Here is a 125,194-nt window from a genome sequence, read left to right as displayed (position 1 = left end):
AAGGAAACACCTGAGCACAGGTCTTGGAAAGCTGTCCAAAGCAAGACTCTGATTCTTTTTTTTTTTTGTCTTTTTGCTATTTCTTGGGCCGCTCTCATGGCATATGGAGATTCTCAGGCTAGGGGTCCAATCGGAGCCGTAGACACCAGCCTACGCCAGAGCCACAGCAACTCGGGATCCGAGCCGCGTCTGCAACCTACATCACAGCTCACGGCAACACCAGATCATTAACCCACTGAGCAAGGGCAGGGACCGAACCCGCAACCTCATGGTTCCTAGTCGGATTCGTTAACCACTGCACCATGACGGGAACTCCAACAAGACTCTGATTCTGTGGGCCAAGTCGTAGGCATGTGGCATGGCTCACCTGTGCTACAGTGAACACCTGGGGCAGCAGCAGGCCTGGGTCAGTGGGCAGGCTTCTTGCTGTGCATTTATATCCATTAGATGAACAGCCACATTTACATGAATGACGGGCTATGCGGGTGGAAGAGGCTTTAGGAAAAAATAAACAGAAACTAGCTGCCCCTCAATGAGTCATTGGAAGTGATGGTGATTAGAAACCCTCCCTTTTCTATCCCTAGGTTCTCAGACTCAGGTACTCTTCCCACTGAGGACATGGGGCCATAGAGAGGAGACACTCATCCTCTCCAAGAATTGCCTCTGAACAGAATTTTACCTGCATAATCAGGCTATCCTTGTGCTCCATGAAGTGGCTGCTTCTAGGCGGTGCAACAGGTGAGACAGGTTGAGACCCAAGACCCTTTGCTGCAGTGTTTGTACCTGGACAGATGTCTCCTCAAGAAACATAAGGTACTGAAAGTAACAGTGTGCATTATTTGCAGTTGGGGCAAATTATAAACAAGATACAAAGACCAAAACCCAGCTGCCGCTTCTGAGGTGTCCAGAGCAAACACAGGGTACTGCACATGATCCCTGCACACAGCATCGCCAAGAGGTGGGCAGACCACCTAAGCCACCCCTCAGGCCAGACCCATGGACCCACCCCTATCATCCCCGACATGAGGAACCAGCTCGCGCCCTACCCCTACTTTCAGAAAGCAAGCAAGGGAACGTATTACTTCTTTTTGCTCCCTCCTGCTGCAGCACGAATCCAAATAAAGCCTTGCCTGCATTTCTTGTCTGGCCTTTTACCAGTTTCTTTTTCTTTCTTTTTTTTTTTTCTTTCGTCTTTTTAGGACTGCACCCGCGGCACATGGAGTTTCCCAGGATAGGGGTCAAATTGGAGCTGTAGCCACTGGCCTATGCCAGAGCCACAGCAATGCCAGATCCGAGCCGAGTCTGCGACCTACACCACAGCTCATGGCAACGCTGGATTCTTAACCCACTGAGCGAGGCCAGGGATCGAACTCGCAACCTCGTCATTCCTAGTCAGATTCATTTCTGCTCCACCACGATGGGAACTCCATCTTTTATGAGTTTCTGTGGATTAAAGAGTCCAATAAGGAGATCCCATGATGGCTCAGCAGTTAACAAACGTGGCTAGCATCCATGAGGACTCGGGTTTGACCCCTGGACTCTCTCAGTGGGTTAAGGATCTGGAGTTGCCCTGAGCTGTGGTGTAGGTTACAGATGCAGCTCAGATACCAAGTTGCTGTGGCTGTGGTGTAGGCCGGTGGCTACAGCCCCAATTCGACCCCTAGCCTGGAAACCTCCATGTGCTGCAGGTGCAGCCCTAGAAAAAGACTAAATAAATAAATAGTCCAAGAACTCGGGTGGGTAACAGTATGACCAGTGGATTCCAAGGTCACGGGCTCACCCCCACACTTCCTTGGTGTGAAGTGGGTGCCCTGGTCGGATGCTAAGCTGTGTGGGATTCAGCGAGCCCCTACAGAGTGCTTCTGGCTGAGGCTGCAGGCGGTAGTCATGCATTATTAGAACACATTTATTCATGCTATCAAAATGTTTGAGCACAAAGTTGCTGCCGTACTGTATCCTGGGTTCAGAAATACGGAGTCAAACACCCAGTTTCTATGCTTGAAGATTCTTGGACAAAAGGGGAGCAGATACAAGTAAACAGCATAAGATAAAGCAGGGGCTTTGATTACATCTATATGGCAGTAGCACAGAGGAATCTAAAGCACCCTGGGGAGCCAGGATGCTGGAGCTGGGTACTCAAGAGTGAGGGGAGGAGCTCCCATACATCGTGGTGCAGTGGAAACGAATCTGACTAATATCCATAAGGATGCAGGTTCGATCCCTGGCCACATTCAGTGGGTCAGGGATCTGGCGTTGCCATGAGCTATGGTGTAGGTCGAAGATGTGGCTCAGATCCTGCATGGCTATGGCTATGACGAAGGCCTGGGGCTGCAGTTCTGATTTGACCCCTAGTCTGGGAACCTCCATATGCTGTGAGTGCAGCTCTAAAAACCAAAAGAGAAAAAAAAGAGCAATGAGAGACAAAAGTTTTTGTGCCCAGGAGCTCCACAGGGCCCTGCTCAGTTTCAACACCACAAAAAGGATGAGCCCTGGCTCTGTGATTAAGTGAGAGCTGACGAGGAGGAGTAAAAGAATGAAACTCTGTGTAGGGAACTCAGCTGCTGTTGATAACAGATAATCATAAGGTGTGTCAGCCCCGTTTTCATCATAACCAGAGGGTCTGATCCTTCACAAGCCTGTAAAATGTTTTCAAGCCTTGAAGATTAGTGTATCTTAAGATTTCGGACAAATGCCGTTAAGAAAGTGTTTCCTTTTTAAAGGTGTCATTATACTAATGAATGTTTTGCATTTGGGGAAGTGGTGTCATATGTGGAATGTTCAGCCAAAGGGAAAAGATTCGGAGCAGTTTTAATGACTTCTGGAGAACACAAGAATTTTAGTTCTTTCTTTTTTTTTTTTTTTTCCCCAACCCAAAGTCAAGTGAAGGGAGGGGTAAGGAAAAACTAAAAACAAAAACAAGTGAGGATTACAAAAGTACTTCATGTCCATATCAGCCTGTTCTTTAAAGTGCTTCCACAGCCATTATCGGATTAAAAAAAAAAAAAAAACCATAATGATTGCAGGTTCCCTGGGATAGTTCTCAGGAAAGAGATGAGGAAACTGAGGGTCAGAGATAGCTTGGTCCTGAGTAGCGCCATCTTTTGGAAAAGATGCCCGACAGTATCCTCTTCCTGGTGAAACGGACAGTATTGACGGCCTGAACTTGGCCAGAACAGATGGGGACTTGAACCCACATGCCAGGACTCGAACTCCACCTAAACCCAGATTGGGACTTGAACCCACGGTTTTCAATTAGAAGCACTCACCCTGTGTCTGGACTCACTGAGGTTCAGGTTCTTCCAATCTCCACAGAGAAGGAATTCAGTGAGAGACAAAGTGATAGGCAAGAAACAGCTTTCTTAAGATAGGACGCTTATGAGAGATGCAAGCAGGCCGGTCAGGAGGCTCTGCCCTGAGGATGCGGGTGGGCTAGTTTTCTCATCCAAGGGGAGTGGGGGTTGGAAAAGACTGCAGCTTCCTTTCTGGGAGTACTACTCCTCCCCTGTATCTGGTAAGGTGTGTATTCAAATCTGCAGGACAGTCCTCAAACTCTTGCCTCTGCTCTGAATATGAATGCAGGCCTCATCCCACCTCCCACTCAACAACCTGAGGCAATCCTCAAGGCTCCACTAATGAGGCAAGCCGGCCTTATGCTGATGGTTTTCTTGAGCAATTTTTTCTTTTTTCTTTTTTTTTGGTCTTTTTGCCTTTTCTAGGGCCCTTCCCATGGTATATGGAGATTCCCAGGCTAGGGGTTGAATCGGAGCTGTAGCCGCTGGCCTACAGCAACAGGGGATCCGAGCTTCATCTACAACCTACACCACAGCTCACAGCAACGCTGGATCCCCAACCCACTGAGCAAGGCCAGGAATCAAACCCGCAACTTCATGGTTCCTAGTCAGATCCGTTAACCACTGAGCCACGACTGAAACTCCCGTTGAGCAATTTATTAACTTAGAGTGACTTCCCAATGTCCTCTAAGTTTCCCTGTTTAAATATGGTCTACTCCATCCCTATCACTGGTGTATAATAATGATGCCCAACCAGTATTCTCTTCCCCGTATATAATAATCCTCCCACCTGCCCTCCCTCTCTTTCTACTTTCTTTTTCTTTCTTTCTTCCTTCCCTCTTTCCTTCCTTCTTTCTTTCCCTTGTGTTCCCTGGTGACTTAGCAGGTTAAGGATCTGGCATCGTCACTGCTGTGGTGAAGCATCAGTCTCTGGCCTGGGAATTTCTGCATGCTTGCAGGTGCCACCAAAAAAAGAAAGAAAGAAAAGAAAAGAAAAAAGAAAAGAAAAGAGAAGAAAAGAAAAGAAAAAGAAAAGAAACCAAGGCTTCCTTGTTTCCTTCCTTCCCCAAACCATTCATTGAGTATGAGTACTCTACCATTGTGAAATTGTGATAAAATAAGAAGCATATATTTTGTTCTTCATCCCTGGCTCCAGAAACAGCACCAGAGCAATAAAGATGAAAGGAATATCTTTTGTTATATAAGATTTGGTTTTTGTTCCTGAAATTGTTCCAGAGGGATAAGACATCTTTTCTTATTCCTAACAAGCTCCTTTCAACCACACCTGAGTTTAGGTTACTGAAGTGACTTTGGGAAATCCTGTAAGGATGGGTGTGTTTCCAGGGGAACCAACCAGGCAATTAGAGGGTTGAGACTTTCAGCACCCCCTCCCCACTCCACCCTTCCTCCAGGGGTACATGTGGTTGGAGGGATGCAGCTCTAGTCTGAGTTAATCGCTAATGGCCAGTGATTTCATCAATCATGCCCATGTAATAAAGCTTTCAAAAAAAAAAAAAAAAACCTTAAATGAAGGGGTTCAGAGAGCTTTTGGGTTGGTGAACACGGGGAGAATGGGCACCCAGAGAAGTCACGGAAACTGCACTTCCCCCATAGTTTGCCCTATGGTCAGTGTGGGGGGTGGGGAGAGGTGGAAAGAAACCCCATGTTTGGCATTAAAATTATCGTCATCACAGGAGAGCAAGAAAGAGAATTTTCGTTTTAGTGAAGTACTCTACATTGGGCTTCAAGGCCCCTTCGAGATTGAACTCAAAGCCTCTGGCTAGAGTTTCCAGAATTTTATCATTCCTCCATCTGTGCGCGCGAGGGAGCCGAGAAAATGCAGGGACTCAAAACAAGGACCTTGCCCGATGGCAAAAAATAACCTGAAGGCAGGTTCCTAACCAAGGAAGGGAGCTCACCTGAACGGTACAAGCCGAAGGTGGGCCTCTGGTCAGGATGAAAGCCTGCCTGTAGGGTACAAGCCAAGGGCAGGCCTCAGGTTACACAGCTCTCATTTTGATGTTGATGGGGAAGAATTGGGGCTTTCCTGGGAAAACAATTTCCATGTTTGCGCTGGAGAACATGGATTGTTTCTTGGGTGACCTAGTCTTTCCTGTTGTTTTATTTGTTATTCAGTTTTCCTCAGTCTTTCCTGATTATTTGCTTATTATTCTTATTTTCCATTCTTATTTTCCTGTGGTTATTTGTGATTTAACAAAGTTACAACAATAATATAATAAGAATTTCATCCTGAAGGACTTTCCCCTATTTAAATCCAACTTGGTTAAAACATAGTGTTTATCTGTTAACTAGTTATATAGTAAACTTTAGAGTTAGGATCTTAATGAGGTTCATAAAAGTTAGACATATATTACCCAAAAAACCTAGCTGTGAGTTTTGTCTTTGATTTTAAAAGCTTTAAATGATAGCTAGTTTAGTTAAGTTGGTTTATATTTACTTACACTGTCTCCCTGCCATAACGCTTTAAAGATAAGCACCAGTCTAAAAACAAGATTTGTGAATGCCAAATTCTTGTGTCTGTGAACTCTTCAAATTGTAAAGACTGGCTGGCCATGGATGATTTGTACTGCCTCCTCCTCTCCACACGATGTATTGTACCTAATTGCCCTTAAATTGTACTCACTAAGTTTAGTTAAAATAGAGATCTTAAAACATGATGCATTGTACCTAATTGCCCCTAAATTGTACCCACTAAGTTTAGTTAAAACAAAGATCTTAAAACATGATGTATAGCTGCTATACCATGTAATAGTTAACCAATGTACTTTTAAAACTGTGATGTAATCTGTAGTGAAAAACTGTCTATATAATCAACCACTGTTGCCTATAAAGTTTGAGCAGTCCAGGGCCCTGAAAGAAGGGACAAAGAGGCTGTCGCCGTATTTGTACATTTGCCATTGCCGTCCATCTTCTTCAGGAAAGTGTACACTCCCTGGCCGCCGGAGCTGGCCTCTGGCAACAGTAAGTGTATCATAAGACTCCTCTTTCCCCAAAAATCAGCGGGCCAGTAGGTGCATTCAGAGATTTCTCCTCTCTCCTTTCCGGCATGGCATGGCATGTTGAAGAGAAAGAAAAGTGTCTTGAGATAAGAGATGCTGCAAGCCCAGTGGGATGGATGACTTTCTGATGAACAGGGAGAGCTGATGATGCCATGCCATGCCGGAAATTCTTCTTCCAACCTGTATGCACAGACCACGACACTATACAAGGCATTGAGTCTAATAACTATCTTACTTCAACCTGAACTCCCAAGTTCTGTCTTCATATAGGTGATCTTCCTGGACTTCTTTTATACAGAAAGACAAGGGCATGCATGGAAGTTCAGGTCACAGCCCTGGGTCTACTTGCAAGCTCTTTGACCTTGGGCCAGTTGATTATACTTTTTGTGCCTCAGTTGCACCACTAATAAAACAATATTTCCCTCGGGGGATTGTTAGGAGTCTGAAATGAGTTAGTATTTGTTAAGTCCCTACCTGGTACTCAATAAACCTTATTTAAGGGCATGTTTAATAAATAAGTGAGCTGGGCTGGTGCAGCATTCTTTTGTGGGTGAAGAATTACTCTTTATTCCTATTGCTCAGCAACTTGTTCACACAATATAATCAGTCCCCAAATACATGGGAGCAAGACATTCTTTTTTCTGCTTCTTTCTTCTCCACCAACTAGAAGAAATTCCATAAACAAAAGAGTTTATGAGAACCAAATACATATAACCACAAATCTCTCCTAAGGGCTCAAATCCAATACCTACTTTTGGAAGAAAATGCTGCCCGCTTCTTAGGGTGCACCCTTTATGCAGACCCTGGGGGGCTCTCTGCATCTGAGATGGAGAGATTGATGATTCCAAGAGACCACTTTTTGAGACTGTGGAACTGATTTTGTCAGTTCAGGCCCTTTGTGGGTGGTTGGGAAGATTTTAGTCTGTTAACCATTTTTTCCAACTGCTGGAGGAGAGGAATATGCACTCATGGTTGTTTGCACTCAGGTCACCAGGGCATGGCATGATTTTTTTTCTTTTGTCCTTACAAGGAAATCTTGAAAACTTTCTTCAGACAAGGAACCAAAAATAGTGACAAGGAGGAAGAGTTGCCAAAGATCTGTCCTTTTTTCCCCCCTTTATTTCATTTATAGTAAAATCTTAAATCTGTGAAAGCAGTATTCACGTTCTTCTCACTGGACACTCTCTTGAGGGGTAACTCATGCCGAATTTACTCCAGAGCTTAGGGATCTCTTATGTTTAAACATCTGAAGTGACTCCTCCTTTCTGTTCGTTTTTACTTTCTGATAATTGTTAAGAACTTTACACTCAATCTCTTTCTGTCTCTGCCACATTTAATGAGATTGCTATAGTCTACAAGTCTCTAAGATTATTGGACAAATGCAAATCAGCACCGCTCTGGGGGAAAAAGACATGGATTCAAGTTCTGGATCCAACCCAGCTTTGAAATTAGGAAAATCATCTGTCCTATTTCCTCACTTAAAAAATGTGGGTATGGGAGCTCCTGTTGTGGCTCAGCAGTAACAAACCCAACTAGTATCTGTAGGTCTCAGGTTCTATCTCTGGCCTTGCTCAGTGGGTTAAGGATCTGGTGTTGTGGTGAGCTATGGTGTAGGTTGCAGATACGGCTCAGATCTGGCATTGCTGTGGCTTTAGTGTAGGCTGGCAGCTACAGCTCCAATTTGACTCCTAGCCTGGGAATTTCCATATGTCTCGGGTGTGGCCCTAAGAAGAAAAAAAAAAAAAAATTATGCATGCACCAGGAGGGTGCAGCCCTTAAAAAAAAAGAAGCAAAAAAAAAAAAAAAATGTGAGTATGGAGTTCCTGTTGTGGCTCAGTGGTAAAGAGCCTGACTAATATCTATGAGGATGTGAGTTCAATCCCTGGCCTGACTCAGTGAGTTAAGGATCTGGCATTGCCATGAGCTATGTGAGTCTGTGGCAGACTCAGCTAGGATCTCACGTAGCGATGGCTGTGGCTGAGCCACAACGTGAACTCCAATAAATAAGTTAATTTGTCCTAGTTTTTAGATTCCACATATAAGTGATATCATATAATATTTGTCTTTCTCTGACTTACCTCACTTAGTAGGAGAATTTCTAGTAGCAGCATGCATGCTGCAAATGGCATTTCATTCTTTTTATGGCTGAGTAATATTCTATTGTATGTGTACATAGATATATATAAAGCCTGCATCTTCTTTCTGGAATAACATATTTTTATTCTCATCTAAGGCCAGCATTTCTCAGAGGCCCAGGTCTTGTCCAAGAAGTCATCTCCGACCACCCCAGTCTCTTGCAGCACTTCCTATCTGTACAACCAATTGGACACTTGAGCAAAAGCCAGCTGAGATTTTTAAATATCTGTTCTGTTGTAATGTGAGCACCTGGAGTTCAGACACATCATTGGTGCTTAATAAATGCTTATGGCTGATATTTTGTCCATTGAGCATTTTATCATTTCTTTTGGTCAGCATGAATTGAGCACCTCCTACACGCCTTACACTCTGTTAAACACCAGTGGGGAGAAACAGAGAATAAGATTCAGACCCAGCTGGAGGAACAGAAGTGCAAACAAATCATTATAATTCAACCTTACATAAGATAAGGAGTTCGCAATGTGGCTCAGTGGTAACGAACCCAACTAGTATTCATGAAGACGCATGTTCGATCCCTGGCCTTGCTCAGTGGGTTAAGGATCCAGCGTTGCAATGAACTGTGGTATAGGTTGCAGATGGGGCTCCGATCTGGCATTGCCGTGGCTTTGGTGTAGGCTGGCAGCTGCAGCTCCGATTCAACCCCTAGCCTAGGAACTTCCGTATGTCTCGGGTGTGGCCCTAAGAAGAAAAAAAAAATTATGTATGGTAGTAAAGAGTTTGGAGAAGGCATCTGAGTAGAGGCTGCTGACTTATCCTTGGGAAGTTGAGGCAGACTTCCCGAAGAAGTGATGCTCTACCACCTGCTCTAGAAACAAGGAGGAAGACCAGGTGGGTGAGGGAGCTGTTCACACACATTCCATCGATGGCCCTTCACAACCTCTTGTAAAGTAGGCAGGGAAGTTACTGTATTCCCACTTGACATGAAGAACTGGGAGGAGAAAATGCCCGAGCCTTGCCCAGGAGCACCTGGCTGTGAAGAGAAGTGAGCCCAGTCAGGGACCATGAGTTTGGCCCCAGAGGAGGTCAGGTGTTTCTTATTTTCTCAGAATGAGTCAAGCAACCCAACTCATTTAATTTATTGCATTTTCCTCTTCCATTTTTCATAATTCTCTTATTTATGAGGCCAGAGTTTTTAGTAATTCCCCTTCCAGGAATCTTCCCTAAGGAACCAATCAGAGAGGCAGACACAGATTTACGTACAAAAACTTGCCTTGCAGAGCTATTTATAATAACCCCAAATAGGAAACAACCTAAACTTCCAACAAAAACAGACTAGTGGGCAGCCCTTAAACATCTTTCCATATATTTATAACGACAATTTAAAAGTGCTTACAACTAATGTTATTTTTTTAAAAAGATAGAAGAATGTATATATTTATGTGTATAACCAAGTCACTTTGTTATGCAGCAGAAATTGGCACAACACTGTAATCAACTACATATTAATTTTTTTTTTTTTGCTTTTTAGGGTCACATCCGAGGTATATGGAAGTTCCCAGGCTATGGGTAGAATCAGAGCTGCAGCTGCCGACCTACTCCACAGTCACTGCAAGCCAGATCCAAGCTGCATCTGCAACCTACACTGCAACTCATGACAACACCGGATCCTTAACCCACTGAATGAGGCCAGGGATTGAACCTGAGTCCTCATGGCCAGATTCATTTCTGCTTCACCACAATGGGAAGTCCAAAAAAAACTATTTTTTAAAGACAACATAAAGACTCGTGATGCCAATTTTGGGGGGTATACATGTCAATACATGCATAGAAAAAAGAGAAGGGCTCTCAGCAAGATGTTTACAGTGGCCATTTTGGCATTATTTTTATTTTTGATGTTTTCTACAGTGTGCACTTTATCATCAGAAAAAAAGCCAATACAAATTGGTTAATGAAATGCAAAAGTCATCAAGAGGGTAATGAAACAGAGACTGGATTCCTATATTAGCATTCTCCAGAGAAATAAAAAATAGAAATATATATGTATATATATACACATTATATGTATATATATACATTACTTGCATATGTGTATATATATACATTGTATGTATGTATGTATATATATAGTGTGTGTGTGTGTGTGTGTGTGTGTGTGTGTGTGTGTGTGTGTGTGTATGGAGAGAGAGACAGAGAGACTGAAAGATAGGACAGAGATTTTAAGGCATTGGCTCATGTGATTGCAAAGGCTGGCAAATTCAAACTACAGGAGACCCAGGGAAGAGCTGACGTTCCAGTTCAAGTCCAAGGGCCATCTGCTGGCAGAATTCCATCTTAATCAGAAATTAGTATTTTTCTGTTAAGACTGCCCCCTGACTGGATCTACCCATGTTATGGTGGGTAACCTGCTTTACTCAAAGTCTACTGATTTAAATGCTAATTTCATCTAAAAACTACCTGCCCAAAAACATCTAGAATAATGTTCGATCAGATACCTGGATATTGTATTTGGTATCCTAGCCAATAGCCTAGCCAAATTCATCCATAAAAGTAACCCTGGCAATTCCCAACCACTTAAGATTTTCTGGCCAGTTGACCCAAGTGTTTAAAGGCAGGCACTGTCTCCTCTCCGCTTCCTGTCACTCAGTGCAGGTCTGGCTCTTGTCACTGTCTCCTCTCCACCTCTTGTCACTCAGTGGGGGTCTGGCTCATGGCAGATGTTAAGCAGGTGTTGAAAGGAGTGTGTGGGTGAGTGAGGGAGTGAACTGCTCAGAAGATAGGCAACAGTACTACAAAATTCTCAGCTCAGGAGTCCTCGTTGTAGTGCAGTGGAAACGAACCTGACTAGTATCCATGAGGATGCAAGATCGATCCCTGGCCTCTTTCAGTGGGTCAGGGATCTGGCGTTGCCATGAGTTGTGGTGTAGATCACAGACGCGGCATGGGATCCTGCAGCTGCGGCTCTACAATTTGACCCTTAATCTGGGAACTTTCATATGCTATGGGTGCAGCCCTAAAAAGAAAAAAAAAAAAAAGTCTCAGCTCAGAATGTCACAACTCTAGAAACAGGGTCCTTTAAACTGGGATCTGGCCAGCCTGGAAGGAAGCCACGTCACACTCTAAGGGCAGCCCCCAGCTACCACAAAACAACCCAAACCCCACCCCACCCACCTATCTAGACCTACCAAGAACTCACCCTGAGCCCAGAGACTACTGGGGACACACAGCCCCCCCCCCCAGTGGTGTTGTCCTTCTAAAAGTAATGGTCAGTGGGCAGCAGGTGTTTTTTAGGACCAGGATGTGGATCCTTTGGGGGTTGCCTGAGTGTCGTGTCCCCATCGGATGGCGTCCAGGAAGGCAGGTGGCTATGGGAGCATCCCTGCCCTGTGAGCAACCGCAGCTGCTACCTCAGCCCCAGTGAGAGTATATAGCTTTTCCAGAAAGTCCTCTCCCATCCTTCTTTCTTTTAAAAAAATTTTCTTTTGCTTTTTAGGGCTGCACCCACAGCATATGAAAGTTCCTAGACTAGAGGTTGAATCACAGCTACAGGGGCCGGCCTACACCACAGCAACACAGGGGATCCAAGCCCCATCTGTGACTTACACCATAGCTCATGGCAATGCCAGATCCTTAACCTTTAACCCACTGAGTGAGGCCAGGGATAACCTGAAACTTCATGGATACTAGTTGGATTTGCTTTCCCTGAGCCACGATAGGAACTCCCTTTCCCATCTTTCATTGTGAGCTGTTGTCTCTCCTGGGTTTCTTGTCTTACTGATTAGATCAACTCTATGGGCTAGAATTTTCTTTTTTTTTGTCTTTTTGTCTTTTTAGGGCTGCACCGGTGACCTATGGAGGTTCCCAGGCTAGGGGTCGAATTGGACCTACAGCTGCTGGCCTACACCACAGCCAGAGCAACGCGGGATCCGAGCCGCGTCTGTGACCTACCCCACAGCTCACAGCAACACCGGATCAGACTTCTACTCTGACCCAAATAGCTCCTTATGGAGGGACCATTTCTCTCCCATTATTTTCCATTTCTGTTCACAATGGAGGCTGCTTTGAGCAGGAATGACTGCTCCAACCATCCACGCTGCATAGAATTCACTAATCCCTCCTTCCCTCCAGCCTCTCTCCCTGGCCATGCCTGACTCTCAAGTAAAAGGCATGATTAACCCTGTCAGAGACAGAGAAAGGTATGGAAGGTGTCTCTTTAGATTCTGGTAGCACCAGAAGCAACGTGAAATACCGCAAATGATGGGATTCATTAGGGGTAACGTGACTCAGCTAAAACCAGCATCTGGATTTCTCCAGAAATATAAACTAAAAGATACTAAAAAGAACTTGGAAGTGATCCCCTTCAATGTCAGTCAAGGGCAGGTGGCTCTCACTGGGATACAAGAGATGGTTTCATAGGAACATGGACATGGCATTACATAGCACCGAGTCAGAAGTGTGTCCATCTTTCCCAAGTCTAATAAGAGGAATCATTGGACAACCAGGAATTGAGGGTCAGTCTGTGAAGTAATCAGCCTGCATTCTTCAAGAATGTGAATGTTGGAGTTCCCTGGTGGGGCAACAGGTTAAGGATCTGGCATTGCCCCTGCTGTGGCTCAGGTTCAATCCCTGGCCCAGGAGCTTTATTATGCCATTGGCACAGCAAAATAATAATAATAATAATAATTTAAAAATAAAATAAATGTCACGAAATGCCAAAGGCCAGATTCAAGAAAACTAAAGAGAAATGACAACTAAATGCAGTACACGATCTGAATTGGTTCCTACAATGCAGGAAAAACATGCTATACGTGTCATTATTGGGTCCATTGACAAAACTGAATTATAGCCTGCAATTTGATAGAAATATGGCAGTCATGTTAAATTTCTTGAAAATGATTGTGTTACCGCGGTTATAACAGTATTCGGTTATTCCCCTTATTCTTAGGAAATTACGAACTGAAATATAAAGTGCATGGTGGATACAACCTACTCAATGCTTCAGGAAAAAATACTATAAATATATATATATGTAGAGTGAGAGAGGGTAAAAGTTAAAGCAAACGTGGCCACTATTCAAAATTGGTAAATGAGAGTAAAAGCTCCACTGGAGTTCTTTTGTACTCTTTTTACACCTTTTTTGTAAGTTTGAAAATGTTTCAAAATAGAAAGTTTTCTTACAGAAGAGTCAGCCAGTCTTTCAAGCTTCTTTCAATCCTCCTGTTTATGTCAAGGAGAAGGTATCAGTTTGGGACCAATATATCTTTAAGACTTTTCTAACACTTACTAAGCTCCCTTTTTAATAAAGAGAGAGCAAGCCTCTGGCTCAGCCTTTGGCAAGCTGCAGTTACCAGCCAGAATTTAATATCTTAGTTTTGTTTTCATTGTATTAACTTTCTATTAATGGCAAGTGGGGTAGCTGTCCTTGTATGGTAAGATTCATGGTTACTTTTAAAATAAATTTATATAATTAGAAATGAGTTAAATTAAAGAAACGTTTGTATTTCTTTTAAATATAATGTTAATAAATATTATATGGAAGTTCCCATTGTGGCTTAGCAGGGAAGAACCTGACTAGTGTCCATGAGAATGTGGGTTCGATCCCTGGCCTTGCTCAGTGGATTAAGGATCTGATGTTACTGTGAGCTGTGCTGTAGATCGAAGATGAGGCTCAGATCCCAAGTTACTGTGGCTGTGGGTTAGGCTGGCAGCTACAGCTCCAATTTGACCCCTAGCCTGGGAACCTCCATATGCCACAGGATCGGCCCTAAGAAAAACAAGAGAGGAGTTCCCGTTGTGGCTCAGTGGTTAATGAATCCGACTAGGAACCATGAGGTTGCGGGTTCGATCCCTGGCCTTGTTCAGTGGGTTAAGGATCCGGTGTTGCCATGAGCTGTGGTGTAGGTTGCAGATGTGGCCCGGATCCCTCATTGCTGTGTCTCTGATGAAGTCCGGCAGCTACAGCTCCGATTCAACCCCTAGCCTGGGAACCTCCATGTGCCCTGGGAGCGGCCCTAGAAAAGGCAAAAAGACAAAAAAAGAAAAAAGAAAAACAAAAGAGAAAAATATTAACATAGAAGTGCATTTGGTAAGGTAGACTTTGGAGGCTAAGATATGACGTTTAGTCACAAATTGCTTGACATTTAGGAAACAGTAATGTTTCTATGCTCAGTCTATTCTAGGTCTGTTCTAATGGCCTCATCTAACAGGAAGGGAAATCGGAATCCTGAAAGTTGGGGGGCTGGTCTTCGATGACACAGTCCCTGGTGATGATGGAGGGGCAGGAACACAGATGAGGGAGACCACCTGGCCATTGCCCATTCCACCACCCATTGCTATGAAACTCATGTCGAAAGCATGGCAAGACCAGCCCCACAATACGAAACGGAGCTCAAAGTGATTATCATCTGCTATTAACACACACGCCTGCACACTGTTAGCCATGTTGCAAATCAGGCAACTCACAAAAGCAACCCTCACTGTTGGCTTAGACCTTTGACCTCGATACAGTCTTGTGTCTTCTCAGTCCATCGTTCTGGCCAATGGAACAGAGAGAGTCGTTCCTATATAGATAACAGACAAATTCAAGCATTCTCTTTACAAAGCAGGGCTATGATCCTAGGGTCCTGGGAGCTTGAAATACCTGCTAGTTTAATCTTGTTAGTTCTTTCAGAAATAGCTGAGGAAAGCAAAGCTGGGTGCTTGTAAGTCCTGAGGCACTACTCGCCCTGTCCTCAGCTGTCACACTCAAAATTCCTGGAGCTGACAGTTGAACTAGTTCCTTTTTCTCTCACATTCTTGCTCTCACTCAATGCTGTTTGCCATAAATCTATAGGTGGGTTTTAGTTGCCCTTGGATGAGAAATTAGTTATTGGGTGAGCCTTTTTTTTTTTTTTAGGGCCGCACCCAAGGCATATGGAAGTTATCAGGCTAGGGGTCCTACAGCTACCGGCCTAAGCCAGGGCCACAGCAACTTGGGATCCAAGCCACATTTGCAATCACCATGGTAACTTGTAGCAACACCAGATCCTTAAACCACTGAATAAGGCCTAGGATGGAACCCAAATCCTCATGGAGACTATGTTGGGTTTTTAACCTGCTGAAGCCCAACGGAACCTCCTTTGGCTTTGCTTGTGTGTCTGTTTGTTTTTAATTATAGTTGATTTACAATGTTGTGCCAATTGTTGCTGTACAGAAAAGTGATCCAGTCATACATACATATGTATACATTCTTTTTCTTAATATATTATTTTCCATCATGCCACCCTAAAAAGCAAAAAAAAAAAAAAAAGACTTAAAAAACCACCTGCCACTTCTGAAGAACTGAGAGCAAGAGCAGGGGGCTGGGAGGGAAAGCAGGGTACTACACAGGCCACCTGCACACAACACCATCAAAGGGGTGGGCAAACCTCCTAAGCCACTCCTCTGGCCCAGTCCCTGGACCCACCCCAACCCTCACCTCAGATAAGGAACCAGCTCACCACCCCCGCAAGCAAGGGAAACTTGCTTGTTTTCACTCCCTCATGATGCAGCAGAGGCTCCAATAGAGCTTTGCCTGAATTTCTTCCCTGGTCTCTTATCAATTTCCATCGATTAAAGAAGCCAAGAACCCTGGTTGGTTACACCGTAGTATTCGGGTCCCTCTGGACTCTCCTGGCCTGAGCAACCCTGTCCTGGGACCTTTGGTTGTTCAAGTATTGCACACCCAGTATTGTAGGTAAGAACTGGTGTGGGAAGGACCTCAAAGACACACCCTATAACTTCCTAAGTGGGAGTCCAGTTTAGCAGCAGGTTGACCAGGTCCTAATGCGCCCCCTAGAGAATCCAATTAACTAAGGGGGAAAGTCAAGCATCCAGCTCATTCTGGAGCTTGATAAACTGCTGCCCAAGTAACCTACTTATGGGAGGCTGTTTTGTGGAACGATTTTAGGGACACTGAAAAAAGGACAGAGACAGCCCTCTCCCCAGCACTAGGGGAGAAATTCTACCCAGTGCCAGAAAATTTCAATTTACTGAGCATGTTTGAGGTTCCTTTAAGCAATTCTGTGTAAGAATCTTGCCGTGGCCACCTCACAGGAAAGCACTGATATATGGTGTTATCCTTCCCAAACTGTAAAAACACAGAGCAAACAGAAGAAGTGGAAAGCAGAGTTCTTTTCTTTTCTTTCCCTTCTTTCTTTCTTCCTTTTCTTTTCTTTTCTTTTCTTTCTTTCTTTCTTTCTTTCTTTCTTTTTTTTTTTTAGGGCCACACCTGCAGCATATGGAAGTTCCCAGGCTAGGGGTCCAATCAGAGCTGCAGCTACTGGGCTACACCACAGCCACAACAACATGGCTCCTTAACCCACTGAGCGAGGCCAGGGATTGAACGGCATCCTCATGGATACTAGTCAGATTCTTAGTCTGCTGAGCCACCATAGGAACTCCTAGACTTCTCACTTTTTGCACGAGGCAGTGATCATCCAGAGAGTGACAGGTTCAAGGTCATGCAGTAAGTAGTGGTAGAACCAGGACTAAAACTGGCTTCTCTGTTCTTGGTTGTTTTGGCCTCTTTGAAACTACTAGAGCAGCAAGCTACTAAATAGAATGGGAGCAATTTCTGCATCTTCTATCTAGACATTTGTGATGGATGGGGCAGGATGGGGAAGTGGGAGGCAGGGCTGACCTGTGAGTGTGTACATTTCAACCTCTCTCTTTGCATTTAGGTTACCATTTAACAATGTGTTACCTCTTCGCAGAGTAGTTTATATCATCACAGGATGCCAAGAATGACATCAACATCTATTAAAACCTAATGTTTCACATTCTCAACTGTAAACATTAACATTGCTTAGTTTCCAGATATAAACTCTAAGTCGTTCTGAAGCTGGATGGTTTCTTTCCAAGAAAGTTGGTGTTACTGTAATGAAATTTACCTAATTAATCTCCTTAAGGAGGGAAGGAATCCAATGATGCCTGTTAATAAAGCCCTCAGTGTTCTTCTTGTAATCAGAGCGAGGCAATCTGTGGATTCATTTTGGGAGAGACCATAACTTTCCAAATAAATCTTAGTAAAGCTTTGCAGACGGGGTACTTGAGCTATTTCCCCACTTGGCTGGCTTGCTTTCAGCTTACTAGCCCTGTGTAAATGTCTCTAGAGCCTCCAGATATATTTATATTCACCTGTGACCTTGGACCCCAATGTCTGGTGTCACTGTTCTTGATGCCAAGAACTCATATGAAAGGTAAACATGAACGAATGATGGGTGGAAACTCTTGGTCTGCCATGTTTCAAAGCCATCGCCTCCCTGGGCATCACCTGCATGCTATATGACATTTCGGTTGCACTGAGAGTGAAGAAGAACAGCTACCTTCTGCCAGGCCCTTCCTTAAACCCTGATGGAAACATCTCCAGATATACCATCAAGAATCTCTCCTTTCAAGTGCAACCACTATGGAAAACAGTATGGCGTTTCCTCAAAAACTAAAGATTGAGTTGCCATATGATCCAGCAATCCTGCTCTTGGGCACAGATCCAGAGAAAACTATTAGAAAGAGCACATGTACCCCAATGTTCACGGCAGCCCTATTTACAATAGCCAAGATGTGGAAACCACCTAAATGTCCATTGACAGATGAATGGGTAAAGAAGATGTGGTACGTATACACAATGGAGTATCAGTCAGCCATGAAAAATGAAATAATGCCATTTTCAGCAATGCGGATGGACCTAGAGATTATCATACTGAGTGAAATAAGTCAGACAGAGAAAGACAAATATTATTTGATATGATTTATGTGTGGAATCTAAAATATGATACAAATAAACCTATCTATGAAACAGAAACAGACTCACAGACATAGAGAACAGACTCGTGGTTGCCAAGGGGGAAGAGGAGAGAGGTGGGGAAGGGAAGGATTGGGAGTTCGGGATTAGCAGATGCAAACTATTATACAGAGAATGGATAAACACAAGGTCTTATTGTATAGCACAGGGAACTATATTCAATATCCTGTGAAAAACCATAAGGGGAAAAAATATGAAAAAGAATATGTGGAGTTCCCGTCATGGCGAAGTGGTTAACGAACCTGACTAGGAACCATGAGGTATCGGGTTCGATCCCTGCCCTTGCTCAGTGGGTTAACGATCCGGCGTTGCTGTGAGCTGTGGTGTAGGTTGCACACACGGCTCAGATCCCACGTGGCTGTGGTGTAGGCCAGCGGCTATGGCTCTGATTCGACCCCTAACCTGGGAACCTCCATATGCCGTGGGAGTGGCCCAAGAAATGGCAAAAAGACAAAAAAAAAAAAAAAGAAAAAAGAGAAAGAATATGTGTGTATGTGTAACTGAATCACTTTGCTATACAGCAGAAATTAATACAATATTGTAAATCAACTATACTTTAATAAAATAAATGTTTTAAAATTCAGTTTTATTGGAGTATAGTTGCTTTGCAGTGGCTTGTTTTGTTTTGTTTTGTTTGCTTTTTAGGGCCACACTGATGGCTTATGAAATTTCCTAGGCTAGGGGTTGAATCAGAGCTACAGCTGCCAGCCTACACCATAGCCACAGCAACTTGGGATCCAAGCCGTGTCTTCGACCTACACCACAACTCACAACAACGCCGGATCCTTAACGCACTGAGCAAGGCCAGGGATCGAACCTGCGTCCTCATTGATGCCAGTCGGGTTTGTTAACCACTGAGCCATGACGGGAACTCCTGATGTGGTAACATTTTAGAGTAATTCATCTTGCGCTCTGCAGCCTCCACTCCTTTTGTGAGGGGTCTGAAACCTGGGACTGGGGTCAGCCTTTATTGTAATTTCTGGTCTTGTCGTTTGTGTCCCAAGCAAGATTGTAAGCTCCATGAGAGCCAGAAGCAAATCAATTTCTATAGATCAATTTCCAAAACAATGCTGGCATTCAGTAAATACTTGATGAAAGAAGAGACAACTCTGGAAGATGGCATTACTATGCTTAAGTATTCACTTTCTCCTTCCTTTTTATAACCCAACACTTTGGGCTTGGCCATGTGACTTGATTTGTCCAATGGCATTCGAGAGGGCATGACACATGCCATTTCTGAGCATTGAAGTGAGAGTGCATGGCTTGGCTCAGCCCCTTGTGTTTCTGTTCTCTGCCATAAGGCTGCATGTTGCAGGTGGGGTTGCCTCTGCAACCTGAGTCCAAGAACAAGAAGATACTAGAAGCCAACCCACAGTCAGCCCACAGCCTAGTGCAAAACTAGGGCCTTTCCATAATAATGGAGAAGTGACTGTAAGCCACTGGATTTGGGAGTTGTGACCATGACAAAAACAAACAAACAAACAAACAAAAAACAGGAGATTGGGGGAATAAGATATCTGCTATTTAATATCCCCCGCATGCTGGCATAGCTGCCCTCAATCCCTCCATCTTGCCAAAGTTGAGAGCAGACGGCAAACCTATTTGCCTTACCCCCTGTACCATCCAGTGAGTGGCCTTTCTGCTGTCTTCTTCCAAAGAATAGTTTTCTCCATCCTAGCAGAATCTCATGATTAACTGTCAAGGCTGCTTACGGTGAAAAGTGGCCTGAGAGCAAGTTTACATATCATATTTTAAACATTTATGCAGTTTTAAAGTAAATACAAGGCTGAAGCTGGCTCCAGCCCCCTCCTGTTCTTTACCTGCCAGTTAAGCCTGTTCTCTCTAATTCTTCAAAAAACCAGAACATTACTCAGGGGCTAGAAGTGTAGTGCTGTCTGCAAGCGATGTGATTGAAAGCTCAGGGTCTTCTTCCTCCACACCAGTCTTTGATTTTTTATTGTGAAGAACTTGGAATATAAAATCTGCATGATGGAGTTCCCACTGTGGCTCAGCAGTAACGAACCTGACTAGTATCCATGAGAAGGCAGGTTCAATCCCTGGCCTCGTTAAGTGGGTTAAAGATCTGGAGTTGCCATGAGCTGTGGTGTAGTTCTAAGATGTGGCTCGGATCCTCCGCTGCTGTGGCTGTGGCGTAGGCTGCAGCTACAGCTCTGATTCAACCCTTGGCTGGGAACTTCCATATACCACAGGTATGGACCTTAATAAAATAAAATAAATAAAATAAAATGTGCACAGGATGGAATTCCCCCCATAGCACAGCAGGTTAAGGATACAGTGTGCTAAAGCTGTGGCATAGGTTGAAGCTGCAGCTTGCATTCAATTCCTGGCCCTGAAGCTTCCATGTGTTGCAGGTGCAACCAGTAAAAAAAAAAAAAAAAAAAAAAAAAAAACTGTGCACAAGAAAAAGCAGAACTAAAGAAAGCCTGGAGGCATCATACTCTGCTCGGTTCTCTTATTACTCCCTGGAGCTGCCTATCTTGATGAGAGGTGCAAAAAAAAAAAAAATGCAAACAGATTGATGAGATGCAAAATAGCTAACTATTAGGAAACTAAATGAAATGGTTCATATTTTTTTTAATCAGACCCTGTAATGACATCCACTCTCCCAGTCTCAGCCTCCACCAATAAGCTGACCATTCCAAGTTCTATCTTTCCAACATTGACTTTGCCCGCAAGGTGCAGATACTTAGTGCCAGCTGCCTGTGCACAATACTTCAAATGCAGTATATTTGAAATGCAACGTTGGGTATCCCCTTGAGAAGGGGCTTATTTCCCTTCAGCTTCCATATTAATTGAATGCACCCCATGAACCCACTTGTCCGAGCCAGAAACTTGGATTTTTTTTTTTTTTTTTTTTTTTGGCTTTTTAGGGCCACACCCACAGCACATGGAAATTCCCAGGCTAGGGGTGAATCGGAGCTGCAGCTACCAGCCACAACCATAGCCATAGCCACAGTCACACCAGATCCTTAATCCACTGAGCAAGGCCAGGGATCGAACCCACATCCTCATGGATACTAGTCAGGTTCATTACCACGGAGCCACGGTGGGAACTCCGAAACTCTGGATTTGTTGGATGTTTTCCCCTCCTGCAGCACCTGCATTCATCTGATTGGCATGTCCTTTGTGGGACGAAGTTGGCTATAAATAATTCACACCTATAAAGAAAGGTCCTACTTACAGTAACTCTGAAATGCCCCTAAAAATCTGCTCCCACTGTTAGGGAGGAAGAAACTTTTCCTCTCCTTTTCTTCTAGGTTCTTCTGGCTGGCCTAAGGCTTAAATTGACATGCGACAAAGTAACAGGAGGAAATTAGATTTAATTTTGTATGTACAGGAACTTCACATATACAAGAGGGTCAGAGACAGGAAGGTAAAATGAGGTCTCTACGCCCTCCTGGACTAGGAAGAGGATGAGAGCCCAAGTCTTCCGGGAACAGAAAGGTCAAGAAGAAAATAGATGCTTGGTAACCTGACATTTGCCCTGCCGTACAGATGAGGCCACTCAGATATAGTTTATCTTCAGCTGTAAGTTTTTCTGGGAAAAAAAACCCCAATTTAATTCTCATAGGTAGTTTAGGCAGGGGGAGTAGATTCTCTTGAACCCATAGGGTCTCGATTACTTTTGGCTCAAAATAACTCAAATGTAGGAGTTCCCGTCGTGGTGCAGTGGAAACGAATCCGACTAGGAACCATGAGGTTTCGGGTTCCATCCCTGACCTTGCTCAATGGGTTAAAGATCTGGCGTTGCCCTGAGCTGTGGTGTAGGTTGCAGATGAGGCTTGGATCTGGCGTGGCTATGGCTGTGGTATAGGCTGGCAGCTACAGCTCAGATTCAACCCCTAGCCTGGGAACCTCCATTGGGTGTGGCCCTAAAAAGACAAAAGACAAAAAATTTTTTTTAAATAAAAAATAATCCACATGAAAAAGTCACATATTTGGGGGAGGGCTCGATCTGAACCCCATACCACTCACCATCTTCCCCCACCCCATTGTCTTAGTTCATCTCAACTCTTGCAAAAATCTCCTAACTGGTCTCTGCTTCCAAGCCAACTGCTGCTGCCCCTACCCCCCCGACCTTCAGACCGGACACCTCTTCCTCAAAGACACATCTCACAGTGTCATTCCCTTCCTGGAAAGCTCACTGTGGTTTTCCATCAGCTGTGGGATAAAGCTCCACCTTTGACTGGCTCATGAAGAACTTCATGACCAGCCTCCGGGAATTTTCCAGGCTCATCTTTTACAGTGTCCGAGCTCTGAGTATTACGAACACGCTGTGTTCTTTCCTCCTGGGGAGGCTGCGTTTACCGAGGGGACCCCTGCTTATCTTTCATGCCTCCGCCCAAGAATCGTGTCCTCTATGAAGGCGGTCTTGCCGCCCCCCACAAAAATGTGGGCACGCCCTCCCCCAGTGGTCCAAAGCTCTGTTACAGCCCCAACAGCACTGCTTCTCAGGGTGTGTTCACATGTCTGCTTCACCCATCAAACTGCGAGTGATGGCAAAATAGCAAACATGCCTGAGTTCTCTCTCTAACCTCAGGACTAGGCACACTGCATACGTTCTGTCAACATCATAGAACCAATAGAAGAGTGAATACAGGAGTAAATTCTCTAATCCTTAGACTAAGTATCCTTAAGTGGATAAATGATGTCTGTCGCCTATTTTTTCTTATCTGTAACTGAAAATCAGAATGAGAATCAACACGGCGGGATTTTTCTTTTTTCTTTTTCTTTTTTGTCTTTTTGCCTTTTCTAGGGCCACTCCTGCGGCATATGGAGGTTCCCAGGTTGGGGGTCTAATCGTAGCTGTAGCCGCAGGTCTAAGGGCAGGAATTTTGGAGCCCAAATTCCCAAGGTTGGCGTCTCCATTCCAGCACTTACTAGCTCTGTTACTTAAGCGAGTAACTGAACCTCTTGGTGTCTCAATTTTTCTCTCTGCAAAAGTAGTATGTTAATAACACCTGCCTCTGAAGTTACTGCAGGGATCGACTGAACGGAGGCAGATAAAGCGTTTAATACTTGGGATAACAAAAGCCTAGTTAAGCCATATATTTTCCCTCCAAATATTAGGATACATTTTCTAAATATCAGAGATAGTGAGACCCCCCCCTTTGAGATGGTATTTCTCCTACGTAATCAAGCATTTGGGGTATTTTTGTGGTCCTTTGTCATTAATTACTGTCCAGAGTGTTACAAAACCCACTCCATTTTCACAAGGGGTATATGAAGATTTAGAGAAATAGAATCAAAATAAAGAACAGCAAGGAGTTTGCCCCCAGCTCCCTGCTTTAGAGAACCTTTAACTTTTGTTCAGAGGAGATCAAGCCAGAACAGCGGACTCAGGAAACTGGAGGCTCCTGCTGTGTGTGTGCGTCCAGTGTCACTGCGCCATCTAGTGGACACAGAGTTCAGCTACTGTGTTCGAAGCCCTCCAGGAGAGCTGATTCCAGGGAAGGTTTGAGCCGCAGCTGTTCTGGTCCATCTGGCCAGCGTCCAGGTGATCTCATAACATCATCCCCTCGATGTTCATCATCAACACTAATCATCTGGGACACCCGGAATCCCTCTTCTAAGCTGGCAGCTCTGCCGATGAATTCAGCGTGTCCATCCCCCGTCACAACCATCTTTGTAGAAGCAGGCAAAGAAGAAAGGAATGAAAACGGACAAGACAGTATTTACAAAAGCAAGAAAGAAGCCAGCCAACATTCACCTGTGTTTTAATAAAGATATACCAAACAGGCCTGCCAGCAAGACGTGCCAGCGCTTACTAACTTTTTGACCTTCTTTTCTGGCTTCAGTGCATCTTGGCACAAAGAGGCCTGGGGCTGACAAGGGCTGAGCCAGCTGAGGGCTGAATCCACTTTATTGAAGTGTTTTTAGAGGAGGCCAACTGCTCTTTGTAGGTGATTAAAAGTTTATCCCCAGAAGGCCAGTAAATACTCCCTGGCCAATAACTCAGCTCTGCTGTGCAGGGCAAGGAGTATTGAACATGGTAATGGGAGAGAATCCCACATAAAAGCCCGATCAAAGGCAAGGTTTGCCTCTGAGGGGTGCTTGGAGGCCGATAATCCTCCTGGCCTTTATTTTCCATTCCAAGTTTTTGGCCCCAGTGATGGGTCAGGGCCAATATTAAATTTGAAAGACAATGGGTCTGAAATCAACGAGACACTGAAATCACTTACTCAGGCCTCAGTTCAACACACTCTGGCAACAGACATGGCGATGGGTGGGTTAAGCTGCATCTCATCCAGAATGCAGGTGCTTTGGATCATCTGATTACTTCACAGTTCTTCAAAAATTTCATCCTATCATGAGAAAAAAGAAAATCTCTTGGACGCTATTTTGATTTATTTCTTACTTTTTAATATTTTTATTTTAAGTGAGAATTGCGACCTTTTTTTAGTTGTGCTGTTTATTTTTATTTATTTATTTATTTGCTTTTTAGGATCACACCTATGGCATATGGAGGTTCCCAGGTTAGGGGCCAAATCAGAGATACAACTGCCGGCCTATGCCACAACCACAGCAATGCAGGATCTGAGCTGTGTCTGTGACCTATACCACAGCTCATGGCAACAACAGATCCTTAACCCACTGAGCAAGGTCAGGGATTGAACCCGCAACCTCATGGCTCCTAGTCGGATTTGTTTCTAATGCACCACAAACTCCTTCTGGATACTATAATTCCAAATCAAGACAAGGATTCAAGTAGGAAAGATTGAAAAATATCTTAAAAGGCAAAAGGGGAGGAAGTGGAACGAATGGGGAGTTTGGGGTTAGTAGATGCAAAGTATTATATTTAGAATGGATAAGCAATGAGGTCCTTCTGTACAGCACAGGGAACTATATTCAGTCTCCTTGGATAGATTATGATGGAAGATAATATAAGAAAGGGAATGTATGTATATGTATGACTGGGTCACTTTGCTGTACAGCGGAAATTGATGCAACATTGTAAACCAACTATACTTTAAAAACTTAAAAAAAAACTATTTCAAAATACAAGTTTTTTAAAAAAAGGAATAGGGGAGTTCCCATTGTGGTTCAGTAGGTTAAGGATCTGGTGTGACCTAGGCCACAGCTGTGGCTCAGATTCAGACCCTGACCTGGGAACTTCCAAATGCCACAAGTGTGGCTGAAAAAGAAAAACAACAAACAACAAAAACACCCCCACAGTAGGTAATGAGAATAACAGTATAAGGAGAAAGTCTCGACATGCAGGGAGAATCCCATTTCTTTCCCTTTTTGCTAATTTCAAAGTTCAAAGCTTGTTCTTTTTAAGGGCCGATTAGAGAAAATAAACTGAGTCAAGGTACCATTTCATAAAAACGCCAAAGAGAAGCAGCTACTGAATGATGCTGTTCATACGGCAGAGGTTGATAGGCGGGAGGAAAGTCTTATCCCATCCCTGGTGACTGGCTGTCCTGAGCTGGGAAGCTCCATTTAGGCTCTGATGATTGGTTCTATGTGCACACAGATCCTTCACAGTCCAGAGCTTAGAAAACAGAGCTTCAGGGAGTTCCCATTGTGGCAGAAATGAATCTGACTAGTATCCAGGAGGATGCACATTTGATCCCTGGCTTCTCTCAGTGGGTTAAGGATCCTGTGTTGCTGTGAGCTGTGGTGTATGTCGCAGACACGGCTCAGATCTGGCATTGCTATGGCTGTGGTGTAGGCTGGTAGCTGTAGCTCTGATTTGGCCCCTAACCTGGGAACTTCCATATGCTGTAGGCGCAGCCCTAAAAAGCAAAAAAAAAAAAGCAGGTCTTCAGGCCACACCCCACCTCCCCAACCCCTTGTTCTACCCAACAAACAATGCAGGCTCCAGAGAGGTCAAGGTCCCTTGACTAGTGAGTGGCAGAGCTGGGATTCACGATTGCAGAACTCATGTTTGTAACTTCATTTCATTGCTTCTGCAATAGGAGCCTGTTTTGTTTGTTTTATTTTGCTTTGCTTTGCTTTTTAGGGCTGCATCTGCAGCATATGGAAGTTCCCAGGCTAGGGGACAATCGGAGCTGCAGCTGCCAACCTACGCCACAGCCACAGCAACTCAGGATCCGAGTCACGTCTGCAACCTACACTACAGCTCAGTGGCAACACCAGATCCTTTACCCACTGAGCAAGGCCAGGGATTGAAACCACATCCTCATGATTCCTAGTCAAATTTATTTCCTCTGAGCTATAATGGGAACTCCAAGGAAGATTTTATTAAGAGACTTGAATCCTGGAGTTCCCACTGTGGCTCAGTGGGTTAAGAACCCAGCTAGCATCCATGAGGATGTGGGTTCAATCCCTGGCCTCCATCAGTGGGTTAAGGATCTGGTGTTGCCATGAGCTGTGGTGTAGGTCATAGACACAGCTCAGATCTGGCATCGCTGTGCTGTGGTGTAGATCAGCAGCTGCAGCTCTGATTTGGAATTTGACCCCTAGCCTGGGAACTTCCATATGCAACAAGTGTGGCCCTAAAAAGGAAAAAAGAGAGAGAGAGAGAGAGAGAGACTTGAATCCCAAGGGGTGAATAGGAGTTAGGAGAGAGAGGGGAAGATTCTAAAAAGGCTCCGGACACAGGAGAATATGATAAATTCAGGGGCTGCAAAATTTGGGCATGCTTAGAGCAAAGGGTATCTATATGAACAGTGGTGTGTGTGTGTGTGTGTGTGTGTGTGTGTGTGTGTGTGTGTGTGTGCGCGCGCGCGCGCTGAGTGTGCAATGGAAGAGAAAGAGATGAGACCAGTGAGAGGTTGCAACCAGATCATAAGTGTCTTGTATGTCATGCCAAGAAGTTAAGATTTCAACTTTAAAGGAATGGAAAACCAATGAATTTTTTTTTTTTTTTTTTTTGGTCTTTTTAAGGCTGCACCTGCTGCATATGGAGGTTTCAAGGCTAAGAGTTGAATCAGAGCTGTAGTTGCTGGCATACGCCAGAGCCACAGCAACGCCAGGTCTGAGCTGCGTCCGAGACCTACACCACAGCTCACAGCAATTGCCAGATCCTTAACCCACTGATCGAGGTCAGGGATAGAAACTGCGTCCCACGGATACCAGTCAGATTCATTTCTGCTGAGCCATGACAGGAACTCCTGAAAGATTTTTTCTTGATGTGATTCTGTATGCATTTTCAAAGAGAAACTTAACAGTAGTGTGGCGTGGAATTGAAAGGAGGAAGGGGAGTTCCCACTGTAGCACAATGGCATCCACAGTGTCTCTGCAATGCTGGGCCGCAGGTTCAATCCCCCTGCCTGGCACAGTGGGTTAAGGATCTGGCATGGCTGCAGCTGCAGTATGGGTTGCAACTGTGGGTTGCAACTGTGGCTCAGATGTGATCCCTGTCCTGGGAACTCCACTTGCCAGGGGGAGGCCAAAAAAGGAAAAAAAAAAAAAAAAAAAAAAAAAAGAAAAGAAAAAAAAGGAGGAAGGTATAAAATTCAGGATGTTTTCAAAAAAGAAATAGCTTATTTTCCTAACCAATACGGTTTCCATAAATATTGACTATTATGTGGGAATATAGTTTCCATAAATACTGACTTTCCTGGGCCCAGGGTGGAAACAAGGAGAACTTCAGCCACAAAGTCTCTTGAGATCCATCCCTCCTAAGGGGTTCCGTGGGTGCCTTCCTGCTGCCTGGAAGCCCTCCTCCCTGGACACAGCTTATTGGACCATGCTGGGCACCAGATCTGAGGCCACCCATTCAAGACCTAGGAGGTCGCTTATGGTATGGTTTGTGGCAAAACAACCTGAGGGGAAAGACAATGACCTTGCAAATTACTCAAATCCCATTCTGAGGAGTTGAAACAGGAGACATAAAACAGAGTTGAACAGTGGTGAGAGGAGCAGAAGTTGAACAAACTGTTTAAAAAAAAGCAAAGACGAGGCGTTCCTGCCGTGGCTCAGCAGAAACAAATCTGACCAGCGTCCAGGAGGATGCACATTTGATCCCTGGCCCTACTTAGTGGTTTAAAGGCTCATGGTTGCTGTGAGCTGTGGTGTAGGTCACAGAACACAGCTTGGATCTGGCGTTGCTGTGGCGTAGGCCAGCGACTACAGCTCTGATTCTACCCCTAGCCTGGGACCCTCCATATGCAGCAGGTGCAGCCTTAAACAAGCAAAAAAAAAAAAAAAAAAGACAAGAGTATCTGGACGTGATAATGGATGGGCCCGAATAACCCAGACAATTCCATTCCCAAACCACGCCCACCCTGGGTGAGCACCAGCTCTTCACGGTGCCCAGAAGGCTGGGCCCTGTGGTGGAATTTCCTTTGTCCTTATTTCTATGGTGTTCTGACAACCATACCCTTGAAGGCAAGTGAGTGTGCTTAACCCAAGAAGGTCACCGAACGCACATGGGTAGCCAGGGAGCCAAACCACACCGGGGATTTGCTGCTGCAAACTCAGACTTGTGGGCAGCTTACTGTTATTTAATCTCCCACCACGCAGTTCCCTAGTCCTGTCTTGGGGAGAGAGATATAAAGGTTCTTCTTCCTCATCTTAGGGTGACAAGTCTATGGCAGGTGTCACAGAAGCACCCGAGCAGGGTCAGGAAACCCGGAAGCCCGTTACCTGCCTAGGAGTCAACCTGCAGGTGCTAGAAAATAATAGGTCCACCCTCTCGCTTCTTTTATTGGTGCTGGTCTCATCATTTTTCAGCCTCATTGCTCAAGCCTCTTTGGGTGTATAGTGGGTGCCAGACTGTCTCATCTAGAGACTCCGGAGGCTGGAGATCTCGGAAAGCAAGAGCATGTTCTACAGGAGCCGGAGGTCTCTGTGGAAATGATGTTAACTCAGGAAATGGCGCCAAGATGTGAAGAACAAACAAACATGGATTGAGCAGCTACCCAAGCATTCGCAACCTTGCCTCTAAGCCTTGACCATGACCCTGCAAGGCTGTCCCATTCTACCATAAAGTACAAAATTTAGACATGCTAACTAATTATTTCCAGGACCAAAAACCAATGGGGAATCATCATAGATTCCCAAGAGAAGAGGGATATAATTTCGATGAGACTGGGAAAAGATTAATTAATACATGCATGTATACACACATATCCATTCTTTTGCAGATTCTTTCCCCATATAGATTATTACAGAATATTGAGTAGCGTTCCCTGTGCTGTACAGGAGGTTCTGATTGCTTATCTATTTTGTATATATTAGTTGTATATGTTAATCCCAAACTCTTAATTCATCCCTCACCCCCTGTTGTCCCTTTGGTAATCTGAATCACTTTTAAAGTCAGAGTCTTGGGAGTTCCCGTTATGGCTCAGTGGTTAACGAACCGACGGGCATCCATGAGGACGTGGGTTCGATCCCTGGCCTCGATCAGTGGGTTAAGGATCTGGCGCTGCTGTGAGCTGTGGAATAGGTGGCAGACTCAGCTCAGATCCTGCATTGCTGTGGCTGTGGTATACTCCGGCGGCTGCAGCTCCCATTGGATCCCTAGCCTGGGAACCTCCATATGCTGCGGATGTGGCCCTAAAAGACAAAAAATAAATAAAAACATAAATAAATTCAGAGTCTTGGTTATTTCTTTTTTTCCGAGGCAGTCATCATTTACCTTTAACAAGGTAATGGATGATGCAGAACTGAAGAGAGAAAACTGATCTACAGATTTGTTCCACTAGAAATTTGAATATGGGCTGTATATCAGATAATATTAGGACAACAATGTTAAATATCTTTTTTTTTTTTTTTTTTTTTTTTTTTTTTTTGCTTTTGTAGGGCTGTACCCATGGCATATGGAGATTCCCAGGCTAGGGGTTGAATTGAAGCCACAGTTGCCTGCCTACACCACAGCCACAGCAACACCTGATTCTTAACCCATTGAGCAAGGCCAGGGATCGAACCCGCAACCTCATGGTTCCTAGTTGGGTTTGTTTCCCCTGCACCACGACAGAAACTCCCACACTGTCATGTTTCTTGAGTGTCAGGTGGTATTCGGTTACCTAGAAGAATGTCCTTGTCCTTGAAAGATGCAGGCCGAAGTATTTAGGGGCAAAGTGTTATGACATTTGCACATCACTTTCCAAATGATCCTGCAAACTAATAAACAAAAAATGAAAACACACACACAAATAACAAAGACAAAAACAGAGAGAGGCAAGGCAAATGTGTCTAAATGATATTAAAAAGAAAATCTACATGAAGGCTCTTCATCAAACCATTTTTTTCAACTTTTCTGTAAGTTTAAAAATCTTCAGAATAAGAAGAGAAACAACAACAACAAAAAAGGTCTACTGAGAAATCCACTTAGGAGTTCCCATCGTGGCTCAGTGGTGACAAGCCCAACTAGCATCCATGAGGATTCGGGTTTGATCCCTGGCTTCGCTCAGTGGGTTAAGGATCCGGCATTGCCATGAGCCATGGTGTGGGTCACAGACATGGCTTGGATCTGGCGTTGCTGTGGCTGTGGTGTAGGCTGACAACTGCAGCTCCAACATAGCTGCTGTTGCTGGCAAACAGGTGACTTTGGTTGCTATTTCCTGTGATGTGCCTGAAAAACTGTAACTATTGATGCTTCAGTCAGCAAACCAGAGAGCAGCACTTGGGGGAAGGAATACGAGTCATAATTCTTGTCCGAAAACTTCCACTGACATCCATCAGGTAAGATCAAGAAAGCACTGGAATCAAAACCCTCCAAACAGGTGTTGGCAGCTTGAAAAAACTTGGAAGAAAATCTGAGTGGATTTCTCTTTTTCTTTTTTGTCTTTTTTTCTTTTTTTTTAGGGCCACACCCACAGCATAGGGCATATGGAAGTTCCCAGGCTAGGGGCAGAATTGGAGCTGCAGCTGCCGGCCTACATCATGGCCACAGCCACATGGGATCCAAGCCGTGTCTGTGACCTACACCACAGCTCACGGCAATGCCAAATGCTTAACCCACTGAGTGAGGCCAGGGGTTGAACCCATATTGTCATGGATCCTAGTGGGGTTCGGTACAGCTGAGCCACAAGCAGATCTGTCTGTGTGCATTCTTTTTGGTAGGATGGTGACAGGGACCTGGAGGTCCCATCCTGCTTCTGCACATACCATTCATTTACCTAGTATCTGAGACTAACGACATCCGCGTTGCTTCCTACCATCCTCAATAAATAAATTGCTGCCCTCCCCTGTGGAGTTACAGTGAACAATCAAAGGGAGGCCCTACCCTCCAGAAATAAAGTATGAAGGTCTTTGAAAGGACAGATGCGAATCCAGATCCGCAAACAGAGCTGAGGACACTTTCTTCTCGAATGAAGTTATTTGCTCTCATTCCTGTGGTTCTCGAAGGAAAGATAATCTCAGTAACTTGTTTGCCTAGCCTTTCCTTTTCTTTGCCCCTTTGGATGTAAAACGCCTGTTCTCAATTACTCAGATGTGCCTGGAACCCAAAGCACGCTGGTGATCCTTCCCTTTTGCACATTTAAGATGGAAACACCTCACAAGGAAATAAGAACGCTTGGAGATGATGAATTTCCACCCTCCTGTGGCCTTGATGTATCCGTGTGTCACTCCCGGTTCTGCTGCCCAGCTCTTTCGCGGCCCCTTAGACGTGCCCCCGCCCCTGCCCCTGCAGCTGGGCTGGCCCTAGTGAGGGTAGAATCCCCACCCTGGCAGAGCAGTCTCTGAAAGCCAAACCTTGGATTTGTTGACTTTTGTTTTACAAAGGGAGGAAATGTTTGTAAATCAAGCAAAGCGCAGTGACTTAACCAGCCCCAACAGGTTCTATTTTTCTTTCTTTCTTTTCTTTCCTTTTTTTTTTTTTTTTTTTTTTTAGGGCCACACCCAAGGCCTATGGAAGTTCCCAGGCTAGGGGATGAATCAGAGCTGCAGCTGCTGGCCTACACCACAGTCACAACAAAGCCAAATCTGAGTTGCATCTGTGACCTACACTGCAACTTGTGGCAAGGCTGGATCCTTAACCCAATGAGCGGGGCCAGGGATTGAACCTGAATCCTCATGGATACTAGTTGGCTTCGTTACTGCCGAGCCACGATGGGAACTCCAGCAGCTTCTATTTTATGATGGGGACACGCACAGATGAAGACACAGGACGTGGAGCCCCGTCGCCCAAGGGCACGTGACTCCATGGATAGGCCAGGCTCCCACAGCTGATGCCGACCCCACCCTGTTTTAATCGCTGGTTCTTCGCCCCATTGGTAAAGGAGCAGGTCCACCCTAGGGTTAGAGGGATCGCCCAGCACAGGACAGGGACACTGGACCGATGAGATGAGCAGGAGCTCATGAGTCATATATGCTCACATCCACAGGGGAGGAGGACTCCCTGCCACCCAGAGCCCTGGGGGGGCTCACGCTCCAGAACAGAGTGAACTAGCAGGGGCCATGGAGGCAGGTTTTATAGTATTAAGAGGGTGGGGTGCCCCCTGATTCCCAAGAGAGGATGCGATGACCTGTTTGAATAATCCCACAAGTTGTCAGGGAGCTAAAGCCTGGTACCCCGGGGATAAGTAGGCACTGTGCCTTGTCCCCTGATGTGGAGGGTGGCTTGGCTGAGGCACCTTATCCACAGGAGCAGGGTGGGGAGGGCACTTGTGGGTAGGCCATTCAAGGCCTTCTGGTTTCAGATGTCAGGGTGGCACAGAATACAGGGATTTCTTTTAAGCCAATATGACACATGCTTCACTGCAACCTCCTTTTCATCTTCTGTGTTCAGGAGATGGATTTCTTTTAAATCTCTTTCTATAATCCTACTATTTTTCCTTCATTGGCTGTACTAGGCACTTTTGTGTGAGGACTCTTTCTTACCTAAATGAGAAGATTCTGAAGACTCAATGCAGGGATATTTTCTGGGGGAAGTGAAAAGGAATAGCATATCCAGAGAGAAATCAGCATTTTAGGTGGAATTCTATCAGGGGGCTGCCTGGGGAGGTTTTGTCCATTTGAAACAACAGAGTCTTTATGCTAATGTCGGGTGGGGTCTCTCAGTCCAGAGCTAGAGGTAGCTTCACACGGGGAATAGTGGACCCTTTATAAAGAGGCAAGGAGTTCCCACTGTAGCTCAGTGGAAACGAATCTTGCTAGGAACCGTGAGGTTGCGGGTTTGATCCCTGGCCTTGCTCAGTGGGTTAAGGACCTGGCATTGCCGTGAGCTGTGGTATAGGTCACAGATGCAGCTCAGATCCTGCATTGCTGTGGCTGTGGTGTAGGCCAGCGGCTACAGCTCCAATTAGACCCCTAGCCTGGGAACCTCCATATGCTGTGGGTGCGGCCCTAAAAAGACAAAAAGACAAAAATAAAAATAAAGAGGCAAAACCTTTGATGAGGGTGACTTACTCCTGCTCTATAATTAGCTCTCATTCAATGTATTGGGCTTTGTTAATTACAGCGAATTATATAGACACAGTGGTAACGGTAGTGATTTCCATGAGGGGGATTGTGGGATTTCCTCCTTCTTTTATTTTTGTTTGGAAATGATTATAGATTGAGAGGAAGTTGCAAAATGGTGCAAACGCAACCCATATGCCTTTCAGCCAACTTCCCCCAGTGGCAACTCACTTCCTTTGGCTCACATTTTTTTTTTTCCTTTTGTTCTCTTTTTTCTTCCTTCCTTCCTTTCCCCTCCCTCCCTTCCTTTTTCCTGCCCTCTTCCTCCCTCCCTTCCCCCTCCCCTCCCTCCTTTCCTCCCTTCCTTCCTTCTCTCCATTGCTCCTTCACAATCACTGTATTATACTTGGATCACAAGAAAAGAAATGATTAAGAGCAATTTTAACAATGCGAATTGCAGCTGCCCGGCCACAGTCCCTCTCACCAACATCTGCATGGAAAAGGGGGCACCCTTTAGGCTGGGGTGTCGACCACAGCGTCAGGGCGGCAGCAGTGTAGTTGTGTTCTGCTTGCACTTGTCGGAGTCTCCTAAGTGCTGTCTTGCCCTTCAGGGTGTCCTGCACGTCTCTGGCTGCCTCTGACTGTTGAAGGGAAAGAGTATTGTGTGGCTGTGGTCGTTGCTGCTGAATTTCTCAGTCCAGGGTATTGAGGTCCCCACCCCCGTGGTGGCCAACGTTTCATCTTGAGGACAGCAGAGGGCTGCTCTCAGCCCCAGCCACTGACATCATTCACTTCCAGCCTAGTTACTTTATTTATTTATTTATTTATTTAGTCTTTTTTTTTTTTTTTTTTTTTTTTAAGGCTGCTCCTGTGGCATATGGAGGTTCCCAGGCTAGGAGTCTAATCAGAGCTGTAGCCACCGGCCTACACCAGGGCCACAGCAACCCAGGATCCGAGCCGCGTCTGCGACCTACACCACAGCTCACGGCAACGCCGGATCCTTAACCCACTGACCAAGGCCACGGATTGAACCCACAACCTCATGGTTCCTAGTCGAATTTGTTTCTACTGCACTACAATGGGAACTCCTCCAGCCTAGTTACTTTCTGAGAAACTCATAGAATAGACACCTACCCTCAGTCTCCCCAGAGCTCAGAAGGAGTTTGGTGGCATTGCGGCCGAATTGATACGTGCCCCTCTCTGCAAGGGTGACAGGAGAAACACCAAGTGACAATTCTCATTTTCCTCCTCTCCATCGATAGCATGAATGACCTCACCAGCCCTGCCTGGTATAAAATTCAGGATGTTCTTGTTGTTCTTCTGGCATACATTTTTCTATTCTTCCTGACTTTGAGAAGGTTCTGGAATAACTTCTCAAGAAGCTGTCCAAGAAGGCTCTTTTTTTTCCCTTCTTTTCTAGGGTCGCACCTGCGGCATATGGAGGTTCCCAGTAGGGGTCTAATCGAGCTGTAGCCACTGGTCTATGCTACAGCCACAGCAACCTGGGAGCCAAGCCTCATCTGTGACCTACACCACAGCTCACAGCAATGCCAGGTCCTTAACCCACTGAGCAAGGCCAGGGATCGAATCCGCAACCTCACGGTTCCTAGTCGGGTTCACTAACCACTGCGTTAGGAGAGGAACTCCAAGAAGCTTCTTTTTTAAAAGTCACTCAAAGCAAGACAGAGAACACCCACTGGGACATCCGAGCAGGTGGCAGCCTTGGAAGATGACACCTTGGCCTTTCTCATTATCAAAGCCACACTGACACCAGCACTGGCCCCTAGCCAGAATTTTGTTCCATCAGTGAAGGAGCCAGAATTTTGTTCCAAGGGACTTTAGAGGATGGGGCCTTAGGAGGCTGTGTTCCAGGAGTTCCTGTTGTGGCGCAGCAGAAACGAATCTGACTAGTATCCATGAGGACACAGGTTCAATCTCTGGCCTTGCTCAGTGGGTTGGGGCTCTGGTGTTGCCATGAGCTATGGTGTAGGTCACAGGCATTGGCTTGGATCCTGTGTTGCTGTGGCTGTGATGTAGGCCCACAGCTGTAGCTCTGATTCAACCCCTAGCCTGGAAAATTCCATATGCTGTGGGTGCAGCCCTAAAAAAAAGCAAAAAAAAAAAAAAAAAAAAAGTTGCTTTCCTTCCACCACCCCTGCCCCTGCCCTGGGTCTCCCTCCCACACACTAAAAATTGACTTGCAAAAAGGCATTGAGAAAAAAAAAAAAAAAAGTTGTTCTTTATGGTAAAATGCTGTGAAGTAGCTAATTATGTACTTTGATTGAATCGATAAGGTTTGCCCTTGGAGGCTCCCCCCAGAACATCCAGCACATGGTCAGAGCCTGGCGCATGGCCATGCTGGTGAAGAAAGGGCAGGGCATGTTGGCTAAATTTGGAGTCAGATCCTCTTGGATGCAAGTCTCGGCTTCAGGATCAAACAGCAGTGTGACCTTGGGAACAAAAGTCAAATCTCTGTTCATCTGTAAAATGAAGCGGATAAGAGTACCTAATGAGAGGAGTTCCTATCGTGGCTCAGCAGAAATGAATTTGACTAGTATCCATGAGGATGCAGGTTCGGTCTCCGGCCTCACTCCATGCGTTAAGGATCTAGCTTTGCTGTCAGCTGTGGTGTTAGGTCAAAGATGTGGCTTGGATCTGGCATTGCTGCGGCTGTGGCTGACAGCTACAGCTCCAATTCGACCCCTAGGCTGGGAAACTCCATATGCCACTGTGTAGCCCTACAAAAAAAAGACCAAAAAAAAAAAAAAAAAAAAAAAAAAAGAATACCTAATAAGAGTGATCCTGGAGTTCCCACTGTGGCTCAGTGGTAACAAACCCAACTAGTATCCATGAGGATGCTGGTTCAAACCCTGGCCTCACTCAGTGGGTTAAGGATCCGGCATTGCCGTGAGCTGTGGTGTAGGTCTCAGATGTGGCTTGGATTTGGCTTGCTGTGGCTGTGGTATAGGCCGGCAGATATAGCTCTGATTCAGCCCCTAGCCTTGGAACTTCCATATGCTGTGGGTGCTACCCTAAAAAGCCCCCCCCCCCGAAAAAAAAGAGAGAGAGTGATCTGTAAAAATCAAGGGAAATGAGGGGTATACCCTGCTTAATGCAGGGCTCTGACACAGCAGACACTCAAAAATGTTAGCTGTTGGAGGTCCCTGGTGGCTTAGTGGGTCAAGGACTGGTGTTGTCATGGCTGTGGCTCAGGTCACTGCACTGGTGTGGGTTTCAATTCCTGGCCCAGGCTCTGACCATGTGTAGTCAAAAAAAAAAAAAAAAAATTTGAAAAAAAATTAGCTGCTATGATGTTAATAAACATATGTGAATAATAATGATAAAAAAATAATAGAGTGTGGCTCAGCAAGTTAGAAACCCAACATAGTATCCATGTGGGTTCGATCCCTGGCCTCACTCATTGGGTTAAGGATCTGGCGTTGCCACAAGCTGAGGTGTAGGTTGCAGAAGCAGCTTGGATTTGGCGTTGATGTGGCTGTGGTGTAGGCTGGCAGCTGCAGCTCTGGTTCAACCCCTAGCCTGGGAACTTCCATATGCCACACATGCGGCCCTTAAAAGCAACAACAAAAAAAGAAAATAGAAAAAAATATATCTGCTTCTAAGTAGTTACTGTCCCTGACCACTCTAAGGTTGGCGAGAAGTGAGACATTTTTAGCTGTGGGCATGAGGCAGAACTAACCCAGCAAAAAAGCAAAGTAGAGCAGGGCACTTGGCTTTGAGGCCTCACACTGTGAATTCTTGCTTGATAAAAAGCAAACTTTAGTTGTGCCTGATTTTCGTTATCATTTTGTCCTGAGAGATTGCAGGGAAACATACACGATCATATTTTATTTATTTATTTATTTACTTATTGCCTTTTTAGGGCAGCACTCACAGCCTATGGAGGTTCCCAGGCCAGGGGTCAAATTGGAGCCGTAGCCATCGGCCTACACCACAGCCACAGCAATGCCAGATCCGAGCCATGTCTGTGACCTACATCACAGTTCACGGCAACGCCAGATCCTTAACCCACTGAGCGAGGCCAGGGATGGAACCTGTGTCCTCATGGATGCTAGTCAGATTTGTTTCCACTGAGTCACGACAGGAACTCCCTATATGATCATATTTTAAATACACAAGAGAATTCTCCTTTTTTTTTTTTCTTTTTACTGCCACACCTGTGGCATATGGAAGTTCCGAGGTTAGGGGTCAGATCAGATCTGCAGCCATTGGCCTACACCACAGCCACAGCAACTTGGGATCCAAGTCACGTCTGTGACCTATGCCACAGCTCACAGCAACACTCGATCCTTAACTCACTGAGTGAGGCCAGGAATCGAACCTGTGTCCTCATGGATGCCAGTCAGATTCGATTCTGCTGAACCATGATGGGAACTCTGAGACTGGGATTATTAAACAACTCAGTGCAGTAGGAAAAGACTTTTGTTTTTCATTTTTATTTTTTTGTCTTTTCTAGGGCCACACCTGTGACACATGAGGTTCCCAGACTAGTGGTCCAATTGGAGCTGTAGCCACTGGCCTATGCCAGAGTCACAGCAATGCAGGATCTGAGCTGCATCTGTGACCTACACCACAGCTCACGGCAAAGCTGGATCCTTAACCCACTGAGCAAGGCCAGGGATCAAACCCACAACCTCACGGTTCCTAGTTGGATTCGTTAACCACTGCGCCATGACGGGAACTCCAGAAAAGACTTTTGAATATGGAGTGGCCCAACTTGGCTGGGCCATCAGGTAACCAAATATATGGTCAAACATTCTGAAGTTTTCTGTGATGGTGTTTTTGAACGAGGAAGATTTAAATTGGTGGACTTTGAGGTAAGCAGATTGGCCAAAATAATGTGGGTGGGCCTTGTTCAATCAGTTGAAGATCTGATTAGAACAAAAGACTGACAAACACTCCCGCCCATGCCCCTCACCCCCAAGATACACACAGGTGGCCTTTGGACTTGAACTGCCACACTAGCTCTTTCCTGGGGCTCCAGTCTGATGACCTTCAGACACAAACTGCAGATTTAGGACTCTCCAACTACTGTAATCATGTGAACCAATTCCTTGAAATCAACCCCCTCTAGATAGATTATAGATATAGATCAGTCTCTCTCTCTACACACACACACACACACACACACACACACACACACACACGCACATCCTATTCATTGTTTCTCTGGAGAATACTGACTAATACAACCAGGATGTCTAATGTTAAATGTGATTTTGTGCCGCCCTGAACTCTATGTCCAATCTAACAAGTTCAGTTTGCAACTCACCCACATGAGCTGTTTAAGTGGTTTTGTGTGCATGCCTGTGTGGGAACCCAAGGAGGGCGTTAAGTTCCATGTCTGGGCTGTCAGAGTACAGAACAAAAATAACGCCTGCAGATGGCTAGACGACCCTTACCTTGAACCAGTTCAGGAGAAGCAGGAATGGAAGCTCTTTCTTCTGCCTCCCCAGGAATTTTTACACCCCTGGGGACAGCAGTAGATTTCCACAACATTTGAGCCAAACCCAAGGAGGTCTTAAGAGACAGGACAGGCAATTGTCCTCACCTTGCCCCACCCCCACCAATCTGGACATCTGAAGTTCCATAAAAACCAAAACATTTTTTCTTTTCAATTCACACTGCACCAACACTCTTAGAAGCAGAGCCAAGTGAAAAGACTTCGCTAGGAACCATATCTTTCTTCTAATTATTCATTTTTCTTTTGTAGATTAAGAAAAAAAAGAGAAGTACCAAATAAACCAAAGCAAAACAAAACACTAAAAGAGGCAATACACCAAAGAATGCATGAAGCATCTTGATTCTGTCGTAGAGAGAATATGCAAAATGCCTCCCAGTTGGGGTCCCACTGCCTATGAGGCACTCCCACTGGGTGCATGACTGGCTCCCCCTCCTGGGCAGGAATGGAAAGACAGAGCAGGGAGAGAAGAAGGGCCACCTTGGGAAATGGCAGGTGTGGGTGCCACCCATCCCCAGGCTGGCGTGGTGGTTCATTCCCTGGAATTAGCAGAGGGAACCAAGGTCCTTAACATGGCACAGGATGTGAGAGAATCTCAAACTAACCAGAAATAATTGTCTGGAAAAAATAACACTCTAGGTGCCAAGGAGAGGGTTAAGGATCAAGATGAATTTCAAATTTCTGTGTCTTCAGGATGGGCAAAAAAAATGATCATTTGGGAACTGAGCAATGCCCTGTGATCCAACAGAATTCGTTTCTAAAGTGTTTCTTGACAGTTCCTTGGGTTGGTTTGCAGTATACTAAGTGTGTGTTGAAACAGTGGCCTTTTATAGCTGCTGGGAAACAGAATTGGTCCTGTTTGGTGCTCTCAGACAAAAACTCACCCTCCACCATCCAGCTTGTCTCATCATTCTCTCAATCAGAAAGTTTGAAAGGCTTGGAATTCCCACTGTGGCTCAGAAGATTAAGAACATGGCATAATGTCTGTGAGGATGCAGGTTCCATCCCTGGCATCACTCCATGGGTTAAGGATCCAGAGTTGCCCGAAGCTACTGAGGAGGCCAAAGATGTGGCTCTGATCCAGTATTGCTGTGGCTGTAGTGTAGGAACTTCCATGTCATGGGTGTGGCCCTAAAACAAAACAAAGTTTTCAAGGGGTGTAATATTGTCCTCAACATCCTGAAAAAAAAAAATTCCAAATTTGGAGTTCCTGCTGTGGCTCAGTGGTAACTAGCATCCATAACGACTCGGGTTCAATCCCTGGCCTAACTCAGTGGGCCAGTGATTCGGCATTGCCATGAGCTTCAGTATAGCTCGCAGACGTGGCTCAGATCCAGAGTTGCTGTAGCTGTGGTGTAGGCCAGTGGCTGCAGCTCCGATTTGACCCCTAGCCTGGGAACCTGCATATGCCACAGCTGTAGCCCCAAAAAAGACCAAAACCAAAAAAATCCAAATTTGCACTAATAATTTTTTTTTCTAAAACCTATTATATAGTGCAAGGCCGCATGAGATTTAGAGGTCAAATAAAAGAACTGTGAGACTTATGGTTTATTTTTTAAACCCAAAATAACCCTCAGGGCTAAGGAAAAAGGTCACCACCAATAAAAACATCTAATCAGCCTCATTATTATGTTCCTTTAGCTACATTTCCCTTACTTAATGGAGCATGTCTCCTCTGAAGAAGCATTAGGTTTCACAATAACACATGCAGAGACAAAGGAAGGAATCTGCGGGATGCAACCAGGACCCACCAGGTCAGGGAGCACCTGCCTCAGAGGGAAAAGAGGCTTTTTTCTTTCTTTTTTTTTTTTTTTTTTTTTTGGTTTTTTTAGGGCTGCACCCAAGGTATAGGAAAGTTTCTGGGCTAAGGTTTGAATTGAATTGGAGCTGCAGCTGCAGGCCTGCACTGCAGCCATAGCAATGCAAGGTCCAAGCTTCATCTGCAACCTATACCGTAGCTCAAGGCAACAGGGCATCCTTAACTCACTGAGTGAGGCCAAGGATCAAACCCACATGCTCATCAATCCTAGTTGGGTTCATTACTGTTGACCCACAATGGGAACTCTGAGAGGCATTTTTTTTTTTTTTTTTTTTGGTCTTCTGTCTTTTTAGGGCCATACCCACAGCATATGGAGGTTCCCAGGCCAGGGGTTGGACCAGAGCTGCAGCTGCTGGCCTACATCATAACCACAGCAACACAGGATCTGAGCCATGTCTGCAACCCACACCATAGCTCACAGCAATGTCCGATCCTTAACCCACTGAGCAAGGCCAGGGATAAAAACTGCATCCTCATGGATACTAGTTGGATTCATTACCACTAAACCACAATGGGAACTCTGCAGAGAGAGTTTTTAAAAATGTAAATCAGATATCACTTTGCTGCTGAAAACCCTCCAGGAAACTTATGCTTCCACTTAGAAGGAAAGAGAACATATCTTCCCCAGCAATAAGAAAATGGGCACATAGTCTACAAAATCAAAACTTTGAGTGAACCCATCAAGGAGCTGAGGTCACAACAAAACTGTGAGACACAAATACTGTTTGGAGCAAGGAAGGAAGAGGTGGCTGCCATACAAGTGGATAGAAATTCTCTAAAATTTTGGAGTTTCTGTTGTGGCTCAGTGGAAAGGAATCTGACTAGTATCCATGAGGATGCAAGTTCGATCCCTGGCCTCAAACAGTGGGTTAAGGATCAGGCGTTGCTGTGAGCTGTAGTGTAGCTCCAATTTGACCCCTAGGCTGGGAACTTCCATATGCTTCAGCTGTGGCTGTAAAAAGAAAAAAAGAAGTGAAAGGATGGGAAAAAAATGCCATGAAATTACTAGTCCAAACATAGCAGAAATGGCTACATTAATATCAGACAAAGTGGATTTCAGGAAAAAAAGGAATATTACCAATGTAAAAGGAAGACATTGCATAATGACAAAATGGTCAATTCATAGAAAAGATATAAGAATCCTACACGTGCGTGCACCGAGCAGAGCTTCAAAATACATGAAGCTGCAGAGAGGGATGGACTAGGAGTTTGGGTTGCTAGAGACAAACTATTACATTTAGAATGGATAAGCAATGAGGTCCTGCTGTATAGCACAGGGAACTATATCCAGTCTCTTGGTATAAACAAAGATGGATGATAATATAAGAAAAGGAATGTGTATATATATATATATACACATCCATATATATATATGGATGATAGGGTGACATTGCTGTACAGCAGAAATTGGCATAACACTGCAAATCAACCATGCTCTGATAAAATTTTTTTAGATTTTTTTTATTGTAGTTGATTTACAATCTGCTGTACAGCAAAGTGATCCAGTCATATATGTGTATATATATATATATACACACACACACTTTTTCTCACATTATCCTCCATCGTGTTCCATCACAAGTGACTAGATACAGTTCCCTGTGCTGTACAGCAGGATCTCATTGCTTATGCACTAAAAAAAACAATTGTTTTTTTTTTTTTTTGCTTTTTAGGGCCATACCCAAGACATATGGAAGTTCTCAGGCTAGGGGTCGAATCAGAGCTACAGCTGCCAGCCTGTGCCACAGCCACAGCGACGCTGGATCCACACCTCATCTGTGACCTACACCACAGTTCACAGCAATGCTGGATTCTTAACCCACGGAGCAAGGCCAGGGATCGAACCCGCATCCTCACTGATCCTAGTTGGGTTGGTTAACTACTGAGGCCACAACGGGAACTCCTAAAATTTTTTTAATTGAAAAAATACATGAAGCATAAACTGATTGAACAAAAAGAAATAATGTATGTAAATACACAATTACAGCTGGGTATTTTGATACTCCTTTCTCAATAATTGATAGAACAAATAGTAAATCAGTAAGAATTTAGTTACCAACCCTATTAAACAAATTGACTTAATTGACATTTAAAGAACTTTAACCAATGACAGCTGAATACACATTCACCTAACATGCTTATGAAACATTTGCCAAGATAGACCATATTCTGAGTCATTAAAAAAACAATAATTTTTAAAAATTAAAATCATATAAAAACGTTTTCTCTGCCTAAAATAGATTAAAATTAGAAATCAATAGCAGAAACACAACTAGAGAAGTCACTAGATGCTTCCTATTAAGGAACATCCTAAATAATCCCTGGCTAAAAGAGGAATACCTAAAGATGTTAGAAATCTTATTGAAAGTTTCTTTCACTTTTAATAAGATGAAAAAGTAACCATAACATACCAAAATTAGAGGGACACAGCTAAAGCAGTTCAAGAGGGAAATTTCTAGCATGAAATGGTTATATTAGAAAATAAAAAAGATCTCAAATCAATAATATAAATTTCAACGACTTAAAAAACTAGAGGAGTTCCCTTCATGGCTCAGAAGTTAACCAACCCGACTAGTATCCATGAGGATGTGGGTTTGATCCCTGGCCTCGCTCAGTGGGTTAAGGATTCTGCATTGCTGCGGCTGTGGTATAGGCTGGCAGCTGTAGCTCCAGTTCAATCCCTAGCCTAGGTACTTCCATATGCCACAGGTGTGGCCCTAAAAAGCCAAAAAAAAAACCTAGAGAAAGAAAAAAGCAAATAAAATCTAAGCAAGCAGAAGGAAGGAAAGTGCTTCATAATTTTATTATTGTTCTTTTATGGCTGGTGACAAATATTGGTGTGAGGGTGCTTAAGTCAGTATTTTTATATGAGTCATAACATTCATAACCATCATATTTATTTATTTGCTTTTTCTTATGGCCCCACCTGTGGCACATGGAAGTTACCTGGCCAGGGATCTGAGCCACCTACATCACAGCTGCAGCAACGCCAGATCCCTAAACCTGCTGTGCCAGGCCAGGGATGGAGCCCGCACTTCGCATTTATGTAAGCTGCTGCCATCAGATTCTTAACCACTGGGCCACAGTGGAAACTCTGTTTTGTTTTTGGCTGTGCCCACCGCATGTGGAAATTTCTGGGCCAGGGATTAAACCAGTGCCTAGCAACAACCTAAGCCACTGAAGTGACAACACCAGATCCTGAACCCACTGTGCCACAAGGTTACTCTTGACAACCATGATATTAAAACTTCAATTCCAGGCTTATTGCACATACATTTGCCTGGCTTGCTACCTATGAGTCCCTAAAGAAAAATATCTCCACGTTCATCTCAGAGAATGGCATAGGGAGACTGCCAAGAAATACATAAAGAGTTGGATTGAATTTCCTACATCTTTATACATGGAATGTACCAAAAGACTAAAGAACAGATGCAAATCAATTAAAACTGTTTTTTAAGGATATGTAATCTGAAACCTTTTCAGGAAAGTTTTCGTTTCTTTCACTTTGAGAGAACTAAAGTGTGCATTTTAAAAAATGAATAAGGAGTTCCCTGGTGGTTCAGTAGATTAAGGATGTGGTGTTGTCATTGCTGTGGCTCAGGTTTATCCCTGGCCCAGGAACTTCCACATGCCTTGGGCTCTGCCCAAAAAAAAAAGTATAGAGCTATGTCTTCGTTCCCCTCAAAACATGTTTCTTATTTATTTATTTATTTATTTAGTCTTTTTGCCTTTTCTAGGGCTGTTCCTTTGGCATATGGAGGTTCCCAGGCTAGGGGTTGAATCAGAGCTGTAGCCGCCGGCCTACACCAGAGCCACAGCAACGCAGGATCCGAGCCGCCTCTGTGACCTGCACCGCAGCTCACAGCAACGCCGGATCCTTAACCCACTGAGCAAGGCCAGGGATCGAACCCACAACCTCATGGTTCCTATTGGGATTCATTAACCACTGCGCCATGACAGGAATTCCACGTTTCTTATTTAAGGCTCAGGAAATGAACCTTTTTCAAAATTCTGGGTTAGCGTTGACTCAGGAGGAATAATATGGTGCTGGGCGAGTTGCCGTTTATTTTGTCAGTCCCCTAGCACGGTCTCTGCCTTGGGACGGAGTCAGTCATTAGGAATCCATGTCAGTGCAGAATTAGGCATTCATGAGGATCAGAGGAGGCAGCGGCTTGGAGAGGATTTCAACATAGTCTCAGGACTGAGACCCTGTGAGGAAGGCTGGCTGACTAACAGAGAACAGCCTTGACCTTTCCACCCTACAAATTCAAATGCAATTTGTCGTTCGATGTAAAATGAATTCGGCCAAGTGTAATCCTGCATAACTGAGAGATCTTGCCCCGGAAAAACTCAAGAACATGAAAGAAGGGTATTGAAAAAGGAAATCAACAAAATGGTTGAGAAGGCACATCCATATGCTAATAACAAATTTCTTTTCCAAATAGTAGCCAGCCCTGTGATTCCCTGGGCAGTATAGACTCCGTTAACACAGAAGGGGTCAGAGTGGGGAATGGATGCTCATTTTCCTTCTCTCCTTGGAATTGGACATATGTTTTTCTCTTGACAGTTCACTCTCTCCTCTTGTAATTTAAATGAAGCCATTCTGTTGATGATTGCGTTCTACTTATTGTGAACACCAGAGAGGAAAGGTTGAATTGCAACTGTCTTTATCTTAATCCAGAAACGTGTTCTTTCTCTGAGGACCTTTTTGAGTGAGTCAAGAGCCGGGACTGAACAGAACTTACTTTCTGGGAGAAGCTCAGAGAATAAACTTGAAATTAAAGCTCCAAATCCCTCAAACTTTGTAAGGAGATGTCCTGGCATTTCCAGAACCTCCACTGTTTTTTTGTTTGTTTGTTTGTTTGTTTCTCTTCACCCAGGGAACTTTCGACTGTCCTAGCATTATGCCAAAGTAAGTCTCCTTTTTTATGCTATAGATTCTTTCTTGCTTAAGTGCCCCCATTAATTGAGTAGCAGATATAAAGACTGGAATGGGAGTTCCTGTCACGGCGCAACGGAAACATCCGACTAGGAACCATGAGGTTGCAGATTCGATCCCTGGCCTCCCTCAGTGGGTTCAGGATCTGGTGTTGCCGTGAGCTGTGGTATAGGTCACAGATGGGGCTCAGGTCTGGCATTGCTATGGCTGTGGGGTAGGCCGGTGGCTACAGCTCCGATTAGACCCTTAGCCTGGGAACTTCCATATGCCGTGGGGTGTAGCCCTAAAAAGACAAAAGACAAAAAAAAAAAAAAAAGGACTGGAATGGCCTGGAAGCCCTATGAATTATGACATGTAGTAAGTTCCTTTATTTGACATTTGAAGTTCATTATTAATATCCATTTGAGGAGTTCCCGTCGTGGCGCAGTGGTTAACGAATCCGACTAGGAACCATGAGGTTGCGGGTTCGGTCCCTGCCCTTGCTGGGTGGGTTAACGATCCGGCGTTGCCGTGAGCTGTGGTGTAGGTTGCAGACGCGGCTCGGATCCCGAGTTGCTGTGGCTCTGGCGTAGGCCGGTGGCTACAGCTCCGATTGGACCCCTAGCCTGGGAACCTCCATATGCCCCGGGAGCGGCTCAAGAAATAGCAACAACAGCAACAACAACAACAACAGACAAAAAGACAAAAGACAAAAAAAAAAAAAAAAATCCATTTGAAAGCTTACAATTATGAAAGAGAGCAGCCTTGTAAATAGCTGCAAATAATTCTCCAGCAAACTCTTTGCACAGCGCAGAGTAATTTATGGAATTTACTTGGATTATAAAAGTAAAGAAACAAAAAGTTCTATGTATTTACTCTTTGTCCTTGCTATTTTATCTTGAAGTGCTCTTTAAATTTCTTTCCTTGCAAGATCAAGAAAATATTCAGGAGTTGCTGTTGTGGTTCAGTGGGTTAAGAACCCAACATAGTCTCCATGAGGATGCAGGTTCAATCCTTGGCCTTGCTCAGTGGGTTAAGGATCCGGTGTTGCCACAAGCTGCGGAATAGGTCACAGATGCGGCTCAGAGCCCACATTGCTGTGGCTGTGGTGTAGGCCAGCAGCTGCAGCTCTGATTTGACCCCTAGCCTGAGAATTTCCATATGTCACAGGTACAGCCCTAAAAAGAAAAAAGAAAAGAAAGGAAATATTTGAAATTCCCATCCCCATCTGCCAGAGACACTGCTTAAGTCATAATAAGTTATCATCCATCTTACCTCTATAATCATAAAAAGATCTCTCTACTTTCTGGAATTCTGCTTTAATGGGGAACTCAGTGGCCAGAAATTGACTATGACCCAAAGGAATTATTATGTTCTTGAACATTTGGAAATGTGAGCCTTTTTCTAAAAAGAGTGGTCATGAGCAATTACACTGCTGTGCTTTCTTTCCCACTTTTACTGATATGAAGCTGTCTTTAAACTCTAACAGGAGATTTGCTGCATATCTTTGTCACGAACCCTACTTATGGGGGTCCCCACCTTCCTCACCTCCCCATACACATCTCATGCTCCAGTCAAAAATTACTCATTATTCCACAATAATGATCTACATGGTCATACTGCTGAGGCATTGAATATATTGTTTCCTGGACTGGACATGACTATCTTTTCTTCTTCTTCTTCTTTTTTTCTTTTTTTGTCTTGTTGTCTTTTCTAGGGCTACACCCTCGGCATATGGAGGTTCCCACGCTAGGGGTCTAATCGGAGCTGTAGGCACTGGCCTACGCCAAGGCCACAGCAACTCGGGATCCGAGCCGCATTGCCACCTATACCACAGTTCGTGGCAACACCAGATCCTTAATCTGTTGAGCAAGGCCAGGGATCAAACCTGCAACCTCATGGTTCCTAGTTGGATTCGTTAGCCACTGCGCCACGACGGGAACTCCATGACTTTCTTTTCTGTTTTCCACCTGGCAAAGCCTCCTCCAAAAGTTGAGACTCTCCTGTGTGTCTTACAAGTGCAATTAGCGCCTCTAACCTCTGTGCTCACAGAGAACCTCATTTCTGCACTTGGGCTTCAGTATTAGAACTGGTTGCTTGTGGGTCTGTCTTTCCCACCATGAGGAAGCAAAGGGATAAATCATTTTTGTGTTCCTAAGACCAGTAGCAGTGCCTATCCTGTTATCTCCAATAATACAGCCAGTGGTAAGGCTGGAAAGTGTGCATTGATTAGGGTAAACCCTCATTCAGTTGCTAAGGGTCCGCAACTTGGCCATTCCTAGAGAAAGTCCACATTCATGAATTCATCTGCAACAGCGCACAAGCCAAATCACTCTTCATTCAATAAAAATATTGGGATTTGGAGTTCCCAATGTGTTGCAGTGAGTTGAGAATCTGACTGCAGTGGCTCAGGTCACTGCAGAGTTGCCAGTTGGATACTGGCCCCAGTGCAGTGGGTTAAAAGATCTGGTGTTGCCGCAGCTGCAGCTCCAATTGAGTCCCTGGTCTGGGAACTTCTATGATGTGTGTTAGGCCATTAAAAAAAAAAAAAATATGTGTGTGTGTGTGTGTGTGTGTGTGTGTGTGTGTGTGTGTCTATACACATAAACTCTGTGGTGGACAATTTCAGGTGCACTATTCATGTGTGTTTTTTTTTTCCCCTGCATCAGTGTTAAGCATTGGGCCATAGGGCTACTAATAAAGGGGGAAGAAAAAAACATTGGATGAAGAAGAAAGCCACTCTGGGGCTGGCAGAAGGGATGTGTGTGGAGGAATCCTAGGTCCTCTGCTGTTTTCTTCAACCAAAATAATGTGTTGGATATTGCTATTCCTTACTTGGAAAGTGAAGGGGACAAAAGAAAAGAAAAGAAAGAGAGAGAGAAAGAAATAGGGAGGAAGGAATGAAGGAAGAAAAGAAAGGAAGAAAAGGAAAGAGAAAGGGAAAAGAACCAGCCAATGTAAATTTTCATTTAAGAAAATATGGATCCACATTTAAATTCTGATATGAGTATTTACTCCTTATCATTCAAAAATAGAGCCAGGGACATACTCATGGCTCCTCTAAGCTCACAGTTGTGAAGAGGTCATTTGAGAAATCAGAGCCACCAGCGGGACAGAGCTCAGGAATGCTCAGAAAATTCTTTCTCTACCTACATGCACCACCAACCCCATCTTCACCCCTCAGCGGTTATCAAAAGGGACTCCGGTTGGGTCCCCTCCCCTGCTTGTGCCCCAGACGGAAAGCCAGGTCTGGGGAGGGGGCGTGTCTTCCTTCACCACAGACTCCTTCACCCAATTCCTTAAGATGATCCAGCGGAAGCGCAAACACAGCGGAAGCCTGCGGTTTTCTTTGTTGTCAGTAGCCTGCAAGCCTCCTTTCAGCTATTAAAATTATACCCTTTCTGCCCAGACTGAAAAGAAAATCTGGAATTGGTGACTGTATCCTGCTCAACCCCTTCCAGATCAGTGTCTGATAAACCCCCCTTGGGTCACAGGGCTGTTCGCTAGTGTGTCTGTTCCCACATTGCCCTTGACACTCCAAGATGGGAACCAACTCTGAAGATTAAAATAATGCAATTAGGGAGTTCTCGTTGTGGCTCAGCAGTAACAAACCTAGCTAGTATCCATGAGAACTCTGGTTCCATCTCTGGCCCCACTCAGTGGGTTAAGGATCCAGGGTTGCCGTGAGCTGTGGTATAGATCACAGACGAGGTTCCCACGTTGCTGTGGCTGTGGAGCAGGCTGGCAGCTAGACCTTTGATTCCACCCCAGCCTGGGAACTTCCATACACCATGGATGAAGCCCTAAAAAAGACCAAAAAAAAATAATAATAATAATGTAATTAAACACCGGTGGCAGACATGGGATTCACAGCCGTATATACATTATTTTATTCAACTCTCCCAACAGCCCCAAGAAGTAGGTATTGTTATTGTGGTGGGATTTTTTTGTTTGGTTGGTTGGTTTGGTTTTTTAACACCTCCCTTGTCCAGATGACACTTGGGGAGGCAAAGAAACGGGACTACCATCAAATAGCCAGCCAGTTTCAGTGTGGGGACTTGAGCCCAGGCAGCCTGTCTGACAGCAGAGTCCATGTGGTTAATCTGCCTTCCAAAGACTCTCAGAATTCCATCCAGCTGGGCAAAGACTGGCGGCAAGGAAGGTCCAAGGTCCAAGATACTCCACATCCGTGACTTCTCAGACAGCAACGCACGTGGTGCCCAGCAATGAGCCCACCTTGTGGGGTTTCAGTCTGGCCCCCTGAAACCCTGATTCTGGGCTGGATCTCAAGAGGGACTGGAGATTATTTCAGGCCACATCCTATGGGTCTGCCCAGGGTGTGGACAAATGGGACTGTGATACGCTTGCAAAGACATGGGAAGAGGCAGATGAGTTCAGCTGCAGGGCTGGCAAATGTTTTCCGGCAACTTAGAAAATGGCAGCTTTGGAGTTCCCATCGTGGCTCAGTGGAAACGAACCTGAGTAGTATCCATGAGGACACAGGTTTGATCCCTGGCCTTGCCTCAGTGGCTTAAGGATCCGGCATTGCCATGAGATGTGGTGTGGGTCACAGACGCGACTCAGATCCCAAGTTGCTGTCGCTGTGGCATAGGTCAGTGGCTGCAGCTCCAATTCATCTCCTAGCCTGGAACCTCCATGTGTCGCAGGTGAACACACCCATTCCCCCATAAAGAAAGAAATGGCATCTTTAACTATCCTATCTTAGAGAGGCCAGAGGTAGTACGCCTCAGCCAGGTAGAGCCACCCCTGCGACAGCTGGTGGCAACGTGTCCAGATCTCAGCAGATGATTTTCTTTCCTCTGTCTTTTTTTGGGGGGGGTGCTATGCCCATGGCACGCAGAAATTCCTGGGCCGGGGATCAAACCTGCGCCATGGCAGTGACAAAGCTGGGTCCTGAACTGCTAGACCCCTAGGGAACTTGTCTTCTGCCCTTACTTTTCTTGTCTTTCTTTCTATTTTGGTATTTCTAGGGCTGTACCTGCCGCATATTGAAATTCCCAGGCTAGGGTTTGAATAGGAGCTGTACCTGCTGGTCTATACCACAGCTCATGGCAACGCTGGATCCTTAACCTACTGAGCAAGGACGGGGATTGAACCCGCATCCTCATGGATACTAGTTGGGTTCGCAACCTGCTGAACCACAATGGGAATTCAAGGATGGGAAACTTTGTATTATGTATATATTACCCTACATGCAGAAAGATTGTCCCAACAAGACCCGTTGTGGGGCAGGGGGGATAGTTGTCCAAAATTGTTTCAAGTGTATGTGCCGAATCTTCGACGGTGTAAATCAACCTGTGAATGTATTTAATCCGCTGTAATAATGTACATTAAATGAAATTCACTCGTCATGAGCCAACGATGTTCTTTTTTCTTTTCTTCCATTTTTTGTTGTTGCCAAAATAATACTACTGACATTAAGTCTTTCACCTCCCTCAGAGTTATCGATTTTAGGATAAGTTTCCTGATGGCATGATCTCGCCAGATCCAGGTGGTGGAACACTGGTCTTTGGCTTCTCTTCATAAGCACGTTATCTCAGGTTATACTCACGTGTTTGGAGATGGAGCCACATTATAGACTGGATCTCATTAGTTTCAGATTTAAAAACATGACTCGAGAAAAACGGTGAATCAAAAGCACTCCTCTCAGTGCATGTCCTGTTTATGTAGATATTAGCTTGTCTGCCAAGGAAGGTAAAGTGTGCCCTTAACCGTGAACCCATACATTTTCTCTTGTTTAGTTGAATACTTTGATGGACCTACCAGACACGGGTGGCAATTCTTATACTTCTTTAAACACAGACATCAATCGGTATACAGAGCACAAGCATTTTGAAAAAGCCATACATTAAGAGGCAAGACCTGCTGGAGGAATCACAAATATTTATTCTAAAGTAGGTCTTAGTTCGGCTTTCTCCCAACTCGGGCTGTCTGCTGACATCAGACGCTTATTCAACACCCTGAACCTGCTCTGGTAGGAGTCAGTTCATCATTCTGATTGGCCACCCCTCCTTAGTTTCAAAGAAGACCCAGATAGAAAAAAATAATGTTAAGCACTTGAAATGATAGGGTTGATAACCTGAGTCTACAATGGACTGAAAGGAGCTTTATTAAAGCGCTCCTCATGGCCAGGTACACAGTAGAGATGCCTGGTTCTGCCTGCTGATTTAGCAGGTGAGCCTGAGGGTACCAGCAATACCTGGGTGTGTATATTTGTCCAATTTTTTTTTTTTTTTGGTCTTTTGTCTTTTTGTCTTTTGTTGTTGTTGTTGTTGCTATTTCTTGGGCCGCTCTCGCGGCATATGGAGGTTCCCAGGCTAGGGGTCCAATCGGAGCTGTAGCCACCGGCCTACGCCAGAGCCACAGCAACACAGGATCCGAGCCGCGTCTGCAACCTACACCACAGCTCACGGCAACGCCGGATCGTTAACCCACTGAGCAAGGCCAGGGATCGAACCCGTAACCTCATGGTTCCTAGTCGGATTCGTTAACCACTGCGCCACGATGGGAACTCCCTATTTGTCCAATTTTGAAGTTTGGTATTAGGGAGCCCACTGTGGCCACATAGCTAAGCATGGATTTCCCTTCCATGTTATATTAACAAACAAATTTTCATTTTCAGAAGTTCCCGTGGTGGCTCAGTGGTAAAGAACCCGACTAGTATGGATTTGGGTTTGATCACTGGCCTTGCTCAATGGGTTAAGGATCCAGCATTGCTGTGAGCTGTGGTGTAGGTCACAGTTACAGTTCAGATCCAGTGTTGCTGTGGCTGTGGTGTAGGCTGGCAGCTGCAGCTCTGATTCAACCCCTAACCTGGGAACCTCCATATGCCACAGGTGCAGCCCTAAGCAAAAAACAAGATTTTCATTTTCATCTGCTTGAATACTTCTCTCACAACTGCTTTCAAACTCAAGCAGGGAAAAGAGGGGTTGGCTCCCCTTGGGCACCTTCAAACCCCAACGATAAGGATTCACTCTCCAATCTTCTGCACATTCTAGCAAAGGTCATTTGTACAGAGAGGCTCTCAAAAAAAATTTATCAAATTGAATCAAAAGCTATAACCAATGTGCATAGAATTTATGGAATGTTATTTTTCTTATGCTTATTACGTCCCCATGTATAAACTATATACACAATAACTTAAATGTCTCCTTGTGAGATTAATGAAGGATAACATATTCTGTATATAACAGAAAATATTTATTTCCTATTTACAGTTCCATTTTTACATAAATCATTGCACATCATATATCAAAAAAGAAAAGAAAAAAGGAAAGAAAAAAACATAAACCATAAACGTCGGTGAAGAAAGCATTACACCATATGATAATCAGCAGTCTCGCAGTTCTCGTTTCTTGCCCTTTTTTGATTTTCGGGTTGTTTCTTGACGAATAGTATCATACTCCAAAATGGCCATTCTGGAAAGTCTCTGTAAGTATTGAGATGGTGCTCCAGCCAGAGGATCACTGAAGCCTGAGCCTGAAAATAGAGAGGCGGGGGCGGGGGGGAAGGAGAAGAAGTAGGAGAAGGAGAAGAAGAAGAGGAAGAGGAAGTGGAAGGGGGGGAGGGGGAAGGGGGAGGGAGAGGGAGAGTGGGAGGAAAAACCCAACTATTTCAGCTAAGCACACATGAATGATATTCTCTAAAATGTGTCACAAACAAAATATCTGCTCCTCAAATGACCATGAAACACTACTAGGTCTTCAGATAACACATTATTTGAAGTAGTAGTGACAGCTACTTAACTTTCTAGTGACTGAGATGACATGTCATCCCAAAAAATATTTAACTGAAAAATGCTGTGGAGTTCTGTGACTGCTCAGCACATTAAGCATCCAGCGTTATAACTGCTGTGGTGCAGATTTGATTTCTGACCCAGGAACATCTGCATGCCAAGAGTGTGGCCAGAAAAATGCTTATTATTTATTTATGTTTAGGGCTGCACCTGCAGCATCTGGAAGGTCCCAGGCTATGGGTTGAATTGGAGCTGCAGCTGCCAGCCTACACCACAGCCATAGCAATGCTGGATATGAGCCACATCTGCAGCCTATACCGCAGCTCACAGCAATGTTGGATCCTTAACCCACTGAGCAAGGCCAGGGATAGAACCCACATTCTCATGGATACTAGTTGGGTTCTTAATCCACTGAGCCACAATGGGAACTCCTGTACTTCTTAGATTTAGTTTTATATCATTAAATACAAGTCTGTAATGCACTTCTTAAAACATGAGGTGTCTGTGGAATTTATTCCAAAATAAAAGGCATGAGCTCCATAAATAATTAACTTATTTCATATTTGACATGCTTATCAAGTTACTGTCTTCAAATAAAACCGTTTCTTAGTTCTCGCCATGTCTCAGCGGTAATGAACATGACTAGTATCCATGAGGATGGGCGTTTGATCCCTGGCCTCACTCAGTGGGTTAAGGATCTGTGCGCTGTGGTGTAGGTCACAGATGTGGCTCAGATCCAGTGCTGCTGTGGCTGTGGTGTAGGTCAGCAGCTGCAGGTTCTGACTGGACCCCCTAGCCTGGGAACTTCCATATGGCATGGGTGCAGCCTTAAAAAGGCCAAAAAAAAAAAAAAAAAAGGAAAAAAAACTACATTTCTCATAAGTGCTAAGTGAAATAAAGAGTAAAATTATAAAGTAAAATAAGTCATTCACTGAAACAGCATTAATCAAGCTTCTATTATAGAATTGTAGTGATAAAAGTAATAGATAACATTTATTGAATTATCTATGTCAAGTATTTGTCATCTGTCATCAACACAAGACTATGAAGTAGGTAATTTGGTACCATCTTGGATTACAGATTTACAAAAGAATTTGGAAATTGTTAGAGACAGGATTTAAATCCAGGTTCATCAAATTCCAAGTTCCCATGTAATCACAACATATCCATGTGGTCACAACATATTGCTCTAAATATGTAAATAAGTATAAATCCTATTTAGAAACATACAAGGCTTTGAAATATGGATCCATATTGCTTTAAAATACTATTATTTAATTGTAGTATTTATTATTTTTTGAGTTGCTGTGGCTGTGGCCAGCAGCTATAGCTCTGATTCAACCCCTAGCCTGGGAACCTCCATATGCCATGGGTGCAGCCCTCACCACTGCCAGCTACAAAATAACTAGATTCTAGGCATTACACAAACCTCAAAAAACTTCAGAGTTGGTGTCATACAGACCAATGCAATTAAGTCGGAAATGGCTACCAGTAAAATAATTTAAATATTCTCAAATATTTAGAAATGTATACACACATTCTAAATTACTCATCAAAGAAGAAATCATAATAACTTTCAAAATACTCGTAACTAAATAATAAAGAAAATATTACAAAACTTGCGTGATGCAGCAAAAGTTTACATAGAGGGGTTTATACCCTAAAATTCCAATGTTAGAAAAGAAGAGTGAAAATTAATAAGCTAGGTATAAGATATACATTGGGAAAAGAATAAATCCAAAGAACATGAAAAAAAGAAGATAATACAGGAAAGAGGAGAAATCAGTGACATAGAAAACAAACTTGAAGAAAGAAAGGTTTTTAAAAGCAGGAGAGTTCCTCATTGACAAAACTAATTAGGAGTTCCCCTGTGGCTCAGGGGTAATGAACCCAACTGGTATCCATGAAGACTAGGGTTCGATCCCTGGCTCACTCAGTGGGTTAAGGATCTAGCACTGCAGTGAGCTACAGTGTAGGTCGCAGACACAGCTCAGATCTGGCGTTGCTGTGGCTGTGGCTGTGGCATAGGCTGGCAGCTGTAGCTTCAATTAGACCCCTAGCCTGGGAACCTTCATATGCTGCAGGTGTGGCCCTAAAAAGACAAAAAAAAAAAAGGAAAGAAAAAGAGAGAGAGAAAAGACTAAAAAGGAAAGACTGGTTAGACTAATTAAGGAAAAAAAGACAGGGGATCCCTGGTGGCTCAGTGGGTTAAAGATCCAGTGTTGTTACTGCAGCTCTAGTTGCTGCTGTGGCGAAGGTTTGATCCCTGGCCTGGGAACTTCAGCATGCCAAGTGTGGTGAAAAATAAATTTAAAGAAATATATTTAAAAAATAAAAAAAGGCAGAAGCCTCCCCCCCCCATAATATTAGGAGAAGCAGAGCAGAGACTAAACTTTATGCCAATAAATTTGAAAATTTACACAAAATGAAAAAAAATTCTAGAAAATAAAACTTACCAAAATTGATTGAAGAGGAATTAGAATGCCTTAAGAGACCTAAAATTAAAATGACTGAATTAATATTAAAAGATTCCTCCAAAGAAAACAGGTGATGCAAATGATTTTACAAATGATTTCTTTCAGACTTTCAAGGGGGAGATCACCCGAATTTTAGGTCATATCCTTCAGAGAATAGAAAAAGCAGAACGCTCAATTCATTCCATGAGGTCATTACAATTGTGACACTGAACCCAGACAAGGAGAGGACAAAAAGGAAAATTAGTGGTAATCTGGAAGTTCCTCTTGTGGCTCAGCGGTGTCGAGCCCAACTAGTATCCATGAGAACGTGGGTTTGATCCCTGGCCTCTATCAGTGGGTTAAGGATCCAGTGTTGCCACAAGCTGTGGTGTAAGTCGCAGACTCGGCTCAGACCCCAAGTTGCTATGGCTGTGGTGTAGGCTGGTGGCTACAGCTCCAATTTGACCCCTAGCCTGGGAACCTCCATATGCCGAAGGTGTGGCCCTAAAAAGACAAAAGACAAATATATATATGTACAAGAAGCATTAGCAAAATAAGGACAACTAAGTCAATAGATAGAAAGGAAGTTTAAAAAAAGAGAAGAATTCCACACCCTTAATAAAACATCTGGTAGGAGAAAAAGACAAGCTAGTCTACCTTTTGATTTCTCCTGAAGAGGTGTCACAGTGCATGTTGGCTTAGTCTTCTTTATCCTAAAATTATATATTGTCATAAATTCACTTTTATAGAAATCCAGAGTACATTAATTCTTTTTATAAGCAATAATAGACAAGAAGCTTGCTTTCAGTGAAATTCACTTGTTGAAGGACATCGTAGGAAAATTAAATAAACACTGGAGTTCCTGTCCTGGCTCAGTGGTAACAAACCTGACTAGTATCCATGAGGATGTGGGCTCGATCCCTGGCCTTGCTCAGTGTGGCCCTGAGCTGTGGTGTAGGTCACAGCTATGGCTCAGATCCCTCATTGCTGTGGCTGTGGCATAGGCTGGCAGCTGCAGCTCTGACTGGACCCCTAGCCTGGGCATTTCCATATGCTGCAGGTGCGGCCCTAAAAAGAAAAAATAAAGAAAAAAGAAAATAAACATTAAAGGAAGGAAACTCCTTCCATTACAAAGAATCCAGTCAGAAGCAGATAGGAACCAAGTCACTATCTCGGTTTTTGATAATAAATTTTACCAGTGGATCAGTTTTATGTCTAACTTTTCCCCATCTTTATCTTATCACTAATCATAATTCAGGGAATGCTACAGGGAGGAAATCAAGATTAAATGAAAAGGGAGTTCCCTGGTGGCTCCTCAGGTTAAGGATCTTGTGCTGTCACTGCAGTGGCTCTAGTCACTTCTTTGGCATGGGTTCAATCCCTAGCCCGAGAACTTGTGCAGCTGCAGGTGAGGCCAAAAAAAGAGATTAGATGAACAGGATATCTAGATATGCCACATATCAATTTTCACTTAGTTTTGCTCTCTTTACCTATCAATCACTACAATCTCAATTTTGTCGTGATTAACTTTTGTTCCTACTGGAATGGACCTAGATAATGAGAAGGTTATTAGAGGATATAGGTCATGACTGAATCTGCTGTGGAGGAGCTAGCCCATAAGAATTTCAAATTTCTTGTAACTATACTAACTTTTATAAGTCAACTGTAACTTTTATTTTTAATTAATTTAATTTAATTTAATTTAATTTTGTCTTTTTAGGGCTGTTCCCTTGGCATATGGAAGTTCCCAGGCTAGAGGTCAAATCAGAGCTGCAGCTGCCAGCCTACACCATAGCCACAGCAACTCGGGATCTGAGCCACGTCTGTGACCTACACCACAGCTCAAGGCAACGCAGGATCCTTAACTCACTGAGTGGGATCAGGGATCAAACCTGCATCCTCATGGATGCTAGTGGGGTTCGTTACTGCTGAGCCATGATAGGAACTCCAAGTCAGCTGTCACTTTTTTTTTTTTTTGCCATTTCTAGGGCCTCTCCCACAGCATATGGAGGTTCCCAGGCTAGGGGTTGAATTGGAGCTGTAGCTGCCGGCCTACACCAGAGCCACAGCAACGCTGGATCCGAGCCACGTCTGCAACCTACACCACAGCTCACGGCAACGCCGGATCCTTAACCCACTGAGCAAGGCCAGGGATTGAACCCGAAACCTCATGGTTCCTAGTCAGATTCGCTAACCACTGAGCCATGACGGGAACTCCCCGCTGTCACTTTTAAAAGCACTTCACTTCTGGACTATTTTCAGTTATATTACCGAAGTATGATGCCTTGAGAGTCACTGAAAAATTTTATCATTGAAGAAATTTAAAAACACGTGAAACTTTTATCAGAGTTTTAAGATCAAATATTTGCATATGGAGACAAGAAAAACAAAAGGATACGGGGTTGTAAACAAGACAGACAGAAATGAGTACTTCCCTGCTTTGCCAAGACTGTTCTTTCACAGGGCGTTGTGTGATATGAAGGGGAGAATAAAATACTTGTAGGTTACTCGTCATATTCTCACTAGAATGGCTGAAATAAAGACACAGGGAAAAGAACTAACATTTACGCTTGCCAAGCACTTTGTAAACATTTTGGCACTTAGACACCACTCTTCCACTTTGTACCTGAAGAACCCTTGGCGTAACATGCATACAATATATTCAAATTATCCTTAAGGAAAGTCTTAAGTAAAGTATCCTTAAGTAAATTATCCTGAAGTAAATTCACACTCAAGCCAATGTATAATGTTGAGGAGTCATTTCACAAACAGCCAAATTGCAAATGAAAAAAAATAATAAACTGAAATATGGTGAAAACTGTAGGAAGCAAAATGAAGACTTGGGAGTCCCCATTGTGGCTCAGTGGGTTCAGAATCCAACTAGTATCCATGAGCATGCAGGTCCCATTCCTGGGAAATTCCATATGCTGCAGGTGCGGCCCTGAAAAAAAATTACAAAATGAAGACTTAAAATTTAGAGGCTAGGAGTTCCCATCGTGGCATAGTGGAAATGAATCCGACTAGGAACCATGAGGTTGTGGGTTCGATCCCTGGCCTCCATCAGTGTGTTGAGGATCTGGCGTTGCTATGAGCTGTGGTGTGGTGTTGCTGTGGCTCTGGTGTACGCCGGCAGCTGCAGCTCTGATTCAGCCTCTAGCCTGAGAACTTCCATATGCCTCGGGTGCATAAAAGGCAGAAAATAAAATTTAGAGGCTAATTCAGGGGTGTTTTCTGGGCTTCCAGTTTCTTTCAGATAATCATAAGCATTGGAAAAAGGTAGCAAGATTGGTCTGGACTGAGACAAGTCCATGGCCATAGGCAGCGCTATACAATTTTTACCCCTACCCTCCTCAAAAGGCACTGTGACTTCCAGAGAAAAAGACAAGAGTGAGCCGAGTGTCAGGGATACAGGTGTCTCAGTAATGATGGAAACTCACTGTCCTAAAGTAGGGTTTCATATTCATGTTTCCAGCCATCTCTCTTCTTTCTATGTCCCTCTCATGCCCCCTCTTTAAATGCTACCATCTACTCTACTAGCAACTCACCATCTCTCTCCTACTATCTCTGATTCTCCCTTATTTCATTATATATTTTTATAGTTTGATACTCAGATAAACATGAAAAGTGATGGGAAAGGCTTTATGTATGCTACTGGTCATTATGGTATTATTTGCAAAACCAAAAAAGTCAAAACAACTTAAAACTCCAATGATAGGAGAGTTCCGTCGTGGCTCAGTGGGTTAAGGATCTGGCCATTGTCACTGCAGTGGCTCTGGTTGGCATGGGTTCAGGTGTGGCAAGTCAGGTGTGGCAAGTTCCTAGCCTGGGATCTTCCACCTGCCATAGGTATGGCTGAAAAAAAAGTCCAATGATAGGGAAATTAAAGTTAAATAAACTATGGATCAACCAATGAAATATAATGTGGCCAGTAGAGACTAAAGATTATGTAGTGACATGGAAAAAAGTGTATATGTAATATGAAGTAAAACAGGGCAGAATGAAAAACTGTAAGTACACTAAAATCACAACTCAAATAAAAATACATGAAAATGAAGGAGGATGGAGGAGAATCCCCAACAATAAAAATGGATATGTCAGAATGGGTAAATTGTCAAATAATTGCTTTTATTTTTTGCCCCAAATTTTCTGCAAAGTTCTTAATTATTTTCGTAATTTAAACTATTCAAAACCTTTCATTTTTAGTGTGTTCTAGTTCTTTATTTTTTACCAAAATTTATGTCAAGAGTAATTAATAAGACCAATAAGACTAACGAAAAACTCAGCAAATACGTTCTGAAATTCCAATACATGTGTGCTATGTATAAGCAGAAGACTTTAAAGTTCCCTTATAGCAGGAGATAATATAAAAATACATATCCTCCCTTAAAGAGACTTGCAACTCAGATTGCTACGAATGCTTAGTCTTTTTTTTAAGGCTGGTAAAGTGAATTAGTACCAGACATTCAAAAAATACACAATAAATAAATAAATAAATAAAAGCAGAAACCAAATAGGATATGAGACTGCCTTTCGAAGTAATTTATAGATCCTTTTGGAGAAAGTTTTGTGTTTTCTTCTCTTCTTTTTGGCCATCCCATGGCATATGGAGTTCTCAGGCCAGGGATCAGGGCCGAGCTGCAGTCATGATCTAAGCCACAGTTGCAGCAATGCCAGATCCCCAACCCACCAGGCTGGGTGGGGATGGAACCCATGTCCCAGTGCTCCCAAGATGCTGCTGACCCCATTGTGCCACAGAGGGAACGCCAAAGAAGTTTTCTTTTAATGATATATCAGGCAGGGAGTTCCCTGTTGTAGCTTAGTGGTAATGAACATGACTAGTATCCATGAGGATGCAGGTTTGATACCTGGGCTCGCTCAGTGGGTTAAGGATCCAGTGTTGCCATGAGTTGTGGTGTAGGTTGCAGACGTGGCTCGGATCCTGCGTTGCTGTGACTGTGGTGCGGGCCAGCAGCTGTAGCTCTGATTCGACCCCTAGCCTGGGAACCTCCATGTGCCATTGGCGTGGCCCTAAAAAACAAAAACAAAAACAAAAACAGAATATGTCAGGCAATCTGATTTATAGTAGGAAAGGTGTCAATAATAATGTTCTAAATGCCAATATTCAAAGCCAGTGGACTTTTCTGGCTGACAAACTCATTTCCTCTGATAACAATGCGAGGTCTTCATGAAGCTGACAGCTCAATCAGAATCTCCCCTCGCACCACTTCAAACTAGAAATGAAACACAAGATTCTGTATTCAGGGTACAGGAACCTGTTCATATTACAGAGAATTCATGTATTTTTATTGCTAAAAATTCCAATATTCTCATAAGCAATCCACACTAGAGCAATATCCAATAAAGTTTTTTTTTTTTTTTAAGTAAATCCTTATGTCCTTTCTGGCAACGCCTCTTGAAAATGTAAAAACTGGTGAAAACCACTAATTTAGATTTTAAAAATTAAATCCTATATGCAAAAAAAATAGTAGGCAAGAATTAGATTCACTAGCCAGAAAAAATCTCTACGTTCAACAGTGTTACTTCAGATAAATATTCAACAAGAGAGACTCGAACAGAAATGACCTACCTGACAGGAGGCATCTCAGTATCAGCCCGCAGGAGTCTTTTATGAACATCTAGCGGAGTGGAACTGACACTTTTTTGGCAATTTTGCAATCCTGGTAAAAATGGCATTTTGACACATTCTTTGAAGTCTTCTAGACCAAATGCCGTGGTATATTCTAATGAAAAACAGTATAATAACCATCTTATTATTTCTTGATTAACTGCATATCACTTCTTTTGCTGTATACTAAAATGCATGCTAAGTATACTAAACCAGCCATTAAGAAAATAAAGTTAGGAGTTCCGTTGTGGCTCAGTGGTTAATGAACGCTACTAGGATCCATGAGGACGAGTGTTAACTCACTGGGTTAAGGATCTGGTGTTGCTGTGAGCTGTGGTGTAGGCTGCAGACGTGGCTCGGATCCTGAGTTGCTGTGGCTCTCCCATAGGCCGGTAGCTACAGCTCAGATTGACTCTCTAGCCTGGGAACCTCCATGTGCTGCAGATATGGCCTTAAAAAGACGAAAGAAAGAAAGCGAGAGAGAGAGAGAGAGAGAGAGAGAGAGAGAGAGAGAGAGAGGGAGAAAGAAAGAAAGAAAGAAAGAAGGAAAGAAAGAAAGAAAGAAGGAAAGAAAGAAAGAAAGAAAGAAAGAAAGAAAGAAAGAAAGGAAGGAAGGAAGGAAGGAAGGAAGGAAGGAAGGAAGGAAGGAAGGAAGAAAGAAAGAAAGAAAGAAAGAAAAAGAAAAAAGGGAGGGAGGGAAGGAAGGAAGAAAGAAAGAAAAAGAAAGAAGGGAGGGAAGGAAGGAAGGAAGGGGAGGAAGAAAAGAAATGTAATGTAGCTAGCATCTTTCCTAAGAGAATACCTTTCAATTCCTAGGATTAGAGGAAAGAGCTGATCAAGGAGCTAAGAATCAGCACTAAGAAGGGCAGCTTCTCAGGTCTCCCACAGTCATTTCTGTCCTCTGCCTTCATTATTTTGTTCCATCAGAATTCCCAGAACATTCGGTACATTCACATTGAAGTAGAGTTTAAAAGCACGTTCAAGAGTGCACTTACAAGATCTGGTACTTTAAATCTTTTCACCTTCCTGCCTTTGTGTACATCATCAAGAAGTGCAAATATATGAGTATCTGAGCCAGCAATGAAAGAGGAAAGAATTCTATTTCAGGCATTGATTTCAATGTTCTTTCTACACGATTCCACACCAGATCTATAAACAGCAACATCTGAAGCATCAAGAGGGCTTCTACTGAATTCATGGATTTGGTAAAAGAGGTTGCCAAATTATTATTATTATTTTTAAAAGTTCAAGGGAGCTCCCATTGTGGCTCAGTGCTAATGAACCCAACTAGTAACCGTGAAGACTTGTGTTCAATCCCTGGCCTCACACAGTGGGTTAAGGGTCTAGCATTGCCATGAACTGTGGTGTAGGTCAAAGAAGCGGCTCAGATCTGGTGTGGCTGTGGCTGTGGCTGTGGTGTAAGCTGGCAGATACAGCTCCGATTCGACCCCTAGCTTGAGAACTTCCATATGCCATGTGTATGTCCCTAAAAAGACAAAAGAGACAAACAAAAAACTTCAGGGAGTTCCCTTTGTGGCACAGAGGAAACAAATCCAACTAGTATCTATGAGGATGCGGTTTCGAGCCCTAGCCTCACTTAGTGGGTTAAGGATCAGGCGGAGATGTGGTGTAGGTCACAGAGGCTGCTCGGATCTGGCGTTGTTGTGGCTGTGGCGTAGACCAGCAGATGCAGCTCTGATTCAATCCCTAGCCTGGAACTTACCTATGCCACAGATGCGGCCCTAAAAAGCAAAAAACAAACAAACAAACAAAACAAGACAAAAAACCCTTCAAAATGAAGACTGTAAATGGAAAAAAGCAGATTAAAAGGTTAAAGGTTTAGGTGATTTTTGAACATAGAGAATTGTTTTTTAAGCTTTCTCTGCCAAGCAAGTCTAGCATAGAAATAGCAATAGTACTTAATGGGATCAGAATTATATTTAATGAGATTGGAGTTATATTAAATGCTCAAAATGCTATTTTGCCACCTTTGATTATCTGTCTTGATCAAAAACATATAGTCTCTTTTCAGCAATTAGATTTGGAGGTAGGAGTACAGATTAAACTGTTGTCTTCTGAGTATCTTTAATGCGATTCTAGTGAAAAACGTGAAAAAAATATAGCAACACACTCAGTGGATTAAGGATCCCCTGACATGATGGAATGGTTAAGGAGTTTGAATTTTGCTATTTTCAAGAATTATATTTCCATTAATAAAGCCAAAGGCAGAATTCAGGAAACACAATTATATTTTCAAATGAAGGGGGAAATCTATTACATTCATATATAAGTTGAAAGTCCTCAAATAAGTCTTTATTGAATAACTACAAGATATATTTTCCAGGCGTTCCCGTCGTGGCGCAGTGGTTAACAAATCCGACTAGGAACCATGAGGTTTCGGGTTCGATCCCTGTCCTTGCTCAGTGGGTTAAGGATCCGGCATTGCCATGAGCTGTGGTGTAGTTTGCAGACACGGCTTGGATCCCGTGTTGCTGTGGCTCTGGTGTAGGCCAGTGGCTACAGCTCCGATTGGACCCCTAGCCTGGGAACCTCCATATGCCGCAGGAGTGGCCCAAGAAATGGCAAAAAGACAAAAAAAAAAAAAAAAAAAAAGATATGTTTTCCACATAGCTCACTCAAATAATAAAGTTTTGATTAGAATTGTTAATATAAAAAGGTTCTTTTCAAGATGTGAGTTTCTTAAAATATAAAAATGAGGAATTCCTGTCATGGTGCAGTGGAAACGAATCCAAACCAGGATGCAGGTTCAATCCCTGGCCTCACTCAGTGGGTTGAGGATCCAGCGTTGCTGTGGCTGTGGTGTAGGCCGGCAGCTGCAGGTACAGTTAGACCTGGGAACCTCCATATGCTGTGGGTGGGCCCTAAAAATAAAATAAAATAAAATAAAATAAAATAAAATAAAATAAAAGTACTACTCTGATCTCAAGAGTAATTTTTTAGAATTTGTTTCCATCATGAGTCACAGAATATCCTTAAGTAAATTAATTCTAATCTACCTCCATTTTTAAAACTTTTCCATAAACTTGAGGTATTCTCCTTCTTACATAAATGTTACAGAAATCAATGTCTCAAGAGTTCCCGTTTCAGCTCAGCAGTTAACAAACCCGACTAGTATCCATGAGGACTCGGGTTCAATCCCTGGCCTTGATCTGGCATTGTCATGAGCTGTGGTGTAGGTCACAGACACGGCTCAGATCCAGCGCTGCTGTGGCTGCGGTATAGGCTACAGCTCCTATTTGACCCCTAGCCTGGGAATCTCCATATGCCACAGGTGCAGCCCAAGGAAGACAAAGAAAAAAAAAAAAAAAAGAAAGAAAGAAGGAAAGAAAGAAAAGAAATCAACATCTCATGACTGTTTTAAAAAAAGTACATATAAATTCAAGCCATTATTTCTATATTTTAAGTAAAATAAGAATAAAAATGAAGTTACCTTTCCTCATCTTTTGTGTTTCTAAAATTGCTTTCCTCCAACTGCTCTCAAAAAGAAAACAACTGTCAATGGAATTTCTGGTGACATTAGAAGGCTCAAATTTGATCTCAGGAGATAGTACTGGCATTTTTTCTTCTTCTTTCAACAATGCTGATGAAAGTGAGATGCTACAACAGATTCAGGACACAAAATACGAAAAAAAAAAAGTATTTCGGAAATAAATATTCTTCTAATTTGTTTTTCAGCACACAAATTAAATACTCATATAGATTTAAATGAAAAGTTTAGTTATCACATGTAAAAACATATTCTTGCAATTTTAGAGCAAGAGGCCTTTAAGAATATAGCTAAAATAAGAAGACTTTTTTCTTTTAAATATTTCAATATTTTAATGAATTCTTTCAAAGTCATAGATATTTAGCAATATAAAAACAATTTAAAGTCCAACAGCAAGTTTTCATGTACAAGACAATGGAATGCTTAGTATTCTCTCAAAAAATATTACCATTATGCACCATAACCAAGTGAGACTTATCTCTGGCATGCAAAAATTGTTCAACATACACAAATTAAGCAATGTGACATACTACATCACAGAATAAAAGATTTAAAAATCACATGATCATCTCGGTAGATGCAAAAAAGACACTTGATAAAATTCAATATCCCCTTCATAATAAAAAATTTCAACAAACTAAGCATAGAGAGAAATTATCTCAACGTTAAAAAGGCTATACATGGGGAGTTCCCTTTGTGGCTCAGGGGTTAATGAACCCAACTAGGATCCATGAGGATGCAGGTTCAATCCCTGGCCCCACTCAGTGAGTTAAGGATCTGGCATTGCTGTGGCTGTTGCTGAGGCTGGCAGCTGTAGCTCCGATTAGACCCCTAGCCTGCGAACTTTCATATACTTCCATATGTCATGAGTGCAGCCCCTAAAAAGAAAGAAAAAAAAAGCTATATATGAAAAGCCTACAGCTAGCATCATAATTGATACTAAAAACTGAAAGCTTTCTTTTAAGATCAGGAACAAGACAAGGATGCTCAGTCTCAAAACTCTTATTCAACATAGTTCTGGCAGTCCTAGCCAGAGCAATTAGATAGAAAAGGATCCTCCTGTATAGCACTGGGAACTATATCTAGTCACTTATCATGGAGCATGATAATGTGAGAAAAAAGAATGTATACATGTATGTGTGACTGGGTCACCTTGCTGTACAGTAGAAAATTGACAGGACACTGTAAACCAGCTCTAATGGAAAAAATAAACATCATTATTAAAAAAAAAGACAGAAAAGGCATCCAGATTGGAAAGAAAGAAGTAAAAACTGTCCCTATTTCCAATGACATGATATATATATAAAACTCTAATGATTCTGCCAAAAAAATGTTAGAACTCATAAAGGAATTCATGAAAGTTGCAGGATGCAAAATCAACAAACAAAAATCACTCACATTTCTATACACTAACAACAAACCATCTGAAAAAGAAATTAGGAAAAAAACCCAATTTATAATAGCATCCAGAAGAGTAAAATACTTAGGAATAAACTAAGGGAGTAAAAGAATTACACACTACAAGTCTATAAAACATTGATAAAGGAAATTAAAGAAGAAACAAATGAAAAGTCCATTCCATGGACTGGAAAACTTAATATTGTCATATACCCATACTACCCAAAAATCTACAGATTCTAGGCCATGCTTATTGAAACCCCAATGCACAATAATTCAGGAGTTCCCGCTGTGGCAAATGGGATCTGCAGGGTCTTAGGAGCACTGGGATGCAGGTTCAATCCCTTGTCCTCCCTTGACAAGAGCACCTAGCATTGCCCCAGCTGCAGCTTAGGTCACAAATACAGCTCGGCTCTGATTCCTGGCCTGGGAATTCCATATGCCTCGGGTGACCAAAAAATATTTTTAAAAAAAAAGGAAGAAAGAAAAAGAAAAAACCACTTTAGAGTCCCTGTTGTGGCTCAAGGGTAACAAACCCGAGTAGTATCCATGAGGTTGTGGGTTCATTCCCTGGCCTTGCTCAGTGAGTTAAGGATCTGGTGTTGTCATGAGCTGTGGTGTAGGTTGCAGAAGTGGCTTGGATCTTGCATTGCTGTGGCTGTGGCATAGGCCGGCAGCTACTGCTCTGATTCGATCCCAGCCTGAGAAGTTCCAAATGCCACACATGTGGCCCTAAAAAGCAAAAAAAGAAAAAGGAAAAAAATTCAAAGTTGTAGCAAAAACAATTCAAAAATTCAAATGGAACCCCAAAGGACCCCAGATAACCAATATGATCTTGAAAAAGAAGATGAAAGCTGGAGGCATTGAACTTTCTGATTTCAAAATGTCACAAAGCTAAAGTAATTAGGACAATACTGGCATAAAGACAGACACATAGGCCAATGGGACAGAAGAGAGTCCAGAAAACAATCCATACATATACAGCCAGTCAATCAACTTTTGACAAGAGCACCAAGCATACACAATAAGGAAAGAATAGCCTCTTTAACAAATGGTGTTGGGAAGATTGGATATTCACATGCAAATGAATAAAGCTGAACCCTCTCTTATACCCATGCACAAGAGTCAACTCAAAATGAATTAAAGACTTACACCTAAGACCTGAAAGTGCAAAACTCCTAAAAGAAAACATAAGGGGATTAAAGAAGATGTGGCCAAGATGGTGCAGTAAGAAGATGCTGAGCTCACCTCCTCCCATGGACACACCAAAATGACAATTCCCAGAGCAACTACTGATGAGAAAGACCAGAAGACTAGCAGAAAAAGATCCACAACTAAAGATATAAAGAAGGAACCACAATGAAATGGATAGGAGGGGCGGAGATGTGGTGCATTCAAGATCCCAGACCCCCAGGCAGACAAACCACAAATGGGAGGAGAATTACAACTGCAGAGGTTCTCCCAAGGGTGTAAGGATTCCAAGCCCCACGTTGGTCTCCCAGAGCAGGGGTACCATACCGGGCAGATGAGCCTTATAAAGTTTGGCTGTGAGGAGGGTCAGCAGGACTTAGAACCAGAGGGCTGTAGGAAAGAGACTCCATTCTTTTTTTTTTTTTTTTTTTTTTTGTCTTTTTGCCTTTTCTAGGGCCAGTCCCTCAGCATATGGAGGTTCCCAGGCTAGGGATCTAATTGGAGCTGTAGCTGCTGGCCTATGCCACAGCCACAGCAACACGGGGTCCGAGCCATGTCTGTACCTACACCACAGCTCACAGCAACACCAGATCCTTAACCCACTGAGCAAGGCCATGGATCAAACCTGTAACCTCATGGTTCCTAGTCAGATTTGTTAACCACTGCGCCACGACGGAAACTCCAAGAGACTCCATTCTTAAAGGGCACACGCAAAATCTCACATGTCCAGGACCCATCCTAGCCCCTGGCAAGTACCAGTCTATGGTTGTATGAGTTTGACTTTTTCCTTTTATTTTTTCTTTTTTGGCTGCCTGGGGGCATATGGAGTTCTCAGGCCAAGGATCAGATCAAACCACAGTTGCAACCTATACTGCAGCTGTGGCCATGGTGTAGGCCAGCAGCTGTAGCTCCAATTTGACCCCTAGCCTGAGAACCTCCCTGTGCTGCTAGGGGGAGAGGTCTTTGGGACTTGGAGATGAGGTCTTGGGTCTGCTTTGACATCACAGTGTTGGCTGTTAAAGGCAGGAGTGGGAACGAGAGAGTTTGGGGCTACGGAATGGGAGTTAAGAGGGTTAGGAAATGCTGTTGGGGACAGCAGAGAGAAGGGGAGAGTCACAACCTCAAAGGATGCCAAGGGCCCACCTGCATGTCTCCAAGAGGACCTGCCAAGTCCTCCAGCTCTGAGCTACCTCAGAGGCTCCCCGTTATTCACCAATGCTGCCACCATCCTCTTTATCCTTGGGGTTGATCCAAGCAACCAAGAAAGAAGAGTAGCTCATTCTTTCTTTAATGCTCTTGGAGTCTCTCTGGATTTCATAGGGTTTATTTCTCCAGACTTGAGAAAACAAGACAACCATAAGGGCAACAATAATAAAAATAACAACAAATCTAAACGAAGATATGGAGCAAATTATACTCTCCAGTCTTTTTTTGTTTGTTTTTCTTTTTAGGGCCACACCTGCGGCATATGGAAGTTCCCAGGCTAGGGGTCAAATTGGAGCTGCAGCTGCTGGCCTACACCCCAGCCTCAGCAATGCAGGATCTGAGCCTCGTCTGAGACCTACACCACTGCTCACAGCAACACCAGATCCTTAACCACTGAGTGAGGCCAGGGATCAAACCTGCTTCCTCATGGACACTAGTCAGGTTTTTTGGTTTTTTTCGTTTGTTTGTTTTGTTTTTTTTTTTTTAATTGGAGAACTCAGGTTTATTATGCTGGTGGGCCCAGAGGAGATCACTCTCCATAGTATGAGCCCCAAAGAAGGGTTTCACAAGGCTTTTATGGGCTAGCTCTTCCAGGTCCGTGCTTGGCAGGATGGACCAGAGTGAGAACAGCCAGGGTTGTAATTGCAGAGGCAACTTTACAGAAGCAGATGCATGGGGGAGGGCTAGTCAGGTTCTTAACCCTCTGGGCCACATTGGGAACTCCTACTCCCCAGTCTCAAAAGACTGAATCACAATCCAGATTCCATTCTAAGAACTATTCTCTTCTTGTACTTGTAAAGGTAAAGATGATCAGACAGCTTTCTTTCAGCTCCAAGGCACACCCTCCTTTTCTTCTTAGAATCCTCTCAAACAGGACAGAAAAAAGCCACCAAGGGACTAAGAGTAAAGGCCTCTTGGGGCATTTTATCAAACAAGGTCAAGAAAAAACTTTCTTGGCATTCTCGTTGTGGTACAGCAGAAACGAATCCAACCAGGAACCATGAGGTTGCAGGTTCCATCCCTGGCCTCATTCAGTGGTTTAAGGATCGGGCGTTGCTGTGACCTGTGGTGTAGGTCACAGATGCGGCTCAGATCTGGTGTTGCTGTGGCTGTGGAGTAGGCTGGCAGCTGTAGCTCTGGTTGGACCCCTAGCCTGGGAACCTCCATATGCCACGAGTGTGGCCCTAAAAAGCAAAAAAAAAAAAAAAAAAAGAAAGAAAGAAAACTTTCTTAAAACTGCGTATTTTGAAAAAGTTCACACAATGAATACACGAGGGCTCATTATACTCTTATCTCTACATTTTTGTGTATGCTTGAAATTTTCCAAAATAAAAGGTTGGGGGGAAAAGACTACAGCTGCAAGAATGTACAACTTAAGCAATGTGCTAAAATTAAAAAAAAATTTTTTGATCCTGTTTCCTGAAAACACGATCACCTCTAATTATAGTGGAAAAAGAAAAAGTAAGGATACTTTATATAACTAAAAAAAAGGACTGTTTAAAAAAAAACACATAGAAAGAGATAATAAAAAGAACAAAGTACATATATTCCAGGGAAGACACAAAGAACTCCCTCAAAACAAATGCTCTCTCAAGTTAACAATAAAAAGACTTGGGATCGAGAGAAATTAATTTTTTTTAATAGCTGCACCTGTGGCATATGGAAGTTCTCAGGCTAGGGGCTGAATTGGAGCTGCAGCTGCCAGCCTACACCACGGCCACAGCAATGACAGGTCCGAGCCACATCTGCAACCTATTCTGCGGCTTGTGACAATGCCATATAATTAATCCACTGATTGAGGCCAGGGGATCAAACCCACATCCTCATAGATACTATCTCAGGTTCTTAACCCACTGAGCCATAAGAGGAACTCCCATGAGAAGGTTTTGAGTGGGGAAAAAATATATTGTAATTGAGCAAAAGTTAAATCTTACATAAAAAGGTGCCTACAGGGCGCAGTGGAAGCACAGAAGGTGGCTCAGTCTCCCAAGAGGCTTGGAGGAGATGACCATTAAGCTAAGTCTTAAGCTAAGTCCAGGTCAGGGGGAGTTGGTCAAGCCACTCTACAGTGTGTCGTTGGTCCATTTGATGACCCAGAGGCATCAAATGGACCACTCTTTCAAGGGATGCAGGCTTGGCTGGAGTGATGATCTCTTTTGTGACACTCCTCAAAGAATCCTAAATCTGTATCTTTGGGCCTTTCCTCTGAGGAATAGGCATGTAAACAATGGCTTATGAGACATCTTTACTTGGGTATTTCATGTTTCCCCCTAAAAGCCTATTTCCTTCAGTGTTACCTGACAGTGCATGACATTGCTACCTTCCAAGGTGCCCAAGGTAGAAACCTGATAGCCACAGTGACCACCTGTCTCTTCTCCTAAATAGCTGATCAATAAGACCTGCTGGTCTTCCTGCCTAAGCATCACTTAATCTGTCTATTTCTTTCTTTTCTTTTCTTTTTTCTTTTTAGGCCAGCACCTGGGGCTTATGGAAGTTCCCAGGCTAGGGGTCAAATCAGAGCTATAGCTGCCAGCCTATGCCACAGCCACAACGTTGCCAGATCTGAGCTGTGTTTGTGACCTACACCACAGCTCATGGGATCAATGGATCTTTAACCCACTGAGTGAAGCCAGGGATCAAACCTGCCTCCTCATGGATCCTAGTCGGGTTTGTTAACCACTGAGCCACAAGGGAATCCCTTAATCTGTCTATTTCTCTACATCTCCACCCTGGTCTGAGGTACCCTCATCTCCTGCCTGCATTACTGCTTTAGGATTTTTTTAAATTAATTTATATTTAGCTGCATCCATGGAATGTGGAAGTTCCCTGGCCAGGTATCGAACCCAGGTCACAGCAGTGACAATACCAGATCTTTAATCTGCTGTGCCACCATAAACTCCATTTTTTTTAGGTTTTTAATGGCTCTCCTCCATCCACTCAAATCCCCCAGCCTACATTTTGAATTTTAAAATCCTAAAAAAGCTACTTAAAAAAAAAATGCTTCTTACCTCTTCTCATACCTCCATTCCCCTGGAGAACAGAAAGGAAATAGAGGGACACAGAAGAGCTAAAACATTTCAGCCAGCTTTTGGCTCAGTTAGTATCACTGTAGAGTTGGCAAGTGGCTTTCCAGGCTTTTCGACTTTCTGATACATGTTAATAGCATCCTGTGATTCTTGTCATAGCACTTATCATAATTTATAATAAAACATTTATATGTGATTATTTAATGTCTCTGACACTGGTCTTCGAATAAAAACTCCAAACTCTATTTTGCCAACTCTTTAGTTTTGCAAATGGAACCCTCCAGGCACTGTTCTAATTTACCTTCGAAATCTTGTCACTAGACAGGCTTCCCTCCCCTATACTCTAATTCAGGGGTCAGCAAACTGTCCCCAGATCAAATCTAGCTTGCTACCTGTCTTAGAATATAAACTTGCATTGGAATGCAGAAAGAAGTGACCATTCATTTACCTGTTTTCTATAGTTCCCTTTGGCCTAAAGAGCAGAGTTGAGCAGTTGTAACAAAGACTCTATGGCCCACTAGAGGTCTAAAATATTTAATAACACATATTTTACTACAGGTTGCCAGCCCTGCTTTAATTCATTCAACGTGCATTTGCTGAGTACCTACTAAGTGTTATGCTAGGTGAAAGTTCTGAAATTCAAAATATACATGCAATAGGAATTCTATTTTCTCTTCCAATGGATCGTATTTTTTTTTTTTGTCTTTTTAGGGCCGTGCCCACGGCATATGGAGGTTCTCAGTCTAGGGGTTGAATCGGAGCTGTAGCTGTTGGCTTACACCACAGCCACAACAACACTTAATCCAAGCCAAGTCTGTAAACTACACTACAGCTCATGGCAACATTGGAACTTTAACCCACTGAGCAAGGCCAGGAATCAAACCTGTGTCCTTGTGGATACAAGTCAGATTCATTTCCACTGAGCCACGACAGCAACCCCCAATAGATCATATCTTGAAGTTCATGCACCCTGTTTTGGAAGCCACAGCTATAAATAGTGGGAGCCGTTGAAGGATTTAACCTACAATTTTAAAATATTGCTTTAACTTTGGCAATATTAGAAGAGAGATGGGAATGAGAAAGTCAACTAGGAAACTACTGCCATTGTTTAGGTGAATGGTAGTGAGGGCCCAAATCTGGAAAAAGGAGCTTAAGAGACAAGCCGGAGAGAGGTTCATGCGGTAGCATCTATAGGACCTGGGAACTGTATATGACTTGTACATTCATGACATGAAGGAAAAGAGATGAGGAACCAGCTTGAATAAGAGGAAAAATTCAGCTGTGAATAAAATGAGCTCATGGTGCCTGTGGTCCAGAGGTGGGAGTGGGTTTAGCCAAGAGAAACCAATTTGGTAGTCATCAGCAGCTATAAAGTCTTTTTTTTTTTTTCTTTTTAGGGCTGCACTTGGGGCAGATGGAAGTTCCCAGGCTAGGGGTGATATTGAAGCTGCAGCAGCCGCCTACGCCACAGCCATAGCAATGCTGGACACGAGCCATGTCTGTGACCTACCTACACCACAGCTCTTGGCAATGCTGGATCCTTAACCCGACGAATGGGACCAGGGATCAAACCCACATCCTCATGGACACATCAGAAATTCCCCAATATAAAGTCTTGAGAATAGATAAGGCTGTTCAGGGTCAGTGGAGGGTATAAGTGAAAAGTTAAGAATAAGAGCTAAGTCCAAGGGCACCAATATTTGAGAGAGGCAGAGAATAGGCTGACCACAAAGAAGACTAAAAATGAATGGCTAAAGATATAGAAGAAATAAGAGAGGGGTGCCAATAAAAACCAAAGGCAAAGAGAGTTTTAAGAAAAAGGAAGTGGTGAACAATTTGATTAAAGAACAACAATGTCAAAAGAGCTATATTTATTTACTTTTAAATTTTTTTTCCTTTTTAAGGCCACACCTGAGGCATATGGAAGTTCCTGGGTTAGGGGTCGGATCAGAGCTTCAGCTGCCAGCCTATGCCACAGCCATAGCCACACCAGATCTGAGTTGCATCTGTGACCTACATCACAGCTTGCAGCAACATCGGATCCTTACCCCCCTGAGCAAGGACAGGGATCAAACCTGTCTCCTCATGGATCCTAGTTGGGTTCTTAACCCTCAGAGCCACAATGGGAACTCCAACATGAGAGATTCTTGAGTAAGGGTATAGTATTTTGAGGATGGAGACAATTAAAAAGGAGACATGGAAAACCCAAAAGTTGAAAATAATGGATGTTTAATTAAGCATTTTCCTGAGGGAAAGGGGATAGTAAAGATCAAGAACATTTGCTTTTTATTTATTTACTTTTTGTCTTTTTGCCTTTTCTAGGGCTGCTCCCGTGGCATATGGAGGTTCCCAGGCTAGGGGTTGAATCAGAGCTGTAGCCGCCGGCCTACACCAGAGCCACAGCAACGTAGGATCCGAGCCGCATCTGTGACCTGCACCACAGCTCACAGCAACGCTGGATCCTTAACCCACTGAACACAGCCAGGGATCGAACCCGCAACCTCGGATTTGTTAACCACTGAGCCACGATGGGAACTCCTTTTATTTTTTATCTTTTTTGTCTTTTAGAACACTTGCTTTTTAAAATCAAAGATAAAAAATAAATGTTATTATTAAATAATAGCAGAAAGAATAAGGAAACTGTGCCAAGAAAACAATAAATACATATATTAGTTTCTTGGGGCTACCATAACAAGCTACCACAGAATGGGTGGTTTGTAAAACAGAAGTTTATTGTCTCATGGTTCTGAGGCTAGAAGTTCAAAATCAAGGTGCTGACGGTGTTGGTTCCTTTTAAGGACTGTGAGTGAAGGATCTGTTCCAGGCCTCTCTCGCTGGTTTGTAGATGACTCTCTTCTCCCTGTATCCTCACAGTATCTTCTTCTGCACATCTTTCCGTGTCCAAACTTCCCCTATTCATAAGGACACTGGTCGTATTAGATTAGGCCCCACTCTGATGACCTCATATTCATTTGATGCCTCTGTAAAGACTTTATCTCCAAAAAAGGTTACCTCCCAAGGTTGAGTTTAGGACTTCAACATATGAAGTTGGGGGTTGGGGATGCAGATTAACACATAACAAAGTATCACAGACAATATAAAATGTGTGTTGGAGGCAATTTTTAAAAAATCACTTAGGAGTTCCCGTTGTGGCACAGCAGTAATGAACCCGACTAGGATCCCTGAGGACCCGGGTTTGATCCCTGGCCTCATTCAGTGGGTTGAGGATCCAGCATTGTGATGAGCTGTGGTGCAGCTCACAGACGCAGCCTTGGATCCTGTGCTGCTGTGGCTGTGGTGTAGGCTGGTGGCTACGGCTCTGATTCAACCCCTAGCCTGGGGACTTCCATATGCGGTGGGTGTGGCCCTAAAAAGACCAAAAATAAATAAATAATAAATAAATAATAAAATAAAAACAGTCACTTAAACAAGCACACATAAAAATATATTTACTCCTTCCAAACCACTTTCTAAAGTTGAAAAAAAGGATAATAGAGCTATAATTGAGACCTTCACAATTCCATAGTACGATAAAAACTAGTGATATTCATAGTAATTTGAGGAAAGATTCTTAGAGGTCTTCTGTACCAATGACAACAGTAAATTCCATATAATTTTAGTGTTAAATGCATTTACTATATATCAATCCTTTAAAAAATTGGAAATCCATGGTAGATCCTATATTATTTAGCTTCAAATGGTAGAAAATCCAGACCAAGTAGCTTAAACAAGAAGATTTCCCCTTGAATAAAAGCCTGGAGACACCCCAGGGCTGGTGCCAAGCTATCAGGGACCTAAGCTCCTTTCATCTTATCGCTCCGCCACCCTGAACACACAGTATCTACTTCAAAGTTCAAGATGGTTGGGAGTTCCCTGGTGGTCTAGTGGTTAGGATTCAATGCTTTCAAGGCTGTGGCCCAGGGCTCAGTCCCTCATCTGAGAACTGATATCCCATATCAAGCTGATGCATGCCATGGCCAAAAAAAAAAAAAAAAAATCAGAGTTCAAGATGACTCAGTAAATGAATATTCATATTAGCACTGATGGGAACAAGTATTTTCAGTGTGAGACAAAAAGATACAGATCTAACATCAATGTGACAAATTAAACCCCAAAGTCTTAAGTATGAGTCTTCAGTATGAATTGAAAGTATCTGGAGTTCCCATTATGGCTCAGCAGGTTAAGTACCCAAAACAGTGTCCATGAGGGGGCAGGTGTGATCCCTGGCCTTGCTCAGTGGGTTAAGGATTCGGCGTTGCTGTGAGCAGTGGTGTAGGTCACAAACACAGCTCAGATCTGGCGCCGCTGTGGTGTAAGCCAGTAGCTGCAGCTCCAATTCAACCCCTAGCCTGGGGGATCAAATCCATATGCCACAGGTAAGCAACCCCTAAGAAAGAAAGGAAGGAAGAATCAGTATAAGATTCTTAAAAAGTGTTTCCGGAGTTCCCGTCATGGCACAGTGGTTAACGAATCTGACTAGGAACCACGAGGTTTCGGGTTTGATCCCTGGCCGTGCTCAGTGGGTTAAGGATCTGGCACTGCCGTGAGCTGTGGTGTGGGTCACAGATGCAGCTCAGATCCCGTGTTGCTGTGGCTGTGGTGTAGGCCTGCAGCTACAGCTCTGATTCGTCCCTTAGCCTGGGAACCTCCATATGCAGTGGGAACAGCTCAAGAAAAGGCAAAGATACAAAAAAAAAAAAAAAAAAAAAAAAAAATGTGTTTCCCAGCTCTGTCCACTGAAACTAATAATGAGATACTAATGAGAAACTAATAATGTTAGGAATGGCCCCATTCCTAACAAACAAACAAACTCAACTAATAAGAGCTAGGGCCCCTAAAGAAATAGTTAATTGCAGGTCCGTGGAAGGAAATGTTTAAGAGGAGCCTAGAACATCTTTTCATCCCAGAAATATAGAAATCTAAGATTATTACGATCATGGTAGTCACCAACTTGAAGAGAATCCAACTGACCAAAGATGAGGCTATAAACATTAAAGGGAATACTAACTGCAATGAATTGCAATATATTAAATATGCATAATACTTAAATGTATACCTTACAAAAACAACACCTCACTCATCATCTTTGGAAGATACTAAAGAATCAACTTGACTTGGAAACCAGTCATTGTTTTTCATATAAAAAAAGAATCAATAAAGGTAATAAAATTCATTAAGTTAAAAAAAAATAAAGTCATGATTGAGGAAGTAAAAAAAAAAAAGAATCAAGTATTTATCCACATGAATGATGAGAGAGAAGTGTCCCTTCATAGAGTATCCCAGATAATAAATAAGGGAATGACAGTATTATAATATTATATTTTTGCAAACCTTAAATAATTAATGGATCTTGGCAATTTGTATGGTTATTTTTTAGTTACACCCATGGTACGTGAAACTTCCCAGCCCAGGAATCGAACACACACCACAGCAATGACCCAAGATGCAGGGATGCCAGGTCCTTTACCTGCTAGGCCACCAGGGAACTCTTCTGTTCTTATTCCTACTGACCCATTCTTGCCTTATGGTTTCCATTCCTTCGTCTCCTTGAGTATTATAAACATTTTTCCAAGATGTCTATTCTTTTTGGTTTTGCAGTAAAAATCTCCCATCTGCTGCATCTGTCAAGTGTCCTTTGTAGTTCATTTCGTAACATTATTTTCAGTCTTTGACTGTGAGCTCATCTTTAGAGAGATTGCTATCTGCAGGACTCCAGTGTTCCCTGAGCGATGGAAACTTTCACATTTCTGCATATGCTTCCCTTTGCTCTCTGCCTGGTCTTGGGTTTCAGAGGTATCAGACCAGTGAATATGCCAATTTCTGAGACTGTGGTCCCTGAATCATGCAGTAATGAGCATTCAGACCTCACTCTTGAGCTGGTGCAGGGTTTGACACTCAAATGTCTAGCAGCTGACTCTTTTTTTGCAAGGGGATGACAAACTTCCTTGCAGCCTCCTTGGGCCAACGGTAGGTGTTTTTCTAGTTATCGTCTCTGTGTCAAGGTACCTATGGCAGGTTGTGTCTTCCAAAGAAGGATGTACTAGTACATATCCATTGCCACGTGTGCTTCCCTTAATGTGATGTTGACACTGATTTTCAACGATAGGTCGTAAAAGATGATTTCCAGTGGTTCTCTCCTCTCTCTCCTCCACTCACCCTTGAAATCTAGCCACCATTTTGGGAGGAAGCTAAGTGACAGGAAGAGGCCATCGTAGAAAGGGTCCATCTAACATCCACAGCCAAGGTTGTGGTCCACAGCCAGGACCAACCACCAGACATAGCAGCGAATGAGCCTGCAGGTGATTCTGGCCCCAAGCCTTCCAATCTTCCATCTAAGGTCCAAGACATGGTGAGGCAGAGCCGAGCTGTCCCTGCCGTGCCCTGTCCGAGTTCCTGCACTGCCCCACAGAACCCATGAGCACAATAAATGGTTGTTTTGCACCACTAAGTTTGGGAGAAGTTTGTTATGCAGCCATGGTAACTGGAACAGTGCTCCTTTGTGACTTCCAGCTCTCCGCAGATGCTCCACAGTGCCTCCCTGTGTGAGCAGCCCTTCATCTCCGGCACCTGGGGATTTCCTCCTCTTGGGTCCTAGCTCAGCCACATGGCCATAAATTCTGCTAATACACTGTACCCAGCATTTGAAATATACAGAAGCAGAATGGCATTTCTTCCATGTCAGCTTCCTCTGCCACACTGGCCAGAAGCTCCCAGAATAACTTTTCAAATGATGACATAAACAACAGAAGAATGTAATTTCTTTTGTAGACAAAGATAGTTCAATATCAATAAGAAAGGGAACTCTGAGGGAGTGTTTATTAAAGAACAGATAATTCCTTACAGAAAAATACAAGTGGTCAATGAAAGTGCACCTTCACTAGTAACCCCCCAAAAAGTAGTTACATTGCTAAAATGTCGGGGACTGTTGTTGCAGCTAGCAATACCTTAATCCATGCAATGATTTATTCCCAAGGATGAATGTACTAGCTCACTCAAATATCTTCACTAAGCATGTACTATCTGCAAGTCTATGTGCCATGCGCATGGCAAATACAATGTGAACTGTGAATTGTGACTTCACAGAATTTCCAGTCCAAAAGGAAAAACGGTAGCCACTCATACAAATATAAGGTCAAGTGTCCCATGATGGCCTGAAGGGAGCTGGATAGATGGATATACAGTCTATCACATCATAGGAATTCAAAGGAGGGAGATATTGGTGTTCCCGCAGTGACTCAGTGGTAACAAACCCGACTAGTATCCATGAGGATGTGGATTGGATCCCTGGCCCAGATCAGTGGGTTAAGGATCCCATGTTGCCGTGACTGTGGTGTAAGGCCGGCAGCTACAGCTCTGACGCCACCCTTAGCCTGGGAACTTCCATATGCTGTCAGTGCAGCCCTGCAAAGACCAAAAAAAAAAAAAAAAAAAGAAAGAAAAGAAAAAGAAAAGGAGGGAGATATTACTTTCACAAGGGGTGAACCCCTGTTTGAACAAAAGACTTGGGAGAAACTAGAAAATGACATTGACATAGGATTTAGACCAGCTGAATGAAATGTGGGTAGAAGCCCTGCAGGAAAAAATAAAGATGTGAAAGGTGCTCTAGAGAGTGGAGAGGTTCAGCATGAGGCAAGATCAGACACATTTGAATGCAAAGTGTATTTTCTTCTTTGAGCAAGGAGAAGGCAGGAAGGTTTTCGAACAGAGGTGTGGTATATTCCCAGCTATGCTTTAGAAAGATTAAGCTGGCAGAGACTGGAGCCAGGCTGAGAGGTTACATTGAGTAGTTCAGAGTGCTTAAATTAGAGCAAGAGACTTTGACAAAGCTGACGATTGAATTTTGGAGGTTCAGCAAAGAACAAAAGAGTCAAAGATGACTGAGGCTGTGAACCAGGAGAATTGTTGGGACGATGATTTAAATTCAGAGAAAAGGGAGCTCCCATTGTGGCTCAGTAGAAACGAATCCAACCCGTATCCATGAGGATATGGGTTTGATCCCTGGTCTCACGTACCCGGTTAAGGATCTGAGGTTGCCATGTGCTGTGGTGTAGGTCGCAGATGAGGCCTGGATCTGGCATTGCTGTAGCTGTGGTGCAGGCTGGCAGCTGCAGCTCTGATTGGACCCGTGGCCTGGGAACCTCTATATGCTGCAGGTGCGGCCCTAAAAAAAGCAAATAAATAAATACAGAGAAAGTGCTTGTTCAGAGCTGGAGGGCAACAAGCACTTTAGTTTTCCATAAAAGGAGCACAGGACATTCAGGTAGGGATATATAACCTGGACCTAAGCTACAGGAACATTGAGGACAAGAGGTTTGGATGGGAGAGGAAGCTTTTAAGAGTCATCTGTTTACTGGTGAGAATTAAGGCCAGAGATTGGAACCAGAATCACAGGAAGCACTGGATCATGTCCAATTTTATAGGAGTTAACAGAGAAAGGAACTATGGCGGCTAATAATACTGTAACACCAAAGACATAATCTCATTTAATCCTAAAAAAAAAAAAAAAGAAAAACAATTTCCAATTACTGACCAGGAATCCAGACCTAACAAAGAACACAAACACTGCAGTTAGATGAACCTGAATTCTAATCTAGGCTATGCCCTTTGTAGCTGCATAGCCATGGGGTCACGAAGAAAATAACAGTGCCTCTGACTCTCATAGGGTTAGTGCGGATGAAATTTTGAAATGCATGTCAAGTGTTCAGCACAGTGCTAGACATGGAATCAACACTCAATAAGTGAGAGCTATTGATTTGCTTTTTTTTTGTCTTTTTGCTATTTCTTTGGGCCGCTCCCGCAGCATATGGAGGTTCCCAGGCTAGGGGTCGAATCGGAGCTGTAGCTGCCGGCCTACACCAGAGCCGCAGCAACGTGGGATCCGAGCCGCGTCTGCAACCTACACCACAGCTCACGGCAACGCCGGATCGTTAACCCACTGAGCAGGGGCAGGGACCGAACCCGCAACCTCACGGTTCCTAGTCGGATTCGTTAACCACTGCGCCACGACGGGAACTCCCTGATTTGCTTTTTTAAAATAATAATAAACACCTTTTTCTCACTACAGCCTGTTGATGGAAATGTAAATCAGTAAAGGCTTTTTGGAAGGCAATTTCCACCGGAATTTTTAAGGTACATATATCTGACCCAGCAATTCTGCTCCAAGGAATTCACTTTATAGAAGTGTTCCCATGTGTAAGAATGTTGTTCACAGTTGCACTGTTTATAATGAGGAAAAATCGCACCCAGTCTTGAGGAGGGATGGTTACATGGGTTATGAGGCTTCTGTACCATATGATCATCCATCTATATGACACATCTACGAAATGTTCAATGAAGACCTAAGTAAACTGATATGAAAGGTATTTTCCATATCTTCTGATGTGAAAGAGGCAACTTCTTAAAAAAATTCATTTATGATTCTATTGATGAACCAAAAAATGAAAAGAGAATGAAGGAACACATAATGAATTTACGGAGTATCAGAAAGTAAAAGAGTAGAGGGAGTTCCCCTCGTAGTACAGCAGAAACAGATCTGACTAGCATCCATGAGGACACTGGTTCGATCCCCAGCCTCATTCAATGGATTAAGGATCTGGCATTGCCATGAGCTGTGGTGTAGGTTGCAGAAGTGGCTCGGATCTGGGGTTGCCATGGCTGTGGTGTGGGCTGGCGGGCTACAGCTTTGATTTGATCCCTAGCCTAGGAACCTCCATATACAGCAGGTGCAGCCCTAAAAAGACACACACACACACACACACAAAATGTGAAGGAGTAGAAACTAAAGAGGGCTTTCGCTTCCAACTCTATATACTTCTGTGCTGTTTGATGAGAAGTACTAACGTATTATACTGTCATTTCAAAAATGTAAGAACTTAAGCAAATGTCGGGGAGTTCCCATCATGGCTCAGTGGGTTAACGAATCCAACTAGGAACCATGGGGTTGCAGGTTCGATCCCTGGCCTTGCTCAGTGGGTTAAGGATCTGGCATTGCCGTGGCTGTGGCATAGGCCAGCAGCTACAGCTCCAATTGGATCCCTAGCCTGGGAACCTCCATATGCTGCGGGTGAGGCCCTAGAAAAGACAAAAAAAAAAAAAAAAGCAAATGTCAGAAGTATTTTTGAAGAAATGCCATTGTAATGGGAGACTTAACTCACCATTAACAAGGGAGATAAAAAGTTAATAAAGATGATGGGTGGGGAATATTGTACTCCACACTACAAATTCCCTGAAAATGGTTACAAAACTGAATGTGTCTACAGAGAGGCTCCCTAGCTTCCCTATGACCCCAGAAAGTGTGCAGGGGAAAATGACCCATACAGTAGATAGAACAGACTCCCTGCATCACACAAATTTTCTCTAGTGTTTTTAACCCCTCGTGAGAAAAGTAAGACACACAAATTATAGGTAAATCAGAAATGGTACAAAGAAAAGTGGCAATGAAAATTGGGCCGGAGCTGTTTGAAGGACATGGTCTTTGTCCCAAGTCCTGCTCCACCTGGCTGGGGGCAGGTATGAGAGGAAGGGAGATGCGGTGGCAGTCAAAGAAGAAAACAAACACATTCAATCCTCTCTGGAGTTTAACCCTGGGAGGGCCGGAGGGTGGTCCATAAATAAGAATGGGTCTGCTTGTGGGGTGGATGTGTGTGCCTGCCCAGACCACGACCTGCGTGTGTGGGGAGGCACAGATCTGGCCGGCAGGCCTCTTCCCCTGGCGTCACCCACATCTCTCTCCTTCACTTGACCCTGCTGCAGCCTCCGTCAGGTCCTCAGACCCGGTCAGGTCCTCAGACCCGGCCTTCCCGCCAGCTACCCTTGAGGTGCATCAGAAGAATCCTGCGGGCGACGCGGGCGACCCGTTTGCATCACTAGGCTAGCTCCCCTTCTTGGGACAGGGCCGTACCCGCTGACCTCCGGGACCCACCTCCCTTCCACCGCCCCTCCGCCCTCCGCCCCTCCGCCCGTCCCTGGCCAGGGCTCCCTGGGACCGGACCCTCACTCACTGTCCCCGCAGCTCCGCCGTGGAGGGGAGTGGCTTCTTCACCTGCTTGGCCCGTGGCGGCGGCGCCCAGGTCTGGGGCTCCGGCCGCGGAGTCAGCGGGGTCAGCGGGGGCAGCGGGGGCAGCGGACAGCGCGGGAGCCAGCGGCCGCCCGGCGCGGAGCCAAGCCACCGGCCCGGCGTGGCCGAGACGCGGGGCTGGCCGCGGCGGCGGCGGGGCGGGGCTGCCGGCCGCGCGCTCGCTCGGGCGCCGCTCTCGGGGCGAACATGCTCTGCGGCCGGCAGCCCGGCAACGCTCGGGAGCGCGGCAGCTGAGCTCCGCCCGGCCTGGCGAGCGGCTGCAGCCCCGCCCGCCCTACGCGCGCCGGTTGCCAGGCACCCGGAGCTTCCGGGGTGTCTTCTGCGCTGTCCCCGGCCGTCCTCGGGCAGGGGGCCGGGCGGAGAGTCGGAGAGTCGTGCCAAGATGGTGCTTGGGCGGCGGGGAGGCCGCTGGGACTCAATGGACAACTACTACAGGGTGCCGCCGCCTTCGGGGTCACCGCTGCAGGGGTTTGGGTGGGAAGAGGGCGCTGTCGTGACACAAGGTCAGTGTGGCATCAAAGTGGTGCCACGCACTACACATAGGATGGGCAATGGGCTGTTGGACAAGGTCGGCGAGATTCAGTTCTCTGGGTTGCATTTTAAAGATTCAAACTAACCAGGCTCTCCAGAGTACTGATGAGTCTGGACCAGCAATACCTGACTAGCGCAGTCTTCGGTAAGTGACGTAATCCGAGGTCGCTCACCGTGTCCGCCCGGATTCTTCGTTCGGTGCTTTGTCTAGGTTCTGGGTGAAAGGTTCGGCGCGGGGCCCCTCCCTGGCTAGGAAGCCTAGCAGCCTGGCTCGCACAGGGGCGTCTTAGCCTCTGTATACTCTTGCCAAATAGTTCTAAGCCCTGTCTTCATTTCTTGACATCCACTAGGGCTGCAGGTTTAGCCCTGGTAATAGGGTTTCGGCGAAGCCCCCAGATTCCTTAATCTGTCAGCACACCACCTGTTTTCATTAAACTTGATACTAACCTTTCCTAGCTCTTCTGGTTAAGAAAACCAACTTGAATCAGACTTGGAACCTAATACTAGCTCCACCACTTCATTGTATGACCCGGGGGGGGGGGGGGAGTTAGCCCATCACCTAAAGAATGGGCATAGTGGTGTATTTACCTAATAGAACAGGCTGCACATTAAAAATCACATGGAGAATTTGAGGGGAGAAAGTATGGGGCCCATCCTGAAACCAACTAAGAATTCAGCTCTGAGGCTGTACTCGAGTGGAACCCCCCACCCAGGATTATGTGGATTAAGAGTACACTAGTACTCATTATTCGATCAAATGTTTATTATTCAATGGCCTGTTTTGAGTTTGCCGTATCCTCCTCTTGGCTATCATATCACACCCCCCACTGAAACTCTTCCAATGCCACACCTGGATCCTGCTGCCCTGCCCCCAGGTGCCCAATTCTCCCTCCTCTGTGCAGCTTCCTATCCTCACAGCAGGAACCAGCTCCTAGATTCTGCTAACAGGTTTTCATGTACTAATATCCCTGCATAATAAAACTCATTTTTTTCCTGAGTATATACATATATATATATATATATAAAATTTTGTATCTGTTGTGTATCTCCATAACCCCTATTCCAGCCCCTACTCCTCCTCACTATTCCCCACCTAAACACCCAAGGGATAAAACGTGTCAACACTGAAGATGCAAATTTTTATATGGCTACTGCCCCTAAAAGGTCTGATTCACTCAATCAAATAAGCAAAAGGCTTGCAATGCAGCCAGGAATTGTTCTATGTACTAGAATAGAGGCTAAGACCCAAATTTGATATATACTCAAATCTTGAGGAGTGGCTGTGAAAAGCAACAGATATCAAGTAAATGGAAAAATTATTACAGATGGTAACAGATGCTATGCAAAAAAAACAGAACAGGGTTAAATGAAGAGATGTGCCAGAGAAGTTTTTTCCAATATGAAAAAGAATCCAAGTATGTAGACCTCAGGGCTGTGTTTCTGACTCAAGTTCCCAAATGCCAAGACCCTACAATAGAAACTTACCATTTTTGAGGAACAAGAAAAAAAGATAGCTAGGAGCCATAAGTTAAAGATCAAAGAAAGGCCCTCTCAAATATCCCTGCCCTACAGGGCTATATGACCTTATGCAGACTTTGCAGAACCTGTGAATATGCCACCTTATGCAGACTGCAGATGTATTAAGGAATTTGAGATGGGGAATTATCCTAGATTATCTGGGTGGCCCAAAATAATCACAGAAGTGTTAGAGGGAGGGCCACAAGCCAAGAAATGTAAGCAGCTTCTAGAAATTGGAAAGGCGAGGGCAAGCCTTGTCCCCTAAAGCCTTTGGAAGGCAGGCAGGCCTGCGGGCACCTTGATTTAGCCCAGTGAAACCGATTCTGAACCTCTGACCTCCAAAACTGTTAAAATGACAGTAAATTTAAGTCAGTTGTTTGTGGTAATTTGTTACATAATAGGAAACAAATATTGCCTATATGTTATGTCAGGTACAGGGTAGAATAAAAAAATAAATAAGGCCTGACTCAAAGTTTACTGTCCAAGAAAAGGGAGGCATGTGTATGAGAGTGCTGTCCTGGCTGGCTGGAGAGTGCTAAAAGCTGGGTGGGGGAGGTGTCAATCTTACCCTGGAGGTGGTCTGCAATGACGCAAGTCTGTCACACCTTGTAACACAAATAAATGTTAGAAAAAAAAAGGCTATCTTTCCACTAGACTAACACATGAAAGCTGAGGCTGTCTTCCTTTGTACACCCCTGTTAAGTGCTCAAGTTACACAGCAAGAGCACTTACTTAGCATCTTGGGCCAGGTGCTGCCCTAGGCATTTCACATGACCTGACATATTTAATTCCACTAAAATCCTATGAAATTAGGTACCACTATTTCCCATTTTGCTGGTAAAGAAACAAGAGATAAAGCAATTTAACACCCCAAACTTTTAAATAGAAGCTGGATATGAATTCAGTTTGGCTCCAGGGCTAGCACTCAATCTAGTTTACCAAAAAAGAACCTTCAAAGATAAGCAAGCCCAGGTAACACACTACCAACGAACAGAGTGCAACCTAAGACGAGGGTAGCTAGGGGAAAGACTGGAACTTTAAAGAGTATGAATGAAAACACGTGGGAATTTTTGTCTAAGGAAAACCTGGCTGGCCCAGACTTTGTGATCGGAGGTTGGTCAGCCTTCTAGTAGACGAGGACCGCCCCTTGTAGAAAGCGACACCACTTGTAGGTAAGTTTTCTAAGTAAAATAAGTATTAAGCTGCATTTCAACAGGTTAGTAGTTCATAAATATCCTCAGGCTCATTTTTAGTCCTCATAATCCTGTGATGAAGGCAGAAGATCCCACTTCAGTTCCCAGGAACCTGACAGCAGGTTCTTTATATTTAAACCCCACCGCTTTGGTTCTCTACTGTCATCCCAGCTTCCTCCCCACTTCCATTTCTCTCACCACTAGTCGTCTGGCCCCATTTGCAAACTGTATGGACAGAGCACAACTTCCAGAACTGAAAGCAAATGTGCAGAAGACACATACAGCCCAAACACCTTTTATTCTACAGAACCTTCCTACCAGCTCCAAGCTTTGCTACTTGGAGTGAGGGGTCAACATTCATGGACTGCAACAAATGTGCCACTCAATGGTGACAGGGGGTGTCTGGGGACAGGAGGGTATATGGTAACTGTACTTTCCATTCCACTTTGCTGTGGATCTAAAACTGCTCTTTACCTTTAAAAAACAAAAAACAAACAAACAAAAAAGCACTGTTGAACACCACCATCCACATACAGAATGCCACTTCTATTACTATCCCACACGTTACATTCAGTTTTCCCCACCCCTCCCCCTGGTATTTAGCAATGTGCCATCTAAACAACTTTATTACAATAATCAGGTATTTTCTTCCGAGCCACTTCTACCTTTTTGAACACTGGATGTACAGACTGGGGATATATTGCTATTTACCTACCAAAGCAGTAGACTAAAACAGGTATTTTCTGAATTTAAGACTTTGAGGCATCACCTAGAGATGAATGTAATTTCTTTATACATTGCTCCATTCAGACATTTTTTGCAAAATACTGCTATACTCATGTATACATGTAACAATAGTTTTCTAAACTAATAACCTTGACCTCCCTCCAAGATTCACTGATCCTAGACTTATCCAGAAATAGCTTTCAAGACCCAAGAATTTAGGAAATTCTTAGAATACATTTGTCTAACAACCTTCAAATAATAAAAGTAGTGATTCTGGTGCAATACTGTCAAAAGAAGGGAGCATCTGTTTCACAGTGCATCATACGCTTGGCACAATTTTTACCCTTACCACAAAATTTACTTTTGTATCATGCAGTTCATGTTACACTCCACACTTAAAACTTCCAGGTTTGCTAACCTAAGTGAAATGATACACTAAAATTCACAGGGAATGTTATTTATACAGTATTAACTTTGTATTTCAAGAGGTTTTTTTTTTTTTGTCTTTTTGCCTTTTCTAGGGCCGCTCCCGCGGCATATGGAGGTTCCCAGGCTAGGGGTCTAATCAGAACTGTAGCCACCAGCCTATGCCAGAGCCGCAGCAACACGGGATCCAAGCCGCGTCTGCAACCTACACAGCTCATGGCAACGCCAGATCCTTAACTCACTGAGCAAGGCCAGGGACAGAACCTGCAACCTCATGGTTCCTAGTTAGATTCGTTAACCACTGCACCACAACAGGAACTCCTTCAAGTGTTTTTTTAAATCTTATGGAAGAACCCATAGAATAGAGAAGTTCTCAGGGCAGGGACTAAAATCTGGGCCATAGCTGTGACTAATGCTGAAAAGCCAGATCCTTTAACCCACACCTCTGCAACAAATTCTTAACTCACTGTGCCACCGCAGTGAGTGCTCACTAGTTTTTTGGGGTTTTTTTTTTGTCTTTTTGCCTTTTTCTAGGGCTGTTTCCCTTGGCACATGGAGGTTCCCAGGCTAGGGGTCTAATCACAGCTGTAGTTGCTGGCCTACACCATAGCCACAGCAACACGGGATCCAAGATGTGTCTGCAACCTACACCACAGCTCATGGCAACACCAGATCCTTAACCCACTGAGCGAGGCCAGGGACTGAACCTGCAACGTCATGGTTCCTAGTCGGATTTGTTAACCACCGAGCCACGACAGGAACTCCTACTGCTCACTAGTTTTGAGTTCTTTAGGTGCTCCAAATAAATTGCATTCATGGCCACAGATTCATTTTTTCCTCCATGATATACAAAATATGTAATGAAATCATTAAAAACTCACCTGATTATGGGTAGAAATGCAAATCAAAAACACAAAAAGTGAAATGCATTAAGAAAATGACATAGCTGGGGTGTGGATTTGCTCCCTGGCCCAGGGAACTTCCATATGCCAAGGGGGCAGCCGTTAAAAAGAAAAAAGGGAGGGGGGTATTTTCTTTCTACTTTATAGGCAAGCCAAAGCCTGAGAAAATGGAATAAGAGAATTTATTTTTATTTGTAAACTGAACCTCTATTGTCTTATCTATAAATCATACACAAAGGCCTGTAAAATAGGCTTCCTTAGAATACACCCGTTTAGCCAAACTCGATGGTGAAAAATTAGAATTTTTTATACAGGAAAGTCTAATAAACTAAAAGAAATGTTTTTTCACAGGCTACAAACTGGACCCTAAGTTTTTCATGCAACAGGCTCTTGATCTGGTTAATTTTGTCACACCAAGATCTGTCACATGTTAAGAGACAGCAAAGCAAAGATAACGAAGTCACCAAGACAGCAACACATTTCTGTTTGAAAGCAGTCACCATTTATTAATTGACCAGATTACAAAAATAATCATGGAGATACCTGAAAGGAAAAAAAACACCTATTAAACACCTTAATTAACTAAGGATTAATACAAAGCAGGAAATTATAACAAAGTACCAATTCAGTTTCCATTTTTAAGTAGGAAAAAAACCAAGTTTTCTTCCCTCAATAAATGTCCTCAAAAAGGAGAAACCAAATCAATTATGATCATATAAGATGACTGACTCCCCCCTCACTAAATACTGCCAATTTAGCCAAACCCTGATTGGCATTTAAAGTACTTTTCCTCCAGCATTAAACATTTTTCAGGATGCAGTTTACTCACCTTAATTCATCCTTCTAATAAGTCTGTTGATCTGGTCTTCCCTGTTGCCAGCATCTCCCCCTTCTACAAAATGGGTGGTCTTTTTCTTCATTCCACCTCGTGGAGAAGACAATTTGAAGGGCCACAGGAAGTTGTTTGCTTCTTTGAAACGTTTTCCAACAGTATAGATCTCATGAATCAGATCCTCCATGCAGATGATGCCGTATTTACCTGAGTATTTTCAAAAGTATCTAAAGGTTATTAAAGTCGTACTCAACGTTAAGGCATTCAAATTATAGGCTTCGACAGAAAGAGAAGTAGAGTAACATAAGAAAGAAAAAAATACCTTGCTTTATTTACAAAGGTACATTTCAAAAAAATCATGCCTTCCATTTTAAATAAACATTGTAGGCAGTACAGGAAGGTTCACAGTAGTGAGAGATTAGGCTATAAGATGCCAAAAATACTGTTTATCTAACACACTAACTTTTCTAACTAACTAATAATATAGTAACTTGTCCCCAAAGAGACAAATCCTACCAAGAGAACGAGCAATCAATGCGTTATCTGTCAGGGCAATTCGCTTCTTGTTGATTTTGCCGTAACCACGCTTGTAGATCAATTCATTTACTGACTTCAGGTTTGGATACCTAAATATTAGAAAAAAAAGTATAAATGACCACGTAAGACTCTCCCTGTCAAAACACCTAAATTCATCTTGCTATCACAGCCAATCCACCAAAGGGAAATCAAAAAGCTACTTACCCCCAGGCGATATATGGTTCCACAATTCTCAGCATGTTAATTGAAGCCTTGTTGAGCTTCACAAAGGTGCCATTAAAGATCTGACGGAGGCGAAGAAGCTGCAACACCTTTCTGACCTTTGGGCTCACACCATTGATACTGCAGTGATAAAACAAAAAAAATTCATTTAGCTTTTATCATAATCTCTACTAATAAACGACAAGAAAGCACTATAACTTTGGGCAACAAGTCCCACCTAAACAGGAATTCTCTCATGTCACAAAGACCACTTTTTCCTTAGATCATCAATGTCAGGGCAACTGACTTTCTTGATTTTGCCATAAGCACGCAGGCTAGATCCTATCCCTGCTCCCAACTTACCTCCCCCACCAAGTAAACTGTCTTTTGACACATACCTTTGAAATTGAAAGCTTCCCTGGCCCTCTTATTACTCCCTAGTTTTGCAGACATCTTTGTTACAGAACTTACAGGGGTACATTTTTGAGGTTAATCTCTAAGTGCTCACTTAGAAATGGACAGATGCTTTGGGCACAGTACTTAACAACCAACCATTAAAATAACCCCTTCTGGAGTTTCCGTCTTGGCTCAGTGGAAACAAATCTGACTAGCATTCATGAGGACAAAGGTTCGATCTCTGGCCTTGCTCAGTGGGTTAGGGATCCAGCGTTGCCGTGAGTTGCGGTCACAGGTGAGGCTCGGATCTGGCGTTGCTGTGGCTGTGGTGTAGGCCAGAGGCTATAGCTCCTATTTAACCCCTAGCCTGAGAACCTCCATAGGACGTAGGTATGGCCCTGAAAAGACAAACTAACTAACTAAAATAACTCCTCCTGGAAGTTCCCACTGTGGCTCAGCAGGTTAAGGACCTGATGTTGTTTCTGTGAGGATGCAGGCTTGATCCCCAGCCTTGCTCAGTGAGTTATGGGTGTGGAGTTGCCACAAGCTTCCGTGAAGGTGTCAGCTGTAACACCAATGTGACCCCCAGCTGAGGAACTTCCATAAGCTGCAGGTGCAGCTGCATTAAACCAAAAACAACAGAACAAAACCCCTGTTCTACTTACCACCCCCAATATTTCTATTTCCTTGCTCCTGTCGTGAAGTTTCCCTAGGATTGGGTACCTCTCTCTTTAAAACCAGAAGCCAATAAAAACTGAACTCACCCTCTGATCCTGATGACAAATGCCAATTTGGGTTCCGCAGGTACATAGAAGTTGCCAGCTTTTCTTGCCATCCTAGCCATTCGAATCTCAGTTCTGTACATTTGCCTGTATTCCTTGTGATAGTGCTTGGCTTTTTCGTAGATAAGCTTCCTCCTTGCCTTTCGAAGCTGAAAACCAACACCAGTTACTCATCTGCTTTTTAGCTTCCACTCAAAATTAGCACTATCAGTTAAGTATAAACCCTTCCCTTGAACCTTTTTCCACAAAAGCATGTGCTGACATTCTAAAAGAGAGATGCTACAACCGATGCCACAAAAAAACTTACTTACCATCTTCTGGGCAAACTTCTTTCTCAGGCGCTTAATCCTAAGCTCTGCGAAATTCTTTCGCTTTTTCTTAAGGGTTTCTGGCACAGCAGGAACCTTCTTTTTCTTCTCTTTGACACTGCCAGACAAAACATTAACATTAATAGTTCGAACGCTCACAGCATCGCAGCATTCCCCTGTTCTATCTAAAACGCTGTCTCAACGCTATTAATGCCTGTGGCTCTAAATGTATTTTCAATTGCCGTAGCACGCCCTGTTGCGAGAAACAGATTTGAGGGAACTTCTGGGCCATTTTACCCTACTTTCAACACAGACCAAGAGTCACAAAAACAGTCAATTCAGACTTAATCTACCATCAGTTCCAGGCTCCCACAACAAAAATACAGACAGCTAAAATATGCGACTGATGCAAGACAATGACAGCGAACTACCAATCAATCTAAAAAGGTGTAAGAATCTCAAAACAAAACCTCAACTGCCGCCCCGGTTCAAGCCTCAAACTCCACATGCTGTAAGTAAAGGCCGGGGGGCAGGGACGCTTGGGGCAAACAGCAGCCACGGAAGAACCCAATTCAGAGGCTCTGAGTCTCCCTGAAAAGAAGGGAAACTGGACAACTGGTCAGTCCCGCACACATTCAGCGCTCACACCTTGCTCCTGGTGTTTCCAAAGCCTCCGCCCCAAGGCCGCCGGAATCTCATCTTAGCCTGAGACCACCGCTAGTGTCACACAGCGTCACAAACACCCATATAGGCTGGCAAAAGTACATGCTACAATCGGACCGGGGGAAAGGGAGACAAAAGGTCTCTGGTTTCGGGGATGGAGAAGGATTCTGGAGAAGACGAGGAGCAACTTACTCTGCGCCCTCCATGGTTCCAGCCGGGAAAGAGGAAGTTAGCGCATGCGCGCTGTCCACTTAAAGTCGGCGAGCGTGAAGCCCCACGACTCATAGGTGTCCCAGGATAAGCCAGAAAAGAATTCAGAAGTGAGAATTCGCCTTGCGGACGCAGAATTAAGAACTTCCTGATTCAGCGTCGTACGACCAAGTTTCGAGTAAAATTCTTATGGGAAAAATGAATGCATTGGTTAGACTCTTTAATCAATACGATGAGAGCAAAGAGTGCTGACGCCTAGACTATTTGGGGTCCTAGTCCCTAGGCTGCGTTGACAGAATACGGCTCGTATTCTACCCAGTAATATTGCAAATGACACGCCAACAAGGCGCGAACTACAAATCCCGGCATGCATCACTTTCGTTGCCCGTCCGGCGGGAGGGCAACACTTGACCGAGACTGTAGGGAACCACGGTGGTGGTGATTCCAGCCGGGGAAAGTGAGAGCCCTTTGGCCCACCTTCCAAAGGACCAACTACGATTCTAAGCCTCTCCGGCTTTTGATCGCCTTCTCGGCTCTTTCCCAACCCTAGTGGCAGACAGGCACGACGGTTGCCGCGCTGCTGAGGTCCTTCTCTTCGTTCCTTCAGCCCGCAGGGCTGTCTTCTGCAGCGCCTGATCGCAGGCGGGGCCGCCCAGAGCCCCCTGGTTAACCAAAGTGACGAGTCAGGGACAAGCGAGGACCCGACGGCCGGAGGAGGATGGCCGGGGCACTGCCGACCGTCGGGCTTGGCAGGCGGAGGCCGGGACACCCCACGGCAGGGGGCGTGAACCGCGAAGGGAGGTGCGAGGAGGGCTGGAGGCTGCAGCCACGGCCCTGTGAGAGGGGCTGCCCCGCCGCGGTTCGGCGGACGACGGGCGGGCGGGCTGGGGGCTGGGCCGGGGGCGGGGTGCGCCCGGGGGCGGGGAAGGCCGAGCGGAGGGAGGGCCGATGCCGCCGCCGGCTCTTCCCGGTCGCGGGTTATATAGCGCGGAGTGTGGAGCCCTCTCAGAGGCGGCCGGGAGCGCTCCGACTTGCAAGCGGCGCTGTGCTCCGGAGCCCGGTGCCCGAGTGACAGCCGCGGGGAGTGCAGGGCAGGGGGACACGAGACCGCGGAGGCAGCTGCAAGCCGTTGCGGAGCGCTCGCCTGCGCGGAACGAGTCGCCCCTTCCAGGCGTTCCCGCTGCCCCGCACCCCACTCTCCCACCCTCTAGCAACTTGGGTTAAGTTGACAACTCCGCGGCGGCCGGCCGGCCCGTGCCGTCTCCGCTGTGCGCCCCTCCCCCGGGGTGAGAGGGAGCCGCAGCGCCGGCTCCGGGGGCGCTCGGGCGGCGGCAGCTTGGCCATGAGAGCCACGCGCGCCGCCTAACTCGCGGCTGTCACCGCCGCTGCAGCGGGACCGGCCGGCGGGGCGGGCGCTCCGGGACGGGCGGGCGGCCGCCGGCAGGAGGCGCCGAGTCGGGTGGCTGCGGCGGCGGGCACAGCCCGGGGCCACCGCGACGAGCCCGAGCGGGAGTGGCGCCGCGCACTCTAGCCCGGCGGGCACCTCGGGGGCGGGCGCGGGGCGCTGCCTTCTGTCCCGGCCGCTCTGACAAGCGCCCCGGGGCCGGGAACCGGGCTGCGCGGCACGGGGTGGGCGCGGACGCGGGCGCTGGGCTCCTGCGGAGACCCGGCCGTCGCGATGAACATCGTGGTGGAGTTCTTCGTGGTCACTTTCAAAGTGCTCTGGGCGTTCGTGCTGGCCGCGGCGCGCTGGCTGGTGCGGCCCAAGGAGAAGAGCGTGGCGGGCCAGGTGTGCCTCATTACGGGCGCCGGCAGCGGCCTGGGTCGCCTCTTCGCGCTCGAGTTCGCCCGGCGCCGGGCGCTGCTGGTGCTCTGGGACATCAACACGCAGAGCAACGAGGAGACGGCGGGCATGGTGCGCCACATCTACCGCGACCTGGAGGCGGCGGACGCCGCGGCGCTGCAAGGTAACTGGGACCTGCGCCCGAGCATTGTTGGGTCAAGCCCCTTCCCACCCCCGCGTGCCCTTCCCCGGAGAGCCCCGAAACCCCACTGTCACTGTCAACCTGGGTCTCGAGGAAGAGAACACCCCCCTCCCGCCCCAGCCCTGTCTTCTGCGAGTGGAATTTGCCCCCTGATAAAGGAACATGATCACCTCTGCTTTAGAAGGGAGAAAGTGCGCCAAAACCTTGTCTTAAAGGAGGTCCTGTCCTTTAGGGGACGACTCTGGGGTTTCGGAAGCCCTCGGGCTAAGGCAGGCAAGGGAACTTGTTACTACCAGTTTGAATCCTAGAGAAATGGGAAACTAGTGTCTTTGCGAAGTTGTTCTCAGAGTGGACTGGTGGTGCATGTGTGCTGGTTCCTGAGGTCTGAACCTCAGAAACTAGGGCAGCATTTGATGATTTCACTCTAACTTTAGCCAGAGGGAAATAATTACATTGTTTCACTAGAGATAAGTCAGTACTTTAGTTACGTACTCAGCCTGATTGAAAGATACCTCGTCTCTTAAGGAAAAACGCTTTGAAGGATTTAAGCCTTATTGTAAAATGCATTCCATCTTTTTGGTAACTTTTGGAAAGTCTACATTTCTGGATATTTATTAACCTGAATCTGAGATTTTTTTTTAGCCAAAGCGGAGACCATCACCAACCATAAGTATTGATCCAGGAGAGTTGATAATGGCTCTTGCTTTTTTTTTTTTTTTTTTTTTGGCACTTCTTCATTTCCAGGGAAAACATTTAACTATATCCAGAAGATTAATTTGAGCAGCACCCCTCCCCCATAGCCATCATTTGTCACCAAAATTACTGGCACCTGCATTTTTAGGTCAGAAAAATCAAAGGTCAAATCTGGTACATTTTCAACATTGGTATGAGGGTAGCAAAATACAGATTTTTGTGCTCTCTGTGGAAACCTGAAAGAGAATGGTATTTGTTTCCAGGGAAGAGATTTCGGTTTTTGGATTGGGTTCCTTTTGTGGTAAAATTGCATATTTATCTGTAAACTTGATTTATGTGAGGGTGCTTTTTAGAGGAATTTAACTACTCCAGTTAGAACAAACCAGCATGTGACTCTTAATTTTTCATGAGACGCCTGATGTTTATTTCTTGGCTTTGGATGAATTCAGATAATTAATTACAGTATTGATTTGTGAGCCTTGAGGTGAGCTTCCACTTGAAGGGTACTGGTACTGAAGTAAGAGCCTCTTTTGGCCACTGTTCCTCCCAGAAGAGGAGTGTGTATAGCGTGTGTGTTTGGGAGGAGGGGTTGCTGCTCTTGGAGCTGAGATCAGTTCATTCCAGGTGTCTTTAGCTCCAGGAAGCCGATCCCTCGAGGTCCGACTTGCATTGGGCTTGTCACAATTACATGATTTTCCCCTAAGCAAAGTTATCCAGTAAATTGCTGTAATTCCCAAAGACTTTTGGGGGGAGGAAGGCAGCTGTAAGTTCAGTCATTGGCAAGCCTTACGGTGTTAGAAATTTGAAGCTCACTGTAGTATTTTTGTTTTGTATGATCTTTGTCCTGCTGATGGCCACATGACTCACGTTTTGCAACCCCCCATCCTTCTCTGTTCTGTTGTGTTTTTTTTTTTTCTCCGCTTCATCTGGACTTCTGAGGACAGCTGGCAATGGTGAGGAAGAAATTCTGCCACACTGTAACTTGCAGGTTTTTACCTACACCTGTGATGTGGGAAAGAGAGAGAATGTCTACCTGACAGCGGAAAGGGTCCGCAAGGAGGTTGGCGAGGTCTCAGTCCTGGTCAATAATGCCGGCGTGGTCTCTGGGCATCACCTGCTGGAGTGTCCTGATGAGCTAATCGAGAGAACCATGATGGTCAATTGCCACGCGCACTTCTGGGTAAATATAAACATCCTTGTTTTTAATACTGGGCCCTCCTTAGCAAGGAGGTTGGGAAAGAGCGAGACTTCAGTACCAGCCTGAAAGCCACCTGCACACTTTCACCACAAACTCCCTTCCAATTTGCTATTCCCTCCGGGTGAATTACAGTGTATGCTGCTTACTATTAAATCATTGTTTTCTTTCTTTCTCTCCCCCCGCCCCAATCCAGTATTTCTGGAGAGGGTAGAGGAGTGAACATTTTGAACTAGTTTGAAAGATTGCCATAAAAATAACAAGAGGGAGCATAAAACCCTGGGTTTATTTATTTTACTTTCTGTTGAGTTTGTAAAACATTGGTTGTTCTTATGAATTTCTAAAGTCAGAGTTTAGGCTTCCAAATGACTGCTCAGCCACATTTTAGAAAGTGCCAAAGACTCTGAGATCAGCGTTTGTGGCCCAGCGGGAGTGGTCAGGCCACCCTGGCAGTCACTTACCTTCTGTTGACCACCCCCGGAGTCTCTGGCATTGTCCTATTGGGGTACATCCCAGAACGTTCTCAGCTGAGAAGATGCATCTCTTTGGAGAACAGAATTCTCCCTGATAGGACCCTAGAGTCCCTGTAATAGGGGACGGGGAGCTCGAGAGACCTGCCAAAGCAGCGACTTAGACCATATCAGCTCTTAACCATCAGAGCTGTTACGTCATCTGAGTAGATGAGAAGGGAGAACCCTCTGCCCTGGGGACCAGACTAACCCCAGGTTTCCAGCTGGGCTTATATCATCCATAATGGCAGGTGTGAAGCTCTCCACTCTCACAGTACACTCGTGACCCATGTTACACTTTTCTTCTCCCCACAGTATCTCCCCTTTACTTTTGCAGGCAGGTAGGATCCAATAAAGAAAGGGTAAAGAAATAGGTTTTTTGTTTGTTGTTGTTGTTTTCCATAGGCAGCTTAGCCTTCTCACAGAATGTACCAAAGAACTGTTTCTCCTAAATAGGTCACGTTAAACCTCATTAATTTTTTAGCCACAGCTTAAAAACTTAATCTGGCTTTAGAAGTACTTATTCAAATTGTTGCCCTTTGAACATTAAACTATTTCTTTCATCCTGGGAGAAGTTTATTTTCATGTTTTATTTTTCAACAGAAGTGTACTTAATTCATTCCCAAAGCTCTAGAAATGGACATATAAGTGATGTGAGATAACTCGTATCTGTGTCTTAAATGAGTAAGGAGATGGCGAAATACAGTTGGGAGGATTTGAAGTGTGTCTGTGTCTGCGCTCACATGTATGGGGGGGGAGGGTGTTGTGTGCGGTGGGGTTAGAGAGCTGAATAGAAGCCCTTGGTGCCAAGGGGTCCACAAGAACAGGCAGCAAGTGGCAAAGGGGTGGATCAGGTGAGTAAAGACCAGCACGGCAGAATAAACTTGGCAGTAGCGTTTAACAGGAATCTTGTGTGTTTATAATTCTGAGTAAAACAGAACCAGCGCTTGAAATTAAGGATATACATAAATTGCAGGTGGACTGTAGTTTTCCTGTGTAAAGACTGGTAAGTGTAAAGCTGCCATAGAAACTCCAGCTGATTTCAGTCAAGTCGTCTTCCTTAAACAGATACCCAGCCATCAGGAGGCTGGTGACAAACCACAGACCCCAGGATTGATTTTGCCAATAACCTTTGACTGAGATGAAGCGTGGTTTCCCAACTCTGAACTTTTGCCTACACGAAATGCTCTGACATTTTACTGTCTTATATCTACTCTCTCTGCATGATTACTTTGCTGAATTGTATGGTATCGGATATAACCAGATTTTTAAAGAAACCCCATACAATTTGCAGTTAAATACTTAGGAAAGCAGCTTCCTTTTGCTAGACGTCCTGTTAAAAGAGGCTAAGCAGAGTATGTTGGTATCGATAGCTTTAGCTTTGAAAATGCACATTAGTTGATATAGAGTTGGTATACTTTTCTAACAGAAGGAGAACATTAAATCAAGTTTCCAATAGAAAAATATATTGTGGCACTGAATCTAGATACCAAGGAGGAACATACCACCTTCCCAAAGTCCTCACTTTGCTTTGAGATGTTGCTTAAATACCATTTAGGGAGTTCTTGGAAGCCTTGACAGTAATGACGTCACTTCATATTAAAATATGGGAGGCTCCTGAATTCTCCAGCTGTTTCTCCCCTAAGCATCTAAACTTAAGAATTTATTTTCAAAATTGAGTCAGAAAATTCATTTTAGAGTTGGAATTTCTGACTTCTTGCCAAAACTTACAAACCCTTTAAGAAGAAATCTAGCAACTACAATGTAAAAGAAGATTTACTATAATTTTTTACAGTGATTTTTTTTTTGGGGGGGGGGCGATGTTAGGTGGTGTAAGAACCACCTGAATTCAGCTTCCCTCCCAGTAGCCCTCTTAGGTGAAAATGTTCATGGTAACTGTCCAAAGATGTATTGGCATGTGCTGTTTTTTCCTTCCAGAGAAAATAACCAGCATGTCTTTTTACTGTATCTGGGTGGGGAAAAGAAGTCGCCCCATACACCACTTTAATAAGTGAATTTGTTCAGCCGTTTGAACAGATCATCTTGAGCCAGACTTTTAAGTGGCAGTTGATGTCTGTTATCATAACACAATGAACAGCACATTGCTCCTGACCCAGAGTTAAAGTCACAGGCAATGAACTGGAAACCTCACAGACCTCTCCACTGAAGAGCCATGGGTTCTGCTCCTTCAGACTTTAATTCCTCACTCCGCTCCCCCTGCCTGCAGGGCCCTCTTCTCGGCTCCACCTATCTTTTGAGCCCTGGCTCAAGTTCTTAATATAACCTTCCATCCCCGGTCCAGTCCCTTTCTGGCATTTTTGCATACCAGAGCTGAAAAGATGCTCAGAGATCATCTTGTCCAGCCCCTCATTTGCTCATGAAGCTGCAGTTAGATGACTTGTCTCTTCTTTCCGTTGGTCTCTCGCAGCATTTCTTGTCACCCCATCCTTTGTGCGTAGCTCATGCTCTCTGGTGTAACTCTCGACACATCATGCCCCGAGTGCCCCCAGTAGATGGAAAGCTGTCTGCAGGCAGTTTGCTACAGATGTCTGTTTGTGTCTTGCCCCCCCGCACCCCACCAGGACAAGAACGCTACTCATAATTCCTCAATAAATGTTTGATAGTATAGGCTAGGCTTCTGCTTAAATATTTAGAAGAGAACCCATTCAGAGAGTGCTTGCATGGGTCTGGCTTCTGAAGTTTCAAAAGGTAGGCAGGCATTATGTTGGACTAATTCCAGCAGTGTAAGATTGACGGGATCTCGCAGAGGCTGGCTCCCCTTCGTTATTGTTTATATCTCCTTTTGTTCTCCTCCACAACTTTTCCATTCTCCCTGCCCCGCCTGTATCCTCATCTTTATACCATAACATACTAACCCAGCTCATTGGTATGAGGCTAGCAACCCTGAGGAGGCTGGTGTTGATAGACCGATTTGAATCAGCTCAATTTGACTATATGGCCACCATTGATGTTTCCCAGTGGCCCAGCCTCAGGGAGAGGCTTCCTCCTGCAGCTCCTTCCTAGTTCCTTAACCTCAGACCCATTTCCATACCCATTAGAAGCCTTGGAGGTACTTGGCGTTATTCTTCACAGCCCTCCAGTCTGCTCTGACACTTCACCTTGCAGTGGTCTCTCACCAGCAGCTCTCCTGGGAATCTTCTCTTGGTCACCAGTCAGGAAGTGACAGATTTGGGGTAGATTCTAATCAACTTAACCTGGTGTGCAACATTCACCGTTGGGGACAAGAACGTGAGAATGTATGCAGTACAGGGCACTTGAACTTTGGCGTAGATCAGAGAAATTGCTCACCTAGGTGCTCTCTGTATCTGGGTGAGATGCACAGGCTGGGAAACACCTCGCTGATACCAGTGAAGGATGGAAAGCAGGCCTCCACGTGGGACCTGCAAGCCCATGTTTCCCCTAAAACAGCGATATTGCTTCACTTGTTGTTTTCTAAGAGCAATCTTTAAAAAAAAAAAAAAAAAACCAAACCAAACCAAACCAAAACAACACCTTAGCTTCCCATTTCTGAAAAACAAAGTTTTGTCTGTAGCTCCTTTTGGACCAAAGAGCTGCATTTGGCATTGATACGTGAGCAGGAAATTGATCCCTGATTAACCAAAAGGGGGAAGCAAAAGCATTTAACCCCAGGCCTTTTGTGTTCTCAAGAAATTTTGCATGGTGAAGGACTAAATCTGTCAAATAGCTAGTCGGTAATTTACTTCTATTGGTATGATAGTCAGACAAGATAATTGGTAGTTAATTAATAGACCACTTAACTTAAAAGGTTTCACAGTTTTAAAATACTAATTACTGAATTAGGCATTTATCTATATCCAAATGTCTAAAGTCTATTTAGTTAAAATCCATCCAGGAAAAGTAAAAGCCCACCAGCTAGATCTGAGTAATGTAGCACTTAAAGACATTAGTGCTGTGCTTGTAACTAATATCTCATGAATGGTCCCTAATCATTAATGTTTAAGTTCTTAGGTGATTTACTGGTTTTTAATCTCAAATACTGTATTCCTCTGTTCTCTGGTTAGAGAAATCTAGTTTTGTTCAGGGCTTCTTAGATTTAGAATTCTTTTTAAAAAAATCATTTTAGACTGATTTTTTTTTTTTTTTTTTTTTTTTTTGGAATATTGTTTTCCTGTCTTAGGATAGCTACTACAAACTTGGGAAGCCACGGAATATTTTTAAGTCTGTACTAGAGCTAACTCTTGTTGTTAAATAAATTCATATGCATTAAAATCAAATGTTTGAGCTTTAAAAATCAGCTTTTTGTGTCTCGAAATGTAAATTGAAATAGGGTAGGCATGCTTTACTTTATTAATTCTCATGGTCACAGCTATAAACACTGAGTAAAACATCTCTTTAGAGAGCAGCTGCTTGGATACCCGGACCGCTCTACGTTCCTAACAGGGTCACTTCATAGCCTTCTTTCCTAACACAAAATAAGATCACATGCTCAGTGAGCTTTGAGCTTCTACATTTGATACACTGCACGCTGGAACCAAATCTAACACTACCAGAAATCAACATTGATGCCTGATAAACCATCATTTTACTCAACTGGCGAGAGCAGGGAACCATCCTATAAAAATCTTCTCAACATCTGCCTTTGATATATGTTCTGATCTGTGGCTGGTTACCCCAGTTGTTTAGAAAACGTTGTTAAGTAATCATCGTCATATGAAAAACTAGCAGGGCTCCCCTCCCTAATGGCCAGATGTTCCCTGTGCACCTGACCTTTCTGTAGAATGCAAGCCTGTTGACTGTCTCTGTGAGAGGCCGGGGCTCTAACTTCCACACTAAGCCCTCTTTCTCCTGCTTCTCTTCCGTCTCCCCAGTCCTCTTCGCCTCCACACCTCCGAGATGTGTCGGCTCTTTAGTATGGCGTGCTCACACCTCTTCTCACCATGCACCTCTAGCTGGGTGAGCTGTTTATTTCAGTGGCTTCACCTGTGATTGCTAAGATAGATCCCAAGTTCACACAACCATCTTGGCTGTTCCACATGGTCCCTGAAATCAACACGTCTCAAAACTGAACCAACTCCTCTTGGCCCCTTCTTGATTTCCCTGTTGTGGCTTGGGAACACCAGCCATATCTTTAATTCCCCATCCTGCATGCATTCATGGGCACCCAGTGCTGATGGTTCTGTTGCTTCTGTGTACTTGGCTCCACTTCTTTCCATCCCTGCATCCTCCTTTGTGCTCCTGTCATCTCTCGCCTGGACTCTACCAAGAACCCTGAACTTCTTTCCCTGTTTCCAGCCTTTGCTCTCCAACCTCCGGTTATCTAAGCAGCATTGAGTTTGTTATACGCCTGCTTAAAGATGACGCTGACTAGAACCTCCCCCAAGCCCTTGCATGACCATATTGTTCACAGCATGCAGTCCAGGCTCATCAGCGTGGCAGCTCAGGCCTTCCAGAGCTGATTTCCACCTGCCTTCCAGGCTCATCATCTAGTATGTCCCCTGGAGGACCCTAAGCTCCAGCCGAGCTGACACCTTGCCGGGCCCAAAGGGGCCCTGCCTCACTCAGATTCTGTTTCATTTGGGTCCTCTCTTACTGGGAGACAGAAGTTGAATAGTTCAGGCAAAATGGATCACCACCTCTGAGAGAGGAAAACGAACACGTTCAAAAATCTTTCCATGTTGACTTAATAGTTTCTTTATCTGTTAAGGAGGCAGCCCTGGTGCAGGAGTCTCAAATTCCTGGTTCAGGGAACCCGCCTCTCTCATTGGATTATGTGCCACTTATCCTTTTTTTTTTTTTTTTTTTTTTTTTCCTCTTCTTTTTAGGGCTGCACCTGTGCCATATGGAAGTTCCCAGGCTAGGGGTCCAGTCGGAGCTACAGCTGCCAGTCTATGCCAGAGCCGCAGCAATGCAGGATCCAAGCCACATCTGTGACCTACACCACAGCTCACGGCAATGCCAGATCCTTAACCCACTGAGCGAGGCCAGGGATCAAACCCAAAACCTCATGGTTACTAGTCAGATTCATTTTCACTGAGCCATGACGGGAACTCCCGTGCTACTCATCTTGATCCCAGGAAGCAAAGGTGGTGTTTGTTCTTTTCTCCCTCATTGTTTCTACATCCGGGGCTATATCCAGTATCTGCCCAAGTAGAAATTAATAATCTGTAGGGCATGTCAGAGTGGAAGCCTTCATTAACCTGTGCTAATGCTAACACTGCTGGGATAGCTTTTTCAGAGAGACTGAGTGGAGAGCACCCACCCCAGCCATCTGCCACAGGATGCAGTCACTGCAGCCCGAGGAGGCCACAGACCCTAGGGTTAAATGCTTAACTGCTCTCAATCTCAACTTACTCTCTTCCTTTATATTTTGACCTTAATCATCTTTCAGATTTGCAAGATCTTTGGCAGATACCAGTGAATTGACTTCAGTAACTTGAACATATCTAAGATGTGACAATCAGAAAACTCCTCTCAAGTAGTTTAATAACCTCACTTGGGAGGTAGAATTATTTTTTAAAAGTAGGAAACCCCTTTTTATTTAAGTTTTTTTTTCCTTGAGTTAAGAAATATTAATAGCAGGTTCACCTAAAATTTCTTTTCTAGTTCTTTTAGGAACTAAAATTAAAGCCTATTTCACTTCCGATAAGTAGGCAGTTTGCTTCAGTCTGATCCAGATGTGTACCACGGTGGCTGGATGTAGAGATGCATGTAGTGCTTGCTTGTGCTGGAGGCTTGGGGGAGAGGGGAAGGCGCCTGGTGCAGTTACAGCCGCTGGACTTGGAAGAGTGCCTGCCAGCCCGTGTTCAGTCCTAAACACACAGGGCCGTTTTGGACCCCCTGGTTGTACTATGCTGAGATTCCACTAGGGGGTGTGCTGGCAGGGTGGATTTGTATCTTACTACCTTCTACACACACAACCCGTCATTTCCCCAAGATAAAGGGCCTTTTGTAGCTAATCTTTGGAGTATGACAAACTCTGATGGTCCTTCAGAAACAGGGAACCACTCCCTGCCTCAGCTGCATGGGTTAAATCCAGTGTTTTGAGCTTGTAACTCCAGGGATCAGATGAAAATGTGTTAATCTCTCTTGGTTTAATTAGTGATTTCTCATCAGTCTCAGAAGTTACTGTTGTAGTTAGCTATTCAAAGAACTCATGCTGGAGTTCCCATCATGGCTCAGCGAAATGAACCTGACTAGTATCCATGAGGACATGGGTTCTATCCCTGGTCTCACTTAGAGGGTTAAGGATACGATGTTGCTGTGAGCTGTGGTATAGGTCACAGACAAGGCTTGGATCTGGCATTGCTGTGACTGTGGCATAGGCTAGCAGCTACAGCTCTGATTTGACCCCTAGCCTGGGAACCTTCATATGCCATGGATGTGGCCCTTAACCCTCCCCTCAAAAAAAAGGTAAAAAAAAGAAAGAACTAACCCCTTCTTATTGTTCTATTAACTGACCTAAAAACTCCTTTTAGGCAGAGACCCCTTGTAACCAGAAAGTAAGTATAACCAGAAAGTTAAGTCAGATGGTAGTGCCTTTTAATTCTTTGAAAATATATGGTAGACATGCAAAGCGTACATCTGGTCCTCACCCTAGAGCCTCCTTAAGGAACCCCCCTGCATTATGACCTAACACTGTTAAGACACTGTTGTTCAGAGTAAAGGCTGTTGGAGCATACAACCTTAGAATCTAGTCTCGGTTACTCTGACACCCTTGGCCAGCCGGTCCCGGCCCCTGGGCTTCAGCTGATGTAGGCATGTGCCATCTTGGGGCTGGTGGGAACACCTTTCAACAGCAGGAATGCTGGCATCTTTGACTTGATCTTACCCAGCATGACCCATTCTTGGGTTTCTTTTTCTTTAATACTTTATTTGTCAATTCCTTCAAAACCCAAGTTCACACCTGTCAGGAACCATTTTCTTAAATGCTCTGAAACTAAAATTAAATGAACCACAGGGGGGGAAAAATGAATATCCTCTCATAATGATCATAAAACTTTCAACACCGCCGCAAATGCTGCTGGAATATTTAACAAGGAAGGGCAATTACTGCTGCAACCTTGAGTGCTGTCAAATGAGCCCAGATGACAAGCCACTTAGAATGAATTCACATTCGGAAACAAAACTCGACTTGGCCTGTGAAACTTTCAAAGATCACACAGAGGTGTGTGAGAAGTGGCAACATCAGCATTTTGGGGCTTGGGGAAACCCCAGTGTTTCTCATTTGCTACTTGCATAAAATGTGCAGTTCTTGCCTTCCCTTCAAATGGCTTAGGGCTGGAATTTCTGAATCTTAACACAATTCAGCTTCTTAGTGTTATTCCAGACAATGGGGCTCAAAGTAGCACTTCCCAAATCAGTGTAACAGGGAAAATATTTGTGGTGTAACTTATGTAAGCACATGGGTATTTTGAGGACAAGTGAAACTTAAAATTCAAAGCCTGAATTTTCCCACCTGCCAATTGTAATTAACATACTGCCCCCTACTGACTCCTCAAGGATTTTTTTTTTTTTTTTAATGGGGATAAGTCCTACAGTCTCTTGGGGAAGAAAAACATCAGGTATATAATCAATTATTCTCAAATAGTTCTGTACTAACTTTATTTTGACAAGTGCTCTGTTCTTCTCCATCACGCAGTATCATTTACATTTCTAAACGGTTGTTTTCTGATCTGATAGGACAGGCCTAGAGAAAAGGATTAGAGAAGAGGTGTTACTGGAAAGTGTCTTCCATTTCCCAGCAGCATCCAGGATTCTGGAGGCAGGGCCCGGCAGCGGAAGCAGCTGTTAAGCCGCTTGTTTGTGAGGCTGCTACTGGTGGTCAGGCCCTGGGCTTTTGCCGGAAGTGTGGTCTGGTGCTTCGTGGAGGGCAGGGAGCCTGGGAGCCATACTTAGTAAGAACCAGGAATTGCAGGAACTTGAAGAAACAACATAACCAAAAATAGATAGCACTTATAACCCAAATAGCCTATAAATATATACTTAATATGCCTCGTATGCATTTACTATACTTTTATATGGCACTTAATGTCATACAAAGCGCTTCCATAAATACTCTTCTCTCATTTGCCCCTCGTAGCAACTCTGCATTAAGTAGAGCCATTATCCCCATGTTTATGAATGAGGAAATAAACCGAGGGAGGTTACGGGACTCGGTTAAGGTCACCTGGGGAAGGAAGATGCTAGGACCCAGACCCTCTGCCTAGGGCCTTAGTTTAGAAGCTCTACAAATACTAACTGGGGGTGTATGTTCAAAGTTCCTGGTAGATTTCCCTATGAGTCACTTATAATGTAAGAATGAGTGGTATGTTGATTTTTTTGAATTATTATTATCATGGTTAGTTTAGTGATGACTACTAATTAACCATAGCTTATTATCCCCAAAAAGTTTGCTCCGTAAATTAGACAAGCATGTAAATTTCTAAAGAACCAATACCACATTAGAATTTTATTACCAACGCCCAATTCACGTGCACGTGTTTTTTTTCTGTGCCTTTTCTGAAATTTTCCATGGTCTGTGTCTGAGGTGGTTACTCTACTGAGAAGAGAGCGCTGTGATCTTAGTCACTCTGTGTCCTTCTCTCCCTAGTTTGCGTGTCAACATTGACGGAACAGACACAAAGGTAGTGAATGACAAGGCCTGACTGAACAAATACTTGATACCAAAGTGTCAGTAACAGTGTGATTTGGGAGTTCCCTTGTGGCTCAGTGGGTTGAGGATCCGTCATTATCACTACTGTGGCTCGGGTTTGATTCCTGGCCCTGCAACTTCCATGTGCTGCAGGCTTGGCCAACCCCCCCCCCAAAAAAAAAAACTCCCTAAAAAAAGGTGTGGTTTTAGTTTAGGTTTTTGTGTTTGTTTTATGCTGATTTCCTGGAAAATGTAATACCGTTTTTGTTACATAATGATCTTATGGGATCAGAATTCCAGATAACTTCAGGAGCTTTGCTTTGGAAATGCTAATCATGGATTCTCAAAATTGTGCCATTTTGGTCCCCTGGGGGTGTCCAAGCTTCTGGCACAAGCATCTGATTTTTAACGGGGTAATTTTTCCCTCTGCGCGGTTCTCTCACAGGCTTAACAAAGCATGAAAACGTCAGAAAGGTAAACGTGGAAGATGAAAAAGGTAAATGCTCAGGCTAAAAAGGGTCTAAGGTCCTTGTTTTGAAAGCTAAGCCTTCAGAGCCTGTGTGGATAAGGGAAAGGAGTTGAAGTCTTCTAGGTCTCTCTCTGACAGCTTATGCTAATGGGGAAGGGGATGTCTTAGTCCATTTGGCTGCTGTAGCAGAGTACCATGGACTGAGTGGCTTATAACCAGCAGGAATTTCCTTCTCACAATTCTGGAGGCTGGAAGTCCAAGATCAAGCCTCTGGGAGATGCAGTGTCTGGTGAGAACCCACTCACTGGTTCGTAGACCATTGTCTTTGCTGTAACCTCATGTGGTGGAAGGGGTGAGGACACTCCCTGGGGTCTTTTTTTATAAAAAGGGGCACTAATCCCATCTTGAGAGCTCCACCCTCATGGCCTGACAACATCCCATTGGGTGGTAGGTTTCACTGTGAATTTTGGAGGAACACAAACATTCAAACCACAGCAGAGGGGCTTGCTAGTGCTAAAAATGGATCCAAGGCAAATATACAGACAGCCTGTAAGCTCCCCTAGTTGTCCATACAAAGCTCCCAGGGCTCTTGACATAGATTCGAACTGGCTTTTGATAAACATTATTGGGAGAAGGATGTGAGGACTGGAGAATGGGGCCTCTCAACTCCTAAAACTCTGGTCCAAAGAACACAGGTAGGACAGAGCAGAGAAATTAGCCAGTTTTGCTGAATTTCTAGAAGAAATTGACCTGACACCATGTGAGGTTTGGAGTAGACGTTACCTGGCTATGCCAGAACCTTGTGCTCAGACTGTGGTCCAGAGCAGCAGCAATAGCATTACCTGGCCACGCTGCATATTAGAAAAGCAAGCTCAGGCCCCTCCCAGACCTACTGGATCAGGGTCTGCATTTCAGATCTTGGGTAATTCTTAGGCACATCAGCCTTTGAGAAGGAACTAGGAAAATGCCAGACCATGCATGCACCCTGGGCTCCACCCTCATCTGGGTTATTTTTTTGATTTGAGTCCAGGCCATTGTTTAAAAGGAGAAGCCCAAGTTCTCTCTTGATAACTTTTCCCCTTGGTTGCTGTGCCCAGGATGGCATTTCCAAAGCCATAAACACCATGGTACAGAGTCAAGGCCATGCATTGCAGGGCTACATTCTTCCTGCTCAGGACCAAAACCGCTGTCTAGAAATAAGTTGTAGGAGGACAGAGACTGTGCCTGTTGTGCCCCTCCCCTCGCCCCCCTTCTGGCCCCTGCATTTCGTTGGCATCATTTCCCTCCAATGATACTTTTTAATGTAGTAGTAGAGTGGTAGTTTGAAGGTATTGACATGTAAACTAAAAGTGAGAGGCTTCTGGGCCTATATTTAAGTCGTGGGGTTTTTTTAAGCATAGAACGTCTTCCAAAGCTAGAAAATGTCATTACAATATGAGAATTAGAGCTTAGGAAAAAGTATCACAGGACTATATGGAACTTGATTTGCTAATGTGCTAAAGATTGGTTCTTGGAATTCCCTAGTGGCTCAGTGGGTTTAAAGATCGGACGTTGTCACTTGTCACTGCTGTGGCTTGAGCTGCTGCTGTAGGGTGGATTTAGTCCCTGGCCTGGGAACTTTTGCATGCCATGGGCCAAAAAATATATACAAAAAATATAGTCCCCATCTCCTTTAAAAAAATAGAGTGGTTCTCATAGGACCTGTTTCCCTCTCCGGGGCATTTGGCTGCACCTGAAGACATTTCCCCTCGTTGGAGCTGGGGGGATATTACTGGCTTCTAGTGGGTAGAGGCCAGGGATACTGCAGAACATCCTACAAGGTACAGGACAGCCCTCCCACAATGTAAAGTGACCCGGCAGTAAAGTCAGTGGTGCTGAGTTTGAGATACTCTGCTCTAGAACACTGGTTCTCAGACTTGCCCACATATCGGAGTCACTGGGGAACGCTGTCTCCCGATGCCTGATTCCTTCCCAGGTATAACTGGCCTGGGATATGCCTGGGCGTCAGAAACAAAGCTTCCCCTGGATGATTCCAGTGTGTAGCTTTGCCTGACAACTGATTTCTAGAAAATGTGGCTTTTTTTTTTTTTTTTTTTTTTTCTTCTGTCTTTTAGGGCTGCACCTGTGGCATATGGAGGTTCCCAGGCTAGGGGTCTAATCAGAGCTACAGCTGCTGGCCTACACCACAGCCATAGCAACGCCAGATCCGAGCCCCATCTGCGACCTACACCACAGCTCACGCCAACATTGGATCCTTAACCCACTGAGGCTAGGGATTGAACCGCAACCTCATGGTTCCTAGTTGGATTCGTTTCCACCGCGCCACGATGGGAACTCCAAAGAACTCCAAAGGAGGCTTTTATAATCCTTAAGTTTCTTTAAGTGTCACATTTTTTTTTTAAAACAATGCCTAACACAATATAGGTAACTCATAGACCCTCATAAAGGGTGAGCATTTTCTTTCTTTCCTTCTTTCTTTCTTTAGGGCTGTACCCAAGGCAGTATGGAGGTTCGTAGGCTAGGGGTCCAATCAGAGCTATAGCTGCCCTCCTATACCACAGCCACAGCAGCGTGGGATCTGAGCCGTGTCTGTGACCCACACCACAGCTCACTGAGGCCAGGGATCAAACCCTCAACTTCATGGTTCCTAGTCAGATTCATTTCCATTGCACCACTACAGGAACTGAACGGTGAGCATGTTCTAAGTTGTCATGGTGCACACCTAAGAATAAGTTCTCAGGAGTGACATCTTGATTGTATTTGTCTTTTGTTTAGGCAAAGATTTAATATTCTATAAAGACTGTGAAGTAAGCTCACTAGGAAGCAGAGAAGAATCTGAACCATTTGCATGTATGAAGTACAAGGGCTGATGGGAGACGATCATGGGGGTATTGCTGGGCTCAGGGTTGCGGGTGGGGGAAGGGGGCCTAAGCAGAGGCAGAGCCCCCGTGCACGTGGTTCTGCCTCATGGAAGTGCTTACTGGTCACTGGAGCAGAACCAAAGCCTCTGCCCTTTGGAAGATCTGTCTTTATTACAGTTCCTGAGATGCGATTTGAGTTGGGGGCAAAGCAAGGGGATTAATGACAACCTGTTGTTTAGCAGACTACTTGGCTGCAATTTTGCGGGTGACTTTCATTATTCTGTAAAGAGTTATTAAATAGGGGAAGGGGCCCCCGAGCTGGAGGGAGCTGGGGAACGCTCCTTTGATCATCTAGGACTCAGCCGGGGGAGGAGCAGGGAAAAGAGCATTTTAGAACCAGTGTTCAGCTTTCATAGTTTCTTCTAACACGTTGAGCTTCCATGAACTCAAAGGCAGAAAAAAAAAAAAAGGTTTTTTCACAGATAACTTGTCAATATTTTTTTAATATGACAAGGGCCGGGATTCAAGTTACATTCTTTGAAAAGGCACAGCCATGACAACATATAAATGTTTAATGAATAGATATTTTTACTACTCACCAGATGCTGGCAACTGCACTAATGGAGTTGATACCTTATTGAGTCATTTACAAGAGTCTTAGGCAAGTAAGATCTCAGTGTTGCGACTTGTGTATCGAATGCGTGGTTGAAATGGAAGAAAGAATTACTGGATGTATGTTGTAACATCTTCAAGCTGAGACACCTTGGCGATATCCTTTTGTCTCACCCTTGAGTTAAGCCAAGAGAGGTCAGGTAACAAGGAAGGTGAAGTGATTGATGGTCGGGACCACGTGGTTTCTGGACTCTAAAGGCCAGCCTACTTTCCAGGCAGACTGAGTTTTAAGTTCCTTCCTCTCTGGCATTTCTGCACAGCAGCCTCTATAAAGCGCAAGGGAACGTTGATATCTGAGTCACCGCCTCGGGGTAGATTCATCCTGTGCTTTAACAGCAGGAAGGCAAGTTAATGAAGCATTTATTTTTGCTGAATAACTAATGGTGTCATCATCTAGGTGTTCATTTGAAAAGCCTAGCTCTTTTATTAGCTTCTTGAGTGCAGGGCAACTGTAGGGGTATCCTTGTGTGTGCGTGTTAAGTATTAACCGCCGATGCCGCCAAATGTTGAACAAGTCCCTGTGGCCTCAAAATAGTAACAGAAAGGATGGATGTAACATCAATATGAGTTTGATGACTATGACATATTCTTTAGGGTTTCCTCTATGGCTAAAGAGAAAACATTTCATGTCAGGCGGATCAAGATTTTGACGAACATTTTGTTAAATCGGCACATCGTTCTAGGCTTTGGTCTTGGGGCCCTATTTATTGCACAGTCTGTCAGGAGACCTTCTTGTCTCTGCAAACCCACCCGGATTGGAAAGGAAAAAAGAAAGCCGTCATCGAATTACATGAATTTCAGAATGTGTGCTGTCAACTGCAGCTAAAGTATTTAAAGTCAGTATACTGCCAACAAAGACAGATGCGGGTTTTACTTCCCGGGGAAGACAGTTTTGTAATGAAAAATTTCCAGTAACACTTTTTGTGGCCCAAGTGAAACTTGGGAAGCTGGATGGTCAGTACATTGATGAAGCAGATACCTATAAGTCTACAGAATTAAGGACATTTATTTAGCCACGGGTTCCTTTCCCATGTGAGTGGGAGGGTATGTCACCCTTCTTCAGTCTTTGAACACAGTAATGACTTCTCCTATTAAATAGCCTTTTAAACCCAGTTCACGATCTTTTCAGCGCCTTCAGAAAGTTTTGTACTATTGAATCATAGTTTTCCAGGAGCAGTGACTAAATTTCCAGAGCAGAGTGCCACCAGATGTCATTTCAGTCTTGTAAATAAGCAGTATGTTCCTTTGTGATGCTGATAAAGATCAGCAGCCCAGACAGAAGCAGCAAAACACCAAGGAGTGTTGTTGAACCATTTGGAGGGGGTACCCTAAGGATGTCTGGTTCAGTGTTGTCCAGAGGAGTCTTTTTGTCTTGATTGTATGTTTTCCCATAATATTACTGTTATTTGGAGACTCTGAACACCCTTAAACATACAGCAGAAATTGACGGAATGAGATAAATCCACTATAATAGAAAAAATAAAAACCTTAAAAAAAAACCTTAAACATAGATCAGAAAACCGTGCTATACGTGTGCTGATGATGTTAATCCTTTTTCCCATTGTCATAGGATATTTGGTCTTCTTTAGAAGTGAAAGTTTTCTCTGTTTCTTAGACATTCAAATGAGAGAGAAACACTTCAAAATGAATCTTTTAAAAAGATGCCTTTTTTTTTGAATGGACTGCAGGCCAGTCATGCAGTTGCCCAGAAATAGAGTCCGAGGGCTTTTCCCACTGTGAGAAATTAATTTTGCTTTTCCCTTAGTATCTATTAGCCTTGAATTGCTTGCGAATATGGAAAACATATTCTGAGTGTTTTACATACACCTTTAAGGTGTCATCAATCTCGGAATTTCAAAAGTCAGACTTCACCGGATACCGCATTTCTTCACATTCTCCTTTGTTTAACTTTGGGCTAATTTGTCCTGACAGTGCAGCTGCGGGCTCTGCATTGCAGCCTGTCATTAAGAGCACCAAGAGTGATCTGGAGGCTTGGAACTGTTAGGAGTTAATTTGGCGTAAACCTGACATTCAAAGATTTCTCAAGATATGACATGTCATGTCTCTGTCCAGTCACACTTCTGTTTAAGAAGTTCTTGTTTATATTCTAAATATGACCTTTACAGTTATCTTTCAAAGTGCTCAGAGCTTTGAAGAGGAACCCGGAGGAGCTATGAGGTATTAAACTTGTGAGGTGTGTTTCATAGGAATGTCGGTGTCCATTTGAGTGTCCTTTTTCTTTCTTTCTTTTTTTTTTTTTTAACCTTTTTCATCACATAGTGACCCTGTCAGCTGGTGGCAGCTTATGGCATTAGAGCCTTGTGATAAAATGAATCACAGATAATCAAAGAGCTATCATCACACATTTTTACACAATTTTTTTATTAAGGTATAGTTGATTTACAATGTTGTGCCGATTTCTGCTGTACAACAAAGTGACCCAGTTTATATATATATATATATATTCCTTTTCTTATATTATCCTCCCATCTTGGTCTATCCCAAGAGACTGGATATAGTTCCCTGTGCTATACAGTAGGATCTCATTGCTTTTCCATTTTAAATGTAATAGTTTTTTTTTCCATACAATTAAAAAAGATTTTTTTAATATCATCACAAGTTATTAAGAGTTTTCTTTCCTGCAGATAAAATAATCCCTAGGTCCCATTCAACTCTAAATTCTGTCATGGAACATATGAATTGGCACAGACTAGTTACTGACTTTGAGACCTAATCCCCCAGATCAAGAGTCAACCCTATTTTCCTGCTGATGAACTGGACAATCTCCTCTGTTTCTCAGACATAGCGACTGAGTGCAGTTCTCTGGCTGAGGATAAGCGTGTAGCTGACCTTGCCAACCAGCCCTGGGACCAGCCAGCTCTTCCTTTAGGGATCTCTTCACTAGCTGGTAACGCCTGATCTCCATGATTCGTCCTTGCATTGAGATGACACAGTGGTCCTGGCCTTCATCAGGGTCTCCGGCTGCCCCCCTCAGATTCACCGCTGGCGGCACACGCAGGAATTTACACTCAAGCCTGTTGGGTGTGCGCCACAGATTTGCTCTTTAAGTTCTTCTAACGCCTCTGAGACAGAGTTAAAGATCACGAACCTGAGCTTGAACTGACTGGTGTCATGGCAACTAGCACTTCACCTTCTGCTGGTCCCCATCACGTATGCGCTACAATATTTGTGCACATTAATAATTCATCACAAAGTGCCAGATGTCTTTGTGCTGTCAGACTGTGTCAGGGACGGGATATGCTGTGCTATCTCAGATGTCATCTACCAGACGTTGAGGGCAAGAGGAGTTGGAAAAGAAAACTAGTCTGGTTCCTCGGGAAGGTTCCCCAGAAGGTGATGCTTTCCCGCCACCTGGGTACAGCATTTTTCTCGTAAACTCGGGGATAGACTTAGCGTTGATCACAGTTGATTTGGTTATATGCCCCGGATGCCAGGCCGGAGCTGGGTTGTGGAAAGAATCAAGAAGCCGTAATTGCTCACCTCCACTCAGGCAGCAAAGGAAATGATTAACAGCCTCGGTGCTCAGTCACGTGGATCAGGCTCCAGCCCGAGCCCTGTACTCTTGGGTTTAAAAAGGAGCCCTGTACTCTTGGGTTTAAAAAGAAACCTGAGCAGTTGTGGCGGGCATGCCCTTACCCCAGTCTGCCTTCACCTGCTACCTAGTAGAAGCTGAGTGGCCACCACTAGCCTGGGTTCCCCAGCTGCCCGCCCGCCTGCGCCCCTGGCTAGCTTACCCCCCTTCCCAGTCTGCTCAGCACCGTGTTGGTCATTCCCGACATTGTCAGTAGCTGTAGATTGTAGTATTAGACCTGTAAGTGAGCCCTTCTAAATAAAGAACATAGGCTTTTGTCTTAGAATGTAGGAAATGCAATGACACACTGGATTTCATTTATACAGAAGGTCCGTTTGTCCCTCATGAGGCAGAGAAATCACATATTTTATAAAAAAAACTTTGACCTTAAAAAAAAAAAATCAACCCCTCCCTCCTAAAGCTTCCTATTAAAGTGCGTCACACTTTACTAGCTACTTAAAGTGAATCCCATTTCCCTGGAAAAATATCTTTTCGACCCACAATTGAAAAAGACTTTGGTCACAGAGCCATATTTAGATTCTTTTTTTTATTTTTCTCTTTTCCTTTAAATGCAAAACCAGTAGCTTAAATGTCCCTCCAAACTATTTTGGGGGCTAGGATGCGGGAGCAGGCCCAAATCACACTTTTTAGACCATGCAGCGATAGTACCCTGCTTTTGTGAAGGATTAACCAGAACTGCTTTGTATCTAATGTACAGATTGAACCCACTTGGGTGCTGGTGAATATAAAATCTGCTTAGAAACAGAAACGGAACCTGCGCCAATGTTCCCCATCACCACTTGGCCAAATCATAATACAGGACCTGCATGTAGTAGCTATTCAAGAAATACTTGTTGAATGAGTAAGTTAATTGCACCAAAGCAGGAGTGGGCATCATCAGTCCGTTTCAGAACCTTGCAAGCAATTCAGCTTACAAAGAGTGAGGAAACTTGATCATCTTCCATCACCTACCTGCACATGTGCTGGGGATCTGGCTCAGCCATTGCACACCTGCAGGCACTGGCGTGGAACTTGAATATGGAAGTAATCAGAGCCAGCCCACTGGGTATCTGATCAGGTAGAGTTAGCATGGACATTGGCTGGGAGTGAGCAGGGTCAGGGATTTTGATGTGTCCAGTAACCAAACAGCAAATTCTTACTGATAATTCTACATTGTGTGTAACTTCTTAGGATTTAATATTAAGCCCTTATCCTGAAAAATAAGACTTTCATACTAAATCTATCCCTCTTTTCCAAGACTCGGCAAACTTTTAACAGTTAGAATTGATCTCTGGATAACCTCACAACTAAATTTTGCACTTTTTAGCTAATCTAGGAACAACTAATTATAATCTGATACTAAAAGAAGATGTATAGGCATGATCAATTGAGGATGGGATTGCTTTCTAGTTTAGATTGGAATAGATAAACTCCTTTGTGATGTTACTTTGTTTTTTTTAATTAAAAATTAAAGTATAGTTGATTGACAATGCTCCTTCCATTTCCCCTGTTCAGAACAGTGACCCAGTTACCCATACATACCCCCTTTTTTTTTTTCCATTTTCCATCAGAGTCTTACTCAAGAGACTAGGTACAGTTCCTTGTGCTGTACAGCAGGGACTTTTTTGGAATTCTGTGATACAATGTCCAAGGCTAAAACATAAAGCCTAAAGTTTCCAGGTGTGGTTGGCAAAAAATAAAATAAAAACACCACAGGAGTTCCCTTCATGGCTCAGCGGTTAATGAGCCCAACTAGGATCCATGAGGATGCAGGTTCGATCCCTGACCTCAATCAGTGGGTCAAGGATCCAATGTGGCTGTGAGCTGTGGTGTAGGTCGCAGACATGGCTCAGATCTGGTATTGGTGTGGCTGTGGTGTAGGCCGGAAGTTGTAGCTCTGATTCGACCCCTAGCCTGGGAACTTCCATATGCCAAGGGTGTGACCCTAAAAACCAAAACAAAAAACAAAAAAAAAACCACAGAACATGTAACTGCATGATATAGCGAGTGATACTGATTATATGTCTTAAGGAAATATGGATAAAGTCAAAGTGAACAGAATAATATTAGATAAATTAATTCTCTATCAAAGGTGGTTAACACCCTAACCACCTTTGAGTTAGAGAATTATTGGGAGGTGCTATAATTAGCATAAAGCACTTTTAAAAGCATGAGAGGCTGTGGAAGTAAATGATTATTATTGCACTTTGAATTAAGAGGAGGGCATTGGGGTAGATTGTCAGAGGAGAGGAGAGTAGACGGGTACAGCCTTACAGGTGAGAACAAGTGTGATGTGGTAACAGCAGGAGGCCCAGACAGGTGAATATGAGTGGCAGGGGTGGGAGTGGGGGGCTTACGTGGTGATCAAGAGTCTGACTGGGGGAGACCTTGGTGTATTTCACAAAGATTCATCTGGCAACTGCAAGCATCATGGAAAATCTTCCACATCAACGGAATGACTATTTGTGATCTTGTACATGCAAACAAGTTATCAAACCAAGTCAAATATGTATGCAAAAATTCAGCAATTCCTTAGCTGGGAAATCCTCTGAGAAGGGAATGCAACTCTTTTTTTTTTTTTTTTTTTTTTTTTTTTAAGTCCACTGCATAGTCTTTTGGGTTTTTTTAACTTCATAAATCATGGGAAGCTGTGTTGGCAGTGGGATATTAACTCAACAGTAGACAGATTGCTCTTTGTTGCTTTCTTTTAAGAAGCAGGTTATAAAACTGTTGGGAGCCTGGTAGAGTAGTTAATAGATCCTCTTAAGCAATTTGAAGTAATTTTTGGTAAAATACAGCCTTGCATCTTGAAGGCAAAGTAGCTCAAGGGAAAAGAGAATTTAATGAATAGGAAATCAGTGCCAGGAGTTCCCATTGTGGCGCAGCGATAACGAACCCAACTGGTATCCAAGAGGACCTGGGTCCTATCCCTGGCCTCTCTCGGTGGGTTAAGGATCCAGCGTTGCTGTGAGCTGTGGGGTAGGTCAATGCCAGTTTGGATTGGTGTTGCTGTGGCTGTGGGGTAGGCCAACAGCTGTAGCTCCGATTTTAACTCCTAGCCTGGTAACTTCCATATGCCCCAGGTCTGGCCCTAAAAAGGACAGGAAGGAGGGAAAGAGGGAGGGAGGGAAGGAAGGAAGGAACGAATGAACGAAAAAGAAAGGAAGAGAAAAGAAATCAGTGCTGCCTCTGGTTCCTCTACCCTGAGACCTCTGCCCCCAAGCGGCCAGTCACCTGCCTCTGTGGGAAAATCACTTCCCTGGTAAACCCCACAGTGGAGTGTGGACATTCAGAGCTCTATAAATTGTCATCAAGGCAGAGTTAGCGTTAGGACCCATTTTTCATTAAAATGATACTTTTACCCTCTTTTTTTTTTTTGCATCTAAAATACTTTACCTCCTGTTGGTATGCTTTGATAGTACAGCTTTGGATGCTGGAAGATGTGCTGGAATATATCTTCCTTCATGGGTCTGTCGCTGTGTAGACATAGCCATAAGGTAAACATCACAGCGGCTCCTACTCGTGGGTAGGCAGGAGGTCCCTCAGAGACCGTGACATGGCTTAAGTGTCACGAGCATGAAAAGATCTCTGACCCAAGAGTCGTTTAGATTAGCAGGTAACTATCACTTGAAAGGTGATAAAGAGCCCTCTACTAGTGGCTTTCTTTTCATCTCTGGACATCGTCCCCAAAAGCTCTTGTGTTACAGTCTCATTGGTCATGGCTTATAATAGGCCTGCCATGCCAATGATACGGTGCTAAGTTAACCGGGCGCTTAAAGGATCTTCTCTTTTTGAGAAACAAAATATTCCAAAACAAATTGGGAAATGTAACCTTATGTGGGTAAAACTTTGTTGCATGATCTTGGGATATAGGTGAAGCCCATAACGTCCATTCTAAAGCTTGACACTCTCTTTTCTTTCAGACCACTAAGGCTTTTCTTCCCACCATGCTGGAGATTAATCATGGTCATATTGTGACAGTTGCAAGTTCCTTGGGACTATTCAGCACGGCTGGAGTTGAGGTTTGTCAGATATGAAGCATTTCGTTAGTTCAAGGGGTTTATCTGTGACGAATATACCGAACTCCTAGGACGGATACCTGCTGTCCTTAGAGTCAGGAAAGCCCAGGAAAGCCTGCTACCTGTGTGCTGTTGGTGGAGTGTTCCCCACTAACCCAGGGCCAGCTGCTGAAACTGTATTCTTCTGCCCCCAAATCACTTATACTGGTTTGACAAAGCGGCCTCGGCAGCAGCAGCAAAAGAAATAGGTGGGCCTTTTCATTAGCAGTTTTGCTCGATGCTGCTGATGGGGTCAAGATGAAACTGTGGGGGCAGTGGCAGTGCCATGGGGAACAGATAAATGAGGCCAAAGGTTGACATTCTGTTGTGGTCAGCTTGCCAAAAGTGTGCTCATCACATCTGGCTCATCAGGGGAGATGGTTAGGGCAGATGTGAGGTGTCTGCATTGTGAGATTGTAAAGCTGAGCTATTAGACCCTGCTCTTCACCATAGTCAAGTTAGAAAGCATGTCTATGCATGTCCCATGCTATTTGCCCCATGGGTGCCTGCAGTATAGAATGGAGAACAGCAACCCAGGTAAGCATGCACAAGGATGTAGGAGAGATGGCTTCTACATTCTGCATTTCCATTCCTGAATTTAAAGTTGGGGAGTGGAGGAGTTCCCATTGTGGCTCAGCAGATTAAGAACCCAATATAGTGTCTGTGAGGATGTGGGTTTGATCCCTGGCCTTGCTCAGTGGATTAAGGATCCAGTGTTGCCACAAGCTGTGCCATATGTCATAGATGCAGCTCAGATCCTGTGTTGCTGTGGCTGTGGCATAGGCCTTAGCTGCAGCTCTGATTGGACCCCTAGCCCAGGAACTTCCATGTGCCACAGGTGCAGCCCTAAAAAGAAAAAAATAAAAATAATAAGAATGTTGGATAGTGGAGAAAGACTTTCTCTCTATATCATGAGTCCTTAGGTTAAGTTCTAGTTTAAGTTTGTAAGGTATTGTAATCATTTCCATTTTCGCTTGGCCCTAAAAAGAAAAACAGATCATAACAGCTTATAACCCAAGCTAGACCCACCTTTGTTCTCTTGGCATTAATTTAAACAAACTGTTTTTTCAGTCTCCTTTACTGAACAAGAGAGCGTTTGTAAATTTTCCAGACACTTCAGAGTGAACCTCTGTTCATTTTTTAGCTCCAACTTGTTAGCTTTCATGGAATCCTTTGCGGTAACTTCCCCAGAGTAATATGATACTTGGTTGATGTGGCAAAAATGTTCATCTGTTTCTGCTGTTGCTTTGAAAATATTGTTTCTGCACGGAACCACATCAACTGGCTGTTTTTGAAAGAGCCCTCCTTTTCTTTGCTTAGTCACCTGTAACCTTTTGTATCAAACACATAACCAGAGGAACAGGACCAGGAAAGTTTGGTTTGGGTCCAGAATGTGTGCGTGAACGGAGTATTTCTGCTCTCTCCCCTCCGCCTCAGGATTACTGCGCCAGTAAGTTTGGAGTCGTGGGTTTTCATGAGTCCCTGAGCCATGAGTTAAAGGCTGCAGAAAAGGATGGAATTAAAACAACGCTGGTTTGCCCTTACCTCGTCGACACCGGCATGTTCCGAGGCTGCCGTATCAGGTCAGTAAGAACCTGCTTTCACACTGACAAGAGGCTGTTTTAAAAAATCACCTTTTCCTTTTGGGGGGTGGGGGGTGTGTGTGTGTGGGATCATTCAGATCTCCGGCAGTAATCAGCCTTGTACTTCAGTAGCCATCATTTGACAGTTAGCTTGTAGGTTTCATCGGTCAGAGTTTGTGAAAGTTGAGGCGTGTATGATTGATGAGCAGGGGCTTGGTATTAGCTTGCAGAAGTCGGCCTAGAAGTATCCGTAGGAAATGGCCTCTCCACACCTTCAGGGAGAAGACAGATATCCAGGACTTTGCCTAGAAGCTTTCTCTTCAAGAGTGACTTTCTTTCTGTAATATTAGTGTTAGTACATAAATGCAACTTTGGTTTGGATACAAAACAATGTCGCCGCCGCAGCAGGAAAGGACGGCTGTTCTTCTGAAAAGACCCCTGAACGTGACACTCCAGATTTGGGAACTTCCTTTTTGCAGAGAGTGTATATAACCAGATTCACTCAGACAGAAGGGAAAGAAACGTTTAGGTTTACTAAGAATGAAAGAAAATACCCACGCACTTTGAAAGGAGGCATGTGAGAATAGCCATGTCAGTTCACATCTGACTTGAGCAGAATAAACAAAGCCATGACTCATTAAGGGGACACTTGCAAAGACATGCTTACTGCGAGATCTTTGCTTGGATGAATTTGAAAGGCAAAGCAAGATAACCGAACCAGTTCCCTGTGGGTCAGGGCCGATCTTGACACAGTCTGAACCCGATCACACTGTGAAGGAGGTGGAAGTGATTTGAGCCACTTCCATTTGGGGCTGACTCCAGGTCTGGACCAGGATCGGACCTGGCCTTGCCTCTTTTCCCGTGTGTGTGTGTGTGTGTGTGTGTGTGTGTGTGTGTGTGTGTGTGTTTGGTTTTTTTCCCCTCTTGTGAACTTAGGAACCAGTCACTGAGGGTCTGAGGGCCTCTGTTTCCTATTTAGCATCACGGCAGTTGTCCAGAGCTGTAGGGGGACAATGAAAAGTGAAAGGAATAAATTATACTAAGTTATTTCAACATGTAACTGGATGGATTCAGCGGAAGGTAGGCTGTCTCTACGCACTTCATTTCAGAGACCACCCCCCCTCCCCAGAGAAAATGTCATTGTTTTCCCTACCCAGGCATCTGGGAAGGCACACAACTGACTTTATTTCACTCAGAAGGTTCTATCAGTGTTTACATACCATTGTTTGAACTACGCTTAATATTAAAGTTTGGGCACCTTGGAGTTCCTGATGTGGCTCAGTGGTTAACGAACCTGACTAGGAACCTTGAGGTTGCAGGTTTGATCCCTGGCCTTCCTTGCTCAGTGGGTTAAGGATCCCGTGTTGCCATGAGCTGTGGTGTAGGCCGGCAGCTACAGCTCCAATTCGACTACTAGCCTGGGAACCTCCATAGCCCATGGGTGTGGCCCTAAAAAGACAAAAATAAATAAATAAATAAAAATAAAAAAATAAATAAAGTTTGGGCATCTTGTTTGTGATGCCAGATACTCCTTTTTCAGTTGAACGAGAAAAGTAATAATAATTTGAAATACATTTCAGATTTCAAGGCATTTTGAAAATACACCTTTCTCATGTTATAGGAAGGCAGACCAATTCTACTTTTTTGTTTGTTTTTGGAGTTCCTCTGTGGCTCAGCAGGTTAAGAACCCAGCATTTGTACTGCAGCGGTTCAGGTCACTACTGTGGCATAGGTTCGATCCCTGACCTGAGAACTTTCACATGCCATGGGTGCAGCCAAAAAATAATAATAATAATAATTAAATAAATGAAACTGGTTTTCCAGATGAGGAAATAAAAAAAAAAAAAAGTGTTCATAGTAGGACAGTTTGAAAAATACAGAAAAGACACAATGAAGCAAACAAAGCACACCCCAGGTCTTGTAACTTAGATAACATCAGCCTTCATGTTTTGATGTGTATTTCCAGAAACTTTTTTTTTTTAAATTTCATGGCCGCACCCGAGGCATATAGAAGCTCCCGGGCCAGCAATTGAATCCGAGCCATAGTTGTGGCTATGACCTGAGCCACTACAGTCAGATTCCCAACACACTGCACCTTGGCGGGAACTCCAGATTTTGTGTTAATTCTTAATTTCATCTTTTGATTGTGTCACTCTCAGGAAAGAAATTGAGCCTTTTCTGCCCCCTCTGAAGCCCGATTACTGTGTGAAGCAGGCCATGAAGGCCATCCTCACCGACCAGCCCATGATCTGTACCCCTCGCCTCATGTACATCGTGACTTTCATGAAGAGGTGAGTGAGGGGGCTCCCCACGCCCGTCCCATAACTACGCGGACACGCGACATTTCACATTGGCTGACTGTGACCTCTCCTTTTGCAGCATCCTGCCTTTCGAAGCAGTCGTGTGCATGTATCGGTTCCTAGGAGCGGACAAGTGTATGTACCCCTTCATCGCTCAAAGGAAACAAGCCACAAACAATAACGAAGCAAAAAACGGCATCTGAGGCTCATTTTTGTATGGAATATGGAAGACGATCTACTGGAAGACGACCAAGATATCTCAGTCCGACCGACATCAGCATGACTGATGTTCTCTGGATTCTAAATCTGCATCGACTTTCTTTTTTTTTTTTAATCAACTTTTTAAAAAATAATAATAAAGTGTAAATTAACAGACTAGAGTACTTGGAAAACGATCAGCAAAAGTGAGCTTAAGATGCTGCCAACAGGGTTCTTTCCAGACAAAACCCTAAAACCAGTCAGTCTTTTAGACAAGCGCTGTGTGTCTCCAGGCTACCATGGTGTTTTTTGTTTGTTTGTTTTTTTGTTTTTTTTTTTTTTGTTTTTGAATGAGCAGGATGCCTTGAGACAATAACAACAGTGTATTTCATGTGTTTGGTTTGTCTTAATTCCCATAGAGTTTATTAATTCTTGTAATTAATCTCTAGCCAGTTGGCACTCTTACAACTTCAAGGACTGATAGTGCTATATTTTCTCATGTTTTCTAAGTTTCAGTTTTGCAAAGCCTATGTGGCTCTTTCACGATGTTTGTATGTACAGCTCTTTTAAAAAGGCATTGGGAAATCTCCATCAATATGAAGTAAACGATGTCTGCTTGTTACAGTAACGGTGATCAGGTCTCTTTGTTAAAGTCATAATGACTAAAGTGTTAGTGGAATTTTAAACTTTATTTCTGGAGTTCCCACCGTGGCTCAGTGGTTAACAAACACAACTAGTATCCATGAGGACGAGGGTTCAATCCCTCGCTCAGTGGGTTAAGGATCTGGCATTGCCGTGAGCTGTAGTGTAGGTCACAGACGCAGCTCAGATCCCTCATTGCTGTGGCTGTGGCATAGGCCAGCAGCTACAGCTCTGATTGGACCCCTAACCTGGGAACCTCCATATGCTATGGGAGCGGCTCTAAAAAGAGGGGAAAAAAAAAGGACAAAAAATAAACTTTATCTCTGAAATCTTTCCTTAAGCATCTAATCCTCTGGAGATCTATATATCCAAAAGAAAAGTTCATACGTTTTTCTACCTATGAATTTTGCTGCATACAGAAAGTGCCCTTTCCTCAGGAAGTTGCTGTGTTTCATTCTTCGGTTGGACTCTGATCTAGAATACATAGCAGCTCTGCAAAGAAACAGTTTCTAAAGCTGGGAACTTTTGCATTTAAAAAATCCCCATTTTTGTGCCAACTATGGTCAGCTAGGGGGGAAAAAAAATCTTCTACTGTGGAGTACGTATGGAAGGAAGGGTGTAAAGATTCCTTTGAAAGTTTTATTCACATTGTAGAACAGCAAATGACATTTTTACAGTATTTTTTTGTAAAGCAAACTATTTTGTGCCTTGAATTTGGTAAATGTGTATTAGTGAAGCGTTGTAAAAGTGAACTTCTACCTCTGTATCTAAATGTATACCATCCACTTGTAAATGACTATAAACTATTATGTGATTGCTTTTTTTTTTTTTAGAATGTCTTGTTTAAATAGTGACCAATGTTTAAGGCTATTAAAATAAGCCATCTTTTACTAATTAATTGGGAAATTTTATAAAGGACTGATTAAATGTAAAGACTTAACTTACATACAAATGACTGTGTGATTATTAGTACCAGCAGTGTTGTAGGGACAGTCATCAGAACATGATGACTTTTCCTCTGTGCCATATCACACTTCAAAGAAAAACGTTTGGGAGTTCCCACCGTGGCTCAGCAGAAATGAATCTGACTAGTATCCATGAGGATGCACTTTCGAACCCTGGCCTCGCTCAGTGGGTTAAGGATCTGGCGTTGCCATGAGCTGTGGTGTAGGTCACAGACGTGGCTTGGATCTGGCCTTGCTGTGGCTGTGGCGTAGGCCGGCAGCTGCAGTTCTGATTTGACCCATGGCCTGGAAACTTCCATAGGCCAGGGGTATGACCCTAAAAAGACAAAACAAAAAACAAAACAAAAAAGAAAAATGTCTGAACTGGATAGTGTTCGGGAACAGACATTAACAGCCTAGGGTGCTGTTCATTTCCAATGTTATCATCTTAGATTAGATAAGTTACCAGGGGCCTGTTGATACTGAAAGTGGGAAGATAAAATCCGTGACCTGTGACTTGTCTGGCTGCAGCACAGATCAAAGCTGCCCTGTATCCACATACAGAAGAGTCCTGCCTCACTGCTAGTGTCTCCAGTGCTGGCCTTTAAGGAATAGCTTCATTCTGTGCTTGAATTTCTCCTTATAAAGGATAACTAAGCCTGAAGCCGTTATAACACTTGAGGCACCGGCTGCCTCTTATTTTCCATTTTGGATTTTAAGAAGTGCCGCTGACCTTTGAACAACCTGGGAATAGAGCTCCAACCCTCTGTGTAGTCAAACATCCATGTATAACTTATAGTCAGCTTTTTGGATCTGTGATTCCCCCAAACCCCAATTTCCCCATCTGCTGATCAACCAACCATGGACTGTGAATTACTGTAGTTAATACTACAGTATTAGAGAATATTCATATGTAAATCAATGGTGCAGTTCAAACCTGTGTTGCTCAAGGGTCCACTGTACTTGGCAGTGGTCTCCTAACAACATGGGGTAAGGATATATTTTCAGGGGCTACCCAGGTCGGCCCCCAGCCCACTCCAAGCATCCTACAGAAATCTGTTCTGCTTTAGCAACCCTCTTAGCAATCTGAAGACCAAGGCAGTCCTCTTTACATTTGATTTTATTTTTGTGTTGTAATTTAAACCTATTTCTCTTCTTGTTACTGCCCTTCTAAGGTTGTTGGTCTCTAAATTCAATAAACCAAATTCATTTAACTCCTTTGTAGAAGTCTTCAATTCCCATGTCCCAGTCTTAGTTTAATTACTTCTGTGGCTCTCTCTTGAATGTTGTCCAAATTCTCTTTCCCACCTTCAGCCGTGGAGTTTGGAAGGGGACACGGGTAGTGCAGGTTCAGGACTGCAGGATTCCTACATGTTGTGTTAAGGCTCCTATTCTTAGTCTAAAGCTGCACTGATGTTGTTTTCCCCAAACATGAGCTTTCTTCTCAAGCCTCATCCTTGTGATCACTTAAGTAATTGCCACGGTGACTTTGCTTGCTTCATATTCATCTATGCCCCCAACCCCACCTTGAGATGACTGCTGACTTGGAATATGGTTCCGTTTTCTGTCATCCAGCCCTTCTGGGCAGCGTTGAGGGCCACGGGCTCAAGGCTGACCCCCACCCCCCACCCCCGCCCCAGGGAGGCCTCTTCGGTCCCCCAGCTACAACTGGCTCTCTCTAACCTTTCA

At 44.1% G+C, this 125,194-nt stretch overlaps 3 protein-coding genes across 6 annotated transcripts; 1 reads left to right on the top strand and 2 right to left on the bottom strand.

The window, feature by feature from the left end:
* Nucleotides 1-52,921: 52,921 nt before the first annotated feature.
* C4H8orf89 (chromosome 4 C8orf89 homolog) lies at nucleotides 52,922-83,111 on the bottom strand. 4 transcript variants are annotated; one of them, XM_085022087.1, is made up of 7 exons: nucleotides 82,890-83,111; nucleotides 65,012-65,178; nucleotides 61,522-61,675; nucleotides 58,372-58,465; nucleotides 56,592-56,649; nucleotides 55,935-55,973; nucleotides 52,922-53,222 (listed from the first exon to the last, which is right to left on the bottom strand). In XM_085022087.1, the coding sequence occupies exons 2-7, from the start codon at nucleotides 65,136-65,138 to the stop codon at nucleotides 53,074-53,076; spliced, it is 621 nt and encodes a 206-aa protein (XP_084878213.1). In that variant the 5' UTR covers nucleotides 65,139-65,178; nucleotides 82,890-83,111; the 3' UTR covers nucleotides 52,922-53,073. The 4 variants fall into 4 exon arrangements, with proteins under 4 accessions (XP_084878213.1, XP_084878214.1, XP_084878215.1 ...); XM_085022088.1 differs by having other exon boundaries at nucleotides 82,931-83,111; XM_085022089.1 differs by lacking the exon at nucleotides 58,372-58,465 and having other exon boundaries at nucleotides 56,592-56,647.
* Nucleotides 83,112-88,744: 5,633 nt separating this feature from the next.
* Nucleotides 88,745-92,207, bottom strand: RPL7 (ribosomal protein L7; the record flags this gene model as incomplete). The annotated part of the gene is given in 7 exon segments (NM_001113217.1): nucleotides 88,745-88,805; nucleotides 89,092-89,301; nucleotides 89,611-89,720; nucleotides 89,836-89,973; nucleotides 90,993-91,159; nucleotides 91,322-91,436; nucleotides 92,174-92,207. Coding segments are annotated over 6 exon segments (753 nt in total). The 3' UTR covers nucleotides 88,745-88,805; nucleotide 89,092.
* Nucleotides 92,208-93,201: 994 nt separating this feature from the next.
* Nucleotides 93,202-123,513, top strand: RDH10 (retinol dehydrogenase 10). The gene is made up of 6 exons (XM_021089230.2): nucleotides 93,202-94,158; nucleotides 95,814-96,049; nucleotides 117,704-117,802; nucleotides 119,276-119,421; nucleotides 121,581-121,712; nucleotides 121,801-123,513. The coding sequence occupies exons 1-6, from the start codon at nucleotides 93,870-93,872 to the stop codon at nucleotides 121,922-121,924; spliced, it is 1,026 nt and encodes a 341-aa protein (XP_020944889.1). The 5' UTR covers nucleotides 93,202-93,869; the 3' UTR covers nucleotides 121,925-123,513.
* Nucleotides 123,514-125,194: the final 1,681 nt, after the last annotated feature.

This window comes from Sus scrofa, chromosome 4 (assembly GCF_054392235.1).
Source record: "Sus scrofa isolate SSC_HxYL_T2T_F1_AM1 chromosome 4, Sscrofa_HxYL_maternal_Yorkshire_Landrace_v2.0, whole genome shotgun sequence".
Classification (NCBI taxonomy): Eukaryota; Metazoa; Chordata; class Mammalia; order Artiodactyla; family Suidae; genus Sus; species Sus scrofa.
This window is presented reverse-complemented; position numbering and strand designations above follow the sequence as displayed.

What these genes read in the sequence shown, in the direction of transcription:
- C4H8orf89 (XM_021089232.2), bottom strand. Translation starts at nt 77,424, where the DNA reads ATGGAAACCATAAGGCAAGAATGGGTCAGTAGGAATAAGAACAGAAGA. An exon ending in ACTGAGATGCCTCCTGTCAG is followed by an intron (nt 56,648 to 61,521) that starts GTAGGTCATTTC and finishes ATATAATTTTAG; the next exon opens with GATAAAGAAGACTAAGCCAA. An exon ending in TCTTCAGGAGAAATCAAAAG is followed by an intron (nt 55,974 to 56,591) that starts GTAGACTAGCTT and finishes TTTTAATTTTAG; the next exon opens with GTCTCTTAAGGCATTCTAAT.
- RDH10 (XM_021089230.2), top strand. Translation starts at nt 93,870, where the DNA reads ATGAACATCGTGGTGGAGTTCTTCGTGGTCACTTTCAAAGTGCTCTGG. An exon ending in ATTGCCACGCGCACTTCTGG is followed by an intron (nt 96,050 to 117,703) that starts GTAAATATAAAC and finishes CTTTTCTTTCAG; the next exon opens with ACCACTAAGGCTTTTCTTCC. An exon ending in TCAGCACGGCTGGAGTTGAG is followed by an intron (nt 117,803 to 119,275) that starts GTTTGTCAGATA and finishes CCTCCGCCTCAG; the next exon opens with GATTACTGCGCCAGTAAGTT.